The following is a 128999-nucleotide window of genomic DNA, read 5'->3' as shown; positions in this document are numbered from 1 at the left end:
TGACGGGCTGTGCTACTGAACAGTTTCTGTTAAAGTCAGACAAGCCATGCTGGGATAATAGAAAAATAGTTTTATTCAGATGTACAAACTGTCTTTGATTATCAAACTCAGGCAGTATTCTAGAATTTTGTGCAGAATCTATGTAGAAGAGCTGGTTTTTTTATACCCTGCTTTTCACTTACCAAAGGAGTCCCCAAGCGGCTTACAAATACCTTTTCCTTCCTTCCTCTCCCTACAACAGTCACCCTGTGAGGTAGGTGAGGCTGAGAGAGCTCTGCGAGAAGTGCTCTGAGAGAACTGCCCTAAAAGAACTGTGACTGGCCCAAGGTCACCCAGCTGGCTACTTGTGGAGGAGGAGCGGGGAATCAAACCCAGTTCTCCAGATTCGGAGCTGTCACTCTTTAACCACTACACCACACTGGCTCTCAATTTAATGTTCTTATTAAAGTGTCATTTCCTTATATCAGAGCATTGCATAGGAAGAAAGAAAGCGGAGCTGAAAGAAAGAAGAGACGAAAGTTGGAGGAAGAGGAAGCCAAGAAGTCGAGCAAGTTCTTCATGCCCTTCTTTGAAAATCCCGGAACAAGTCGTTCGACACATTCCACGGAGTCGGCTACGCCAACCTCCAAGTTTATTAGCCAAGGGGGAAGTCAAGTCGGAGAAATCCACGTATGATGAGATTAAGAGTGAGGCTACAGAGAAAGTGGACGTGGCAGAAAGAGAAGTGATGGCGGGGGTGGTGACAAGATTTTACTTGACCAGACTGAACCTCGTCGACGGGATGGTCTTGAACAGCATGATATTGGACTTCTGAAGTTCAATGATGATGCTGGAAAAGCGAATTCTACTTGATCCACTGAGAACAGAAATAATAAAGGTAAAATCATAGAATCAAAGTAAAATCATAGAATCATAGGGCCCTCCAGAGTTATCTAGTCCAACCCCCCACAGAATGCAGGAAATTCACCTGCCCACCCACAATGACCCCAATTCCATGCCCAGGTGATGCCCCCCTCAAAAACACCCCAGAATCCCTGGCCATCCTGGCCTGGAAGAAATTCGCCTCCTGATCCCAAAGTGGCAATTGGCATTTTCCTTGGCATGCCAAAAAAGGCCACAAGAGTCAAGTTCAGACAGAACTTCTGCCCACCCGCTTACAAGCTGCCAAAGTTGACAGAATCAGCATTTCTGTCAGATGACTAACTAGCCTCTGCTTAAAAACTTCCTAAAACGGAAAACCCACCACCTCCCGAGGACGCTTGTTCCATTGAAGAACCACTCTAACTTTCAGGAACTTCTTCCGGATGTTAAGCCAAAAATTCTCTTGAATTAATTTCATCCCATCAGTTCTGGTCCAATCCTCTGGGGCAGCAGAAAACTCCACAGAACCCTAAGGAGCTCCTCCTACCAATAAAAAAAATCTAGCAACAAGGATTTGTCACCCTTATGTGGAACACATTGCACATGGGGGGTGGGGGGGAGAGGTTGGTTGGCACGGCCTGGCACAGAGCACTGCTTCCTGCGCTGCCGCTACGGCAGAGGTGGAGGCAGCACAGCCACCATTACTGGTGCACTCCCCGAGGCGGGACAATGGACATCACATCTGTTATCATTTCCATTACAGGGAGTGCGGCAGTACAGTAGATGTGTTCCACATCCATAACTGATCAATGACCAAAACTTGGTTCAAGAGGAAACTGGGAAATGGTGAGGAAGTGACTCTTCTTAAAAGAGTCCCCTTCTTAAAAGCCTGCATTTTGGATCTGTTGTCTCCTCTATTCCCAGTTGAGCCAAGCTGGCTCAATGAACAGGCAGCCAGCCTACCGCAGGGGAATCCGAAAAGAGCTCTGAAAGGGCCATGGCAAAAAAAAAAAAAAAAAAGTTGAGAATGGCTGGTCTCATGTATCAGGTTAGTTTGTCTTAAATAATTGTTGGTTTATATCACTCCTTATAAAGAGTATGTTTTTTTCCCCTTAATAGTTTGGATTAGGAATACTTACGCGTGTTTCCACTTTGAAATTAAAGGAGTGGTGTAAAACAGGGTTTTCACAGTGTCTTCCTTTGTGGTGCAAAGGATTAAGCCCTGAAACACAGCCAGGAAATGTCCTTCCTTGACCATGTGGGGAAAGCCCTCCTCAATCCACCCTATAACATGTCATAAGGAAGATCTTCTGATGCCAAAAACTCTCCAGGGCCTTTTCCCTGTTACTCTGTTGTTTGCAGCGGCTGGCACATAATTACCAAGTCTCCGCTTTGGGCTTTCTCAACCAGGATTTCGTGAAACCCTGGGGTTTCTGGATGGCTCTGGAAGAGCTTCCCTAATGAGTGGGAGTTGATATTTTATATATATATTTAAATGGGTTAAATGATATGGTGATATGACCATACATGATTATGTCGACCCACCCACCCCTCCCAAAATGGCCTTTGATGGGCCTGGAGGGGGTGAGAAGGGGAAGGGCCCTGGGTGGGCGTGTCCACAACTCTGCTTCCCAACCACATTCTGCAGGATCGAGCCACGTCTGGGGTTTCTCAAAGCCTGAAGAATGTTTCAGGGGTTTCTCACCAGTAAAAAGGTTGAGGAAGGCTGCTCTACCACCTTGGAATCCAGAGACCATTTTCCTACACATTAAAAAAATATATATATTTAGTAAGTCAGTCCCAGCATGTAGGGCCGAAATAGGGCAAAAGAACAGAGCAGAGAACCTAAGCGAATGGCACGCTTAGCCAGGGCAACTAAGGACATCATGGGCCTCTGCATGGAACCACATGCCTGGTAAACTTGCGTATCTAACATTTGTTTGTTGAGGATGTGGGAGGGGGGATTTGGCCAGGAGGAACCCAAGGGAGAGAAAGGAATGATTAATTCTTCCTGAAACCCAGCCTTTCTCCCGGGAAATGCCCACTTTTTTCTTAATCAGGCTTATTTCTGGGCACATGGCCCAGTTAGGGGGAAAACAGTAACCCTTCACCTCCCTGGTTGTTCTCCCAGCCTTTGCAGAGGGTTTGCGTGCAAAGGATTACTACGGAAGGGTCACCATGTTGTTCTGAAATAGCAGAACAAAGTTTGAGTTCAGCGGAAACTTTAAGCTCACCAAGGTTTTATTGAAGAAATAAGCTATAATCTTTCGTGTGCATCTGAAGACGTGTGCATGGACATGAAAGCTGATCCCTTGAATAAATCTTTGTTGGTTTTAAAGCTGCCACTGGGCTCCAATTTTGTTCTGGAAAGGAACATGTGCATGCTCCTACACACCCCTGCTGATTCTCTCTTTCAAATGCCAGAGTAGCTTCAGAAGAAGAAGAAGAAGAGTTGGTTTTTATATGCCGCTTTTCCCTACCCGAAGGAGGCTCAAAGCGGCTTACAGTCACCTTCCCATTCCTCTCCCCACAACAGACACTCTGTGAGGTGGGTGAGGCTGAGAGAGCCCTGATATCACTGCTGGGTCAGAACAGTTTTATCAGTGCCGTGGCGAGCCCAAGGTCACCCAGCTGGTTGCATGTGGGGGAGTGCAGAATCGAATCTGGCATGCCAGATTAGAAGTCCACACTCCTAACCACTACACCAAACTGGCTCTCTCTTAGAGAAACCATTTAACTCTCCAGAATCATAGAGTCGGAAGGTACCTCCTGGGTCATGTAGTCCAACCCCCTGCACTATGCAGGACACTCACAACCCTATCACTTATCCACTGTAACCTGCCTCCCCCTTGAGCCTTCACAGAACCAGCCTCTCCGTCAGAGAGTTGAGATGCAAACTTAAAAAAAAATGGTTCAGTAACCACTCCAGGCACACTGAACAATTTCAGCTAAGTTTCATCTGAGAATCATAGAGTTGGGCCATACAGGCCAGCTAGTCCCACCCCCTGCTCAATGCAGGATCAGCCTCAAGCATCCAGGAGAAGTCTCTCTCCAGCTGCTTGAAGACCACCAGTGAGGGGGAGCTCCCCACCTCCTGAGGCAGCCGAGGCTGTTGCCCAAATCGGATCCCTCAAAGGGAATTGTGGGGAATATGGTAAGAGGTTGGGTAAAGCAGGATCTTTTCTACCCATTTTTACGGAGTCTGTCCCATGAGAGAAACCCTTCATAAATGAAGAAGACAATTACGCTCAAGGGGATTTATTTGGGGAAAGTATTGGGGTATATTCAAAACACACACAAGCAAAAACATACACACAGGGGGATAGGTCAAGAGACATACTGCACCTGTCTTGGGTCCAAGCAGCACAGACATGGGGTTGACAACATCAGGGGTTGAAAGGATGCCTAGTGTGAAGGGATCAACACAACACACACACACACACACTTTTGGGGGTGTGCAGGTGTTGATGTAGAATTTGAAATTCCCGGTCCAACCCCAGTGACTGCCCACTAGGAGGTACGTGATTGATGATTGGTTGTGAGTTATGGATGAATCTGATAGGGTGGTTGGCATATGAGGTCACTAGAGTGGGCGGGATGGAGTAAGCTCGTCAAGCAGAACTATACCTTGCCTAGGTGCAATTTGTTGCTAATGGCCCTGTATTGTTTGATCAATCAGGAAGGACTCTGGGGGGAGTCCAATGGGAGACATTTAGGGGTAAGAGATGCCGCTGGGTAGAAATTGCACTGGATAAAAGAGACAAAAAAAGTCACAGTTTCTACCTGAGGGAATATACCTTTCCTGTAGGTCTTTGGCTGGGAGGGGGTGATTCCCATAATGTGCACATTTAGCTCAGTCAGTTGGTCAAGCAGGAAGTAGAAGATAAAGTTCTAGTCCAGTTCAGACCAGATGGAAATCTGGCCTGGCTTTTCTAGAAAGAGAAGAAATCTAGTGAAGCCAAAACAAGATGGAGACCTGGCCTGGCTTCCTCTGTTTTTTAAGGAGTCCTACTGACTCCATAGTCAGTCTCTGCCAGGCTGGTTTCTGCATGTACCTCCCTTCCCAGTGTCCATTCATGGGCTTCTGTGCATGAAGGTATCTCTGTGTGAGGCACAGAGGCATTATGGGCCATCTTGATGGTAACGCCACTGCTGAACTACTCGGACTGTGATTTTTTTTTCCTGATATCTAGCTGATATCATTCTCCATGTAGTTTAAACCCATTACTGTGGGTCCTCTGCTCCAAGTGACCACCTTTCAGATACTTCAAGAGAGCAATCCTTTCCCCTCTCAACCTCCTCTTGTCTCCTCTCAACCTTCTCAGTAATGCTTTACATCCTTGTGGCTGTAACACAATGCGTACAAAATGAACACTATGGTAAATATTTAACTTGAGAAACCTATTTTAAGCCTGCTCTTTGCATGTATTAATACTACCTACAGAAGCACCATGTCAGGCTCAGGTGATCTTCAGGAGAGCAGAACAAATGGCTGCTTCCAAATCTTCTTTCCGCATCAACTGGCTTTGCTGGAACAGAAGTGTTGTATGTAAACGCATGACCAGCACTGTGGAGCTGATGGTGCTCCAGCCCTCAAAAGATTAAACTGGAATAAAATCTCAGAAACTTTGGAAGTGCTGTGGAATTCCAATTTATTTTGATTTATTCCCCCTAGCGGGGGAAAATCAACCAGTATAATATGCCACTTTACATTTATTTTGAATCAGGTTACCCTGGCAAGGTAGGTAGGTACAGTGGTGGACCAAGGGTGAGGCGGGGGGTGCACTCTGCCCTGAGTACAGCTTGAGGAAGGCCCTTGAAGAGAGTCCTTATAGCCAGTGTCATGGTGTGTCCTGCCCAATGTCTTTCCATTTTTGAAATGCAGATCTGGCTGTAGCCACTAGGGGCACCGGGAAGCCTGAGCAAATAAAAAAAAGCATGACTTCCCTTTTTCCGAGACTGAAGCAAACTGGCTTAATAGATCGTACAACTGAGCCAGCACACTGATAGTTGCTACAGTAATTGCCAGCCTGCAAGTAACTTTCTCTAATAGTCTAGCCTTTCACTCTTCCTTTCCTTGTGCCCAGTTCAGCCAGATCTTGCAAAGCAATCGTTACGTTGTTGCAGCAAGACAGAGTAACCTTTCCCTCTCTTAATTTCTCTCCCTCTTTTCCACATGTTTCCCATGCATTCCTGTCTCTCTTCATTTAATTTTTCTGTGTCTCCCTGCCCCCTTTATTCTCCCTTCCCAAGACCTTCTCATCCCTATCATGCTTGGTGACAGAATGTATTTAAGAGCAGTATAATAGCAAAACTTTGTTAATATTTATGAATAGAAGGCACTGAGTTTGCTGGGCACCCTACATTGCACTGGTTTGATTCTGTGTTTGACCTCAGCAGGTATTGCCATAATGGCACTGGGTTTTCTGGCCAGTACACATTGCACTGGTTCTGCTGGGCCTGGACTGTGATTCTGTGCTTGACCTCAGCTGGAATTGCTATAATGGCACTGGGTTTTCTGGGCATTGTACATAGCACCGAATCTCCTGGTCTTCCAACTGCCTGCCCCTGCTTGGACTGTGATTCTGTGGCCCATTCCGCACAAGGTTCACTGTGGCAAATTGCTTTCGGAAAGAAAAAACGGAATTTTAAATAGTGGAATTCGGCGTAACGCATACCTGCCTTTGTAGTGGAATCCAGTTGCGTTTCAATCGTTTCCCACAGGTTTCCGGTCTCGGCAAAAATCTCTACAAAGGAAGCAATTTTTTCTGTGCTTTGTCCCGCCCCTGGCCGTCAATCAAACGAGCAGCCAATGGGCGGTTGTTACCTTGCTCCGGAAAAGCCCCTCTGCCTTTAAGAACAGGTTAAAAAAAAGAAAGAAAAACACACGTTGCAACGAATATGCCTTGATTCCTTGCTTCCTCCTAACGTAAAGACCCATGTAGCTGGCAGCTGGCCTGTGAACTGCCGATTCATCGTTGCCACGCTCCCCCGAGTGGAAAAAAAATCCCCCCCCCCGTGCACTGCGCGATTTTCGGCCGAAAATAAAGGGAACTAGCAAACGGGGCTGTGTTGTGCTTCATGACTGGAGGCGAGCTTTAAAGCAGCTCTGTGTAGGGACTGCAGCCAAAAAAGCCTCGCTGGGTGAATGAAGGCTCACCAGTTCATTGCTCTCCACTCGCTCCGAGAAAAAAAAATGTCGATCGCTTCGCCGGAAGTTCAGAGGACTTTGCTGAAACCGCAACAATGGGAACGCACAGGTCTTTTTCGGAACTGTTGCAGATTGCTTGCAAGAGCGTAGGGCTTTTCGGAGGGTGAATCCACCTTTTGGGATTTCCCTTTAAGTGCTACAACTAAGCGCTTTTAGCTGATCGTTTGCTGGAGTGTGGCAGATTGTGTGCGACATCATGCATAAGTGCAAATTAGTAGCGATTACAATTTGCCACACTCCTGCTACTTTTAACTTGTGCGGAATGGGCCTGTGACTGACGGCAGCTGGAAGTGTCACAATGGCACTTGATGGGTCCTACATATTGCACTCGTTCTGCTGGGATTCCAGCCCCCCCTCGCTTGGATCATGATTTGGTGCTTGATATCAGCTGGCATTGCCACAAGGGCACTAGGCACTCTGGGACTGCACTGGCCCTCAATTGCCCCTCAGTTAAAATATTTATTCTTCAAAGTGCCAACCTTACTGAAGCCATCTCGCAGCCTGAGTGTATTCTCATGTGTCTCATAGAATGCTCCAAGAGATATATTTGAACACATTTTATAAGTGTGGGAGCCTCTTCATTCATATGTTTTACCAACTTAGAGTCCCCATTATTATGTCACACGAGTGTATTGAAATATTAGTCCACTGTACTACATTCTGTGAGACACATGAGAATACACCCATACTCACAATGTCTTTACCCATACTTTCCATGGCCAGAGGTCTTTCACATCTTGATTGCCTAACTGGAGTTTCCTGAATTCAACTCGGTGCCCTCGGCGTGCAAAGCAGGAAGCTCTTCCACGGAGCCCCAACCTTTACCCTGTTTCAAAGGGTATTATTATCAAAGACAATTATCAAAGACTCGGAAAACCATCCTATAAGAAATCTGTCAGCAGTCCTAGCCGAAGGAACAAAGTAGTTAGTTATTGTATGGCGTGTGTGGTGTAGAAGAAGAAGAAGAGTTGGTTCTTATATGCTGCTTTCTCTACCTGAAGGAGTCTCAAAGCAGCTTACAATCACCTTCCCTTTCCTCTCCCCACAACAGACACTCTGTGAGGTGGGTGAGGCCATGAGAGCCCTGATATCACTGCTGGGTCAGGACAGCTTTATCAGTGCTGTGGCAAGCCCAAGGTCACCCAGCTCGTTGCATGGGGGGAAGCACGGAATCAAATCAGGCTCACTAGATTAGAAGTCCGCTCTCCTAACCACTAGAGTAAGCTGGCTCCTGTAGCCAGGAGTTATGAGGACTGTCTGTCAGCCAAGCAAGGGATGTTCAGAGTTGGTTTTCCATTGGCCTGCCTCTGCATCATGAGCCCTGGTGCTCCTTGGGGGGAACTCCATCCAAATCCTTAGAGGTCTCCCATCCGAATACTAGCTAGGGTCAGCCCTGCTTGGTTTCTGAGACCTGAAGGATTGTCTGGCAGCCAGGCAAGTGATGTTCGGAGGTGGTTCGCCATTGCCTGCCTCGAGGGACTGCAGATCTGATCCAGCAAGGCTCTTAGGTTAGTGTGGCGGCAGTAATTTGAGGCATGGGAGAGAAGGCGTGAGACCAAAACTTCACATAGGGACAGGAGCGACTCTGAGCTCTCTGCGGCAAGGAAGTCCATGTCCTATGAAAGATCCAGCTCCCTGTAGAATAAATCTACACCCGAGCATGAGTAACAACTGTTTTTCTCTAAGGTAGGGCTACCAACCACACAATGGATCCTGGAGGACTCCTGGATTTACACCAGGCCTCCAGTCCACAAAGATCCGTTCCCCTGGAGGGACCAACAGCTTTGGAGGGCAGTCCTTATGGGATAACACGGAATCTAGGAGACATGAATGGCCTGGAGTCACAACACGGCTGAATTCTTTCTCCTCTCCAGTCCCAGCCCTCCAAAGGCACTGTTCCCAAACCTCCAGGAGTCTCCTCAGGCTAATTTCGCCCCCTGGAGTAAAACACACACAGCCGTGGACATCCTGGCTAGAAGTTTCAGGGACAGAACCCCAAAGGGTTGGTCAGCAGTGTTGTCAAAGGCCTGGAGTGTGAAGACAGATGCTGCAAAAATTGGTGATGAGCAAAAATACAAATCCAACATTATTTAGCGTGACGGGTGCTGTGCTGCTACCAAGTCCATTGCACTGGTTCAGTTGGAAGCTCTGCATCAAGGAGGAATCACTGTGCTCTAAATCTAACCATCTTCAAGTATTTAAAAGGCTGCCATATCGAGGATGGAGCAGAGTTGTTCTCTCTTGCCCCGGAGGGACGGACCAGAACCAGTGGGATGAAATTAATTCAAAAGAAATTCTCTCTAAACATCCGGAAGAAGTTCCTGACAGAGCAGTTTCTCAGTGGAACAGGCTTCCTCGGGAGGTGGTGGGTTCTCCATCTTTGGACATTTTTAAACAGAGGCTAGATAGCCATCGGACGGAGAGGCTGATTCTGTGAAGGCAAAGTGGTGGCAGGTTACAGTAGATGAGCAATTGGGATGTGAGCGTCCTGCACAGTGCAGGGGGTTGGACTAGATGACCCATGAGGTCCCTTCCAACTCTATGATTCTATGATTATAAGTGAGGAGTCAGGAGCCACCCAAGACTTCACTGTGAGGCAGAGGCTGAGTCAGAATTCAAACTAGTGACATTCTGACATTTTGTTTTAGCTAAAAACTGTTTATTTTATCTTATCAATGAAAGCCTCCAGTTCCCTGGGATTTGTGTCTACACAGGCCTTTCACTTGACCAGAGAAGGAGAATATACGTGTGTGTGAAAATGGGGTGGGGTGGAGTGAACTCTTCTCAGGAGCTACATCAGCTAAGACAGGCATCTCTAAAATCCTTTGTCCTCAGAGACTACAAAACCAGGATCTTTTTTATTTTATTATATTTTATATTTTATATTTTATATTTTATATTTTATATTTTATATTTTATATTTTATATTTTATATTTTATATTTTATATTTTATATTTTATATTTTATATTTTATATTTTATATTTTATATTTTATATTTTATATTTTATATTTTATATTTTATATTTTATATTTTATATTTTATATTTTATTTTATTTGCTTTGGGATAAGTGATACTGTTTGTTGGTAAGGCAGGATTTCTCTTTCTCCTCTCCAGGCTACAACTCCAAGTCTCCAAGAGTTTCCCAACCTGGATCTGGCAACCAAGGCCCCTCATCCCCTACCAGCGGCGAGGTAGGGAGGACAGTAGTAGACAGACCGTAAGCATCACGTTTTTAAAGCCAAGGATACAACAGCTCCCTTTTGCAGGCCCTGCGGAACTGTAAGCAGGGCCATGTCATCTCACGGGGCCATTCCGCACCGGGATCCATGTAGCAAATTGTTTGCTGAATGAAAAATCACCATTTTAAATAGTGGAATTCGTCGTTATGCATACCTGCCTTTGTAGTGGAATCCAGTTGCGTTTCTATCGTTTCCCACAGGGTTCCGGTCTCGGTAGAAATCGCTAGAAAGGAAGTGCTATTGCTGAGCTGTGTCCCGCCCCTGGCCGTCAACCAGCCAATGGGCGGCCGTTATCATGCTCCCAAACAGCCCCTTTCCCTTTAAGGAAGGTTTAAAAAAAAAAAAAAACACCAGTTGCAACGAATATGCGTTGATTCGTTGCAACGAGAGACCCATCCAGCTAGCAGGTGATGTTTGAGCTGCCGTTTCATCATTGCCACGCTCCCCCCGAGTGGAAAAAAAAAATCCCCCCCCCCTCACAAGCGTGATTTTCGGCCGAAAACAGTGTGAAAAATAAAGTGAAAATAAACCAGCAAACGGGCCTCTGCGATGCTTGCGCTTGGTGACTTTAAACAGAGGGACTGCAGCCGGGGAAGCCTCACTGGGTAAACGAAGGCTTGCCGGTGCGTTGATCTCCGCTCGCTCGGAGAAAAAAAAATGGCGATTGCTTCGCCAGAAGATCAGAGGAGAGAGCCAGGGGGAGGGACTTTGCAGAAACCGCAACAATGGTAACACAGAGAACTTTCCCGCTAGTGTTGCAGATTGGTTGCAGGAGTGTAGCGCTTTCCGGAGGGTGAATCCACTTTTTGGGATTTCCCTGAAAGCGCTACAAATGAAGCGCTTTTTGCGGATCGGTTTCAGGAGTGTTGCAGATTGTCAACGACGTTGTGCATAACGGCAAAACTGTAGCGATTTCAATTTGTAACCATTGTGCAATTTGGGACGAATGCGGAACGGCCCATGGTCTGCATTGTGCATTGAACTACAGGAGGAGCGCTTTCCATCCGACCAGCTCCCTGAAAGGACGAACGGGCCCCAAGCTCTATAATCATCTCCAACTACAATTTAGGTGCCACCGGGTCAAACCGTTCAGTTTAAGATGAATAGCTGCTCTCGTACATGAAAACAGGGCTCGACAAGGGCTGTAATTTGGTGCACATCCCTTATTTTCCCATGCTTGACTAACAGTGCAGTCCTAAACGGAGTTACACCCTTCTCAAAACGATTAAAGCAAATGAATGCAAGGAGGGTGTGGCTCTTTGTTAGGATTGTGCTGTAATCTGATGGTTTTAAGCATACGTGACTCCAGGCTGGGTTGTGGCCGATACACCTCTGACCCACCTCTGGATTAGCAAATCGTATTGTTACCATTTCCAGTTCTCTTTTCCACAACAGCAGCATTCATTCTCAAAGCGAAATCAGGACTACCCTCTGGCTAATTTCTCCTGTCCTTCACTTCCTTCCAGGTGTCGTTATCCCATGTCCCCTTTCCGAAAGACAGCTGAAACCTGCGCTCCATGGGATCAAACTGTGTGTAATGGTGGTCCAGGTAGAAGCAGGGTTACCAATCTCCTGGTTGGTGCCTGGGGACTCCTGGGATAATGAACGATCTCCAGGTGACAAAGATCAGTTCATATGGAGCAAATGGCCACTTTGGAAACTAGGCTCTAGGACAGGGGTGGCCAAAATGTGGCTTTCCAGATGCCCATGGAAAAGAAGAAGAAGACTTGGTTCTTATATGCCACTTTTCCCTACCTGAAGGAATCTCAATGCGGCTTAAATTTGCCTTCCCTTTCCTTCCCTTTCCTCTCCCTACAACAGACACCCTGTGAGGTGGGTGAGGCTGAGAGAGCCCTGATATTACTGAAGAAGAAGAAGAGTTGGTACTTATATGCTGCTTTTCTCTACCCAAAGGAGTCTCAAAGCAGCTTACAGTCGCCTTCCCTTTCCTCTCCTGGAACAGACACCCTGTGAGGTGGGTGAGGCTGAGAGAGCCCTGAGATTACTGCTCAGTCAGAACTGCTTTCTCAGTGCGGTGGCGAGCCCAAGGTCTCCCAGCTGGCTGCATGTGGGGGAGTGCGGAATCGAACCCGGCATGCCAGATTAGAAGTCTGCACTCCTAACCACTACACCAAGAAGTAGTTGAAGGAGAAATGGTTTCCTTATGGTGAAATGGTGTCTGTGTATTGAATAGTGAGTTAATGAAGGCGCAGAGTCGCTCATAGAGCAAAACATCAGATCTTTATCGAGATCACACCCAAGAACTGCACTCAGCAGCTCACCACCCGGACTTATAGACAGTCCAGGGTTCCTGCTAAAGCCTGTGATTGGGTCAGGATGAATCCCCAGGTTTAAACTAGTTGGACCACTCAAATGATCCAGTGGCAGGACACATCTTGCGTGTTAAGCAATGGCATCGTGTCCCCACTGTTTGAATTGCGGTTCTGTGGATCTGCTTCACTCCAGACACAACATTACGGGAGACTCAATGCTGGGGCCTACCACCAAGTATTGAATTTGGGCTTTACAAACAATTGGCTAACCCGGGCTTCCTCAATCAGGGTTTCATGAAACCTTGGGGTTCTCTTGATGGCTCTGGAAAGGTTTCCCAAATGGGTGGGAGTTAATCGATTTTTAAAATATATTTTAAAATGTGTTCAACGTTCATTGGGTGATATGACCATATAGGGTCACGTCGACCCGCCCTCCGCTTCTAAAATGGCCAATGATGGGCCTGGAGGGGGTGGGAAGGGGAGGGACCCCGGATGGAGGTGTACAATGCTATGCTTCTCAGCCATATTCTGCCTGATTGTGCCACTTCTGGGGTTTCTTGAAGCCTGGAGAATGTTTCAGGGGGTTCTGAATGGTAAAAAAGTTGAGAAAGGACAGAACAGGCTGTGCAAAAGGCTGGGATGCGATGCTTCTAGTGACGAAGAAGAGACCGTCCAGCTCTTTCTAAGGAAGTATGGAAGAAAGCGGGAAAGATCCTGCATTGGCCAGAAATGGAACAACAAAACTGGCACAGAGTCATCTCTGGGATAGAACTACAGGAACAAGGTCAAGGAAAAACAAGCCTTGTGCCTGGACAAGAAAGAGAAAGGAAAAAAACGTCCTGCTGAAATTGGTTCTTTTCAGGGAACACGAGAAAAGAGTACAACAAACAAGAGTAAGCCAACAAACCAGAAAAGTGGGGCTGGAGAGCACCATGGACCACGCCACAAAACATAAACCTAGAGGTGGTGTTGCATCTCACAATACTCAGATTTCAGTGGATGAAAGGCATGAAAAACAGGAGCCAGAGGCAGGACTGTGGGGGAATATAATCCACTAGCCGAAAAGCATGTCTCGATATGAAACAGAGCATAAACCAGGACAAGCGTGGGGCAGAGGTGGCTGTGGCTAGAGGGCTGTAAAATGCCAACTGCATAAGGAGGTGCTGGGGATGGGCATGTATAAACTGCTCAGGCGCATAGGGGACTATTGAGGAACTGGATGGAAAGGGAGTTGTAAACATGGTTTCTGCATTAAAAATGCAATGTTTGGTGTATTTATTTTGTAGTAAAGTCTTATAGCAGAGTCTTGCAACCTTGTAATTTTAAAGTTCGTGCTTTCGAATTTGGGAATTAAGAGGTTTTTAGGAGGATTTGTATACAAAAAAGTGTTATATGTTTGAAAAATCAGCTTTAGATGTATGGCATTTTGTAGAATGGTGATAATCTATTAAAAATATTTTCACCTTCAAAAATATATATTTTACTTCCTCCTCCTCCTGTGCTTCTCTACAGCCAGAATAATGTAGTGGTTAAGAGCAGGGACTTCTAATCTGGCGAGCCGGGTTTGATTCCCCACTCCTCCTCCACATGCAGCCAGCTGGGTGACCTTGGGCCTGCCACAGCACTGACAGAGCTCTCAGGGACCAGTAACATCAGGGTTCTCTGAGCCTCACCCACTCACAGGTTGCCTGTTGTGGGGAGAGGAAGGGAAGGCGATTGCAAACTGCTTTGAAACTTCTTCTGGTAGAGAAAAGCAGGGTATAAAATCCAACTCCTTGTCTTCTTCTGTGCTGCAAGACTGACCTACATTGTTTTCTTCCCAGATTGCCTGAGGCTGTCCACAGCAGCCCAATTTACCCTGGGCAGGTCCAGTGAAGAAAACATCTGCACAGCAAAACCACACTAAATTGCTTCTGGAAATCCACTAACCCATTTACTGCTGGGGAAAGAAAAATTCCACTTGCCTAGCTGCGGTCCAGAGAGGAATGAGGCGAGAGCTGATTACCGGTGGGTGATTTGTCCTTTGTCAGCTGTGTGGAGCAGGCAGGAGTAATAAACCAACTGGCCTCTTTGAACCCCGTAGCACTGGGCTCTTGTGCGCAGTGTGCAGGAAGTCCAAAAGGAGTAGGGATCTGCAGAGGGAGGACCAAACTGCATGTCACTGCATGATCGGATCCTTCCAGCGTATTCTTTTTGAAACATAAAATGGAGTCAGGGAGGGCTACCCATGTGAAGCATCCTTGGGGAGAGAATGAATATCCCTGCCTCTCAGACTGGCCTCACACTTCAAACTGCCTATGGATGCCAACCTCTAGGAGAGGCCTGGAGATCTGCTAGAATTACAACTCATCTCCAAACTACAGAAATCAGTTCCCCAGGAAAAAAATGGCTCGGGGGGGGGGGAGGTGGACTCTATGGCACTGTAGCCAACACAGCTTGGTGTTGTGGTTAAGAGCGGCAGATTGTAATCTGGAGAATTCAGTTTGATTCCCTACACCTCCACATGCAGCCAGCTGGGTGACTGTGAGCTAGTCACAGTTCTCTCTGAGCTCTCTCAGCCCCAACTACCTCACAGGGTGTCTGTTGTGGGGAGAGGAAGGGTAGGCAATTGTAAGCCACTTTGAGATGACTTTGGGTAGTAAAAAGCAGAGTACAAAACCGGCTCTTCTTCTTCTACTGAGGTCCCTGTCATCGCCAGACCCCATCCTTAAATCTCCAAGTTTCCCAACCTGGAGTTGGGAAACTCCCACCCACTGCAACGCCCCCAGGGACTTCCTAAACCGCCCCCAGCCCAAGCCGCAAAATATCCACACCCGCATGGTTTTGCTCTTCCTGCATTTTGATCCGATAGCAGCAGCACCCTTCATCACCAAAAGGAACTCGTCTAATTGCAGATCTCTCGTGTACTGTGTTACTTTGGCTCTGAGTGCGAGAGTTACTGTCTTTCCCTTTCCCTGGCTTGGGGCTGCTTCATCCCCCCTTCCCGTCCTCGGCCAGGCAGGCAGGCAGTAGAAGCCAAGTACCTTCTGTGCGCATTCTGCACACAATGGATAAAGCACTTCCAGTGTGATTTTGCAGCTGGATATTCTTGTGCAGAACAGGCAAATCTACTTTTAAAGTGCATTGAAAATGCTTTATTTAACATGGCCAGAATGGGCCCTGGACTCAGGAGCTAGTGCTGATGAAGTTCTGGAATGCTTACGGCCAATAGATTATCGCCCAGGATCTTATCCCAGTTCAGACATTGGAATCCATCGAACCTTTGAGTTCACCAGTTGCACTCCTGAAAATTCAGAAGAGAGGTGATAAATAAAAGCACCCTTATGCATGAGAGTCTCTAGATAAGAAGAAATGTTTTTCTGCCGATCTGTCATGTTTTTATCCCCCCCCCTCCCCTTCAAGGAGAATTCATGGCTCTACCCACCCCTATTTTATCCTCCAAACAAGCCCGAAAGTTAGACTGGGGTAGGATTGCCAACTCCGGGTTGTGAAATTCCTGGAGATTTAGGGGAGAAGCTTGGGGAGGGAGCTGATCAGGGTATAATGCCATACTGGCCACCCTCCAAAGCAGCCATTTTCTCTGGGAGAACTGGTCACTGTCAACTGGAGATTGGCTGGAATTCCAGAAGGGTGAAATTTGAAGAGGGCTGGTGCAGGAGGAAAATAAATAGGGAACTGCAAGACAGAAGGTGCAGGGTCAGGTGGGCAGCACAGCACTGGCACTCCATCAGTGAGGAAGATGAGTCTTTGCAGGAGCAGAGCTGAGGAGGCTGGTAGATGCTTATTGTGATGCTTAAAAGCAGCCCACAAAGCACCATCTGGCCCTCTCTTGTATCTTAGACACACTGCTTTTGGATTCTCCTTCGGATGGGAAGCTGTAAGTTATGCCTGACTGGTATCTGACCCTTGGGACTGTGTTCTGAGGAACTCTGCTGCTGAGAAACTACCTCCGTCTGTTTGCTGTCTGACTGCAATCAGGACACGCCCCTCATGAACACAGGGAGCTACCTTCTACTAAATCAAACCTTTGGCCCATCAAAGTCGGTATAGTATTCTCAGACTGTCAGTGGCACTGCAGGTCACAGAAAGAGCACCTTCAAATCATCTACTGCCAGATCCTCTAACTGGAGATGCTGGAGGTTGAACCTGGCTAGGACCTTCTACATGCTGGGCAGATGCTCTACCACTAAGCCATGGTCCACCTTCTGTGACCTTAGTTCAGGACATTTCCTCATGGAACATGTCAAGGTTCTTATTTGTGTTTTTAGCTCAGAAGAGGAAGCAGGCATGAGTGAATGAACTCCCAGAACAAACAGTGGAGATATGGACTAGTTGTTCAGCTGAATCCTAACCAGCATGTTTTCTGTCCCAAGCTGACCCAAGGTACCTAAGTTCACCCAGAAGGCCAGGAGGTGCCACTGGGAGCAATCAGAGATAGCACGTACACTGCGTGCCCCATAGAATCCGGTTCTATGTAAGGAATCAGGATGAGCCAAGCCTGCAGAGTCCATGATAAAGACACATCCGAGATCCAACAGTCAGTTGAAATCCAAAGAGAGCTTTATTGAACAGAGTCCACAGGACGCTAAAGCAAGCCAAGATCTTCCTAAGCAAAGATCTTGATAATAACAAAGAGCAATAGGCAATACAAGGCAGATATAGGGTCCTCTCCATAAGGGAGGGGCATTTAGGCACTTTGGCGGGAGAGCAAGAGGGCACCAGAGGTGCTAAGGTTCACAGGATGCCAGATGGCCAGGAATCTAATCTATACTGCTACAGGTTTGTTGAGACTAGGCTGTCTTAGCAAGGACACTTTGAGTGAGATTGATACAGTAACAACAGAAGACTCCCGCTGGGAACGAAAGGGAGGCTTGGAGCCTGAGGACAGATTTACAGGTTTACAACCCTCGACCTTGCCAGGCTCATAGGAAACGAAGCTAACAGGCATGAATCGAGGTTCATGACAACTAATCACTGTTCCTTCATACTGAGATATTCAACTGGGTCGCCATGTTGGTCAGAAGTAGCACAACAAAATCAGAGTCCAATAGCACCTTTAAGACCAACAAAGATTTATTCAAGGTGCAAGCACTCGAAAGCTCACACCTTGAATAAATCTTTGTTGGACTTAAAGGTGCTACTGGACTCTGATTTCCTTCATACTGTAATTGTTATAAACTGAAAGTAAAAGGTGTGCCCATCTTAGGGCGATTCTCATGCACATGACACCAGAGTAAGGACTCTATTGACCTATCAGAGCAGAAGCCGAACAATGGATCTGAATCATCTCAACTGTTTAGCATCTGGGTGGGTACCAGTCAATGATGGACACTGTCAAAGTATGGGAATGCCAAGTATGAAAACTTTTTCTGAAGCCCTGGGATGGTGGAGATCTCAGTTTTAGCCATCTTTGCTTTGCAGTTTTGATCTGTGCAGTTTTGATCTGTGCAGTTTTGATTTCGCACAAAATAAACTTTTCTCTTTCCTTCATCCCGACATTTTCCTGCCTGATTTATTCTGAATTTCTGCTATTTGGGCTTTTGTGCATTTGCACGAATATTTTAGGCCTAACAGCCTCCTAATACGATCCGAAGCCAACCGCTTTTCACTGGTCAGACGATGGTAAAGACAGAGGTCTTCTTCTAGATGACATCTTTGACATGTTTCAGGCTTTCTCCACCCAACCCTGAGTATCTCACAGTCCAACGGTGTTGTTGTTTTGCGGTCAATTTGCGGCTGACTTATGGTAACTCTATCTATAGGGTTTTCAAGGAAAAAAGAAAAGAGCTGGATTTTCACTACCTGAAGGAGTCCCAACACAGCTTACAGACACATTTCTCTTCTTCTCATCTTCTCCTCTTCTTCTCCCCACATCAGACACCCTTTGAGTTAGGTGGGCCTTAGAGAGCTCTAACAGAACTGCTCTACAAGAACAGCTCTAAGTGAACCCAGCTGACTGCACATGGAGGAGGGGGGAATCAAGCCAGTTCTCCAGATGAGAGTCTGCCGCTCTTAATCACTGCCCCAAGCTAGCAAAGAGACATTCAGAGGTGGCTTGCTGTTACCTGCCTCTGTGTATTCCTTGGTGGTCAATCCACTCCAAACTAACCAGGGCCAGCTCTGCTTAGCTTCTGAGATCTGGCAAGATCAGGTTAGCCTTAGCTATCCAGGTTAAAGCATCCAGATGTTACCTGTGGGAAAGCAGGCCAAGGCTCAATTCAGACTGGGACCATGGTGTGAGAGGACCGAGGTTCTTCAACCTTCTCCCCTTGCATTGTGGTGCCATGCAGATTAGTCCCCGTCTTAGAAGTCACCCTGGACCACAACACTCAGGGTGGAAGAACCAACACCTGACTCATGCCAAAACATCTCCTCTAATTTGAGCCAAAGACTTTTAGGTATGCCTGTCTGCAACAATTACCGCACATGTCAATTGGAGATGAAAGGCAATTTTCACGTCATTTTTGTTATTTTTACAATGGCAAATCACCCATCTCTCCAAAGGTGACTATGTGCCGGTACCATGTGGTACATACCTAGCGGTGTGCAGAAGCAGTGTTTACTCAACGTGACATCGCCAGATCCCACCCCGTGACATCACTGGAACTCACCCATGACATCACCAAGCCCTGCCCAATGAATCTCAGGTTGTAGGATCATGAAGACCTGGCAACCCCCTCCCCACACACGCACACACACACACTTCCGGTACTTATTCCTGCTGACTGAAATTTCGGTGTCCAGGATACAGCTAAAGAAATAGTGTGCTACATGCCACTTGAATGATCCCTACTCTCCCCAAAGCAGTCTGGGAACTATAGAAGGAAATTGAGAGGGGCTAGAGCATCTGTTTTACACACAGAAGACCCCAAGTTCAATTCCCAGAATCTCCAAATAAAAAGATCTGGTAGTGGTATTGACAACTGCCTGGAGAAAACAATGTCCTACCCCAATTAATTAATTAATTGATTGGTTGATTAATTAATTAATTAATTGTTAATTGCTGCTCTCAGGCCAGCTGGTTTAATACAATGTTAGATCAGGCTTTCCCAACTGGTTTAATACAATGTTAGATCAGGCTTTCCCAACCAGGGTTTTGTGAAATCCTTTAGTTTCTTGGTAGCCCTGGAAGGGTTTCCTGGATTAAAATATATTAAACATGTACTGGGCGATACGGCCATACATGGTTATGTTAGCCTGCCTCTCCTTCCAAAATGGCCACTGATGGGCCTGGAGAGGGTGGGAAGGGGAGGGGTCCCGGGTGGATGTGTCCACAGCTGTGCTCCCCAACCATATTCTGCATGATCATGCCACTTCTGGGATTTCTTGAAGCCTGGAGAATGTTTCAGGGGTTTCTCAATGGTAAAAAAAACATTGAGAATGGCTGTTTTAGATACTAGGGGATGTCATTTACCTCCGTGCCATGGGAAACTACACCTCCACATTTCTATACATTATGCTTTTATTAAAAAGGCTTGAGATTTTAGTAGAGGCGCATTGGCCACGGCCCTGAGACCCTAGCCCCCGTCATTCAGAGGAGATAATACTGACCGACAGTCCGACTCAGCAAAATAACCTTTCAGGTTTAGAGAACCATTTTTGCATGCAAGAATGAGAATTCTTGGAGTGTGATCCTTTCCACAAAACAGAAATTACAGAGGGTTTGTGATCTACATTTACCAAACTTGTAAAGTGTTCCAAAGTTTTATGAAGGTTTGTTTTTGATTGCGGGCTCAGGGCTTGTTTGTAACAGCTGTCATTACTGCATAAGTTGTGCGGCCCCCTTGCTTAGCTGCCTTCTGTAAGCGGCCCTTAGCCACTGTACAGGTAAGGAAAAGCAGGCTATAATTAATAACTATCAGAAATATGTATCCCTTGCTTTTCACAGAGCTTTCAAGTTGAGTTGAGAGCCAGCGTGGTTTTGTGGTAAAAAGTAAAGGTCAAGGTGAAGGTATCCCCTGTGCAAGCACCGAGTCATGTCTGACCCTTGGGGTGACGCCCTCTAGCGTTTTCATGGCAGACTCAATACGGGGTGGTTTGCCAGTGCCTTCCCCAGTTGTTACCGTTTACCCCCCAGCAAGCTGGGTCCTCATTTTACCGACCTCGGAAGGATGGAAGGCTGAGTCAACCTTGAGCCGGCTGCTGGGATTGAACTCCCAGCCTCATGGGCAAAGCTGTCAGACGGCTGCCTTACCACTCTGTGCCACAAGAGGCTCAAGTGGTAAAAAGTGGTAAAAAGTAGCGGTCTCTAATCTGGAGAACCGTGTTTGACTCCCCACTCCTCCTCCGCATGGAGCCAACTGGGTGACCTTGGGCCAGTCCCAGTTCTCTCAGAGCTCTCAGCCTCACCTATCTCACAGGCTGTCTGTTGTGGGGAGAAGAAGGATAAGTGAGTTTGAGCTGCTTGGAGATCCCTTTGGGTAGTGAAAAGCAGGGTCCAAAAATAAGATTCTTCTTCATCAAGGTTGCTAGTAGAAACGGGTTTGAAGTTGATTCTCATTTATAGTATGTGTATAGTAAAGAGTGTGGTCCTGTGGTCATTTTCTGGCTGGAGAGAGCTGTCTACATTTTTTTCCTGCTCCATTTTGATTGAAAAATGTCATCGTTTTTAGGCATTTAAAGGCCTCCCAAAAGACCTCCGTTGGCCTAGATGTGGGATTTCCCTTGCAAACCGTTTAGGTCTTTTGCAGAGCAAGCTCTTCTGGATCTAACTGATGTGGGAAAGGGAAAAAGGAACTTGAAGTCAATGTTGCTTTTTGCACAAGTTCTAGGGATGGATACTTTGAATGTTTAGGGATCAAACTGATGTACAGAGAGCTGGATTGTTGTGGGTTTATTTTACAAGGACAGGCCTGTAGAAATGGGCACTAACCACATTTTTGCAGTTTGGTTTATGGTTCGTGGGTGAAGCATAAACCAAACCATGCACCCACAGGCCTGTTCGTGAACTGAATCTGTTCGTATTGGTACTGGAGCTATTTAAAATTTCAATGCCTGCTTTCTGCTGCCTGCAGCTTCTTTGTGGGGAGCAGAAAGCAGGAGTGTAAATGGGTATGAGCCATTGGTATCAACCAGCTGAGCAGCTGGGAGCTCCCAGCCATTTTGACCCCAGCTCTTCAGTTCATGAACATAGATTTGTGAACCACAAACCAATCAAAATTAATGACATAGTTCACCCACCAGTTCGTACCAATCCTTCTAGGCCTGTATACAAAACATATTATGGGCTTCAAAGCCCATTCATAAGAACGGGCCTTGAAAGGGCCCCCTCTCCTGGCCAGGCAGCTTAAGGTGGCTTTGGGCCACAGCTTGCAGCCAGATCAAGTGGGGCAGGCGGGGGCTGGGAAGCTCATTAGCAGGGCTGACAGAGCTCCTTAGCAATCCTGAACGAGCAATCAGCAGGCCGGGAGGCCCTCGTCAGCAGGCCTAGCCTAGCAAGCCAAGAGGCCCTTGTTAGGAGGCCCTCCACCACGATCCTTTGCCCAGGGCCTCTCCCCTTACGTGCTGCTGGCTCCAGGCACTGAGGCGTCTGAGAGTAAAGAGGCTAGAGTCCAGGGACGGAGGGTAGGAGTTGCAGGGGCAGTGCCAATCAGGGCAAAGCTGGCTGCACCCTGATTGGCCCTATTCCAACTTGGACAGCTGGACACATCCCATCCCCTAGGCTGTTTCATAAATATATAGAGGAACAACAATGGATAAGGATATGTTCTAACTTATGGCGTACTTCTGTAAAACACATTGGGGAGATTTATTCAAGGCTACGAATGTAGAGCTTTAGCTCTTGTACCCTGATCATAACATTTAAATCTAGGCATGATGAGAACTACAAGACAAGCACGATAGATCAATGAAATAGCCTTTCACTACTTTTTTTTTTTGCCACTGAGACACCCTTGAAATAGTCTTCAGGCTTCAAGAAGCCCCAGAAATGGTGCGATCATGCGAAACTTGGTTGAAAAGTGTAACTGTGTACATGCCAACTTGGGGCCCCTCCCCTTCCCACCTCCTCCAGGCCCATCATTGGCCATTTTCGGAGGGGTGGGTGGATCAGCATGACCATATATGGTCATATCACCCGATAAATATTTAACAAATTTTAAAAATATATTAAAAATAATTCTCACCCACTCACAAAAGAAGAAGAAGAAGAAGAAGAAGAAGAAGAAGAAGAAGAAGAAGAAGAAGAAGAAGAAGAAGAAGAAGAAGAAGAAGAAGAAGAAGAAGAAGAAGAGTTGGTTCTTATATGCCGCTTTTCCCTACCCGAAGGAGGCTCAAAGCGGCTTACAGTCACCTTCCCATTCCTCTCCCCACAACAGACACCCTGTGAGGTGGGTGAGATGAGAGAGAAAACCCTTCCAGGGCAGTCAAGAAACTCCAGGGTTTCACGAAACTCTGGTTGAGAAAGCATGATCAAATGTCCTTAATTGGACATGGGGTCAGCTCCTTGATAGATTTGGCCACAACTGATCTTGAACGCTACACCGAGCAGCTTCGCTCCTGTGCTATAACTGCTTGTGCTGGAGAGCCAGGTAGTGACTTTCAGCTAATAAATAACAAGCAACAAACTTGACAACATCTTCTGAGATAATGGAGAATGATCGGGGTCACTAAACTGACCTATTTGCCAAGCCCGGAATCCCTTTCTATGCAACTGTTAAGTCAGAGCATGATGCGTTTTCTAAATGACTAACCCTGGAAAGCATTGTACAGGCTCCTTTCTGCATTCCTCAGTATATATTTGTGAAGTAGTCACAAGAACATATCATAATATTAGCAGGGTTCGTGGGCAGACGTTGAAGGTACATAAAGACATCCAAGTACTAAGTCTCCACTCAAAAATGTCCACTCCCCTTTTAATTATGTGCCTTTTAACAATGGGAAGCAGTGGCTGACAGGTGTGTGTGATGGGGTGGCCACTGTGAAAAGGCAGTCTGGTCATACAAAGAGAGACAACTTAACAGTTTGGAGAACAATCCCTGATTACTAACCAGCCAGTATGATGTGAAGCCAAACCAGTGAAGCAACTAAGCATAACTATTAAATCTACCTTTAACACATTTCTTGCAAAAATACTCTGACACACACATTCGGATTGTATTTATCTAATGTTTCCAGCCATCCTAATCACAGGTATCATTCCAGACAACTGCTACTCTGTACTTTAAATCAGCTATTCTCAACCTTTTTTTTGGCCTACTCCCTTTTAAGTGCTCTTGTCAGGTTTCAGGGCTCCCTGCGATAGGCTGGCCACTTGCACAGTGAGTGAGGCTCAAAAAGGCCTAAGCTAAGGGTGAACTAACTATACTCGACTTACCAAGTCTTATATATACGCAAGATGGATTTATAGAAGATTCGACTGAGAGAAGCATGTGTACTCTTTTTTTTCAGAAATGCGTTAATTCAAGCACACACAAAGAAAAGGATGAATGATTTTGGGTTTTTTTTCCCTTGATGAAGGTCAAAATTTCTAGCAATTAATGACGTCATACGTAATAAAAGGGTATTTCATCGGTTCAGTTATCGAGCGGCCCATAAACCCTTTGGGTTCCCCTCCTTACATGTTTCAGTCTGTGGCCCTCTTCAAATGTCCCAGGGCCCCTCAGGGTTTGATTCTGCACTCCCCCACATGAAGCCAGCTGAGTGACCCTTGGGCTCACCACAGCACTGATAAAGCTGTTCTGACTGAGCAGTAATATCAGGGCTCTCTCAGCCTCACCTAACTCACAGGGTGTCTGTTGTGGGGAGAGGAAAGGGAAGGCAACTGTAAGCAACTCCTTTGGGTAGATAAAAGTGGCATATAAGAACCAACTCTTCTTCTTCAGTAATATCAGGGCTCTCTCAGCCTCACCCACCCCACAGGGTGTTGTGGGGAGAGGAAAGGGAAGGCTCTTTGAGCCTCCTCTGGGTAGGGAAAAGCGGCATATAAGAACCAACTCTTCTTCTTCAGTAATATCAGGGCTCTCTCAGCCTCACCCACCCCACAGGGTGTTGTGGGGAGAGGAAAGGGAAGGCGACTGTAAGCCGCTTTGAGACTCCTTTGGGTAGAGAAAAGCAGCATATAAGAACCAACTCATCATCTTCTTCATGAGAATGGTTGATTTAAACCATTCTCACTGGTTTATTTCCGAACAGCACATGAGAGAAAAGTTTTGACGTATAAGCTAAATTTACTCAGGACTGTCAACAACTTGTCAGTGTGCGTCATCTCCGGTTGCAATATCTTCTTCATTCTAACTTTTGCTCACCAAGACGCACGCTCACTAAGGCATGTACAAAAACACACTTTCCGTTGTCTGCGATGAAAAGTCCACTGTCGTGGGACACTGAGCAACTATGAATGGCCATGAGCAATCATGAAACTCTGGGCCACGGACCAAGGTAACACCCTGGGGTCACCACTACCATCTTCTGCTCCCAGCCAATGAGGTCTTGGGACTCGTTAACTGCTGTTCATGCAGTTTCATCATGGCTTTGTTATTGGCCGGTCCCATGTTCTTCTCAGGGCTCCACCCAGCGATTCAGTATGACAGGTTCGGTGAGCTGGGGGCAAAACAGGAGTCTTTTGCAGCAATTAAAATTCCTGATGTTGCGGAGAGGTGAAGGCGGGCGTCTTTGCCTCCTTGTAGCAGCCGCAGATGCTCAGCCCAAAAATGAACGAAGTGAGTCTAATGTACAGCCGGGCTCGTCTGCCCAGTGATGCCTCTGGGACATTCTTGAACTGTTCGGTATTGTAGGCAGAAATTGTCAAGCCTCACGGAGAGACAGGACGATGGGAGGTGCTGGGTGTTGCACGGACCTTGTCTCTAACAGAAGCCGCAGTGCATCTGATGCAGGGCGAGACCCGGGCTGGTAGGGTTCGAACAAGGACAGGAAACAATAGCAGACAGAAATAGGATGGCCCCAACTTCTGATTCTCAGTGTCAAAACTGGAATTATTGCACTTCTCTGGGGACGGGCAAAGGAAATCAAGGCCCCTTGTATATTCCATATGGTTTGTTTTTTATTGTTTATAAAGTTGATTTGTTTAGACTACCCCTCCACAGTGTGAGGCTTGGGGCAGTCTATAACAGTTCTATCAGATCTGAAATTTGACATTTTTTTTAGATGGGTATGTTGATACAATTGACCAGGTACCCCCTGGTCACCAGCAGGGGATGGGAGAGTAGGGGTGCCAGATCCAGGCTGGCAAACTCCTGTAGATTTGGTGATGGAGTCTGGGGAGGATGGGGATCCCAGTGGTGTACAAAACACCACCGTCCAAAAGTATCCGTTTTCTCCAGGGGGGCTGACCGATGTAGTGCAGAGATGAGCTGTAATTCTGGGTTATTCCCAGGTCCCACCTACAGGCTGGCATTCCCCGTACATTAATATCAAGTAGCTCCTTGGCTCCCTTCCGTGGTTCCTTCCACTTGCTGGACCAAAGCTCCTTCACTGGAATACTCCTGAACCACCCCCACCCCCAATGCACACACTGCGTGTTCCCAGATCCGGAGGCCAAGTGGCCTCTCATTTCAAAAGATGTTCAGGCTGGGGTTCTAGGTGAGTTGCGATTTGCATTCTTGCTTTGAGGATAAGACCTTTCCTGTGGGAATTCTAAGACTTGCATATACATATACTAGAGGTGGGGGGGGGATTCTCTCTCTAAAGCAGGCTTTCTCAACCAGGGGTTTCTTAACAGCCCTAGAAGGGTTTCCCAAATGAGCTTGAGTTAATTTTATATATGTTTGTGTGTGTGTGTGTGTGTGTGTGTGTTAAAAATTTATCGGGTGATTTAACTATATATGGACATGACCAATCCACCCCCCCACTCTCCCAAAATGGCCAATGATGGGCCTGGTGGGGGTGGGAAGAGGTGGGGTCCTGGGTGGGCGTGTCCACAGCTCTGCTTCCCAACCATATTCTGCATGATTGCATCCCTTCTGGGGGTTTCTCGAAACCAGATTAATGTTTTAGAACAGTGTTCCCCTACCTTTTTATCACCGGGGACCGGTCAACGCTTGACAATTTTACTGAGGCCCGGGGGGGGGGGCTAGTCTTTTGCCGAGGGATGTTGTTGCCACCTGAGCCCCTGCTCCACTTGCTTTCCTGCTGGTGCCCCTGAATTCCCACCGCCCACTGGGGGGCGCTGCCAGCAGCAGCTGCGCAGTGCCATGCCGAGGGGGAACCCCAGCCATGGTGGCCGCTGGAGAGCACCAAAGGTGAGCCGGTGGCAGAGCGGCAGGGCAGCCCCCAAGGCAGCAGCCAGGGAGGAGGATGAGGAGGCGTTGCAGCCTGGTACCAACTGATCCACAGACTGGGACCGGAACCGGGACCGGTCTCCAGACCGGGGGTTGGGGACCACTGTTTTAGAGGTTTCTCAATGGCATATAAAAACCAACTCCTCTTCTTCTTCAAATGTTGAGAAAAGCTGCTCTTAAGTATCTTTGATTGCTGTAACCCGTGTTCAAAACCTCCCATGGGTTACCTGAGTTGCAGTGTCTCCTGTGTGTTCTTGATCCTGGAAAATAAAATTCAGACTCTTTTCCCCTAAGTCCTGGGTTCGCTTATTTTTCTGGGGATTTCACTGCAATTTATGACAATTAAAGAATGGCAAGATCTCGCCTGTGTTTCTGTCTCCTTCCAGTCTGAAGTCATTCTTATGTTTCTCATTGCAGGCCTTGGTTTGCCATGCTGCAAAAAAGCCACTGGCCTGCTCCTACCTTTAGCTAACAGCTGTCAACAGGAATGGCCCAGCTTGGGTTGAAGGAGAGCCCTCTTGAAGTCACGGAACTGCAAATGTGACGGGGTAGAAATGCACAGAAGCTGCAGTCTGGGGATGATGGTGGGCATGAATACGGGCTAACCTTTCTCATTGGGTAGAGCGGTGTAGTGGTCCAGAGACCCAGCCTTAACCCTTTGACACGCTCAGCCATGAAGCTCAACCTGTGACCCCGGGCCACTTGCTCACAGCTTGAGATCCATCGTGATGTAGCAGCAGACTCTATTCTGGAGAGGTGGGGGACCTTGGGGTGTCACAGTTCTCTCAGAACTGTTCTCTCAGAGCTCTCTCAGCCCCACCTACCTCCCAAGATGTCTGCTGTGAAGAGAGAAGGTGTTTGGAAACCGCTTGGGAACTCCTTCGAGTAGTGAAGAGCAGGGTATAAAAACCTAGCTCTTCTTCTGATCTGGGCCAAGGGACCAACCCCCATGAAGAAAGGCCAAGAGACTTGGGAATGTTCAACCTCAAGAAGAGGAGGTTGAGAGGGAACATGATTGATGGCTCTCTTGAAGGATCTGAAAGGTGGTCACTTGGAGGAGGGCAGAGAGTGGTTCCTGTTGGCAGCAGAGGAGAGGACCTGCAGTAATGGCTTTAAACTACATGTAGAAGAGTATCAGGCTAGGTATCAGGAAAAAAATACAGTCACACTAGTCCAACAGTAGAATGGGCTGCCTGAGGAGGTGGTGAGCTCCCCCTCACTGGCAGTCTTTAAGCAGATATTTATCATGGATGCTTTAGGCTGATTCTGTATTGAGAAGGGGGTTGGATTAGGTGGCTTGTATGGCCCCTTCCAACCCTATGATTCTTCTTCCTTGGACAAATCTTAATTCCAGGCATCCTTTCCAGTCTTCTCTTGATTTCCTGAATGAAACATGACAAGAGATTAAATGGGTGTGCTACATTTCAAATCCCATAGATTCTGGAAGCTTAGGGAGTCATTACACAATTTGAAAGCAGTTTACAGCTTTGTGTTTTCTAGTTCTGAGGATCTCAATCTACAGTTATCCCGCCGGGGACCTTAGTAAGGTAGGCAAAAGAAACATTGACTGGCCTTACCACTTCTCCTTACAAGAGTTGCAGCTGCTTGGCCTTCCTGGGATTTAAACCCTGGTATTATTGGGATATTTGGTAAATACGGTGGAGTTTGCCCACTCATAGAAACACAAGAAGTAAATTGCAAAAAAGGTAAACTTGCATGTAAACTTACAGCAGTGTGACTCAGTGGCTAAAAAGGCAAATGTGATTTTGTGCTGTATCAAACGGAGTATCGTGTCCAGATCACGGGAGGTGATGGTACCGCTTTACTCTGCTCTGGTTCGGCCTCACTTGGGGTACTGTGTTCAGTTTTGGGCACCCCAGTCAAAGAGGGATGTTGACAAACTGCTACATGTCCAAAGGAGGGCAACAAAGATGGTGAGGGGTTTGGAGACCAAGACATAGGAGGAGAGGTTGGGAGAGCTTGGTCTGTTTAGCCTAGAGAGAAGACGACTGAGAAGGGATCTGATAACCATCGTCAAGTATTTAAAAGGGTGCCATAGGGAGGATGGAGCAGAATTGTTCTCTCTTGCCCCAGAGGGACAGATCAGAACAAATGGGATGAAATTAATTCAAAAGAAATTCCATCTAAGCATCCGGAAGAAGTTCCTGACAGTTAGAGTGGTTTCTCAGTGGAACAGGCTTCCTTGGGAGGTGGTGGGTTCTCCATCTTTGGAAATTTTAAAACAGAGGCTAGATAGCCATCTGACAGAGAGGCTGATTCTGTGAAGGCAAAGGGGTGGCAGGTTACAGTAGATGAGTGATTTGGATGTGAGTGTCCTGCATAGTAGAGGGGATTGGACTAGATGACCCATGAGATCCTTTCCAACTCAATGATTCTATGCTTCTATGATTCTATTCAGGTTGATCTGGGCCATATTCAGGTTGCTTCAAAAGAAGAGAAAGAAGCCTTATGACAAATGGCCAGTTTGTCACTCAGCAGGGTGTAGTGGTGAAGACCAGCGGCTTCTAATCTGGAAAAACAGGGTTCGATCCCCCACTTCTCCACATGCAGCCAGCTGGGTGACCTTGGGCCAGTCACAATTCTCTTAGGACTGTTCTGGCAGAGCAGGTTTGATAGAGCTCTTTCAGCCCCACCTACCTCATAGGGTGAGTGTTGTGGGGAGAGGAAGGGAAGGTGATTTGTAAGCCGCTTTGAGACTCCTTCAGGTAGTGAAAAGCAGGGTATGAAAACAAGCCTTTCCAACCAGGGTTCCAGGGATCTCAGGAGTTCTGCAACCTTTCCCAGAAGTTTGGATGGTCACTAACATCCCCAGATGTCCCTAGAGCTCCCTTCCCCTGTTGCTCCTCAAGCCTAGTCTCTTTCTCCACAGTGGAAATGGTCAATGATCAATGATTGGCTGGCTCCTGCATCTTACTTCTGCGCCCACCTCTCTGAAGGGGTATGTCACCACTTCTGGAGTTACTTGAAGCCTGAAAAAAAATATTTCAGGGGTTCCTCAAAATTCAAAAGGTTGAAAAAGGCTGGGGGAGGTCAGTTGGTTTTCTACTACAAAAAGGAGCTGTTGTCTCATTTAGACTCAGCTATGCCCTTTTGTAAATCATTGCTGAGCCACAGGAAGGAGAAAATCTCAACAGACACCCCTTAGAACTTCTTACAAGATAGGCTGGAGATCCCAGCAGATGAAACGGCGGTAGCCAAATCTCGGACCACTTGGGCAATGAGGTTCCAATGAATGAAAAGAAAATATCAGAATCCTAGAGACCGCTGACATTTTTTTTAACATTCTTGGATTTACTGTCAACTGCTGAATAGAACAGGTTTGTGCAATCAGTGGATACTCTAAAACAGTGGTCCCCAACCTTTTTCGGACCAGAAACCGGTCCGTGGGGGGGGGAAGGGAGGCGTGGGCACCGGCACGCTGGCAGGTGCAGATGCACAGGCACAGAGCTGCCACACCTGTGGCGCTGTGCCAGGAGCAATCGGCCGCTGAAGTGGCGAATTGCTCCCGGCGCAACAACACCGTGCCACGTGGGGGGGAGGCGTGCATGCTGGCGCGCCTCCCTCCCCCATGCTGTGGCCCAGTACCGAGGGTTCCACGAACCGGTACCGGTCTGCGGCCCGGGAGTTGGGGACCCCTGCTCTAAAACAGTCTTTCTCAACCAGGGTTTCATGAAACCCTGGGGTTTCTTGACAGCTCTAGAAGGGTTTCCTGAGTGGGTGGGAGTTAATGAATTTTTAATATATTTTTTAAAATTTGTTAAACATTTAGTGGGTGATTTGACTCTATAGTCATATCACCGTGTATGGTCATGTTGTATAGTCGTGTTGACGTGCCCCTGCTAATGGTCAATGATGGGCTTGGGAATGGGTGGGGAGGGGAGGGGCTCCAGGTGGACGTGTCCACAGCTCTGCTTCCCAGCCATATTCTCCATGATTACACCACTTCTGGGGCTTCTCAAAGCCTGAAGAATGTTTCAGGGAATTCTCAACAGTAAAAAAAAAAACGAGAAAGGCTGCTCTAAAACAAGCAATTGCACAGTTGGGCAATCATTGGTGGAGCCTCTCTAAATGCACTTGGCAGTATAAAAGTCTTCGGGAGGTTTTGAAAAGGTGAGAAGATGGAACAAAAGCTGAATGGATGAATAAAAGCAATTACAGTCTCCGCAGACTCTCACATTACCCAAGAACTCCCCTTAATTGTTTTTTTTCAATGACCGCACCTAGGTTTTGGAAGCACTTTTCCATGTTCCACTTTGAGGCCAGACTGGTCAACCTTCCTTTTCCAGTTAAGAAAGCTTTGAGAATCCTACTCAGGTGATTTCACAGAGAAAAGTGGGCGAGTTCAAGGCCACATTTGGAGTGACGAATACATTCCAGCTGCCAACTGTTCCTGTGCTCAGCAGCAAGCTGGCTCTTTCCATTCTCATTAGAGAACGTGGCATCTCTGCTGTCATTTTTAAGGGGAAGTGTCAGTCACTCTTGGGCATGACGCAATTTGTGGGGCTGTCATTATTTTGCGTATGGCGGGCGTGCCGTGAAGCCAGGAGATCCGATGATTGCAGGATTGTCTGGCAGCCAAGCAAGAGATGTTCCGAGGTGGTTTGCCAGTGCCGGCCTGGGCCATGATCCCCGTTTTTCTTGGAGGTCTCCCATCCAAGTACAAACCAAGGCCAACTCTGCTTAGCTTTCAAGATCTGACAAGAGTGGGCTAACGTAACCTATCCAAGTCAGGGGTTATGGTGCTGACAAGTCTATGAGTGAGACGACAAAGACCTGTTTCTTGACCCCCACTTTTTACTGCCCAAAGGAGTCTCAAAGCAGCTTACAATCGTCTAATCTTTATCTAGAGAGGAGACGGCTGAGAGGGGACCTGATAACCATCTTCAAGTATTTAAAAGGGTGCCATATGGAGGATGGAGCAGAGTTGTTCTCTCTTGCCCTGGAGGGACAGACCAGAACCAATGGGATGAAATTAATTCAAAAGAAATTCCGTCTAAACATCCAGAAGAAGTTCCTGACAGTTAGAGCAGTTTCTCAGTGGAACAGGCTTTCTCGAGAGGTGGAGGGTTCTCCATCTTTGGAAATTTTTAAACAGAGACTAGATAGCCATCTGACGGAGAGGCTGATTCTGTGAAGGCAAAGTGGTGGCAGGTTACAGTAGATGAGTGATTGGGATGCGAGTGTCCTACATAGTAGAGGGGGTTGGACTAGATGACCCATGAGGTCCTCTCCAACTCTATTATTCTATGATTCCCCACAACAAACACCCTGTGAGGTAGGTGGGGCGGAGGGAGCTCTGAGAGGACTGTGAGTGGCCCAAGGTCACCCAGCTGGCTGCGTGTGGAAGACTTGTATATGGGGCAGTCTATGTATGTGGGGCAGTCTATGAGGCTTAAGAGCGGTTTTATTGTCGTGAAACAGCCCAAGCTCATATGACAGTCTCTCTCAACCGGGGTTTTGGGAAAAACCCTCGAATTTCTTGACAGCCCTGGAAGGGTTTCCCAAATGGGTGGGAGTTAATTCTGCATACATTATTACAATTTGTTAAACATTTAATGTTTGATGGCCCTGGAGGAGGTGGAAAGGGGAGTGGCCCCAGGTGGAGGTGTCCACAGCTATTCTTCCCAACCATATTCTGTACAAATGCGACCCTTTTGGGGTTACTGAAAGTCTGAAAATTGTTTGGGAGTTTTTTCAGTGGTAAAAAAGTTGAGAAAGGCAGCCACATGGGGAGAAGTGATATAAACATGAAATATATATAAATACAAAAAGTCAGTTGATCCGGAGAGCGCCCTATTGAAGAAAAATGTACAACTCCAAGCGTTGTAAAAAATAAATTCTGTTTTATTAGTCTGTCTATATGTCTTTTGATTTAATTGGTAAAGCCAAAATGGGCCCCAGTTATACAATTCCTATTTTCGGCATACAGCTTCCTCAGTGGCTTATACCTCAGCAACTTTTCGACATGATCGTCTGTGGGCACTTTTTAAATTGATTTCTGTTGAAATTAATAGGAAGACCAATTAATAATTTCAGCAGATCTTCCCTGAACATATTGAGCGGATGGCCATGGTAAATTATGAAAATTTTGAAGACAAGACTGAGTAAAATCGGAAATCATTTAAAAAGTTGAAGTATAAGCTACTGATGAAGCTGTGTGCAGAAAATGGGACATTGCATATCTGGGATCTGTTTTGGCTTTACAAATTACCGTAAATCAAAAGACATAGACAAGAAAATAATAAAAAAGAGTTTATTATTTACAATGCCCAGAGTCAATCTTTTTCTTCAATTAAGACACAGTTCTTGTAACTCTGAGAGCTGCATAGAATATAGTTTCATAGAAAAGTAACGTATTCATTGCAGATGCTAGGAAGGGGTCTGGAGCCGAGGCCAGGAAACAGAGCATAGTGAGAGGGTCTTGGGGGGGAATATATTCTGCCCAGTGGAAGCCTGGTGATCATTGTAGGGGCTGGTGGGGAGAGGTCTCCCTTGCAGGCACCGGCTCTGCTAGAAGACTGGCAGCGGTCATCTCTGTCATGCTGGGCTCTCCCTGACCCCTCTCATCCTCTTCATTCTCTTCTCCCAAAAACCTGAAGTCAGAGTCCCTGGGCTGATCAGGAAAAAAATGACACCTTGAGAGTCAGCTTGGTGTCTTGGTCAAGAGTAGTGGCCTCTAACCTGGACAACGAAGTTTGGGGTAACCTTGGGCCAGTGAAAGTTCTTTCAGAACTCTCTCAGCTCCACCTTCCTCACAGGGTGTCTGTTGTGGGGAGAGGAAGGGAAGGCGATCGTAAGCTGCTTTGAGACTCGTTTGGGCAGTAAAAAGCAGGGTGCAAACAAGCAGCTTTTCTTCTTGATACCCCCATAGCCCTGCTCCCCGACTGAGAGCCATGTCTTTTGGCACCCCAAGCTAAGTCAGATACCCTCCTGCCTGATATCCCATCAAAATATCTTGGTTGACATGTATTTCACTGGACGCTTTCTAGAAGAAGCCACTTGGCCACCATGAGAACTTGGGGCGTATTAAGGTTATTTCTTGTGGTCCTTCAAAAACTCCTTCTCCCCTAGCAATGAGTAACAACAGATATTTGCAGGAAAATGAAGTGCTTTTCTCAGAATCTCCCTCACAATGGAGATCTAAATCAAGTTCTCTGGGAAGGGCAATCTTCCCACCATTGTTGGCAGGCATGAGTCACACACCTATGGAAAAGTGGATTACATTTAGATGAAGGTGGAGTGAAAATTAAAGGACAGAACATCAACCACAGGAGGCAGATATATAGATGACACTATCTGACTGGTAGGAAATGACCTGAAAGGGCTATTGAGGACAGTTAAAGGAGAAAGTGCTAAAGCAGGATTACTGCTGAACAGGTCAGAAGACAAAATTAAAGACAGCTGAGGAACAACGCAATGTTAAGATTTGAAAATCAAGGCAGCAAAGTGGAAATACATATGGGAGGATGATCTCAAGTATGGGAAAAAACCTGTGTAGCTCAATAAATCTTACAGTTAAGATTTTCCAGCTAGAGGTAAACGTAAAGTATGAAGGGAAATTCTTGTCTTCAGAATATTTAATATCACCAGACTAGATTCCCAGGTAAGGTCTAAGCTCATGATGAAATTTCTTCAAGTTTGTGAGAATTGCACGAGATCAAAAAATTCAAACGGAGTGCAAGGTCTCTTGAAAGCAAGACAGAAGTCATGCTTTACATTTACTTCTAATAGGAAAATAGGAATTTGACTGTTAAATGTAAGATGTATTGAATCACATGGGTTCCTCCCCCCCTTGCTTGTAACAATTTTAAGGATATCACATAGGCAATAGCTCTTCAGTAAAGGGGCCACTTCTTCATTAAAGGGCACAATTGAAGAAGTGACGCCTTCACTGAAGAGCTATTGCCTATGTGATATCCTGTAGCTGTAATACTGGTGATGTTATATGATGTTATATGAAGACTACAATTGCAACCACTGAAGAAGCAATAGAAAGCGGGATTGAATACCCGGGACCCCGTTCTGGTTGCAAAATTATTTAGGATTTAATAAATCTCAAGAAGACGCAACCTTTTGCCTATTGGGTTTTGTTTGCTTTGGGTGTATTTCTACAAGAAACCAACAGTGTTTCTTCATTTGTAACAATTTTAAGGCTGACAATGAAGAAACTAAAATTGTTATAGATGATCAGTTTCTCGGTTCCATCATCAACCAAAAGGGAGACTGCCACCAAGAAATCAGAAGGAGATTTGAGATTGGGAAAGACAGTCATGAAGGACATAGAAAAGATCCTTAAATGCAAGGAAGTTTGTTGGCGACCAACATTAAGATTTTATTTGCTAGAATTAAAGTCCCTTGTAGCAGAGCCATCTCCCACACCGCCTCCCCACGCTTACCAGAGGGCTGGGACGATCCTCCGTGGCCTGCGCAAGGATGCAGAGGGCCTTCCTGGTCCTGGGGGGAGCACAGCCTTCCCCTCCTGCACTTACCTATAGCACCGTCAGCAGGCGGAAGCAAACTGGTGGTAATGCCGCCAGATTGCTCCTATCGGGGCTGGAGGGGATGAGTCCTGTCCGGACGTTGGGCCAATCGGGAGGCACTATGCACCTCCCCATTGGTCCAAAGATCAGAGAGCCCCTGGCCACTCTTGCCCACCTACCCCTTAGCTTTTTATTTTAACAGATTTTTTTTTAAGTTGAGTTTCCTGCATTGTGTAGGGCAGCAATTCCCAACCAGAGGTCCGTGGACCACTTTGGGTCTGTGGCCTTTGCTCTCCTGCCTTATTGGACTCATTCACAAGGGAACTGGCCACTTCCATTGCTCCCTCCCACCCCTCCTGAGCATGAGTTTCTTGTGGTTTCTGCACCTGAGAGGGAGCAGAGGCTGCATGCCTACTGCCACGTCAAACCACCTCCTGTCTCTTCCCCTCATCCTTGTCCTTCTCCAGCCTGCCTGTTAGTATCAGAGGAGATGTCACTTGCAGTAACATGTTACTTCCAGGGGCATGGCAGGGAGGTGTGGCCAGGCAACAGCACTTCCGGGGATCCTTATAGCCAGCCGTGCCATTCCTATGGTAACCAGCCTTCTGCATCTGTAGAATGAAAGCTGGATGAAAACAGGGCACATGCGCAGAAGCAATACCAAATGAGACACTGCACTTGATGCCAAGAACAGCAAGGAGCTGAATAATTTATAAATCAATTTATTTACAGATTTTATTATCTTAAAGTACATCTCAAATTAACAAAGATATTTACACTGGTGTACACAGGGCCTACCCTGGTTATTTTACAGGTCATAATTACAAGAAAACCTTACACCCTGTAATCTAATGAGCCGTGCTACACAGGGTGTGTGACTATTGGCTGAAATCGGCCAGGAAACCAGTTTGACAACGTTATTCTTACACACGCACGCACACACATGCACACACATGGTGAGCAATTGAGTCTCTGCACAATACAGTACACAGGGAGGGCTCTCCCCAAGACAGCTTTGCAAATGTGTATCAAAAGTCTCTGCAAAAAAAAAAAATCAAGGAAAAGTCCTAATTATTTTGGTGTACTACAGTACAACATTTCAATCTCTTTCTTCATTTCTACATGTTAGAATTCAAATAAGCCTGTCAAGAGTTTTCGCTTATCAATGTTAAGCATCTTTTTTTTGGTAAACAATTTTTAAAAATCCTACCATTTACAAAGAACATTTTGTTACGCGTCAACTGTTTTTGCTGCTGGAAAATAAGCCATCGAGTCTCTTAAGGTAGCAAAAATGATTCGAAAAAATCTGTGGTGCAGTTACTTCAATGGTCTCTGAACACTGTGCTACTGGATTTCTTTTGCAAATACACACTCTCATTCAAGTATTGCAAAAAAATTGCTAAGGCCACGTTTTCAAAGAGTATCCAAGAGAACGCAGTGGGCTCGCTCCCCGCTCTCCACCTTCCCAACGTGTCATTCTGCTTCCTGAAAGAGAAGAGCATCCCAGCGACCCACCTAGCATAATCCTTCGGGAATCTTTACTGGTTAAACTGCCTCTGAAACGACCAGCACGTACTCATTGAAATGGAGGCAAGGCCAGTAAATGTTCTTGGGGGACCTCCGTTCTACATCTGTAGATCAGAAACGATTTGATGGGGAGAAATGCCGCCCTCCGTATTTGTGTCGGCCATTTCTTTCCTATACATTTCACTGGGGGCCTTCTGCTATTAGGAGAGCGACAGCGGCAGAGATAATCTTGCTGGGCTGTAAACGCTCTCTCGCTTTCAGGCTCGACATCATCGTACTCCCCACCTCCTCAATGTTCTGCTCCAGTGTCAATTCCATAACCACCAAAGAATATCTGTTTTGTTCAATTCAAGGCTCTTGTGTGCTGCTCCAGCAGCCCGCCCTGCACTGGGATACTCCCTATTTCCAAGAGATTCCAGGTTAAAGCTCTCCTTCTTGCTTGTTACGTAGAGGATGGCCACTCCCCGGTCTGCACACTTGTGATTATAATGAACCTTTCACGGGTGCCTCATTCACTAAGAAGAAAGCTCTTGCAGTGGAGCTAACTGATCTCTGTGCGGCCCAGGCATATGTTTAACCAGCTAACATATGCCGTATATTTTTACGTCAATACAAATATGAGAACCCTCTCTACGGGTGGAGGCTAAAGGCTTCCTACTGCGTTCTCGCAACGTGTTTTCATACCCTGTGTCTGCAAAATGGATGAGGAGAATATCCCTATCTGACTTCGGCACTGTACAGTCGGCAATGAAAATATTCCAATGCCTGGACTAAAAATTTAAGCAAGTTGTTTCTATGTAGGGCTATGAAGGATTCAACAAGTCGCCAATGCTGCGCTCTCTCACATCAGCTGGATGCAACAGTTTTACGGGGAAGGCCTCTCCAGAACTTTCAATGCCTTGAGCGAATGAGTCGGCAATTCACAGAACTGTAGGCTCAAGGTGACAGCATGCCGCTCACGTTAAAGCAGCCACTGCTATTGTTTCTGGTAACATCAGGAAGGGTGATGTGCTATTTATGCAGTTACTGTTTGAACAGGTTGTTCCCAATGTGCGGATAGTCCCCCCCAATTCAAGCCAGTTCCTCTGGGCAGCTCACAACCATGGCTAGCCCAGATTTATTAAAATCTAAGACACTGTCATTAATGGCATTTACGTCTGTATTTTTTTTAAAAGCAGCTTTTCTTTAGGAGGTTAAAACATGCATGAGATTTAGCATGAAGAGATACGCTTAATTAGCAGCAGTGATTTGCTCCTCCGGGTTCATTATAAAAAAAGAAAGGAAAGACATTGTTGGCACCTAGCTCTGACACAGTGTGTGTGTGTGGGGGGGGGAATGTTCCCAGGTCAATGTGCTGGGTGATCCAAGACGCAGTGATTCTGCCCTGTCTTCCATCCTTTAGCTTTTCTAGACATGGAGAGCCATGGGATGAGAGACTAGCTATACCCCGCTCAAGATTATTTTTGCTTGGTGGCATTCTCTGCCCTGCTCCCATATGCGGGATGTTACCTTGGTGGCTATGTCAAGATGCAAAAGGCAAACGAGTCACAAAAAAGTTTTCAAGAGAAAAGGCTTGGCAGAGGTACGCTTAGTTGGAAGTCCAAGGACTCCGAGGAGATGGAAGGGAAGAGGGCGCAACTCTGCCCATGAACATCACCTGGGACCCGTAGCCTTGGATTGCTCCGTCCCATGGCTGGAGATTTGGTGCATTGCATCCAAGCTAAGACAAGTGATTTGGAAACTGCTCTGGTTCCTTAGGTCACGTCAAGTAAACCAGATTTCCAATTAAGGCATCAGCTTTCAAGCCTAGGTTATCCGTGTTCTCTTGCAGTCTACTCGGCCTTCTCCGTACGGTCTCTCATGGGGGGCTGTGTCCTAACTCAAGAGCCACCAGTGCAAAACACCAGGGAGAGGGATGATGATGCTAAGTTTCCACAGTCCATTTCAAGTGCTCTTTATGCAAGTTTGTGCCTCTCTTTTCGCACCACAGTGGAAAACATGCACAACTCTTCGCAGCCTCCTCTTTCTCAGAGATGGATTTCCCCCCCACCCCCACAAAGCCTCTGAATGTCAATGCTCACCGGACAGTGATGATCCTAACACATCAGATTCCCAGATTCCAGCATTTTCGGTCGTCAAGATAGTGCAGCCAGCGTAGCGCTAGACATGTGTTTCTGACATACAAATTATAAAAGAAATTTAGAAAGAAATCCTGCATGCGTACAAAACAAACCCCCGAGTCAAGCTCTCTTTGGTACACACACTCCTAAGCCTGAACACATTCAAGTCAAGGCTCTGCCGGCGCATTCCCCCCCCCCCCCCCCGGCGGGAAAACGAGAGAAGGAAGAAAGGGAACAAAGGCCTTTGAGGAGCGAATCCTGTGTGTGGAGGGCCTGAGAAATCCTGAGTACACATTTCCCTAGGGGCAGCTGGTGGTTCGCTGGGAGAAGAACTAAAACGCTGGGAAAGCAAGACCGTTCGCCTCACGTTCACCTTTGTGCCCGCTCTTCACGCTCTGCCCGGAGACACTGCAACTTCCACCCAGCTTCCCTTCCATTAAACCAGTGACAGTCTCCGGGTCCACATTTTGAGGCGGAAGGATGAAAATGAATGGGAAACAGAACATAGCTGAAGGTGGGGGGGGGGGGGGGAGGACCTATGCGGCTGCAAATGCACAATGAATCCTTACCATGGTTGGCAAAGTTATTAACTTACAGTCACTACCAGATTAGAACAGCAGTGATTTCAATAAAGGACAATGTTTACTTGATGACTTAAGTTTTCACTGCTGACAGTGAATTTTATAAGGGATATATCTGGGGTAACAAAATGAATCCGTGATCCACCATACAGTGGCTGTAAAGAGGCTGTTAAAGAATCGATGGAGGGGGGGGGTAATCTCTTTTTGGAACAAATCCAGGATGAAGTCTCTAAAAATCAAAGGCGGGAGGGGAAGATGTCATCGTCTTCTCTCTTCTCTGCCAAGTTTAAGATCGTATTATGCTCCAGCAGCGGAACTGCTACGGAAAAGGCATCTGTCCAGGACATCACATGGGCAGTAATCTCTCCTGTTTCTCGTTGATCTGGTTAAGGACATCAATTGTCTCTCTGATTAAGGCCTCAAAAATCCCATCAGCCAGTTGCATCTTCACATATAGCTCATCTTCGTCGTAATTCACCCACTGAGCTTCCTCTTCATGCAGCTCCTGTACCTGAAAATTTTAGGGAGGGAAGTGGGGTGGGGGGAGTCACTGTGGTTAAACAGATGCTGCTTGGTACCGTATCCTTGCAACTGGCTATGACTGCCTTTTCTTTCTCTAGGCCAGGTCACAAATGAAACCAGGATTGCCAATTAAGGATTGTTGTTGTTGTTAGGTGCGAAATCGTGTCCGACCCATCGTGACCCTATGGACAATGATCCTCCAGGCCTTCCTGTCCTCTACCATTCCCCGGAGTCCATTTAAGTTTGCACCGACTGCTTCAGTGACTCTATCCAGCCACCTCCTTCTCTGTCGTCCCCTTCTTCTTTGGCCCTTTTGCCCAATTAAGGATACAGTAGTTTAAAATCAAGTATCATAAATGGTCACATCATCCCTACTTAACAAGAAACATTCCCACTCCGGCATTTTAGCTCAGCTGTAGCAATAGCCACAGCACAATGGAAGTTTATGATTTGAGAGCAGATACACAGGGTTTGCTGTCAGATTTCTGCAAGCCTCATTTGTACTGTGCAAACACACCAGGGTTACACACCATATTATCTGCAGACTCCAAAGATAAAAAAGGAGAGGGTAATCTTCTCCCCACACAAACACCTTCTTTACCTTTGCATTCTGTCCATACTACTCAAAAGCCTGTTCTTTGCTCATCACTGTTCACGCTAACCCATTACGTATCTAATGGGTGAAACAGATGCCTTAACATCTCCCACTGAAGTGAATGGATCTAAAAAACTCATAATATTGATTGGATCATATCCATGTTTAAATGGTAAAAGGCTGAGAGGCAGATTATGGATAAATACAAACAGATTAAATCCACATTTTTTTAGTATGAGACCTAATAAACATTTTCCGTTAAGTACCTATTTCTGGATATTGAGTACATGTGTTGTTGGGTTTTGTTTAATCAAAATCTACTCACCAATATATGATCCACTCTGTCACGTTTTTTGCGTCCAAATTTGATCATTTTCTGCCAGTCCATTTTATTATTCGGCTCCTTTTTCAAATTTAACAGCTTTAGCACCTCAGTTGCTATGAAGCTCTAAAGTACAGGAGACAAACAAAAAGGCAGAATTATTGAAGGAAGCACTTTCTGTTTACAGCATCCTCTGTAGAAGCCTTTTTAGATGGAAGACCCTTATTTAAGGAATTATGTGTTTCTGGAGACAGGATTGCACAATCCGGGGTAATATTTTCTGACCCTTCCGAGAACACATCGTCCATGTCCAGGGTTACCGAAAACTGGAACGTTCTACCCAAAGAAGTCACAGCTTACAACAAAATGGTTCAACAAAATGTTGGAAATGTAAATTGGTTGATGGTACTTTTTACCACCTTTGGTGGACGTTTTCAGAGGTTTTGTGTTTTGTTTTTTGTCATTTGATATTTTTGGTTATTGGGGGAGGTGTCTTTATTATTATTTATTATTGGGGTTATTTTAAGGGCTGTTGGTGGTAATGTTTCATAGGTTTTGTGTCCTTTTTTGTGGTTGTGTAAAAACTTTCAATTAAAAAAATGTTAAAAAAAAAAAAGAAAATTGGAACCTGATCACTATGAATATTAATCCCAGGAAGGGGTATTAGAGATCTCTGAGTAGCTCTTCTCCTCAGAAACCTAAAGAAAATGGAATACTGGGATGTGCCAGTTTAATAATAAGGAGGTAGTTCCTTATAATAATAACATAAGTTTGCACACTTTGCACAAGGAGATTCATTAAAAAATTTCCACTGTCTCCCAAAACATTACAGACAACTGACTGAAACCCCCACCCCCACACTGTATGCCTGTCAAGTTGGCTCAAATACCCTCTGTGTGCATGCATGCACGCACTTGCATACACTAATATATGTTGGAAATGTGCAAGGAGACTTTTGTTCATGATGGGAAAGGTCTTTCCTATGATGCCCATATTAATAAAGCTTCTCTCTCTCTCCCTCTCTCTCTCTCCATCCATCCATCCATCCATCCATCCATCCATCCATCCATCCATCCATCCATCCATCCGTCCATCTGATTTATAGCCCGCCACTCTCAAAAATCAGCTTGCAGAGGGCCACATAAAAGAAAATCCATACAATAAAATTCAATAAAACTCCATTAAAACCCAATCACAATACACAAAAATCTTAACAGATGGCAAAACATCCCAGGGCCCTCATTAAAACAGGAAGACCTTTACGAGGACAGCATGGGAGGAAAGAAAAATGTTCAGGTACCAGATGTTCAGGTAACCAGCTGTTCAGGTATCAATGCCAAGGGCACCCATATCGCCTGCTCTAGCACTAGCCCTGACCATAAACCTGGCGGAACAGCTCTATTCTTTCTATTTGTGGGAATACCCTTGAAATGGTACAGGTTAGCTAGCCCAAAGCGTACTGTACTTTGCCTGCAAGAAGAAAAGTAGCGGATAGGACACATTGCCAGCTAACACATCTCAACAAGACAAGTAGGGATCTCCCCACATACAGTCAACTCTGTCTAAAATAAGTAAATCATTAGTAAGCCAGTTTTACACATCGATACCAGAAGAAACGGAGAGGAGGGGGACGGATTACCTGTTTTAGATTCCATCAATAATGTTTTTGGGAGATGAACCACAAACTTGCCTTAAATTCAAGATAAGGCAAGGTTCACTTCCGTACAACATTTTCTGGCTTAATCATGAAGAATACCAAGTCACTACTCAAGTGAACAGCTGAATTCCTACCTTGATTTCTTCAATGTCGCTTGGATCTTTTACTCGACGGAAGTAAGTCGAAGTGATCCTGCAGGGTTTCATCCATATAGGCTGGTTCAAATTTGGATCTTCCGCAAAGATCTCTCCAAAAATCTCCCTTGTTAAGTCGAACACAGCCTTAGCAAAATTAAAAAGTATTTAAGTTAGATCCTGATGTTATATGGGATAGGAATATTCATCAGGCAAACCGGAGTTTGCAATTCAGTCTGCATTTGCAGAATAACTGCAATTCAGTTATTCTAGGACAACATTTCAATTGGGTCTTTTTGTTTGTTTGTTTTGACAAGGCATAAAGAACTTCAAGATGTCTTTTATAATCTACCGAAAATCCCTCACAATCATTTTCTTTCACACTCACTTTCATGAAACTGACCCAACCCACCTACCACTGTACAGAAGAATTGGTTTTTATGCTCCGCTTTTTACTGCCCAAAGGAGTCTCAAAGCGGCTTACCCTCCCCACCTACCCTAAGAGGTAGAGTGAGGCTGAGAGAGCTCTGACAGGACTGCTTGGTCCTGGTCAGAACAGCACTAGCAGGGCTGTGACTAGCCCAAGGTCATCCAGCTGGCTGCATGTGGAGGAGTGGGGAATCAAACCCGACTTGCCAGATTAGAAGCCATGCTGGGTAGGGGGCCAGCAAGGTGGTTCCTGTTTTTCCAAGGATTGTTTCCCCTTTGTTGGCACATGGGTGTGAAAACAAACTGACTGTTCCCAACCTATATATCTGCTCATCCCCAAAGCCCTGGATGCACAAGCCACAAAATAACCATAGTGCCAGCCTCTGCTACATCTGGGTGTACATCAAGCTCAGTTTTCTTCCAACAGATAAGAAGGTTCAGTCTTTTTGGTCTAGAGCAGGGGTAGCCAACCTGTGGTCCTCCAGATGTCCATGGACTACAATTCCCATGAGCCCCTGCCAGCATTTGTTGGAAGGGGCTTATGGGAATTGTAGTCCATGAACATCTGGAGGACCACAGGTTGGCTACCCCTGGTCTAGAGGATGTGAAGTATGGTCCTGGAGCGATACCTGTTTATAGATTTGTTTGCTGATGGCTTCAATGTCGTCATCTTTCAGGGAATCACTAAGATCTCGGGGGAAACCGGCAGCCTCAAGATCACACCCCAGCTCTTTGCATTTCCACAGTTCTTCAGCTGCCTCATGCACCAAGTCCTCCACCTCCTCTGCAGTGTGTGGGACTGCTAAGGGCTCTTCACAAGGCTTGGGGGGCACTTTGGGAGGCTCGATCTTCGGCAACACTGCAGATTCTTCGGCTTGCTTTGGAGGGAGTTTACGAGTGCTCAAGCCAAAGTCCTCATCAAACCAATCTTGGTCATCTCCTAACACACTCAAGAACTCCCGACTAAGCTCCAACTCGGCCAGCCTCTTGGCAAGCTCTTCCTGCCCACTGGCACCAAATACGGGGCTTTCCTGTACAAGAAAGAAAAAGGACATTGTTAATTTTGAGCACGCAGGGGATATGCACAATGCTTAAAACAATTACCAGAGTTCAACAGGTTGCAATGCTGGGCAACGTCACCCCACACTTCAACTGTAACAGAAATTGGGGAACGGAAACGTTGGTTGGATTATACAACCCTTAAACATGTTTCCAGTGAAATCAGAGAAGGACTCGGTGCCAAAGACGGAATGGGAAAGCAAAAGCTCTTCTTTGTGTTCTCACTTTTCAACACCACCTTTGGGACATTGTGTAGACAGATGCTGCTCATGTTCGAGGACGACATGGATGCTACTCATGCTGTAGTATTATAGTACATGCTAGTACTGTAAATTTCCCACTGTAATCGCTCTGCGTACAGAAGGACCCAAAGCTGCAGTCAAAAGTAGATGACCTCACAGAGGAGCCCCCTTTTTCTGTTAACAGGGGTCCCTGGCTTTTGTGAGATTCACCTGGCTTCAACCAGGGACAGGGCCTTTTGGGCCCTGGCCCCTGCCTGGTGGAATGAGCTCCCAGGAGAGGTGAGTGGCCCTGATGGAACTTTTACAGTTCCACAGAGCCTGCAAAATGGAGCTCTTCTGCCAGGCATTTGGTTGAGGCCAGGTTAGGGAAGATCTGGTGCCTTTAGTGTTTGCCACCTGACATTAACGCCTGCCTATCACATCTTCTGAGTTCACAGGGCAGCCATGGTATTGGGGATTAATTGGGATGAGGGTGGGTGTTTTTGGGAGGGGGGGGAGGGGATTTTTTAAGGTTCTGTTTCTATTCTCCACAATTTTATACTGTTGTAAGCCGCCACAGGCCAGCTGAGCTGGGAGTGGCGACATATGAACAGAATAAATAATAATAATAGTTATTATTATTATTTTACATAAATCCCAGGTAATATCCATTAACACAACATATAAGCAGAGATGCCTCTGCTCCTGTTCAGCATTCTTTGCTTTCTAACTTTGTCTGCAAGCAAACAACAAAAGAGTGAGTGAATACATGGGGTTCTGGTGACAGCATGGTCGAACTGAGCAGAAGCCAAACAGTCATATCCAAAAACCCAGTTCCATCTGCTGCACAGCAAACCATTTTTTTGAAACAGCAGAGCCTTCAAAACAGTCTCTGGCATGGGGCAGGAATGATATGTGAGGGTTCAAGAACTCAAAAAATGGCTCTGAATTAGCGCAGGTTCTTTGAGTGAGCTTAAGTATGCCCATATTTCCTACATCTCTGCATATACTCTGCATGAGGAGTTGCCACAAAGAGTAACCCATCGAGTTACAGTTGCACATTTTTATGCAATATTCATTCCAGGATCTATCTGGGGAAAATAGTACTTACAGGTCTGGGACACAAGTCGGGAGAGGAAACTTCTTCACCGTCATCCAACTGAGAACTTATTAAGATGCTCTGCAAGTCCCCAGCTGCCAACTTCTGCTCTTGGGCAGCAGCAAGTTCTTGATTACTACACTGAATCTTCTCGTTCCTGACCTTTCGGATTTGCTGCAGCTGACTGACGGTGTCCTTCACGAATGCCTGCAGGAGGCTGTCCGTCAACAAGCCCACCTTCTCCTGCTGATCTCTGGGTTCTTCTTCTTCTTCCTTGTGGGATGGAAGCCTAAGCTGGGCTTCTAACTGGCTCCTTTCTTTCGTGAGCAAGTCCAGGAGGGGAGTCGCAGACGTCTCCAACACTCCCGGGGAAAGGCTCTCGGACTTTTCGGTGTATTCCTGCCAAGATGGCTGTTGTTGCTTCCATGTGTCAGGGATGATTCCATCCAAGGCCCCTTCTGCTGGAACAGGGGACGTCTTGCTAAGGACATCAGAGATGGAGGCAGCCAAGAGCCTGGGGTCATCTCCAGAGGCCCTCAGAGAATTTACAACACTCTGTTCTTCAGCAAGTTTTTCTTCAACAGCAGCAACCATTTGGCTTTGGGGACTATCGCGTTCTAAATAATCTCCAGCTGCTATGGAACCCTCGAGGGCAGATGCGCCTCTCTGGGATCTCTCCTGGAGCGATTTCTCACTCACACCACTTTCCCCCTCGCTCTTCCCCTCTTCTTCTCTGGCGCTCTCTCTATCCTCTTGATCTGCTTTGCGATTGAGATCTAGCGTAATCTTGCAGTGCTCCTCTGAGTCCATGAGGTCACCTGAACTCTCTGGAATCAGTGAGATTTTTTGGGGAGGAGCAAAAATGCCATGTTTTTCTTTACAATCAAAATATTTAATGCCATCGTAAGTGCCGTCGTTCCTTCCTTCGGGCTTGTCCAGTTCCACACCGGCCCAAAAACCTTTCGCAAAACTGGTCAGGCCTTTAAATCTCAGTGTCCCCGGCTGGACGTTGCTGACGAGGACTCTGTCTCCGATGCGGAAACCTTGCAGGGTGCCTTCCCCTTCTTCCACCTCGGGAGAGCAAACCTGGAGTGAAGCATCGAGACGAGACGATTCTCCCTCCACATCACTGCGCTCTTTATTTTTCATCAGTTCCGTCGGCGATCTCAGGATTAATAATCTTTCTGAATGGACACTGGAAGCCACAGACTGAGCTTTGTCGCTGAGGCATTCACTTACCTCCTCATCGCTTCCAATACTTGCAGACCTGCTCCTAGGAGTTTTTGTATAGAAGGACTTCTCTCCCTGGGACCTAGAGTGCTTCCCAAAAGACGATGCCGAGGTGTCAAAATCATCGTCATATTCTGTATGACCGGCCCCATCGTCTGACCCGTGTTTTCTTGAACGTCTCTCAAAACCATTAGAAACCAATGGCTCTGTGCCAGCAGACGGCTGTTCCAAAAGCAAGGTCTTATCCAGCTTCTGAAAGGATTGGCCCGATGCAGCGCAATCCTCATCCTTGTAACTTTCCTCCTGCTTCGGTATCTCCTTTCCGTCTTGAACACTATAAGGGGCAGCCGAGCTGATCTCAGGACAAGCACTTGTCTTTAATGAGACTAGTGGGGAACTCTTTTGCTCAGGGTCCAAAACAGAAGCACTGGGCCTCCCAGGAAGCTTATGGGTCTCGTTTGGCTCGGAGTCTTCCAATTTGACAGAAACTACCTCCTCTGGCTCCACAGATCTGTTAGTGGAAACAAGAGTATCACAGCTTGTGGCATCGTCGGAAATGTTCAATGACACATGGGAGGTTTTGCTCAAGTCTCCTAAATCTTTGAGGACAGCCGAGGGGAGGAGATGATCCAGCAAATCATCAGATTCGGCTCCAGCCTTTTGTGGGGGCTTGAGGTCTAGGGACGGAGCTTCAAAATGGTCGCCTGTCCGAGCCTCTGCCTCAACGAATTTCTTTGCATATGAAGAGTCAGATCTCTCGGATCGTGATACGGCATCTAGGTGGACAGAGAGAGAACACTGAAACACTGACATTGTGTTTATTTATTAATTATTTTTATTTTTGAATTTATATACCACCGCTCATGGCGGTTTACAATAAATCGATAAATTAAAATAACCCCCTAAAAAAATCCCTTAACACATTAATAGATGGCGATACAATAGAGTTCTAAACTCCCATCCCCTGTCCAACTTGCAGTCAAAGCGCTCTCTCATTAGGAGTGAGGGTCATGGGAAACTGAGAGTTTTCATAGCATGGAGGTAAGCAATATCACATGGTAAACATCCCATTAAAGAGTCAATACATTTTTTTCCTCCGTGCGGTTGCCAACCCTAGAAGAACTTGTCTGTTAGCTAAATTCTTATGTTACTCAGAGTACTGTGGGATGGAGCTATGGGTGGGTGACCTGTACCATATTGTAAATACCTGCCCTGAACTTTCCCCCTATTGGATCCTGGCTAGATGTCTGAATCTTCCCATCTGTGTAGAAGGAATGGACTCCTGAAAGTGGCAACTGATTTCTTTCATGCAACATCATCCCATCCAAGTCCAGTAAAACAAAAAGACTCAAGGAAGGAGAGAGAAAAACCGAGGCAATTCATACAGGAACCAGATGTGGCAAAATGAGCGGGATTTTTAAACTTCACGCTTGGAACACAAAAGAAATAGCTTATTTTTATCTTGCAACCGGGTTGGGGGCAGTCATTTTAGAAACTCACTGGGTTGGATTCTATCACTCTACTCAGCTGAAGGAGAGAGCATCCCATTGGCACAAACAGAATCCCAACAGCGTGGGAACATACTTTGTGGTGACAGGACATGCTGTTGTTAGCAGAGCAAAATGGGAGGATACAGGCCCGTTTGGGGAAACCCGTCTGAACTCTAAATAAATAACATCAATTAATTTTAAAATTTTAGCATTCGAGGGTATCAAAATATCACTGCCTAGAAAACGGATAAATATCTTCAATTTTAGCAAGCCTTACTCTGGAAATCAATAGACTCGGAGGGGAATTTGCTTTTTGCAAAGGCTCAGGTGGAGCTTCATTTTTGCAACTGCTTTCCTAGTTACATACCGATGTGCTCTGCAATGGACTCCAGGGACCCCCTGCAACGTTCTGAATCCGTTAGTGATTTCCAGCTTTTTGTCGTCTCAGATCTAGAGAAAAGCCAGTAAAGACTTAGTCATTGAAGATGCCAAAACGATATTGTAGCACAGAACAAAACGCAACGATCAGGGGCTTCGTTGCTGAGAGATGACTCACAGTGCCATCCTAGGATAGTGTCGCTCAGTTTAGGATGGGAATCCAGTGCTGGAAAAGAGAAAGCAGCTCTTCTGGCTTACCCAGAGAGCTGATGGCAGAACTGGAAAACAAGCCTTTAAAAAAGTTCTCACTAAGAGGCCACAGGCACCGCCAATATTAGACAGCTCAAGGATGCCATCCCCATCTAGAAAATATTCATCCTTGTTTCATTTAGGGTTGGTTTTTGGAGGAGCAGAGGCCTAGGCACATCTTTCAGAGAAGACTAAATTGAGGTTTGTTGACCCCAAAAATGCTCTCTTCAGCTTGCAATGGTACCTACCTCCACTAGACACTAGACAAAGTGGTGCTTTCTCTCAATGCCTGTCATTCCCCCCACTTAAATCTACTTACTTTATGACGGCTGCCTTAGTGTAACCGTAGGAAAGTTTTAAGTTTGTAGTCATAGGTCCCCCCCCAAGAAGGGTGGGTACTCTCTTTGGATAATGGTACACACCTAGAACTAAATTGGATCATACAGCTCATGACCACTTACCTGTGCATGGTGGAAAGGGGGACAAGAGCCGCCAACTGTATATAAGAGACCAAAACAGTCCTGTGCACACAAAATCCAATGTGCATAGATCTACTTTCCAAATAAAAACAAACTGCTATTTTTTCCCAAATAAAAACTGGAATCCAAGCCTATGCGTGAAGGTTATATTAGAATATCAATCCCTCCCCCACAATACAGGGCCACTGGTGATGAAGGTGGGGCAGTCATGCAGAGTGGGCACAACCTAGCTACCCACCAGCTCCCCACTACACACAGAGGAGTATTGTAGGTCTTATCAGACTTCACTCCCAAGAAACACCTTTCACTTTAAGCACTCATTAAGTTTACCTGTGGAGTGGAGGTGGCTTGATCTTTGGCTTCTCGGTAACAGAAGATGGCGTTTTAATTTGTGGTTTAGCTGTAGGTGCTGTCTCCAGATCCTGACTCAACTCTGCTTCAGTCTTCTTGATAAATTCATCATAAGTCTGATATATATATTTTTTAAAAAGATGCAAGAGGACATCAGCTTTTGGCCTGTTGCTCGGTTTTTATTTCAAACTACTTTAAAGGGGGTATCTTAGGCTTCCTGCATATACTAACAGTAAGAAAGGGGATGACTCTCACAACACCCACACACCCTTCTCACTTGTAGCCATTTGGCCTACATGGACCCAAGTGGGTCCAGCAAATTCCAGCATTAGTTTTTGGGGAGTCAAAAGGAGCAGCTGGGAGAAAAGAACTGCAGTGAAGATTAGTAACTATCAACAAGGCAATGCATAGTACACATCCTTATTTAGCTAAAGACAAGATTTGGAATTCTATGAACAGCGTATCTATTTGAACAAAAACGTCACCCATCAAGTAATCAGTACTACATTTCCAGCACATCAATACTCAGTGTCAGAAAACCTCAAAAAAATAACATTCTCTAATGCTAACAAATTAACAGTTTATTGTGATGTGAATTTCAACCAGACATGACAATTCAGACTGGCTGTTACTAAGATTTCTCTTACAGAATTCCTCCTAGCCACTTGGCTGCTAGTTAATGCCTCCTTATTACTTCTTACCTCTAACTGTTTGATTAGGCTAGCCTCCTGAGCTTTCAGCCTCTCCTTGTGCCTCTTCTTCTGCTCCTTTTTCAGCTGATACACCACAGACTTTCTCTTTCGTAGCTCATCCTTCAGAGCCCGGATTCGGCTTTCGATGTCGCTCTGATCAGAGGTGGTTTCTGGAAAGGGAAGTTTGACGGTTTTCAAGAAAGTTACTGCCAACTCTGCTGCAAAATAAGACCTAACTTTTGCTTGTAGTGCAAAACACATACAGCCTATTAAGAAGAACGATGGACTGAAAGTGCAATTTAAACACCTGCATACTGTTGATTTTTATCCAACAATGTGCATACCCCTTAACTTTCTCAAGACTTGGTCTTTTTAATCACAATAACTCCATCCTACCCTCCGTTGTTTATAATGTGAATGGAGAGTATACTGTGCTAGCGACCTACACGGAGCTTGCCGTAAATATAAAATAGTCAACAAGGAATCTCTGCCTTACCTGACTGGGTCATGGATAATGACTCATCAGACCAACTATAGGATACCTCCTGGGATTTTACTGGTAAATGCTGCTGCCCTCCAGTTCTATGGGTCCCTTTGCTGGACCCTGGCTTTGACAAGGATGTGCTGCACTTAGAAGGAGACTGTCCAGAAGGGAAAGAAAAAGTAATGTGTTTGTAAAGTTTGTCTTATTTTTTTAATGGATGCATCATAACCTCATGCACAACATGGTAATTAGAAGCATGGAAAGCATTTGGTGGACATAAATCTCTATATAGAACAAACTAGCCAACTCTGCATTTCTACAGGAGCTTCACCTGCAGCTTATTAGAGTGGAATCACATAAAACCGCTGAAATTTGCTTCAGCAAGATTATTTGGTTATGTTTTGGAGTAAACGTAAAAAGCAAGGTGAAACAGATTCGACTGCGGTTTGGCTGATTCTGTGTGTTTTAACACTTGGCGAGTTTTAAGCCTGAACGCTTCTGCCTGGGTCAACTCTGTACTTTAATTTTGGTAACTGGATCTATGTCTTTGCAACTTGGTTGCTACATTGTTCGTCACCTTGAACTGAGGAGGTAAGGTGGGACAGAAAATTTTAAATAGATGCATGGAATAAAAGCAAGTAAGAAAAAAGGAGAAAGACAGATATGCCACCCCTATTATTATTATTTCCTGAATTTATCGTCTGTCTTGCTCCAGGGACTCAAGGCGGACTACAGTTGCAATCTAACCCTCATAAGAAACCCCAGTCCTTAAAATAAAGTTCAGCGTCTCACAATTATCATAGATATCAGAAGGCTATAAGAACCCTCCTACTACCCCACAGTCATCCACCAGGGGGTTCGCATGCTGGTATAGCGCAGCCTGGGGAAGGCCCACTGAGCTTAAGAACCCGGCCTCAAAGACCTGACAGAAGAGCTCCGCTTTTCAGGCCCTGTAGAACTTTGACAGCTCCGTCAGGGCCCTCAGCTCTCCTGGGAGCTCCTTCCACCAGGTCCAGGCCAGGACCGAAACAACACACAATCCCTCTTCTCTGCCGCATCAGAGAAATACTGCTTCACACTTCGGTGGTCTCTCACCTTGACCTCTGCAACTATCTTCTCTTTCATCCTAACACCTACTCCGCACTTTGCCATCCAAATCATCCATTTCTCATGTTGCTCAGCTAAGGCTATGGACATATATAGATCCCCACAGTGGCTTCTTGTTCCCTCCTGGATCCAACACAAACTCTCCATCCTTATCTTTAAAGATCTCCACGGCCTTGACTCTTTTATCCCTGGAACTAGACGCATTGGGGTAGTATAGATAATGACTGGAGTTTTTTGCCGCATCTGTTTTATTGTGTTTAGCATATTGTATATTCTGGTTTTTATGGATTTTACAGGATGGTTTTACCGGGGGTTTTATATGCTGTAACTCGCCTCGAGCCTCTGGGGAAAGGAGTCTAACAAATCTAATAATAATAATAATAAAAACCCAGCACCCAAACACATCACTCCTTTGTCACCTTGAAGCACCCAAAACCTCCCGCTCCCTATAAAAGTCTCACCTTTCTCCCTTGTACCTGTAACTGCCTCCTGGAACACACACATGCACATTCTGTTGGTGTGAAAAATACATAATCCCAGCAACAACTCTAAGCCAGCCCCACATCCCTAGAAAGGTGACCAGAAAAACTTGTTTCTGCACGGTCTTTAGCACGGTGGCGAACAAGTTCACTCACAAGTCTTCCAGGTGAGGCAGAAGATTCGAGTTCCTGTGTATAAACCATTTCCTCCAGAAGTGTAGTGTGGTCTGGGCTTCCCAGCTGCTCTTGGACCTCAGAGACCTTTGACGGGCCAGACTCAACAGTTTGACGGCCCAGTTCTTCTGGGACAGAGCTTCCACTGTTGAAGCGAGAACAAGGCGGCACTGAAGAATCTTCTTCACTGGCTGTCTCTGAGAAGAAGTGGCAGAGTCAGGTCAGTCAAGCAAGGACACCCAACCCCTTTGTGTGCATCAACAATGGCTCTATGTCTTTTACCTTCCCTAAATCTTATCACCCACAAAAGTATGAAAACGCATTGACTGTTCATAGCACAAGCCCATAAATCTACAGTGATAGCTTCTGTGATAAACCAACCAGCCAAAACTTTAAAAGCACAGAACCACCACCACCCCCACCCCAATCTTCTGGTGATGCAAAGCAAAACAAGGAGATACGGGTGAACAGTAAAAGGTTACCCATGTAGGGCTGATGTAGTCTCAACATTTGGAACATTTTAAACCACTGTCATAGAATTTTAGCATTTTGCTTTTACCATCACATGTAATGCTGAATGGGAAACCAAATGCCACTGAATTTTTCACATTAACACATTGTATGATGTAGCAAAGATTAGGAGTAGAAGGCGAAAGTTTCACATATTTGAATATCCCTTTGGCGATGGTAAATTATACCAAATTCCTAGAGGTATTTATTTGGGGACAAGGTTTGTTGATACCAACAGGATTTATTCCCAAGGACATGTGCTCTGAACTGCTGGAAAATTCCTTGTAATAAAAATCCAGGATGTGGGAACCATTTCCGTGTGATGTGATCCCACATGGCAGGGGCCATGGATGCCATAGAGCCACTAGGCTAAGGTAGATTATGTGGGTCTTTCCTAGCTGGCAACCCCACAGGCAAACAGAGTGTTGATTAGGAACTTTTGTCTCCTTCTCTTAGACACCCTTTCAATCGTTCTACCTTTCTGATCATTCTGGTCTCCTGCCGCCATTTTGTTTGCCTTTGTTTCGAGCAGTTCTTTGTTCCAAGCAGCCAAGGCTTGTTTCTCTATCTGACGTATCTCTGCTTCTTCTGCATCCAGGCGACGTTTCCACTGCAGCAGCTCTTCAGCATGCTGGCGCCGTTGCATCAGTTTTTGCTCTCGCTTTGTTAAGAACCTGGCAAAACAGAACAATGAGAAATGAGTCACCAGCACTGAGAGCTGTACAGAAAAATACCCCACCTGTAGTCTACATGAGACAAAGGCAATGGAAAGTGTTTTAAATTGTTTCCATGAATACTCATTGGACACAAGCAAGCTACATGAGAAAGAGAACTAGGGAACCCGTGACTGAGGTTAATGCACCCCTATTCATGCAATCCTGCATTTTCCTTTCTGTGAAAGAAGAGGACAGCTCTAAAGTTATTATATATTATTATAAAGATAAATCTATGATGACTTTTAAAAAAACCTTTTCCTTCCCATCCTGATCTCTCATCAGATCCCATGAGTAGAAACCACAGTATGTCAAGACCCAGAGTTGTAAGCAGTCAAATTAAGAGAGGCCTAAACCTATCATAGTGACTGCATTAACAACGAAAGGCTACATTCACTTCCGTGATTCCAAGCAGCTATGCGATCAAAAGATTTTACTTACCAATAGGTATAATTTAGGAAAGTACATCAAGCTTTTTCCCTAAGTGCCCCCTACTGTTTAGGATGTCACTGTCTAACCCCTCTGAGATAGCAGATGATACCCATCTCCATCAACCCAAACTCTCTTTTGACTTCCCCTACATTATAAGAGGTCAAGGTAACCAAATATGCTGCCACCATAAAAAAGGGGCTTTGCAATAGTAAAGAACTGAAAACATGGCAAATTTGGGAGGCTGGTATTATAAAGAGGGAGAAACAGTTCAGGGCATTTTGGTTTTGGAGGCAGAAAAACAAATCAAGCACCACTTCCTTGTAGTGGCAAACTATAATAGTAAATTAATTAACTCATAATTTACTGTCCGTTGAAATTTGATACCTGGGTTGGGATTAATGGTAGGATGAGCTGTGACAAATAGGACTAGGGGTGTGCATTTGGCATATTAGAGTTGAAAGAATAGCTGGAAAATATCTATTCTTTCAGACTTGTGCTAAATTTGAGCTATCTAAAATGGCCGGGTTTGAAAAATATATACAGTATTTTTCAGAACAGCCAGATAGTAAAGGACATTTAAATGGATTACTGTCCCTTTAAATGTCTTTTAGATAAACTCATCACTAGTAGAAGGCATTTAAAAGGACAGCACACTATTTAAATACCTTTGAAGTTCACACCCAGCTTGCAAAAGGCATTTAAAGGGGCTATATTCTCTTTTAGTGTTTTCCCCCCCTTCAATTGAAATCAATGGAGGATGGAGCACCTTCTTTGGAGGCCCACAGAACTGAATCCCCTGGTCCAAATTTTTTTTTAATTGGGGGGGGGGGTGGAGGTTTGAGAAGACACCAGCAGCTATGCTGCAAATCTGGTACCTTTACCTCAAAACACACATACACACCAAGCTCCAGATACTCGTGGATCAATTCTCAATTGACTAGGTCTTCAGCAGATATAATGGAACTGAATAATTCAGGATTCCTGAATATTTACTGAATACAAACACCATAAAAGGTCTTGGGATTTGGGAACATCAGTAAATACTGATATTTTTCAGGCTCAATATAACCAAAGCCGAAAAATGCCAGGGTTTTTTGCACACCCCTAAATAGGACACAAGAGCCTCTTGTGGTGCAGGGTGCTAAGGCAGCCAACATGATGTCTGAAGCTCTGACCATGAGACTGTGAGTTCGATCCCAGCAGCCGGCTCAAGGTTGAATCAGCCTTCCATCCTTCTGAGGTCGGTAAAATGAGTGCCCAGTTTGCTGGGGGGTAAAACGGTAATGATTGGGAAGGCACTGGCAAACCACCCTGTATTGAGTCTGCCACAACAACACTAGAGGGCATCACCCCAAGGGTCAGCCATGCCTCGGTGCTTGCACAGGGGATACCTTTACCTTTAAATAGGACACAAAGTACTGATTTCAAAAAGGTTATCAATCTAGTATAGAAGCAGGTATTTATGGAACTCTTTGATTGTGAGCCTTAAGTTAACACTATCATCACTACAATCAATATTTATTTATTTACTTCATTTGAACTCCACTTTCCTCCCCAATGGGGACCCAAACTGGTTTACAGTGTTCTCTTGTTATCTTCACGTCAACCACTTCATGAGGTAGGTGCAACTTGCTTCAGTTCACTCTGTGGCAGAAAGGGGATTCCACCCAGGGTTTCCCAGATCCTAGTCCAAAACTCTAACCACTATACTGGCTCTCAAGATAAAAAAACTGTTTTATTTAGCAGGGAGTTCTGACATTTTTAAGCAACACAACCAAAATACTCTGACAAAAGAGGAGAGGGAGAGAAAATTTAGCTTTCTTTAACAGGCTGTTTGTTATTTCCCCTTGAGGAAGACTGAAAAAGAAAAGACCACAGGAATTCTAAATTGCTGTAAGAGGCCTCTTGTGTCCTAATTGGGCTAAGAGCAGCCTTGAGGAAAACAGCATGAGTAAGGGGTGGCAAAGATTAACCTTACATCTCAGCTCCACTGTGTCAATTCTTCTTTGTGGTGTCTCTTTTTTTAAGCACCTCAACTAGCTGCACCCTACCGGCTAGTAGTGGACTCAATGATAAAGAACAATTCCCCCATTTGTGTTGTCTTTCAACACAAAGCAATTTTCCCCAATTCTACTACTTGTCATATTAAAGGGGCAATGCCACTTTTAGTCCTTCTTAGTAAGTCTGCGGTTGGATTCCCATTCCAGAGAATGAGGCAAAGTGATCAAATATGTTTAAAAAGCTACCCAGAAAGCAGCTTGCATAAAAGTAGCTGGCCTACATCCCAAATTAACAATGAAATCAGTATCTTGTGCTATGTAAAATTTCAAGCTCATCTTACTATCTATCTTGGAAATATGGAACAAAATTTACCATGCCTTAAAATCATGCCAGGACATGCAAAACTTCCTAGAATTTAGAAAATGCAATGAATGGAGAAAGGAACAAAACTGCTCAGCTGAATAATCAACCTTAACTCTTATGTGGTATATTTGGAATGGTTTCATTTCATTTAACTTCTGCTCACTTTAGTGGGTCCTACAGAAGACTTTCTCATGAAACACTAGTGTTTGTTGATGACTCTGGAAGGGTTTCCCAAATGGGTGGGAGTTAATTATTTTTAATATATATTTTAAAGATTTTGTTAAGCATTTATCAGATGATATGACCATATAGCATCACATCAACCTGCCTTCCCCTCCAAAATGGCCAATGATGGGCTTGGAGGGGATGGGAAGGACCCCAGGTGGGCGTGTACAAAGCTATACTTCCCAATCAGATTCTGCATCATTGGGCCACTTCTGGGGTTTCTTGGAGCCTAAAGAATGTTTCAGGGGTTCCTCAATGGTAAAAAAGTAAAGAAAGGCTGGTCTACAGTTGAGGGAAGCAGTTGAATGCATTTTGCAAATGAATGTCATTTTACTTGTCTGAATTTAGAAAAAAACATTCAAACAGGTGATCTCATCAGAAGGGCATAGAGAAAGATGCAATTTAATTTCAGAGTCAGAACCTCAAGCTCCGCTCCCCAACACCTATGAGGCAATTAGCTGGGTAAGAGAGGGCCAACTTTCTATGCAGCAATAACCTGATTTAAAGTGGAGGAAAAGATTATTGATGGGGGGGGGGAAGGAAAGACACACACACACACCCTGATGAAGAGCCTCCTAATTGCATAAAACTGAACAGAGCATGCTCGATCAAAGAGTCTACCACTGAAAAAGGTACAGTTACCTGACCAATTGGTTGTAGATATACAGCTGGAATTTAGGATGGAGGTTGGGAAAACAGACACTGAGAGAGGCCCAGTGGTGAGACGTAAAGACAGAGAAGAAGTAGTGAACAGGAGAGCAGTGTCTACAAAATAAGGAGGAAGAGTTTCAAGCCGAGATAGTAAGAAACAGGGAGAAAAGCGAGAGTGGGGAGAGCATCTAGCACAAGGATGTTCTATGGGTTGCAAAATATCGCCTTGTCCACAGGTACAAGTCTCCAAAGGCAGCACAGCATGACTGTACGTTAAAAAGGAACCGCCGTTCACAGCCACTTCCTGTTCTGGTAAACCCAGGCTACAATTGGCAAGGGGTTTTTTCTTGTTCTAAGGGGTATGTGTTCATCTACAATCCCATCTACCCATTTTAGTTCTGAATTTTAAAACCTCTCCTGTTCTAGACCTTTGAACATCAGTTCCAAATTAGGTTCTAGCCAGAGGTAGTCAAACTGCGAATGCTGGTAGGGGCTCAGGGGAATTGTAGTCCATGGACATCTGGAGGGTCGCAGTTTGACTACCCCTGGTCTAGACTCATTCATATAAATAAGGATTCTAGTCAACTGTCTTAATTGAAACAAATTAAACTGCTCTAGGGGGTGGGAGCCACAGATCCCAAGACACCCCATTGTTGACCTCAATGAAAAGAACAGAAGTGAGCAAGAATTCACTGAATTAGATGGTTTATCAGGACATTTGGTGCTGCTCCATTCAGAGGTCTAATGCAATTATTGTCTTGGCAAGTCTAGCGAGATGGTATGACCATTGACTGCTATTGTTGTGAATGGTCATTAGGCTTCTCTTATGTCTCTCTGAAATTTGCACTGAAATGTCACAGGTCATACCTCTTGCATTTCATTGCCTTTGATTTTACAATGATTTTTCCTACACACATCTCCCTCTGGCAACTGAAGACACACTCTTGTGGTCTTTTGTCCACAAAAATTTATGTCATAATTAGTTAAGTCTTCAAGATGCCACCAGATGCCCTTCTGGGTTTGCTTCAAAAGACTAACATGGCAAACCTCTTTAGTATCAGCTTTACAAGACACTGCATCACCTGGCTAAAAGCTGCAAAAATGACTCATAAAACACAGCATGAACACTGGCACATGGTACCCGGAATTCCTGAACCACCATTCTGCAGGTGGCTGTTGTGGGTTTTCCAGGCTGTGAGGTCGTGGTCTGGTAATTTTAGTCCCTGATATTTTGCCAGTAACCGCCGCTGGCATCTTTAGAGATAGGACATGATATCTGGAGATGCCAGCCACAATTACTGACAAAATATCAGGGACTAAAATTGCAAGACCACAGCCACACAGCCTGAAAAACCCACAACAGCCAGCTGAATCTGGCAGTGAAAACCTTTGTGCATTCATTCAACCATTCTGCACATTAGTCATTTTCATTCTTTTTGGTTTGCAAGTTTTGGTAACGTTTTGTATTCAAGTCCTGCTCTGTGAGAGCCATAGGCTAGGAAATGTCTGTATAGCCAACGGTTAGAAATAAACGAATAGCCTGGCTGAGAAAACCAAGGGAAGGCAAAACCCATGCTATTCATAGGCAGCATTCATTAAAATAAAACAAACTAAAGGATCAATTCTAGTCTTAGGAGGTTCCACATCAGGAGACTAAATAGGCAAGAATCACAACGGCTTATATCTTTGACAGAGCATGCTCCGGTTCTCAGCACACTTTCCTTTCTTATTTGCTTTTGCTTTATGCAGAAACCAATCTTGAGGTTTATATACATCAGGAAACCAACAGACTCGTCTTTGATGGGTCAAACATTATTTATGGCAAATCTAAAAACTCTATTGAGTCTCCTCGGAAGGGCTGTACGTGACAGTTATTCTCCAATGTGCCTTTCTGACACTCTGCAAAATATCTGGCTAACACGGCTTCATTCACACTACTGCAAAACCTAGAGGAAGAAGGCTCAAAGTATTTTGTTACTTCAAAGTACAACGATAAGAATAAAGTACAACAATTGCACTCTCCTGTACTGCTACCAGTGGAGTCCAAGCTGATGCGATTACGTAGGTCCAGGAGAATGCACTGCCAGGAGCAAGCCAAGTCCTCACCGCATTTTCAATAAGCTAATTCATGGAGCCACTTGGATGCCTTGGCCAGAAAATGAGACCTGCCTAGATAGGAATCGAGGGGTCTAAATTAGGTCCCCACAGAACGTGGCACCCACCAAGATCTTTTCCAGTGCTTGGCAACTGTTTTTAGAAAATAGGTGGGGCCAGGGGATGCTTTTGTTCAACGGGGCTTCTGATAGGCTGGGCAGATGTCTAAAAAGTTGTTTGGGTAGCAGCTGCTATTATAAAACAAAGATTTTCACTACTTGACTGAAGGTAAGTTAAGTTTAGAATGTTAAGAGGCATTATGCTAAACACAGCTTCACCTGAAACTTTGAATAGTTATTGTTAGCATTATGCACAACCTTATTCTGTGACATTTTACATTTTACTGTGGCAGCCATTTTGTGTTTGAGCTCACCACCCTGTCTTAGAATTCCAAGGGTGTTTCTCAACTTAAAAAGTCTGGGGACCCCTATTCTAAACTGATCATCCACATGAATACAATGGATTCCTATGCCATTTAGAAGGTCCCCACCCCCAGTTTTTCACTACCTGAAGGAGTCTCAAAGCGGCTTCCAATTACCTTCCCTTCCTATCCCCACAACTGACAACCTGTAAGGCAGGTAGAGCTGAGAGAGCTCTGACAGGACTGCTCTGTGATAACAGCTCTATTAGGACTGTGAGCACCCCAAGGTCGCCCAGCTAGCTGCATGTGGAGGAACAGGGAATCAAACCCAGCTCACCAGATTAGAAGCCACCACTTTTAACCACTCAACCAAGCTGGGTCAATGGTATACATGCAAACATCAGACTTCATGGAGTACTACTGTCCTGTTCCCCCCCCCCCACTTGCTAAACACCTCAAAATCTTGTTTCTGAAGAAGTCAGCTGACCTTCAGAACTGCAGAGGGTGCAAAGAAGGGGAAGGGGGGAATCTCCAGAAATGGATGTCCCTTACTGCAAAGAGAAATGTAATTCCATCAGAGTGAAACATGAAGTCGAATACTAGATGGCAATATTTCAATAAAGATTTCAACACACTCATTAAATATCTGTAAAAATGCAACATAATTTCTTTTAAAACTGGAAAGGAAGGGAACTATACCTTTATAGAAGTACCGTATAATTTATAGAATAAGTACCGTATACTTTATAGAAGTACCGTATAAGACGACCCCCCAACATTTCCACTCAAAATACAGTACTATGGGCCACTATGGGCAACTATGTCTATCCCAACTGAAGTGCACCCGGCGTATAAGACGACCCCCCCCCCCACTTGAAGGCATGTTTTTCATGGGGGGGAAAGTAGTCTTATATGCCAGCAAATACTGTAATTGTTTTTCGTGGAAAACAGAAACTATATTTCTTTTCTCTGTGATAGGATCCAAAGGGCCCCAAACGTACACTTAAGAGCACCAGCATACATGAACAAAGAAAGGGGACAAACCCCACCCCCATTTCAACTTATGATTACAATTGTATTGTAGTATTGGCTGCCTCTTCAGATACTTGCCCAATTTTCAAGAATAGATTTTTTGAAGGGCTGGGAGAGGAATGAAAAGTTCTAATACATGTATAGAAAATCCTGGTATGTGTACCAAATGGAACTTTAGAGCTTGCCTGTAATTTTAGCATAATATACCAAAGGTTTTCTATGCCTGAAATGTTCATAATAAGATTTTGCAGTTATTTGCTACAACTGAGGATAGCCATGAGCTGCATTTTTGCAGTTCAGGTCATGGCTGAACCATAAACCAAACCACAAACCTATATGAACTGGGAAGTTGGTTCAGGATCCAAACCTATTCATACAGGTTCATGGCCCCTGCTTTCTGCTTCCCACAGCTTTTGGCACAGAGCAGAAAAATGCAGAAAGCCACAGAGGGCAGAAAACCGTGGTTTAAATGGATCAGAGCTGAACTCAAGAAAGCCCCTTTAAACAGCAGAGCCGCAGAACAAACTGCTCTGCCTGGACCAGATGTTTAAAAGCAGCTTTCTTAAGCAGCTAGCTCTCTGCCGCTCAGCTGTTTTTTTCCTGAAGAGCAGAAAGCAGGGGTTTAAATCCTTGCTTTCTGCTCTTCACAAACTGCCACAAATGACATCAAAATTAATGAAAGTTCATGGTTGTTCTTCAGTTCGTGACTATCACTTCACAGGTAAAATTTTGTCAACCGGTTCGTGGCCATCCCTAGTTACAATTACTGCCTATGTTCCATTATGTAAATAGTACTGCAATTCCTGATCAATGTAGAGATCTATTATGCAGGAAAAAATATTACTCAATTTAAATAATGGATTGTCTGCAGTGCTCAACTCAAGAATTGTGAATCAATTCCATGCATGTTATGAATCCATAATTCTCTTCAAGGTTACAGATCTCATTTTTTTGGGGGGGGGAGGCCAAATCAAGACCACCTCTGTCAGAGATGTCCTGAAATACCAGAAATGCCATTGTATAAATAACCTTTTTCTTTAACATTAGAGAGGTCTAGCAAGAAAGGTAGCTTTACCACAGAGTCTGCTGCACTGAAGCCACCACAGAGGCCAACTATACTGAAACGTCAATGCAACTCCTGCACATTCTGAAGAAAAGGATCTCAATCAATAAAGATAGTTACTTTTCATCCATCCGGCTGCGCATCTTCTTTAATTTTTGCATGATGCTACTGGTCTCACTGCTGGAGACAGAAGAAGGGCTACAGGTCTCTGCATCTGTTGGCAGCGGGCTGGAAGAATGCGTTTGTTTTGTGTCATCCTCACTGCGATGCTCCTACAAAAAAAGTTAAGCAACATTAAGCTTAAGGTTTTGGTTTTGGTAATCACCTTTAAGGCCATACATGGTCTGGGCCTAGTGTATCTGAGAGACCGCCTGCCTGCCTATTCCCCCAGAAGAGCTCTATGCTCCACCACCTCCAACTGGCCATGGATCCCTGGCCCTAAAGAGGCACGTCGGACCTCAACAAGGGCCAGGGCCTTTTCAGTCCTGGCCCCCACATGGCGGAACGACCTCCCCAAAGAGATCAGGGCCCTGACGGAACATCCACAGTTCCGCAGGGCCTGCAAAAGGGAGCTTCTCCACCAGGCATTTGCTTGAGGCTGACTCACTCAAAAACATCTACAGCCGCCCCACCCCCCCAGACCGAGAGGTCAAACCTACCAAGGGAATGTCAAAGTTGTTTGTTCAAAAACTGTCCTAGTTGGTATGCTATCGTTATTTGTTATATTGATATTGTTCTATGTAAATGTTCTATAATGTTTTATGTAAACCGCCCAGAGCTGTAGGGAAGGGCGGTATAAAAATCTCAATAAATAAATAATAAATATCAGCAGCGAGAGGCGGGTTCGTAACAGTCCCAATTACTTGCATGGAAGACTGAAACTGTGTAAATATGAAACAGAGTTATACATTATCTCATGGAAAAGTACGGTTTCATAGAAGTAGAGGACAAAAATCTTGTTAAGTGGGAAATATATAGAAATATTTAATAAATGTGGCACCCTGCAGTTTTCCATATACCAGTTACTCCCATGAAATTAATACTCTCATTAAATACGAGTTACAAATCCAGGCTTGCAAGCACTGTCTGCAGTCCCAGAAACAACAATAAAAAAAATAGTTGCTATCTTTTTGCAAATCACTGGCTTGTAGAGTTAATCTTTCTAAAAATGATCAGGCAAGTCATTAATTCATAAGAGCCCTTCTTTCGATTCCAGGAAATGTCCGTTAAAAAAAAAATTGAGAACTGCAGTGGCACAACAAACATTAACGGGATACTTCCAAGGGGCAGGATTCCTGCTGTTGCCGTGCATCTTACCAGCTTATTTTCCCCGGCAGATTTCAGTTTTTCTTGCAGTTTCATAGTAGTTTGGCGTATTCGCTCTATCTCTTCCTGCTGCTTGAGGATCAGCTGTCTCTCTTTCCGGGCAGCCTTATTAGCCTCCTGAAGACGCTTAATTTCTGCCTGGATGAGGAAGCACAGTCAAACAAAATAAACCAGTAAGTATATCCTCATTTCCACAGGTTTACTGCTCCCTCCCATTTCCACTGCCTTCATTCTGCGAAGTAGGTTCTTCTCCAGCTATTGCTCCTTTTATTCTCCTCTATCTTCTTTATTCTCTGATATTCACTACCAGTATTGCTCCACAAAAGCATCTGCCACCAATGAGGATACTTTTTTATCCCAACAAGTGTCTTTTAAGGCAATGGAGTTTGCTGCACTGTACTTTAAAAGCTTTGCAAGGTGAGGTTCTCAGCTGATTGACACTCTCATTGGCAGCAGAGGCTCTTCTGTGCTTCAAAAGCAGCTTCTCTCAATGCTACGGCTGTCCCGGGGGACTCTTTCTGCTTCCTTGTCCCTCCTGACATCTGCTCAGCCCGAAAGAGAGAAACTACTGCAAAAGAGCACTCCATTTTGCCCCTGTGGTATCTGCCAGGTAAGAACAAAGAAGCGTTTGCAAACAATGAAATCAGATCTGCAACTGATTTCTGCTACTGCAAATTCAGGAGCCAGGGATTTTGCCTGCTCATCTGCCTATTTACTCAGAAATACGAATCATGGGGTTCAACAGCACTTACTGCCATTTAATTATATAAAAGATCGCAGCTATGAACATACAAATCAGGCTGAATCCAATATGGACCATTTGTCCATCTAGTGCACATAGTCGAGGAACAATGGAGATGAAGGCCTCACACATCCATCGTTTCCAGACCTTCCACCACAGATCCTTTAATCGATTTAAAATATTGACAGACTAGTAATATAGCCCGCTGTATGAGGAATACAGTGGGCGCTAGAAACTAACCTTTGTGCGTGTCCCCCGGCGGCGGTCCTCTGGGGTGGCTCTCTGGGGCGGCGGCTCTTTGAAGGGGCGGCCTGACGCGGTGAGAGGCGCTTTGTGCCTCTCGCCGCGTCAAGCCGGGAGCAACTGTGAGGCCGCTGCGCGCGGCTCGCAGTTGCTGGTGCTGGGAATCAGAGGGACCAATTGGCAGGCGCAAAGCGCCTGCCATTTGGTCCCTCCGATTGTCTGTCCAGAGGAAGGGTCCAATCCGGACCCTTCCTCATCACGGACACATCCCGCCCCAGAACCCCTTAGCAAATTATTTAGTCCGCGGCACCCGTGGCGCCGCGGGCGGTGTTTAGATGCCTACATTGGAAATAGAGGGTTTTCTGCATGCAATGCATGTGTTCTAGACCGGGGGTTATCAACCCCCGGTCTGCAGCCCGGGGCCGGGCCGTGAAGGCCACAGTACCGGGCCCCCGGCAGTCGCGTCTGCCTCCCCCCGCCCACAACGAGAAGGAAGAGGTAGGCGCAGCCGCCGGCATGCTGGTGACGCAAACGTGCATGCGCACAGTTGCCATGCATGTGCGTTAGCATGCCCTGGTGGTGAAAACGCGCGTGCGCGGCAACTGCGTGCATGTGCGTTAGCGCCACCTGGTGGTGAAAACACGCATACGCGGCAACTGCGCATGCGTGTTTGCACAGGACCCGGGCCATCGGCTCTCCCCTCATCCCGGAGGTGGTCCCTGACCTGAGAAAGGTTGGGGACCGCTATTCTAGACCATCTTTCCAGACACATGACTTCTCTTTTACCAATACTGGATACAATGAATTACAAGTAACTGACAAGAAGTCACATTGCATCAGGACACATGGCAGGAACAAGAGGAGCTAAGTTATAATTTCATCAATGGAAGAGGGGGTCCATGATTCAACTGCAGAGGAGTTATATGACATGATGACATCACCCAAAAGTGACATTGGCACACTGGAGATGTCGAGGGGTGACACTATGGCTTTTAGACAAAACACTATGGTAGAATTTGCTTGCTAGAGTTTTGCCCCTCCCAAATCAATGCATTTCCCTCCCTAACATGCAGATGAAAATGAGTTTTTTCTGGTTTGGGGGGCAGGGGGGAGGCTAAGTGCATCTGGAAACTGGAGGACCCTGCCCAGACCAGAAGACCTAGCAACCCTACTTCCACAGGGCCTCCAAATGTCTTGCTTTGGTACAGCTAAGAACTAAGGTCAGGGCTGCAAATATTCAAATGAATACTTCTTTGGTACTTATCCGGGGCCTTTCAGGATGCTAATTTCATGCCTGATGGCACAAAATCACCAGCAGTGCAAAACAATATGGTGTAGTGCAGTGGTTCTCAGCCTTCCTAATGCCGCAAACCCTTTAATACAGTTCCTCATGTTGTGGTGACCCCCAACCATAAAATGATGCAAGGGTTCTTTCACAGAAATTAAAACTAAACTGACCAATGGCGTGAAGATCCATGGTTCATGATGGTATATTCATTTTTTTTCTGGGGTTTATCAGTTCAGTTCTGCCTCTTGTCCCACCATGCCGATCTCACTCTTTTCTGCTGCTCCAGGCATGCAAACACTCGATCTCGATCTACCCCACAAGGCTGTTGTGTGGATGTCGCCACCCCCCCCACAAGCCCTGCAGCAACCCCTGTGAAAGGGTTGTTTGACCCCCAAAGGGGTCCCGACCCCCAGGTTGAGAACCACTGGCGGGATAAACGTGCTGCTTGTGCTTCTGCGGCAAATCCCTCAGCATCTAAGGGAGCTTCTTCTTCAAGGGCCGAAAGACTTTCAGTGCACCCGATACCCACCTATTTGAGATCATCCAACACAGACTTAGTCTGGCCTCTCAACCACACGGGCTCAGACTTCAACAACCAGAAACAGTACCTCAAATCTACAGAAGTCAGGATTCAAAGAGGGGATTGCCAGGTCTCCCGATTTGGTGAGAAGACTTTCTGTCCCCAGCTGGCAGTCCCTGCTACCACTCAGCCGGCAGTGGGAGAATGTGGGATAGCAACACGATGTCATTACAAGCATGTCTGGCAGGGAAGTCATTGTATCACCAGCTAGGCCCTAGCAACTGGCCGAAGCTCTGCAGCAAAACATTGCCAGCAATGTGATGATGTCACTTTCAGTCATGTCAGACACGTCAACAGAGTTTTGGCTGAATGCTATAATGTTACCACCTGATACCCATAACCTGATAAACACCAACAAAAGGCCTGCAGGATTTTGACTTGACAAATAAAGTATGGAAGACGGCTAACAGAATACAAACAGGCTTTTGGCAGTTGTACAGACCTTTTGTTTAACTGGGGCAAAATACCAGGTCCCAAATGCGATTGTGGTGCAGCCCGCCAAACTATTTCCCATCTGTCATAGGAATGGGAGCATTGTGCTTTCCAGGGAGATGTGATGGAGCTCTCTGCACTCTGCCCAGCTGCAACTGAGTGAACTGAAAACTTAGGTATTTGTCTTTAGGAGGACTGACCAATCTTGCCTACATAACAGTTATACTTACCTGGCTGCATATTTTATATTATTATAGGCTTCCTGTGGGTAACTCCGTCTTATGATAAACAAATACATACCAGTGACAGTAGCATGTGACCAGCAAGGAGGAGGCCCTAACTGCCAGCTGCCAGGAATCTCCTGCCAGTTGCCAGTCTTGTGCTAGCAACTCCATCAACAGAGCAATTTTTACCTTTTCCTGTTGCAGCTTCATAATCAGGCCACGCTGCTTCTTTCGAATAGGTGGCATCTTGTCATCCTCTCCTTTGTCTCTCAAGCGCCTGGAAAGAATCAACAGAACAGTCTTATATCTTCGACAGAATAACTTGCATCCGATTTGCACAACAGAACAGTACCGGAGTATTCTCTCCCTTTAATAATACCTGAAGTTTTCTGTGATATACAGAAGCCGCACAGTTGGTTATTTTATCAGACACATCCTCCCCTAACGGTTAAACTTCCAATTAGCACACAATGCTTATCTTGAAGGCAGGGTTAAAAAAATGTACTAGCCAAAACCAAAGCTCTAAGAAGGTCTAAAGGTAAAAGTAAAGGTATCCCCTGTGCAAGCACCGGGTCATGTCTGACCCTTGGGGTGACGCCCTCTAGCGTTTTCATGGCAGACTCAATACGGGGTCGTTTGCCAGTGCCTCCCCCAGTCATTACCGTTTACCCCCCAGCAAGCTGGGTACTCATTTTACCGACCTTGGAAGGATGGAAGGCTGAGTCAACCTTGAGCCGGCTGCTGGGATTGAACTCTCAGCCTCATAGGCAAGGCTTTCAGACTGCATGTCTGCTGCCTTACCACTCTGCGCCACAAGAGGCCTACGGAACTGAAAAGGTCAGTTAAGAAGGTCTACGGAACTGAAAAAGCACGTAAAACTTCATGCAACAGCCCAGAGAGCTGTGGTAAGGTGTTGCAGGTCCCACCAGCTATTTTTGGTGCTTACAGATCACTGTCAAAGATGAAAGGGGCGGGCTTGCAGTGATGCACAGAATTCCACAAAAAGCTGGATGGCTTTAAGAGAATGTAACTCTGCAGCCACTAAGCAAATCATACATTGATTCAGTTGTACCTAGTCTTGCCCTCCCCAATTTCACTAAAAGACTCCCCCCTCAAGAATCATGTGGGCTTTTCAGAATGTGCACTAAGGCAATAAAGCTGCTTCTTTTTCTTACAAGCGAAAAATGGAGTCAAAACTTGTGTATCAGTTCATTTATAAAGTTCCAGCTGCCCCTTCAAGAGTTGCTTCTGGACCAGAGCTGGTCCATGTGTTCCCAAGTGACCAAACCTGCTCGAGAACATCTCTTTCCATAACTGCAAGAAACACTTCTTGTTTGTTCCAGAACATTAAGAGATTGAGAGCCATATGTAACAGAGCTGAAGAACAGCAAAAGATGGCATGACTTAAATTTTGTGATGGAAGTCAAGCTCGGAGTATAAACATCATATATCTGATAATGATTACTGGTTGCTACTGTGCGAACAAAAAGTCTCCTTCCAAACTCGTCTTACTAATGTTCCAGTCAGGGAGCACTTCTTGCACTTACTGGAAATGATGCTCTGGAGCAGGGTTGTTCATCTGGTAACATATGACTGCTAGGTAAAATACCAGAGCAGCAAAACAGTTTGACAAATTGGGCCAGCTTTGGTCCAGGGCTAAAGGCCTCAGCTCTGCGTGTGAATGAATTGTCAAAATATGATGTTGCAAAAAATTGCAAGCAAAAGGAAGAAAGGAAAAACGGAGACTGACTGAGGGGCACTGCATGACAGAAGGATTGGGGAGGGAGGGAGGAAAAAGTGCATGACTGGGAAGGGATTTTCCCTCCCCTTCAAGGATCCCGCTTGTAGCTTCCAGGATGCCCGTACTTTTTCTGGTGCTCTAGCCAGGCCAGCTCAGCCTTGGTCTTCTCTTTCAGTGCTTTCTCACGCAGTCGCAGCAGCGAGGACTGATGAGCTGCCCGCATTTCTTCTTCTTTCATGTATTGCCGCACCATTTCCATTGTGAATTTGGAAAAACTGTCTTGACCTCCTGAGAAGGGCAGGCTCAGCTCCTAAAAGGAGAACACAGTTGAAACTGTCCCGCAGAATAACCTGAGATTCTTTTGGGAGAGCTTGGCTTTTTTAGCATGAAGAGGAGATGACTGAGAGGGGATCTGATAACCAAGTATTTAAAAGGCTGCCATGTAGAGCAGGGGTAGTCAACCTGTGGTGCTCCAGATGTCCAGCAAATGCTGGCAGGGGCTCATGGGGATTGTAGTCCATGGACATCTGGAGCACCACAGGTTGACTACCCCTGATGTAGAGCAGGGATCCTCAACCTGTGGTCCTCCAGATGTTCATGGACTACAATTCCCATGAGCCCCTGCCAGCATTTGCTGGCAGAGGCTCATGGGAATTGTAGTCCATGAACATCTGGAGGACCACAGGTTGAGGATCCCTGATGTAGAGGATGGAGCAGAGTTGTTTTCTTGTGTCCCGGAGGGACGGACCCGAACCAAAGGGATGAAATTAATTCAAAAGAAATTCCGTCTAAACATCCAGAGAAGTTCCTGACAGCCAGAGCGGTTTCTCAGCAGAACAGGCTTCCTCGTGAGGTGGTGGGTTCTCCATCTTTGGAAGTTTTTAAACAGAGGCTGGATAGCCATCTGATGGAGAGGCTGATTCTGTGAAGGCTTAAGGGGGTGGCAGGTTACAGTGGATAAGCGAAAGGGTTGTGAGTGTCCTGCATCGTGCAGGGGGATGGACTAGATGACCCAGGAGGTCCCTTCCAACTCTATTATTCTATGATTCTAATTTTTCCAAGCCTGTCTGGGAATAATGGGCCATTTTTAACTTCTTGGGAGAATCTCAGGGTTGCAAAGACACCAAATATTGAGAACTTGCTTTGACAGGTGATAAAGGTGGCTTTCCAGGAGAAGCTTCCTCATCAGAATACTCATGGTGACCACGTTTCTTCAAGTTGATCCGGCGGTGACTCTCAGAAGGCAACAAGGACCGGAAGGACTTTTCTTCTATCTCATCTTCTGTCATGGATTCATCAAATTTCAGGGAATATTCTGTTGCAACAGAAGTAGAATCTGAAGAGGAAACCAGACAATTTTACTCTCAAGGGAAAGGGTTCATGACGGAAAAGTCCCACAAAATAGGTTGTCTCTTTTGTGAAGCACGTCGCTTAATAAATTAGCTATATATATTAGCAGTCCATAATTCAGTGGCTCAGACTGCAAATGTGCAAGTGTGAATCACCTCACAGTGTTAACAGTAAGCTGGTTAGCCTGAATGTAGGGGACAGATGCCATACAGCAGGGCCATCCACAGATAAGGTGGCAGCTCTACCAACTCTGAGACTGCTCATGTATGGAGAAAATTATAACTTTATAAATCATTAGAAAAAAACAATCTATGCTCTAGGAGGGATAAAATATTCAGACCTATTGACAGAGAGAGCGAGAGAGAGAAAGAAAGAGAAGGATAAAGAGAGAGAGAGAGAGAAAGAAAGAAAGAAAGAAAGAAAGAAAGAAAGAAAGAAAGAAAGAAAGAAAGAAAGAAAGAAAGAAAGAAAGAAAGAAAGAAAGAAAGAATTTTTGCAGGAGTGTTGCAGATTGTGTATGATGTCATGCATAATGTTAAAAAAAATAGCGTTACCTAATGGTAAGACTTCAGCAACATTAACGCTGTGCGGAATGGCTCAGAGTGTTTTATTTCCAGATAAGAAAACAATGATTCTGATGCAGCCTGACAATTCTAGGCCACTGCAGTTTGTGACTCGTCTACTCATGTTACTAAGGTCAAGAGCACCTATGGTCTACAGAGAACAGGGCTGCTAAAGAGGTTGCAAGTCAGGAAATCCGCACTTCAAGTCTCACTCAAAGTCTAGCCTCAGTTATCCCAGCTTCTACCCACCACACCACTGCTGCCACTGCTGTCTTCCCCTACTACCCACCACTATATCAGGGATCATTATATGCTAACCATTCCATCACGGCTGTTGTGAGGTTCCATAAAATAATCAAAATAGTGAGCCACTGGGACCTGCCTGCATGGCCTCCCTTTTATATCCCAAACCAAAAGAAAGATCCAAACATTACTCCTTAACCTAACGACTACCTACAAGAGGCCCGAGTTTTTTCAAGATGAACAAGCAGCTCATGGAGCAAGAGATTTCAGAGCGAATCACCTAGTCACAAATTTCATCCCCCCTTCCCATCAGATGTATACACAACTTGGATGGATTCATTCCTTGCAGGTCACTCTAACAGAACTAACATTCTCCTTACGAAGAGGGACCAGAGTTGCAAGTAGGCTCAGCGACACACCTATGCCCTCCCAGGGGAGATCAAAAGGCCTACAGGCACAGGATTCAGCCCCATATTGAAACTTTTTTTCTTTAGGGTGATGGCTGAATGGAAGGGAGAAAAATAAAAGATGGAAAGCCATAATGGTAGTGATCAATCACTTTCATGATAAGTTGGGAGGGCACTAGTTTTGTTGCATAAAACTTACTGGAATTTACTGCGACTTATCTGTGTCGCCCTTCCCTGAGTGGGATAAAGAGAAGGAAGCTAAGATATAGCTTTTAAATCTTGATGGTGCATTGTATTACATCCATAGATTAAAAAAGAAACTCTACAGCAGTGTAGAGACTAAATTACTGTTTTAAAGAAGGAGAGACAACACTTTCTGGAACAATGAAAGCAAGATCGACTAGCCAGCCAACGGCTTGCAGCCAGGGCCCAGAGTGGCAATCCAAGAGACACAGTGTAACCTATCAGACTCCAGGTTCCCAGGGGCTCAAAAGCTGGCAAGATGTCATCTCACCATTTGCGATGTGTTTTCAACGTGATCCGGTTACAACCGCCCATTGATCGAGGTAGGGACAGAGCACAAACAGTCCTTCAGTAGTACTCATCCAAGGACCCACCTCTCTCGTCTGCGATGGATGGGATGCTATTACTCTTCAGGGAATCGTTCACGGCGGTCAGAACCTCTTCCTCAATGGAACTGTTTGATTTTTCACGACGGGAAGCTTTTTTGGCCTCCTTGGAGAAGGGGACAGGCGGGCTTTCCTGGCGACTGCTGCTGCTGCTTCAGAAAGAGAGATAATAGAAGGACAGAGATGAATGACTGCGATTGTAAAAGACAGAACTGAAAGCAAGCCTTAGAATGAGCCATATTGGGAGGCCGGTATAGAAATTTAATAAATAATAATAATAAACAAAGAATATGCTTCTAAATCTCAAACAGGGGGTCGCTTGCTTTCCCCCCTCAAGACTCCAATAAAAAATGCAGTTAATATGAAGTTCTAAATATCTGTCAGACTGGCACAAAACACACAGTAACTTAACTGCTGTAATATCCAGTACACATTAGATCAGCCTTTTCCAGCCTTTTGACTGTGGAAGTACCACTGAAATGCTTTTCAGGTTTCGAGGGACCAGGAAGTGATGTCAGCTGACCATGCCTCCATGCCATGCAGCGCCCCAGAAGTTAGAGGAGTCTTGGCTTTAAGGTTTGAATGGTCCTTCTCACCCCTTCAAAGCCCATCATTGGCCATTTTAGGAGAGGATGGGCCAACCTGCCCAAGTGGGGGCAGAATTTATTATTTAAAAATGTTAAACATTTTCTTTCCTCTTCGCTCAGAACCAGAAATGACAGGCACAGGTTAGGAGGGCTCTCCCCCATCTGCCATTTGGAAAACTCCCATGCCATAGTACCACTGAAGGGCCTTTGTGGTACCATTTGTAGTTGAAAAACCCTACATTAGACAAACTGAACATGGTAGGTCTACACTAGCTGTGATTTGGCAGCTACATACTATGTGGCCTGCCAGATGTTCGGGGCAGATGGCTAAAGAAAGAACAGCACTGAACCCTTGATTATGGGGGTAGGAAATCTGCAAATAGGCATTAGACCGAATCCTTCCATTCCACTTAGGAAATGTGGCACGTGCCACCTGTCAAGATCTGCTGCAGCATCCCACCATGGTTTAAGCTCTGTCCTAAGAAAAATGTATTATTTTGCTTGTCAGTGTTATCTCAATTTGTGCTGTGCTTTTCATCTGGTGTATAGACTCACTGGTAGAGTTGACAGGATGGAGCTGGATGACAGGGGAAATGGAGTGTTATCTGTATCTCGACCTTGGATGCTGAAAGTGGTACCTGGATGTTATTGGGCCGTTTGTTCTCTTGGGAAAGTACGGAGCTGCCTTTTCTAAATTGGGGCATGTTAGTGTGTCATTCGGGGGGGGGGGTTAAATAATTCAGGAATATACTGATCTGTATGTAGTTAACAAATCAGTTTCAACAAAGCAGTTCATGTACTCTAGTTCACTTTATCAATAAACCACTTTTGCTGCTATGCCAAACCTGATTAATTGAGGTGTCAGTGGGGACATGACTCCATCAGTGCAAGGCGAGTTCCATCACTGGAAGAGCCTCGTGCATCAGAAGAAAGCTTCTTACTGCAAAGGCATGTGTCACCCTTATCTAAAGAGCGGTAGGATAGATTCAACATGCTCCTTCGAGTTCTGTATAGTTCATATATCCTTTAACTGCCATATAGAAAGTGCCTTGAAAGCTGGGTTTGGCTTGCAAAATGATACATAGTTATGAAATAAAGAATGGAAGTAGGAGAGAGACTGGATATATTCTTTCAAAGGGCTAAGAAAGGCTAACTAGGGGTTTGCCGTTGACATAAACCGTGCCCCCAAAATACAGATCAGAAAATCTGACTGGCTACTGGTTTAGATGAGCCTGAATAAAGCCGAATTGTTTCCAGAAAAATTGGTTTTTCTTCTAGGGTCTTATGGATTCAAAAGAATTAGAGGTTTTCAAAAAAAAAGAATCCTGGATCCAAATACCATGCCAGTATTCGGATCTGGGATTTTCAGAAATGCTGAAATATTGGGGTCCAATGGAGTTGAACCAAAAAATACCGATTTTTTTTTTTGCACTCCCCTAAGCTAAACCCATGTTCCCTGCATCAAGTATTGCCCACAGCCTCCTCTTTGCTGCATTTATAACCAACTCTTTAAATCTATCTCCTCACCTCTGATCGTGTGCCTTTGATCTTGATGATTCTGAATAACTATCAAATGAAGGCGAATAATGGTGCTTTGAATCACCCGCCTCCTCTTTATCTGGTGAAGGGGTAACAGATTCTGTTTTCCTGTTAAAGAAAAACAAGCAAGTTCAAATGATCCAAACATCAAAAGATTGCTCCGGTTGATTGATTTGGCTCCACAAAGGACTAAATCCTCAAGGACAAGCCACTTAAAGTGAGGTCAATGAATGAGAAATATATCATAAGCTGCATTTTGGAGAAAGTTGCGGGGGCCGTAACTTGGCCTACTACCTATGTAGCACAAAGCTGCTGAGAAAGGAGGAGAGGATTTCTGGTCCTTACCTACTTTAGGACACCTATCACATATTGGCAGCATGACCTCAATTGAGAAAGAGGAGGGAAGTTTCCTACCATATAGGATCAGGCAACAGGATACTGACCTGGTAAGGCACAACCACTATGGGCTTTTAAAAAAACTATTATTTTTAGACTTATGCCCCACCCGTCACCTAGGTCACAGGGCTCAGGGAGCTCACAACGTTCAATACAGCCATCAATAATTAGAGAGAAAGCATACTTACAAAGCATCACATTACAATCCATAAAATGGCATCCTAGCTCAGGTATCAGAATAGAACACGATCATTTGGTACCCGACAACCAACATCCCAGATTGCTGTCAAAAACGGGCAGCACTGCTGATAAGTGGCAGAAAATTGACCTCGAATATCTTCATCTGAAAGCCCAGTGGAACAACTCTGTCTTATGGGACCCATTGAATTTAGAAGGATCCCGCAGGGCCCGGATGTCGTCTGGAAGAGATCTCCACCAGGCAGGGGCCACTACCGAAAAGTTCTCGCACTTTCCAATACTAGCAGTCCAGAAAGAAATATAACGGCGTAGGGAGAAGCAGGCGTCGCTCCCTAAGCTGCAGCTGCTCGAAGCAAAACATGATAAGCAAGGGGCAAAGACGGTTTCCCTCTAAACTCAGCAGCAGCATGAGGAGATAAGTGAGAGATAAGACCGGTGACGTCTTCCTCAACGTTCAGCAAGAGGAAAATCTTAAGAAAAACCAAGTATTTTCAAGAAACTCATTGATTTTTCTTAGGATTTAAGGGGGGGGAACCACCATACTGTATTCCTGGAGCTTAAATGTTCAACAAAATACCTGCTTGAATCAGAGTGAGATTTTATTTTCTTTATGAATGAGGAATGATGCTTCCGTTCTTGGTCCAACAGCATGGTAACTGGAGCTGCAGGAACACTGATTACATCTGAGATCTGGGCACGGGCTAGCTCTGTCATCTGGATAAAGGAGGGCAGAGAGAAGTTACATAAACATCAAGCCTACTTCTCACGGCTTACACTTTGAGAAGTCCCCAAAGATCCATTTTTGAACACTGCCTAGTGATAACACACAACCCTCTTGCTCCAACACTAACTATTTCAGAGACGACTATACGTGATGATCATGATGCTATTTCAAGCATTAAATTCTTGGCATGACACTAGATGAACATGGGGGAGCATTAAGCATTAAGGCAAGGGTAAGCATTAAATTCTTGGCAAAACGCTAAATAAGCATGAGTAAGCATTAAGCATTAAGGCATCGATAACCATTACATTCTTGGCATAAACACTACATGAGCATGAGTAAATATTGACAAACTGTACCGTTCGTTAACATGGGTATCTGGAGAAAGACCTCAACTACTAACACTCGAGCAGTCCAATGCTGCTTTATTTTTGCTTAAAACAAAGACCCTTAACTATTAGTAGTAGTAGTAGTAGTAGTAGTAGTAGTAGAAGAAGAAGAAGAAGAAGAAGAAGAAGAAGAAGAAGAAGAAAAAGAAAAAGAAAAAGAAAAAGAAAAAGAAAAAGAAAAAGAAGAAGTTTACAATCCCCTTCCTTTTCCTCTTCCCCCACAGACACCCTGTGAGGTGGGTGAGGCTGAGAGAGCCCTGATATTACTGAAGAAGAAAAAGAAGAGTTGGTTCTTATTTGCCACTTTTCTCTACCCGAAGGAGTCTCAAAGCAGCTTACAATTGCCTTCCCTTTCCTCTCCCCACAACAGACACCCTGTGAGGTGGGTGAGACTGAGAGAGCCCTGATATCACTGCTTGGTCAGAACAGCTTTATCAGCGCTGTGGCGAGCCCAAAGTCACCCAGCCAGCTGCATGTGGGGGAGTCCAGAATCAAACCCACCAGATTAGAAGTCCGCACTCCTAACCACTACACCAAACTGGCTCTCAGTCCCAAGGTATTACCAAAGGAGTTCAGTAGGAGGTGGTGTTTCTAGACTGGCCTCGGAAAATGACCCATTAAGCCAGGCTTTCTCAAGTAGTGTTTCATGAAACCCTGGGGTTTCTTAACCCTGGAAGGGTTTCTTGAACAGGTGGAAGTAAATTATTTTTATATTGTTTTAAAAAATTGTTAAACATTTATTGGGTGATATGAACATATATGGTCAGGTTGCCACCCCCCCCCCTTCAAAATGGCCAGTGATGGGACTGGAAGGGGTGGGAAGGGGGAGGGGCCCTGGCTGGGCGTGTACATAGCTCTGCTTCCCAACCATATTCTGCACGATTGCAACTCCTCTGGGAGTTCTCAAAGCCTGAAGAATGTCTCGGGGGTTTCTCAGCAGTAAAAATGTTGAGAAAGGCTACATTAAACTGTCAGCAAGAGAGCGCTTTTTGCACAACAAGCCACCTATATGGGGAAGTGTCTGCCAGCCCAAACTCTTCAGGCTGACTAATATTGTTTTTAATTATCTGCTTCAGGCACGCTATGGCCCAGACACACCAACAGTTAGTGTATCAAGCATTAGCACCTTAATCCACACAGGAAAGCGTCTCATTCCACTGTCCCTCTTAAACAGGCAATGGGCTTTTCTCCCCAATAAGATACTGCAGGAGCAAGCAGAAAGCTCCTCAGAACCCCCGCGCGCACGCCCGCGCACACAAAACCATTTGGTTAAGCCAGGAGATCTTAGGGATAAACCAATTTTGACACACAGCCATTCCGGCCAAGGCATTGACAGCTGACTCTCACCTCACGGATCTGCCGAGCAGCATCTGTGGTGAGAAGAGCTGCCTCCACCTGTTGAGCTGCTATCTTACACGTTGTCTCCTGGAGGGCCTCCGCTGCCTCTTGCCGGGACTGCACCAGCTGCTGCAGTGATTCCGCGTGGGCCTAGAGAAGGGAATCCATTTAAATATAATTTGCCTTCATTGAAGTTACAGAACTCCCCGACCCAGAGAAACCTGAAGGGAAAACCCAACTATCTGCATAGAAAGAAAATCCATTACAATGGAACACTCCACACTGTGGAACACCATTTAAGCTAGCGGTCCCCAACCTTTCTCAGGTCAGGGACCGCCTCCGGAGTGAGGGAAGATCCGATGGCCCGGGTGCTGCGAAAACGTGCACGCACAATTGCCGCACATGCGTGTTTTCGCCACCAGGTGGCGCTAACGCACATGCGCGGCAACTGCGTGTGCACATTTTCGCCACTAGGGGGCGCTAACGCGCATGTGTTGCAACAGCGCATGCGCGTTTGCGTCACCGCCATGCCGGCGGCTGCGCCTGCCTCTTCCCATCCTTCTTGCTGCCGGCTGGGGGAAGGCAGGCGTGGCTGGCGGCGGCCCGGTACCGTGGCCTTTGCGGCCCGCGGACCGGGGGTTGATGACCCCTGATTTAAGCCACATTGATGGGGGACAAACCACAGAACAGGAGCAAGGTCTTATCAAGGTGTACTTTAAAGAAATCTCATGGACTATCTTTCCTTTAAAAATTAGGAAATACCTTCCTTTGACAAATAGCATGATTCTGCTTGGCTTTGGCTAAATGAAAGGCTTCCTGCTCACTGGGCCATGACCCTCGGCAGTATTGCTCTACAGCAGGGGTAGTCAATCTGTGGTCCTCCAGATATTCATGGACTACAATTCCCAAGAGCCCCTGCCCAGCGTTTGCTGGCAGGGGCTCATGGGAATTGTAGTCCATGAACGTCTGGAGGACCACAGGTTGACTATCCCTGCTCTACAGCACAATTGCTCTGACTGGCAAAGTTGCCCTGAACCTCAGTGATTATGGGGCTGTTATGCAAGACTACTCAAGTCTGGGGCTAAGAGTCCACAGTATGCCTATAGCAGAGTATGGACATGGGGTTATGGAATCGACAGCAAACATTCCTAGCCCTATTTTCACCCCCACTCCAGGATTCTTCATTGCATAAGACATTAAGGGTAGGCGTTATCACAATATGTACAATTAAGTTCAGAGAAAGTGTTTCTCCTTTGAACTAGATATCAGGGGGCGGATTTCATAGTCACAGTAGTTCAACAGTAGAATAGGCTGCCCTGAGGAAGAGGTGAGCTCTCCCTCACTGCCAGTTTGCAAGCACTGGCTGGACAAATACTTATCATGGAAGCGTTAGGCTTATACTGCATTGAGCAGGACCTGTATTAAGCACTGAGCAGATGGCCTGTATTTTTGCTTGTGAATTATACCTGAAACAAATGGAAAACATTGTTGCGGTATACTACTAGTCAGGAGATAAACAACGTGACATAGGAAAGCTAACAAGGTGTCTAAGACTTTTTAAGGCCGAGTCTGAATCGGTCCTGATCGGTCCATTCGGAACACTGAATCGGTCCATTCGGAACACTGGGAATGCCCTTTCCAAGCATCAAGACCTTGCATGCCTTTATTTCTCCTAAAGCACTGGCCAAATGTTCTCGAACGTAAAAAGCTCCCCACGGGAGATCCATTTGACTGGATTCCCCCACAATGGATTCAAGCTCCACTTACGTCCTCTTCACTCTGCTTGAAAGGTCGCCTCACCTGAGCTGCTTTCTGCCGCGTTTCTTCCAACTGCCTCTGGCTTTCCAAAGCTTCTTGCTCTGCTTTGATCTTCAGAAGAGCCAAGTCCCGCTCATGCCGTTGCTGCTGTGCCTATACGGCAAAGAAATCAACACTTCAGTCATCAGAGCTGATTTACTGTTAAAAAATGCTCAAGTCATATCTCCAGTTCCAGGAACTTTTAGAATCATAGAATCATAGAGTTGGAAGAGGCCATACAGGCCATCTAGTCCAACCCCCTGATCAACGCAGGATAAGCCCTAACCATCCTAAAGCATCCAAGAAAAGTGCGTATCCAACCTTTGCTTGAAGACTGCCAGTGAGGGGGAGCTCACCACCTCCTTAGGCACCTCCTTTTAATATTTATAGTTCATCTGCTCCAAAATTTCTACTCGGATTATACAGAAATATCGGTGGTGTTATACAATTAAATTAGTCATACGGGCATCAGAGCCGCCAAGAAATCAAATAAATCAAATAATCATAATAATAAACCTGGAGCCCTATGGCAGAGATTCCCTGTGGGCTCCCTTCCCCACCTCACCCAGACACAGCACAAAAACAAATAACATGAATTGCCCATCTCCTTGGACATCCAAGGAGAAGCAGGGCCCAGGAATCGTGCCCCACTAGTCTCCCGTCGATTGCCTTGATGGGTACCGCAGAAAAGTATCATTAACTGTGTTTTTTAAGGATTAATAGATCTCAAAATTATCCCTTGCTAAAGGCAGCCGTTTATGAGTACTGACTCATTTCCTCGTCGACCACAGCAAGTGGATTCTCATGATTTAAAACTATTAACAGAAAAAATATAGTATGTTATTTTATTTCTTTAAAGTAGCTTATACGGGAAGCACTTTATACGGCACCCCCAGACTTTCCCCTGAGGCACTGGTTTTTTTGTGGTTTTTTTACTGGAAATAGGGGAGGAGTTTGGGGTTTTATTTTTCGCCACCATGTTCTGTTCTGTAATGTGGGGGGGGGGGGTTGAAAATGTTTTTAACTTTTTATGTGGGGCTTTTATCTCTATTTATGTAATCCGCCTCGAGACAGCTCACCGATAGCAGCGGGAAATAAATCAAACAAACAAGTCAACCAGACAGTTTTGTGGAATGAATGGGAATACAAAGGAAAATGGCTCAGTCCAGCAGCAGCTATTCCAATGCGTGGTCAAGACGCTCAAGGGAATGCAAAGACTAATGAAAGCCAAGGCAAGAACTCGGCCAGTTACCTTTAGTATTTGAGCCAGTGAGACACTTTCCTGCTGAGCGAGTGTAATGCCGCGAACACGTTCCATATCCGACAGCTGCCGCACAGACTCCTCAATGGTGCATAAGTAGTTTATCTCTGCTGACATGCGCTGGTGGAGACCAGCAGGGGAGAAGCGCATGGCACCTGTAAGCAAATACAGGATATTAACATCTTATGTACCACTGGCTCATCTAGCTCTGAACTGTCTGCTCTAAGCAGCACAGGTTTTCTTCAATCTCAGACAGAGAAATGTCTTTCTCAACAGTTGCCACGTGAGATATTTTAACTGGAAAGACCAGGGACTGAACCTGGGATGTTTTTCCCACAAAGTAGATGCCACTACTGAATCGCAGAGTCTTCCCTAGGTAAGCACCTATAATCATTGCTCAAATTACACTTTCATACACGCCAAGAACATCATGTTCTGCACGGTTTCATTATTTCGGTTAAGCTCACCATTCACAATGCCTGCTCCAGTCCTGCTGGTACCAGAAAAGGCAAGATTTGGCTTGGATGCAGGAGCGATAGATGTCGGAGGGCTTGAAGAGGATCTGGTCTTTTCTGGGGCAGGATCCAATTGCTTTGGTCCATTTGGAGACTGGGGAGAGCTTGCAGTCCTGGGGGATCTTAACTTATCAGGAAGACTAATAAAAGAAAAAAAAGGTTTTGTTTTTCTTGCGGTTTGTTTCCCACCCATGCACCCCCATCCAATCTTTTAGCTAGACAAACAGGGCTAAGCCAAGAAACATTTATTTAAAGTACCACGTAGTGCCATCAGTGTATAGCAATCAGGAAGAAAATAAGGTCACACTAGTAGGTAGAAGGGAGGGAAAAGAACAAAGTGCAAAGGAGAGCAGTTTATTTAACCTTTCAGATCCCAACATGTTTCTCAGGAGATCTCATGCAAAAACGTATCTGGCCCTTGCGCCTTGTGCTACTTTTTTCTTCATCAATGTACAGAATAAAGGGTTAATGATATTTGAGAATGCTTCGTGTAAAATATGCTCTACAGCAATTCATAAATATTTTCTATCAAAAAGCCACTTGTCAAATTATGTTTCTCTAGACTATTTCTCTAAATGTTGTGAACCACCCTGAGCCAGCAATGCCAGGAGGGGCAGTTACAGAAATCAAATAATAAATAAATGAATAATCGTCATAATAATTTTTACTTTTATCCTGCCTTTCCAGAACTCAGGGTGGGTTACAGCCTTAAAAACATACACATAAAACATTAAAATATTCTAATTCTAATACTGCCAGTTATGTCCTTGACTAAATCCCAGATGAGAGAGGCTTGGCAGAAGCATAAATGTTTCAACTTAAATATTTTAGATGTGAATATAAAAATGTAGTATTTGGAACATGTTATGTCTAAATGATATTTTTCACATTTTTTTTAAATGAGTGTGGCAAGAAAGTGTTACAAATACATGTATCCTTTAGCTATACTCATCAAGACTTAATGGCATGAACCAAGGCTGCTCTCCCACAGGATAGATTCAAATGAGTAGCCATGTTGGTCTGAAGCAGCACAATAAAATCAGAGTCCAGTAGCACCTTTAAGACCAACAAAGATTTATTCAAGGTGTGAGCTTTCGAGTGCAAATGTCTGACAAAGAGTGCTTGCACTCGAAAGCTCACGCTTTGAATAAGTCTTTGTTGGTCTTAAAGGTGCTACTGGACTCTGATTTTATTCTCCCACAGGAGAGAGGGAAACTGAGACATTCTTCACAGAAAAGAGCTCAGCGTTTGTGTCCAAGACGGTACATCTGAAAGCATCATGCCAGAAAGTCTACTGTTAAGAATGACTGGCTAGACCAGACTTAGGATACATCTAGATAATCTCTGCCCCGTAATTTCCCCACCATTTGCTATTCCCATAGCAGAAGGGCTTTCATCTTCAAAGAACAACCGGAACAAAGCAAAAGCTACATTTTTTACACCTATTGGCCAAAACATGGCCATAGCTACAACATGCCAAATAAGAGATAACATCATGAAGAACACTCTCCATTTCCTGGCTATGGTGTGTGCATGCAGGCTGAGAGTCCAGCTTGAAGGGAGGCCAGCCTGATGGCTCCTGGGACTTTGGTTCACCTTTTACCTAAATACATGGTGTGTAGTGAGGGACAACATGACACTTAAGAGTGGTTGTATCTTTTTATGAGCTACAATACTCTAGACTTGCCCTTGGCCTAAGGACTTTTGAAATCTCAATAGGAGTCAGATTTCTGGCAATGATGCCATACAGCACAGCATGCAAATAAATAATGTTGCATGGGCGGCCCTGCTTCCCTCTCCCCCCCCCCCCCACAGTAAGAAGCTTGCCGGGCCACAAGCTTGTGGCCTGGGAAGTTTCTTACTGCGGGGGGGGGACAGCGGGGGAGCTGCGGCCCGGTGCCAGGGCCTTCGCGGCCCGGCACTGGGCCACAGCCCGGAGGTTGGGGACCACCACCTTAGCATGTGCTGGTAGGGGCTCATGGAAATTGTAGTCCATGGACATCTGGAGAGCCATAGTTTGGCCACCTCTGCCTTAGCCTGTAAGCCACCTACCTGGTTCTGCTACATTCAAAAAGGTCTGACAAACCCACAGGCATTAAGGAGCTACATATAAGCGTAATAAATCATTAGTATTATTTATCTTGTATCCAGTCTTCTACAGCAATAAAAAGATTAAAAGAATATGAAGATTAATAGAGTATGAAGACACATTTTGGTAGTAATACATAACTGAAGTCCTATGGTAGTTAATTTTACCTCATCAAGGACTGACCAGACAGTTCTTCTAATGTGTTGTCAGAGTCTGGATTCTGCCCTTGTTCCCTACGAGACAGTCCACTGCTAGGCACTGAACTCTTTGTCTGTGACAGTCTGTGGTCTGACTCTGCAGAAGTTTTGCTTTCTTCTCGCAAAGAGCCATGCGAAGCCCCAGGAAAAGATTCCAGCCCTGTAAGACATATTTTGGCAAAGGTTTCATTTTTAAAAATTCAGTGCACCGATTTGTCATGGATACGGCCAGGCAAACAGGCAAATAGGCAAACAGTTGCTGAACTTGACCAAAAATATCATGGAGGATGTTTCTGCTCACCAGAGCTGGTCTGGCCTCTCAGCTACATGTCCCAAGGCAAGTTTAGAGACCCAGAATGGAATAGTAATAGAGAAGGGCAAGAAACAAAGAAAAAACACAGTGGTAGATTGGAAGCTGTCTAGCCCATATCTATGTGTAAAGGTGAAGGTGCAGAGGCATCCAAGAATGGCAAGGATGTTCAGCATCAGGGATCAAAGAAAGAGTTCAAAGATGGGGAGCACTGAGGGTCAGCAGATATTCATATGCATGAGAAACTTGTAAGCACTATTTTAAAACAGATTTTATTAAGATGAAAATTTGCAGGAATGAACTAACAGTTCTTATGTATTTTAAGAAGACTAGTTAAAAAGCCCATTGTATACCAAATACAATGGGCGCTAGCAGGCGGGGGCAGAGCGAGGGACTGGCGAGGGTAGGGTGAGGAAAGGTGGCTTACCAGGGAGAGGGCTGTAGCGACGGCGGGCGGTTCCTTGGCGGCGTCTTCTGGCCGGCGGCCATGTTATTTGCTGGCGGTGTCTTCATCAAGGCCGGGGGCTCCCTTGTGCGGCGGCTTGACGATTGGCCCGGCCGATGGTCTGTCCAGAGGAAGGGGCCAATCGGCACCCTTCCTCATCCCAGACAGAGCCCGCCCTAACTCCTCCCACATAGCCCTTATGGCTTTATTTAGTCCGCGGCGCCCACGGCGCCGTGGGATGTGTTAAGATATTCAAGTACAGGCAATTTGTATGGTGTTTGATGTTAACTAATTAACTTAAGAGTGCACACCTTAATCAAATGGGACATCTACCTACTGACAAGGTACGTTTTAAAATATATGAGGGATTGGAAGCTGAATTGATGGGGAGCTCCTTATCTATAACCTGCTTATCTTTGGTTAAGAATTTTAAGGACTCCTGTAAGCGCTCACCATTAATTGCCTATGTTAAAGTGTATTTCTCTGCTGAGTCCATCAAAGATGCAAAATAGTCACGCTTTAATAAAAGATTAAAACGGAAGACGAGATTCTCTAATAGAATCACTTGTGTACTAGACTAGCAATCCCCAACCTGTGGGCCGCGGACCACCAGTGGTCCTTCGACTAATTGGAGGTGGGCCCCGAAGGACGCCTTCTCTCCCCCCCCCGGCCCTTTACTTCATCCCCCCCGGCCACACTTTGGGTGTCATTGTCTCCCATCACTCCCAGATGGGACTATCTCGTTGCAGAGAAACAAGCTCAGGGTTCCCATTGATTTGACACTGTCATGAGTTAAAATTTCCATGAAAATAAAATGTTCCTTATGTTCATTGTTGTGGCATGTCTGTATCTTATTTTGAAGGGATGTTTAAACATTACCATAGCGATCAGAGAGTGTTAGGGCAATGGTTGAGACTAGAGGAGTAAACTACCCCCCCCCCCACTGGGCCTCAGTAAAAGGCGTTGAGTGGTCCCTGGTGAGTGGTCCCCGGTGATAAAAAGGTTGGGGACCACTGTACTAGACCAACAATAAACCTAAAACATTGCTGAGGAGTATCTCTTGCCACGAATTAAAAGATCTAAATGCCAAGCACTTCTTAAGTGCGTGCCTATATATCATCAGTCATCCAGAACAATATCCTGGATGTTCTGATGTTTCAAAACTACACACAAGCAAGGGTCCAATCCAGGACAGATGTAGTAAGATGTTTGCCATCTCCTCACAGGTGGATCCTCCTCCCCGCAAATTGCAAGCAGGAAGCTTTTTGGAACACTTGCAGCTTTCTGCCTTGTGACGTTCTAGAGTTGGAGAGACCCAATTAAGCCCTTCTCTTTGGAACAGATAAGAGCTCAGTAATCCAGCCACAAAGAAATAGTTGTCTGAGGATCTGTGCAAGCCCAATTGATTGAAAATTAGCCAGAAGCCGATGGCAATTTGCAATTTATTTTGAAGGAATATTACATTACAGTGAAGAGATGGGTTGAAGAATCAAAGATTCTGGCCACAAACCTTTTGTTACTACCATTTATTACGATGATATTATATGCCAACAGTACAGGAGCTTTTTTGATTTATAAAGACCACAACGGACAGGATGAAAATTGGGAATGGATTTTCACTACAGTGCCTGCAAGGTCCTCCTTCATCATACAACTCACGAGATGGCACCTGTACTTCACGCACCATGAACAGCCAATGAAGAAAGACAATGATAGAACAGTACACTTACTTTCCTTTTTCCCTCTCCTTTTAGAAGATGCAGATGAACAAGAAGAGCTGGCAGATGGGGATCCTGAGGAATGGTGGGTAAACTCTTTAGCTTGTACTTCATACGGTGAGTTCCTGCTGATAATCTCTTCTTTTAGGCTTGGACTGCTGCTGTGAACACTACCACAGAACAAATGTATAGTTAGCAAGCATCTTTTAGCCATATCACGGTGAAATTCACCTCACTGTTTGTGGGTGAAGAAAAACAGGATGAATGACACTGATTCGCCCTTATAACTTCTTAAGGAGTTAGCCTCTGAAATGCCCAGAGTCAAACAGGAAGGGCAGGCTATAAAATTATTATTATTATTATTATTATTATTATTATTATTATTATTACTACTACTACTACTACTACTACTACTACTACTACTACTACTACTACTAATATAATACAGTGCCAGTCAAGCTTAGGATTTTCAGTAGTGGGGAACACCGGATACATTTCTTTAGTCTGGACCTGATAACATTACTCCATATTTAATTAAGCTTTAATTGACTAATCTGTAAGCTCAGCATTCTAAGTCTGCAAATTTTAAGCTAAGCATTAATAGCCCACTGATTATAAAACATGTCTTTATAACTGAGAATTGAAGAGAAATATCATAGACAGCCTTTACTTCTAACAAGGCAACAGGATTCCTTCATTAAATTGTGAGCTCTCACCTTTTAAAAAATCCCAGAAGCAGCATATATTGGAGTTTGGCAATGTACACATTTAAAATCTAAGTGATTAACTGATTAATGGGCAAGCGAATAATCAGCTGCAAATCCTAACTTAAACCATTTTGACAGATTAAGGAATCTTCAGAATACATTTAAATAATTCTTGAGTAAAGATTCAGTTTCAAAAGTAACTCAGCTACAAGAATGTGTGCTACTGAGCAGCTGTACTGAGACCAGAAAATAACTTTTGTTTACTCAATGCTACAATAGTCTGATCTTAAAAAACTCAGCAATATTCTTCTGTCACTAATACACAAGCGATGAAAAGTAAGGGGGCCAGTAAATATTCACAGGGGAAAGAAATCACATACTCCCAACTGGCCCCCAATTTCTCCCCCCCCCCATCATCACTTCCTCTCCATCCCACACATTATCCTTTCCACCTTCCTACCACTGCCATTTTTATAACCTTGACCACTCTCTCAAACCCCATCCCATTGCTGTTTTCTCCCATTGCCACTTCCTCCCCCCCCCCCATACTCATGTCATCATTTTCTCCTCTCTGACAAATCATTAGGGTTTTCCCCCCTCCTAGTGTCTCAGTTGTTAGGCAACCACACAATGCCAAGCAAGATCTCTTACATATTACTTGGCTTTTTTAATTAATAAGTTCTTGGGGTTTTTTGCCTGTTTTTTTAAGCACAATTTTCTTTACTCGTTTTCCAGATTTCCCCCCCTACAAATCCAGGCTTGTACGATTCCCCCATACAAACACCAAATGCCCCTAGCCCCAGTAGCAGATCTTTGGATCCATTCTCTAGAGTCAGTTTCAGAATTAGATATATGGATAACACTGCGGCATAGAAACAAAAATTCGCCAGTGCACATCACTTTTAATTAGATACCTGGGCTCAGCAGCAGACTTTTTGTCTGTCACCATTCCACTGCCCTGTGATGAGATGAAGTCATCCTCATATGAAACAATGCTAGCCGGAGGGCTTACTAATGGAAGTGAAGGTTGCTGGATTGGTGATCCCGGTCCGGACTGTTCCTCAAATCCTAAAATGTTAAAAAGCGGATACTGTCTAGATTTCAGAAAAAAATTAACCATCTCAACAAAAGTTAAGGCAAAAGGTATTCCAGATGAGTAAAAATCCCAAACTACTGCTGTTTCAGTCTCTTCTATGTGGCTGCCCAAAAATAAACTTCCTCTGAAAAACTCAGTGTTGGGAAGTAGTAAGACACATTTACTGAAGACAGTGAATCCTTAGCAGTGTATTGCAGCACTAGAATAGAATCACGGCATCATAGAGTTGGAAGGGGCCATACAGGCCATCTAGTCCAACCCCCTGCTCAATGCAGGATCAGCCCTAAGCATCCTAAAGCATCCAAGAAAAGTGTGTATCCAACCTTTGCTTGAAGACTGCCAGTGCTAGTACTTCCAAAACAAATTAATGCAGTACAGCAAAGGGGTTAAAATGCTGGATAATGCCGGCTTATTTCTATAACTTGGCAAATCCCCTTTATCGCAGAGCGTTTTCCCTTGCTTGGCTCAACGCCTTTCCATCCAAAGTATTACAAGGGAGATTTGCCAAGATTCCTTTTGAAAATAGACTAAGTCCCTGTGAATTAAACACTCCTGACACCATTCAACATATCACACTGGATTGTCCCTTGTTTATTGTCCAGCAAAGGCATATTATACCTTTTATATCAAAATGGAGAAACCATTCAAAAGTCCTGATCTGCCAATTTTTATTGAGTGATAAGGATGCCAATGTGACTTTTATTATGGCTGAATTTCTGTCTTCAGTTTTTAAACTTAAACTGATTGGTGTATCCTGACTATCTCTGTTCATTTTGCTACTCTGCTTTATGCCAATAAAGGTATTGTGTGTGTGAAGCAAATCAAAATCAAATCATGCTGGATTACAACCCAGAAGACTAGAGTTCTAATTTCTGCTCTGCCCTGACACTCGCTAGGCATTCTTGAGTCTAATCACTTTCTCTGGGTCTAAACTGACTGTTTAAAACTTTTGAAAGATTAAAAAAAAACAGTCAAAAAGGTTTGTTATCAATCATTTATTCATCCCTATGGCATGGCTCCTTAGCAGTATACTGCAGCACTTTTAATATAGTAGGTAATACAATCTCTGAGAAGGAATGGTTTACAGCCTTTCTCTCAATTGCTTCTTCAGTCATATGCAATCGAATGAAAGAATTTTTATAAGACAATATACAAGTGGTATCTGACACCACACAGGTTAAATAGAATTTGCCATAGCAATAATATGTGGGAAATGCTGCTCAAGAAAAACAGGTTTTAAGCATATGTTTTGGTAATAACCACCAGTTAAACAACCCTGGGAAAAGATACTTGACATAGTACTTAAATAACAGTACACAAAATCCCAAGGAGCCAGCCTGGTGTAGTGGTTAAGAACAGAAGCTTCTGATCTGGTGAGCCAGGTTTGATTCCCCGCTTCTGTTCCATCTGCAGCCTTGGGCTGGGTGACCTTGGGCTCATCACAGCTCTGATACCGCTGCTCTCATAGAGCAGTAACATCAGGGCTCTCTCAGCTCCACCTACCTCACAGAATGCCTGTTGTGGGGAGAGGAAGGGAAGGCGATTGTAAGCCGCTTTGAGACTCCTTCTGGTAGAAAAAAGTGGCATATAAGAACCAACTCCTCCTTCTTCTAAAAGCACATGGTGTCTCCTGGTGGAATTTATATGCCTTCAAATAAAACATTAAAAAATATGCATAGATAGATTTGAGCTTCCCTACATTCCAGCAAATAAAACCTCAGAGTCTATTTCTTTTACAACCCCCCCCCAACAAGTATTCAAGCAGTTACCAACAAAATACCAGAGGCAGCAAATAGATTTCTCATTTATCTTATTTTTCTTACCTTTCCCACACAGCTGGTAAGACTTTGTAAAAATGTTGATGACGCTATGTGGACTTCCTTTGGTCAGGCCTTCCCAGGGCCTTGAAACACTCCTTGTCTGCGTGGAAATGGGCAAATACTTCTCTGCTTCTTTCTGAAACTGTTCTATGGGCTCATATCCGGTTTTGTCTGCAGCACAGAACTCTTTTTCCTTCAGCAGCTCAGCTGCCTTCAAAGGTAAGCATTCGTGCCGGTCTCCTTCCTCCTCCTCAGACAAGAGATGATCGCTGAGAGGCCCTTCACTTATCGAATCTATGCTAGAATCCTCCAGAGCTACAACCTTATTCTCCACCTTAGGAAAACAGCTTGGCTTCTTGGATAGGCTGCCGACGATTCCTTCAGATCTCGGTTTGCATGGAAGACTGAGAGCAGCAGTGTGAGGGCTGATGGTCTCCGGGAGCTTTTTAAACTCGCTAAGATTTCCCACTCCAGGAAGGTTCTCCTCGAAGGTAGTCTGGCACACACAGGTACTCAACATTTCCTGAAGCCTGGCTGAGAAAACGTCATTCTCTTCCCTCACGGGGGGACTGCTGGCCTTCGCCCAGTAGCCATCACCCTGGCTCCCTTGCACCAAGTCATGCCCAGAGTTCCATGCTGCTCCGTAATCGATGCCCGTTCCAGCTAACTTCTTAGCTTCGCTTTCGATTCTGCTCGACAAAGAAGCGGCTGTCGCTTTCAGGGCTTCGATACGGTCCAGTTTACTTTTATACTGATTGATGGTGGGCTGTATAGTCGATGTCGTCACTGATGGAGATGCCAAAGGCATGGATCCCATAGCTGTGAGGTGGCTCCTCCTGGTTGATAGTATAGAGTCAAAATCCTTTTGTAAGACACTCATGTGATCAAGAGACAGAAGTTGGGAAAAGAGACCTCCGCTCAAGACAGGTTGCGGGCAAAGCGGCTGGGATTTCGAACTCAGTCTATCGGGCTGAATCCATACAGGCTCCAACAAATTATTCCTAGAAGGCACAAGATCAAACACTTGTAAGTTTACAAGGACAGTGTCTGAGAAAGCACGACTTGCACACACAGAAATCTTTATTTCCACCCAATATTTTTTTCACTAATTCCCCTTACATTGAAGGGAAGGGAGTTAAGAACTCAGTAAATGAGTGATAGGGTTGTGAGCATCCTGCATAGTGCAGGGGGTTGGACTAGATCAAGGGTAGTCAACCTGTGGTCCTCCAGATGTTCATGGGCTATAATTCCCATGTAGAATTGTAGTCCATGAATATCTGGAGGACCACAGGTTGACTACCTCTGGACTAGATGACTCATGAGGTCCCTTCCAACTCTATTATTCCATGATTCTATGATTCTATTACCATGTGTCACATCTGAATAGAGAACATGGGCATAAAAACCAACACAAGAGTGCTACCTGGCAAGAAGACTGCACTGTCCAGGACATGCACTGAATTTTACGTGCATGTGTCATATGCAAATATTTTGGCGATGGATGGGTATCTGGTGGGGCAGGCACACCTAGTGGGTAGGAGGGAATGCCAATCTTCCCACTGTGCGCACCAAGATCAGTAAAAATACAGTTCAATTTGAATCTCAGTCTTTCAGGAAAAATGTATGTTTAGATCTATAAAAACATACAAAATCTTAACTGTTGTTTATTTACTTAGAAATCTGTATATTAGTTGATTTTGTTCTATTGCTTTTAGTTGTATATTGCTTCTCCAGAAGCAATATGCAACTAAAAGCAATAGAACAAAATCAACTAAGACAATAAAAGCACACAATAATTGAACGTAACAGCCTATAATAACTTTTTTTTTATAATAATTTTATTGTTTATTATTATATAAAGCATTTACAGAGAAGTTGTATTGAGAAAGCGACCAGTTGATATGGTTTGCCATCTCTTTTAACATAGATATTTAGTTCTCATCACATATTATTCCTAGTCTAGAAGTTTTTACCACATTTTTTAGCCAAGTGATTATTAATACATATGAGATCTGTTATAGGAGTACATTCTGTTATTATCTTAAATGATATTAGGTCAGTCTCCTTCATAAGTTGGCACTAACCCAAGAATTACTACTGTTGTCTTGTTAATGCCTATAAAATATAGTTTGTCATCCTCTTTTGGCATACATATTAACATACATATTCAATTCCCAGCGCATATTAATCCTGATCTAGGGGTTATTACCATCTTTCTTAACAAAATAGTTGTTGTTACATAGGAAGGTATAATCTATTATAAGGATATATTCTATTATTGTCTTAAGTGATATAAAGTCAGTTCCCTTCATATATTAGACCTGTCCTAAAGGTTGCTACTGCTTTTTTTTTTTCTCACAAGAAGCCAGGAGAATACTCCATTGTTCAGCTCATCTTTCAGGTGGTCGCAGAAAATGAAATTGTATTTTTTTCCATAGTAGAGTGTTTCTGATTGTCCTTCTGTCAGGGCCAGAGAAGTCTCTTGCTTGATTCTTGCTTGTAGTCGCCTTTGGGGGGGCTCTGAGTCCTTTGTCAATCTGGATCTCTTCCTCTGATCGCACAGAAATTTCTCCTGATAGCTTCCTAGTTGTTGTCGCTTTTGAGTAGACTCTTTTTATTTTGCTGATCCAAGTCATTTCCTGCTCTGAATAGACTTCCAGGTTTTTGGTACTTTCCTTCCATGAATCTGTTTTCCCGGGTTCTTTAAAGATACTTTGGGTTTTTACATCTCTGGCACTCTCTCCCTCCTGAAGTTTCACTTGATTTACTGTTAGCTGAGCTGCGTCATCAGCTGGTCTCTCCAGATCTTGGGCTCCATCCAAAAACTCCCCCTTAGTCCCACGAATTTCCTTTTCCAGCTTATTGACTGCTTTCAGTATCTCTGAGTTTCCTTTGCATAACAAATGGAAAAGCTGTGTCTTTGTTAATTCTTCCATAGTTCTAGGCAGTCACAAACTATAAACAGAAAGTCTCGTGAGGTCTCGCGGGAGCACGAGCGATCCCAAATTATCAGTTTGTCGATCTCCGTATCAAGTCAAATTCTCCCACTGAACGTTCACCCATAAATCTTCAAAGCACTCTCTTTGTTTGGTTAATGGGTGTAATTAGCTGGGAGTCTCTCACTCGGGGAAAGAAGGAATTCGCTTGTAAATTGGTTGAGGGGGGGGGGAGGGAAGAGCTTGTGAGAGGAGAGAGAGAAAAGCCAGAAAGCTTTCAATTCTTACTGTTGTAGGTTCCAGCTTCTGTCAGCTTCTGCTCCTATCGATCTGGTAAATGATGGTCTGGGAAGAATGTGAGGTCGGCTGGTCGTTTCAAGCTTGTAAAGTTGTTTGCGACAAAGACGCCATCTTGACCTTGAGCTCAAGCCGCTATTAATCCAGGGAGGTCTTGCTTCTCCCTACGGATCTGTAGGACCCTCAGGTCACCGTTCCCGGTTCCTGGGGCGACCGGTGAGCAGATTTGCGTATCTGTTCAGGTCAGCCAGGTGCATAAGCCCCTGACCCTCGGCATGGCTTAAGAGCTGAACTAAAGTCCAGCTTTCTTATGGCGCCATCTTGAGGTCTCCCCAGCCTATAATAACTTTTGATAAAATAATCCTCAGACTAGGAACAGAGCATAAATACCTGAAAAAGATGGAACTCACTAGTTATAAGCCTGGGTAAAGAGAAATGACACCTAAGGGAAGTAAGGATTCCTTAAGGCCTCAAAACTGCCTGAACTTCCACAGTTCCGCGGGGCCTGCAAGAGGGAGCTCTTCCACCAGGCATCCGCTTGAGGCCGACCGACTCAGAACACCTGCTGGTCCCCCCAGATGCCCCCCCCAAGACTGAAAGAATTAACCTTCCAATGTTACTGTTAATTGTTATTTATATTATAAATGTTGTTTTGTAATCTTTTTGATGCTATATGAAAGTTGTTTTGGTATTATAGTCTGTATAATGTTCCATGTAAGTTATTTAACGTTCAATGTAAACCGTCCAGAGCTGCAAAGAAATGGACGGTATAGAAATCTAAATAAATAAAATAAATAAATAACATTTCGGGGGTTCTCCCAAGGTCAAAAGGTCGAAAAGGGCTATACTAAGAGGTCCTAAGCACAGGGCTGTTTACCCTTCACACTTATAACATACTACCTTTAGGCTTTCCTAATTTGGCACCAAGAAAATCTGAATTCTACACTCTGCATAAACGCAACAAATCTGCATAATTTCTTTCATGAAACATTATTAAAATTATAATTTATCACTTGCTTTTGCTAGCCATAGACAAAGAAACTATGCAGGGCACTAAAAACTAGTTTCCGATCATGTAGCCACTAGGATAGTAGACTTCAGCACCCTTTGGCCACTGCAGGCGCAGGTCACCTTGGCTTTGAATGGCCACCAAAGCGCGCTGAAGCGCACAAGCCTAGTAGCCACCATTCTGGCTTCTGAGGTTTTAGCAGCTAAGCTAGAATCCTGCTTTTTTATTAAAACTGAAAACTAGAGTTCTCAGGAAGCTGGATGATGTACCCAACCATAGCATTGCACATTCTATATTTCTGCAGAGCCCCAGCATATATCCGGCCTTGACTACACAGAAAGAACACCCCTGAGACACCAAACTCAGTTGCTGAACTGCTATATTCGAAATATTTCAGTGAGGCTGCAGGAAAATGCTAGCTACCTTTAATACAACCGTTTTTCTTAGCAAAAGTTTTAGTATATGTGCTGCCGAAGCGAGCACATTCTTAGCAAAAGTTTTGACGGTACCATTACTTTGATAGGCTTTTAAAAGACACTCCTGCTCCCTTACCTAGCAAGAGTATGATGAGGCTCAGAGAGAGACATATCGCTGCTGGAGGAAGCACTAGGTGGACGTTCCTGTGCCTTATTTTCCTTGTCAGATTCTCCAGATGGCTGATAGCCAGGTTTGGGCTAGGAAGGAAGCGAAAGCATGTTAATGAAACTGAAGAATTTCAAAGGCAATAAACAAGACAGCCTATCCAAATTAGAGACTAAGAAATGGGAAGTTACCCATCATACCCTTTGCTACCACCCATCCAGCATGCTGTTTTGAAGACAAGAAAATTTTCAGCTTGGCTACTAAACTCAGGATCTTTTCCATTTTCCCCTGCAGTTTTTTGTCCTGTTCTTAATTTCCATGCTCATTTTTAAAACTCTGGAACAGCAAGAAGTTGTTCCTCTCTCAAATAACTATACCTGTACATCCTGTTTGAGTGGGAGTTGTGGATCCTCCAGCAAGGCTTGATCTAGGAACAATCTGGAGTAAGTCTCTTGTAGTTGCTTGGGGACTAGCTCAGGAGCCGATGCACTCTTTGGCTTACTAGAAAGAGCTTCTCTTTGTTTCCTGTACAGTTCCTGAAGTCTCTTGTTCCTCTGTTCTGTTGCCTCCTTCTGGGCTTTCTTCTGTTCACTCTGCTTTTTCTTCCTCTCTTCTTGCTGCTTAATGATATATTGACGAACCTCATCTGTATCATAGTGGCGTTTCTTAGAAGTGACTTGAGACTCTTCGTTGGTGCCCAGTTTGTCCGGTTTCCTCTTGGTCGGGCTGTGGCTCCTGGTAAATGCAGTAGGCGCTTCTGAAATCTGATTTTCTTCACCCATCTCTTGTTTCGTATGCTGAGCCACAGAATCCAGTTGTAGGTCATCAAGAATCCCCTGGATCTCCACTGGCAAGAAGTCTTTATTTACGTGGTCTTCCTTCTGTTTAGTGTTCTTAAGAGCGGCATCTCTCTTCCTCAAGCTATTCTCCCTCCTCATTTTACTCTGGGATCGTTTAGGACTTCTTGAGCAGGGTTTTATGGCTACATCTCGCATGGGATCAGATTCTGTCTTCGCAAAGTGCGATGCTAGAAGGGGGGAAAGTGTCAGAAATATTTGACTTTAAAGGCTGTGTGAGCTGGGCCACAGGGCTATTTAGACTCCCTTTTTAAAAACAAAGAAGACATTTAATTCCTCAGTTATGATACTTCATACAAGAGAGGTCTGGGGCATTCAAACAACCTCTGCAGAGGAACCAGCTACAAACAACAGGAACACATCAAAAAATCCTTCCATTGGTGATACATGAAAAGGAATGGGTTGACAGTCTTTAGAAGTTGGGAATCATGATGAAGATAAACCACTGCAAAAAAACTCATTAACCTGGAATAAAATCACAAAAAAAACTTCACTGCTCTGGGGCTAGATTGAATGTACATAACACTCCCTCGGCAGCTTAGTACTATAGTATAATTACTCTACATCGCTCCATGAGACTCTATATGGTCTACTTGCTGAAGTTTAGAGCCAAGCAAGTAGAAAGCTCCTCCACTAGCTCCAAATCAGACTAGTAGAAAACAGGGTGGGCACATTTTTCTCTCCTTCATATCCCCATCCGTAACTGCAGGTGTTCCTGTATGGGAGGGTAATGAGGTTGATTGTGTCACTTTTATTTTATTTTAAAACTGAAAGTCACCTTCAGTCACAAGAAGAGGAAGAGTTGGTTGCATGTGGGGGAGCATGGAATCGAACCCGGCTCGCCAGATTAGAAGTCTGCACTCCTAACCACTACACCAAGCTGGCTCTCCACCAAGGGAAAGGAAGGGTATAAAATCAATCAATCCATTTTAATTAATTAATTAACAATTCCACTACCCAAGATACTTTATCCTCTTAGACTTGCAGCCTCCTGTTTTAAGAGAAATTAAAACAGACAGAAGGAACCCTTTTGCTCCAGTCTTAATTAATTCCTGCATCTTCTCCATTCTCTCTTCCAGACTTTCAGAGCTCAGAGTGGGGGAAAGGGGATGTCAAAGATCCAACAGGGCAAAGAGAAAGTAAGCACGCCCAGCTGAAAGAAAGGAGCAGAGGTGTGGCTTTTTAGGATGAAAATTCACATTGGAATAAAGTCGGTCAGTCTCTGGGGAGTTAATCCTTTTAATGTTATGTGTGAGAGGGAAAGTACTCTTCATCTCTGCAAGTCCCTGGAGGAGAAATAAGGCTAGTTAAGTTCTGGCATCTCATGGCCACAGGCCATTTCATTTATTAAAAATGAACTAAACAACTTCGTGCCAGCTGAGTCCAACAGTTACATACACAGACTGTTCAGCAAGTAGAGGGATCAGAAACCTAATTCAAGGCCATGGGCAGTTATTAGCTTAAAGTGTACTTCTAAGCCACTGTTTCAGGATACCTCTGTAGAGGTTTGCACTGTCCTCCCCCAAGTTTTGTGCCGCTGCCATAAAAATCTGATGCCCTATAGTTCTAAGTTTTACTTTAGGATTTGTTTTAATTGTATTACATTTAATTACCATACTGTTTTGGGCTCTTATGATTGTGCTTATATATAACTTGGTCTGAACGACCATAATAAAGTTTGACTGACTGACTGCTTGCACTGTCCTGGAGTTCCAGGAGAAAACAGGCCAGAGGAACACAGAAGGACTAATGACAGAGGTACCTGCTTAGGTTGGAGAGCCAGTCATGTTCTTGTTTCAAGACTGACCTTACAGGTTACATGAAAATAAGTGAAACGTGTATTTCTAATGCAATGGACCACAGAGGTATTCTTTAGGGCTATCTGTTCAGCACTGAGATCCCTCTAGCTACTCAGCATACTCTTATCAGAGCATGAAAATAAAAGTGGACAAATAATGGACAAAATTGTTAGAAAGCTATTGGGTTTTCACATAAACCATTGCACAGAAAAAGAAAAAAACATAGTACAAATACTCTTGTCTTAGTAAAAGCAGGCTTTATATGCATGTTTCCTCCAGCAAAAATTCTGATAAAGCAACAGTCTGCTGACATCATTTTTTAAATTGGTAATTCTTCCACTAGGGAATGAATCAACCATTTTCTGCAGCACAAAATACTTTCTGCAGCTACTAAGAATCATACCACACAACATAGAAGCCACGTATAGCTCAGCTTACCAGATTTAGTGGACCTATCCCTCCCAGTTCTCTCAGCAGAAGAGGATTGTTTATCTTGTGGCTGTAGCTTAGGTGGTGGACCCAGCACCTTCTTTGCCAATCTTTGTCCATCCCGCCAGGAGGACACACTTATTATATTCATGCCTCCTAAATTGAAAACAAACTATCAGTCGTGAGATGTACATTAATCGTTCAGTGCATTCTGGTTTATGAGGTATTAGCAAGGATGCTAGATTCATATGGCTCTTCAACATGTCATTGGTATTTTTTTCATTTATTTATCATATGTAGTGTGGCCAGGACAGCCTATGACTGTAGAATTATCTGGCAATCCGGCAAGAGATGTTTGGAAGTGGTTTGCCATTGCCTGCCTCCGTGTCACAGCCCTCATTTTCCTTGGAGGTCTCCCATCCAAATACTAACCTAAGCTGACCCTGCTTAGCTTCTGAGATCTGACAGTGCCACTGGTGAATCTTCTGAACACAGCTCCTCAATGTGGCATTGTCCCATATTTAAGGAATTTGGGCAAGGCCCTTGCCCAGTAGAAGTTGTGGTGATCAGGTGGTTTCTACCTTGACACAGCTGCTGCCAGAGTAGCCGGTAAATTATGAGCCTCCTTGTGGTACAGGCCACATTTCGGGGTGGAAGTAAGTGTGGCTCTTTTGGTTGTTGATAATGGCAGATGGGGCTTTCCACAAGTCCATCCACTGTAACTGGCTTGGACTGACATCACTCAGCATAGAGCTGATGTTTAGTCTTTCAAGATAGCGGAGATATTTAAGAGAAAGGACTGCAACTACCATAGCGGTTGGCACACCCAAAAAGAAAACTGTAAATTGAACCCAGTCAAAAAGTAATATAGGCCAAAGGGCTTGGTTAAAAGCAATACTTATATTCACCTGGCTTGGAGTCAGGACCCGGCAGCTCTGCCACTTTCTGGACTTTACGCACTGTTTTGGTTGCTTTTCGCTCCTTGATTTTTTCAGCAGGCATATCTTTCACAGCAGAATCGTCTTCTGAAAACCAGCAGAAATCAACACACAAATACAGTTTGCCATGCTCACATTCTGTGCAGGAGGAAATCGGAAGACTAAAGAGGAGAAGCAGCATATAAATCCATGGACTTTAATTGATTCCAGCCACTAACCAAAATCTGAATGCAGCCTAGATCTACTACTTACCTTCTAATTGGAGTGTCAAGTCTCTGCATAGCTCTCTACTCAGATTCAGAAATTCTTCTTCCCGCCACACTTTTCCATCAGGAGTACGAATCTTGGCTTCTGATGGATTGAAACCTAACAGAATAGCAAAGCTACACTGAACCAAGCATTTTAAAAAACAAACTAGTTAACCAAAAAAGTCAATATTTTATGTGGCTGAAGTTAATTATACCAGGAGAAAGTAATATTTTAAGCACCTCACACTAGATAACCAGTTTATTGCCACAAGTCAAGAAACCCAAGATTGAAAAGGGTAGTATATAAACAGATGAACTCAGGAATTTCTGTACAGAAAAAAAAACAGCATTTATTATCAGCAATCCAAAAATAAAGTGCAGGAGATACTTTATTTTCTAAAGGGTACCAGTGAATCGTTAGTATATTTAACTGATTCCTAAAGAGCCACCTGATTACCAAAATTGTGTCTATTGTGCACATGCAGAAATTTCAGTAATTTCAACTAAGTTAATATAACAAAAATCTTAAAGGTAAAACATTGGATTGCCATGACTATCACTGACACCTTAAAATAACTTCAAAACATCTCGGAGCAAATAAATGCAACATAGATTATGACAACACCTGTAGCAACCCAAAATGACACCTGACATTATGTGGCCCCCACCAGGAAGGAGTAAGGAAGAGGGATTAGATGGATGGGCCATGAGGAGAAGACATGAGGACCAAGCTAGTCCTGATCAGCTGGCCTGTAGGATCTTTAACAGTGGCTTGGGGTTCACAAGGGATTGGAAGAAAGTGTTTAACAGGAGGTCTGAGGGACAGAACAAGAGGACAGGAAGCAGGGCCCAGCAAGAAATGGCATTTTTGCTCCCACACAAATGCTCACAGATCCTGTTTGTACAACTGAATACACAATGCCTGTATTATTATGCAAGTAGAGCCAGGAAAGCAGAAAGCATGACGAAAGTTAAAACATTTCAACTGGGTAGAATTCTAACCTCCATCACTGCAACCACCACAACAGAAGTGAGTGTCTTAACATACCAATAAACATTTGTCTTTGTCCACACGAAGTCAGAGATGACATACCTTTATATGAGGGAGCAGGAGGTGCAGCTGCCACTTTTCTCACTTTAGGGGTGACTGTATTTTCTGCAGGGGCAACGATTAATGGATGATCAACATAGTCCCGAAACTGTCCTCTACTATTCAGTTCTTCTTGAAATTCCCACTGCTTTCTGATCCGTTCCTTCAGTTTTTCCAGCTTAGCATCATGCTGGTGGCGCTTTAAGATATCTAGTCTGTGAGCACTGGAGGTAGTGGTAGAGGAAGTTGAAGATTCGGCCAACTGTGGGTCTTTCAATTCAGCATCTGGGGCTGTGGTACTAAGAGAAGTTTTAATATACTCGTCCCTAGATCCCTCAGTCTTTTCCTCCTCTGATCTTGTAGGAGTTACAGTTTTAAAGAAGGGATCTGAGTTCTGCAAGGCATCAATTGCTGGTCGGTCATTCAAATAGCGAACAACAGTTTCATCTACAGAAGACAGGCTCTTGAAATCTCTGTTTTGCAAATCTGGCTCATCTTTTTCATAGGTCATATGACTTATTTCTTCAGTCTTATTCCCTGCTTCACGCTTCAAGCATATCCCGTCCAACTTGCAAGAAGTTTTAGAAGATGAGGACCACTGTATGTCCCTAACAAGAGAAACAATATTGTACTATGAAACAAATGCGGAAAGTTGTACGCAACACCGACCGAGCTGTAATGGGACTCCAAAGTTAGCTTGAGCTTTTAAAGGAACTGCCTTTACCGAGCAAATGGCACATTTCTAAATTATCTCGTAATATATGGTTAAATTTTTTTACAATGCAACCTTAAGAAGAAGAAGAGCTGGTTTTTATATGCCACTTTTCTCTACCAGAAGGCGTCTCAAAGCGGCTTACAATAGTCTTCCCTTTCCTCTCTGCACAACAGACATCCTGTGAGGTAGGTGAGGCTGAGGGAGCCCTGGGATTACTGCTCTGTCAGAACAGCTTTATCAATGCTAGATACTCGAAACTACAGAACATATGAACAAATGTTGAGTCCAGTAGCACCTTTAAGACCAACAAAGTTTTATTCAAGGAATAAGCTTTCGTGTTCACGTACACAGTTTAAAGAAACCAGCCGATTCAGTTGGATGGGGAGGTTCGGTTTGGGAACACCTTGAAGCAAACAAGAATTTTTCAGCTAGTGCTCATCCCTAGTTACAAACCCTGACAGACCTGTAATTTTTGCTGCTTTTAGGAAGGATCAGCAAGGATGCCATGCCTCCTGCCTCCCTTTGTACACATACTGATAACAGCAGAAAGACAGAGATGTGATGTCACTTGTACTGTAGTCCTAAGCAAAGTTACAGCTTGCTAAGCACAAATACTTTGATGGATCCCAAATGGTATAACTCTGCTGAGAACTGCACCATCAGCAGTGGAAAAGTTCCTTCCTTACACTTGGCTTGATCCTTACTACAGCACACCTGGTGCTCGACTTTCTTTTCCTTTGCCCAGCAATATTGATCTGCTGTCCATGGTCCTGCCCTGTTCCCAGGCAAGGACATAAACTCTGCCTCCCTTCTTCCTGACACATGCTAGCAGTTCAGTAGGTCCCAAATGGATCAATTCTCAAACTTAACTGCAGACAGCCTGTTTTTCTGCTTTCCTTGTTGGCATAAACTACCCATTTTACTATTAATAAATATTAGTAATTTATTTTAAACATCCCCCCAAAAAAACACATTTATTTAAAAATAAATAAAACAAACCATAGTAGAATGCAAAGCTGGTCTAAATGTAGGACTCTAAAACAACAAGATGCTAAGTGCTGTACTTATAATTTGGTTTCACCAATATAATTGCAAAATAGCATTATTTTTTTCCCCATACAGACCTAAAGGAAGCCAGGGGCTCATGAAATTCAACGTGTCCGCTCTTTTTCACATTACTATCCAGAGTGGTAGCACGTAGAGGGTAGCGGGAAGACCTCTCCTTTTTTTGACTGGAAGACCTGCAGGCTGAAGCAAAAACCACAAATCTAGGCATTTATTTATTTTACTTTTAACCTGCCCTTCCCCAAAGGCTCAATGATCTTGGGATTCCATTATATAGGAAGTAAATCAAGCATCACTGTCATTGGTAAGCAGTCCCCAAGTTTGCAGGAATAAGCAGAGGACGCCAGGAGATAAGATTTATAATGCAAATTTGCAAAGCTATGTATTAAAAGCATGAGAATTAGTGTCACCTGATGTAACTTCTGCAAAGGGAACTGCTGCCTCCCAAACATTTTAGGCATTTTTCAACAAGACAATCAAACATGTGAATAGGGATCATCCAACAGACATTCTATACTTGAACTTTTAAAAGGGTTTGGACAAGGTCCTTCATCAAACACTCCAGAGTAAACTTTATAGTCATGAAAAAAATATGGGTCCTCTAAGCTGCCTTTTTCAAAGCAGGCAATTTCCCCGATGAGTTTGAGGGTGATCTAATTTATTCTTCACCACCGTCACCACCACCACCATTATCATCATGGGCTATGGCAAAATTGCCCCATAGCCTTGAAAAAAATTCAGGTTCTGGAGTTGGCACCTCCAATGCTAATGCCTACCTTTACACTAAAGATCCCCATAGGGCTTGGAGGCACTAATAAGCAGCAAGTAACCTGCTTATTTAATCCATATTCCCAAAAAAAGTCAGCCCTAAACCCACATTCTAGTGACTGGCAAAGGCTTCTGCCATTTTACTAGTATAAAGGATAATAATTTGGAAGAGGAGATAAAAATCTGAAGCCTCAGCTATCCTCTATACGCTCTCAGGGGCTTTGGAAGCCTCGTTTCCCATCTCTAGGATTCTCAATGGCCCATTATGCACGGAGTGGAAAGTCTGCATTTGGGGTGGAATGGTGGCGGCTAAAATCACCAATTATGCACGCTGCAGGTGGCAACCGGGTGCAGAGTCAACGTATGCCACCGAAAAAGCCACATTAGCGAGATGCGGAAGAAAGTGGAGCTTCCTGGGACCAGGGCGGAACCAGAAGCGACTCCGGAGTATCTGCGTGCATAATCGGATACTCTGGGTTTTGCCGCCGTTGTGTTCTGCCCCGTGCATAATCGGTTTGCTTCGCTTCTTCCTCCTCCTCGTTCTCCATGCCACCGTTTCAGCGGCCGTGCATAATAGGCCTATATGAAGTCTTATTCTTCTGCTTATTTGGAGAATCCTTGAGTAGGTAAATACTTCTGTTTTATCAGTAGGTGTTTTTGTCATCCATACATGCGCTAATCGCTTTACAGTTATATAACACTGGTAATAAAGACAGTATCAATTAAGAAAAACTATCTTTTATGCTTGCTTTTTGTGGTGCTGCCAAATATCACCAGTCAGCACCCAAACAGAAACCACGCAAGAAAAGATTCGCAGGAGATGTGCTTCCTGTTTCAGGGTAGTACGATGATTCGCAATAGGAGTACCGGCTCCGCCACTCAACCATTTCCTTCGTGTGAAAGGCTACTCAATCTCAAGTAATCGCCCACAAACCTATTTGTGACGAAGGATTCTTCATATTTGTAATGCATACCTTTTCGACTTATTTTCCTGGTAGTACTGGCAGATGGTTTCTTGGCATCCATGACAGAGTCTAACACGGCTGTGCTGGTAGGAGCGACTTCCAACTTGTTTTCAATGTGTCGCAGCTAAGGTTTTAATTTATATAGAACACACACAATTAACGTTAGTAAAAAACACATATTAAAAACTCTTCTTGTGCACAGAAGCAAACAGCAGACAAACCATGCTTTAGCCATGAAGAAGAAGAAGAAGAAGAAGAGTTGGTTCTTATATGCTACTTTTTTCTACCCGCTTTTACAATTGCCTTCCCTTTCCTGTCCCCACAATAGACACTCTGTGGGGTGGGTGAGGCTGAGAGAGCCCTGATATCACTGCTCGGTCAGAACAGTTTTATCAGTGCCATGGCAAGCCCAAGGTCACCCAAATGGCTGCATGTGGGGGAGTGCAGAATTGAACCCAGCATGCCAGATTAGAAGTCCGCACACCAAACCACTACACCAAACTGTCTCTCGAGTACTAGCTATGCTGTTCTCCCTTTCAGTGCAGGGGAAAGATTGGGGAATGAGATGCAGCACACAGGACAGGAAGTGAGGGAGGATACTTTAATTAACCCCTGCCTCCCTGAGAAGCCGAAGGGAAAACCCATCTTTGCAGATGTCCTCCGATCCAGGGTGAGAACTACCTAAAACCAGCTCAGATTTATATAAATACTCATTTTTTTAAACAGACACATCACTACTTTTCACAGCTTGAGTTCAATAGTTTATCCAGTGAAAAACAAAACTGCTTGGTATGATACTTTTACATTGAGAGATATGGCATATATTGATGGAGTTGCATTCCTTTCTACCCCTGGAGTGGTTCCTGTTTCAGTCTCATCAGTCCAAATAAGGACACTTACCATATTTGCCGGCGTATAAGACGACTGGGTGTATAAGACGACCCCCCAACATCTCCACTCAAAATATAGAGTTTGTTACATTACATTACAGTACTATGGGCCACTATGGGCAGCTATGTCTATCCCAAATGAAGTGCACCCGGCGTATAGGACAACTCCCCCACTTGGAGGCATGTTTTTCAGGGGGGGGGAAGTAGTCTTATACGCCAGCAAATACTGTATTCCTGATCGATATCAGAATGACAGGGCATAGGACAGGAATGTTAGAACCGAAATGGACAGAATAGTATAAAATGTGGCATTGTATGGGTGCATATGCAGTGTGCATGCATGCATCTGTTGGTAGTCTTTTCCTGATGTGTTCCTTGCAGTTCACAATGGCAAGAATGTGAGTAAAGATTTCCAATACACTTTTCTTTTAAGAAATTGTGGAGAAAGGGTCCATCCAATATGACTGTCTTGGTCCTTCACATATTTTAGTACTAAAAAAATATACATACCGCTGCTTTAGTCTGTGAAAAGGCATCCCACGCTGTAGTTAAGTCTGCAGAAAGAATTCCAAACAAGTTCCTGCTTAATTCAATGATCACTTCTATGACATGTATTTTGCATGGCTAATTTTTTTAAATAGTTTTTACTAGTTACAGTATGTAATTATTTGCTGCAGGAATTACTAGGCATTTTCATCTGAGCAGAACATGCCAAATTTCAAGAAGAGGAATAGCTGTCATAAACTCATACTTTTAACATGGGTACAAATCACACTTTGTAAATCACAGCAAATGCTTTTTGCTTCGAAATGCATTTTTCATATGAAGACAATGGCCCCTCTAGGTTAAAACTGTTCTGGCAATTTTTAAAAGTTCTTAATTAGGCAGTCAAAATGTGTACTTCTGATAGAAGGTTTTAATGTCTCATATTACTGATGAGGTCAGTCGAGCTCTTGGGATCTGAAGTCCTATGAGCCACTCTGAAAGCCATTTGCAACAGAAAAGAGCATTAGTCAATTCATATGTTTTTAATGTAATACCATTTCTTGTGTTAACACATTTAACAGGTCAGCCTTGCTTCAAATTTCTGCAAACCTAATCGTATTACATTGCCTATTAGATGTTTTTTCATTGTATTGGTTGTACTAACTGCTTTGAGTTTAAATGAGAAAAGTAGACAATAAGTAAAAAAATTGAAATAACTTCTTTTTCTCCTAGAAAAGTCAGACAGCTTTAAAAATAATTTTGTCACAAGCCACAGGAAGGCAATTCAAAATGATGTCATTCTCTTCTAAAAAGAACTGTGATTAGAATTGTAGCATTAATACCATTCTGTGCAATATTTATTGAGAAATCTGCACCAGCCGACCTGAAGGCAAATAAAGAAAGCCAGCATTCCGTGGTCTGGCAGCTTTCCCTGCACTGTTAGGCATTTGTGTTCCAACACATATTTGAAAGCTACTGTTGCATACACAGCAAGCTGCGTGACACAGACACATGTCATGCTGCCAGTTTTTAAAGAATCTGGCAAAGCAGTTTACAAAATCAGGACACAAACAAAGAAATGCATACCTCTGATGGAATCCCTGTTGAGGGAGGACCTTGGATTTTGTAAAGGCACCTCATTTTGTTTGTTGCTCCACATCTTGCCAGTTCACCTGTAATACACGCAAATATTTACAAAATCAGAGCACCCCAGTACATCCAATGAGGAAAAAATATGCTTTGGATTTAGGCAAAAGGGAGGGAGGGAGGAATGACTAACTAGATTTAATCTTATAGAATGTGTGCAGTTCAAGTGAAGCTTAACATGGTCATTACAAAATTGCAACATCCATATTTTCCTTATCAATTTATACCTGGGGACTATGTTTCATCTTCCCTCCCTTTTTTCTCTTTTCTTTCTGTTAAAGGATGAAGAATTAGGACAGAAGTTTTTAAATTAGTTTTAAATCAGTTTTCTAACTTAAAATTTTATCATCTGCCTGAGCCTTTGGGGAAGGGCGGATTAGAATAATCATCTAATATCTAATAATCTAATATCTAATAATAAATATATAAAAAACAAATTCCCTGCTGGGTTAAGACCAAGATTCACTCAGTCTACCACCTCATTTCTAAAAGCAGTGCTGATCCCTCTAAAATCTCACTTAATGCAGGACAGGACTATGATTCCAAAACTCCATTTATCATCAATCCCTGGGGCACTATCTGTTTATGATGGGTCACAGTTATCAATTCAGCAATCCCCTATGAATTTATCCAAGCATTTCATTTCTTGCTTTGATATAAAATAGCATCGGCTTTAGAATTCACGACGTCCAGTTCATATGGTAGCCTTCTAAACAACAATGCTCCCAGTCTGGAACATCCTTTGGTTATTCTAAATGTTTTGTCTACAATGAAAGTTCAAGTATGATCTGTAAAATATTTGCACAAACTCAAGGAGTGATTTATAGTTTGGATTTACAGAAATATAGTCACATAGAAAAAGCCTCTTGTGGCGCAGGGTGGTAAGGCAGCCGACATGCCGTCTGAAGCTCTGACCATGAGGCTGGGGGAGATCGATCCCAGCAGCCAGCTCAAAGTTGACTCAGCTTTCCATCCTTCCGAGGTTGGTAAAATGAGTACCCAGCTTGCTGGGGGGTAAAACGGTAATGACTGGGGAAGGGAATGGCAAACCACCCTGTACTGAGTCTGCCAAAAAAATGCATCACCCCAAGGGTCAGACATGACTTGGTGCTTGCACAGGGGGATACCTTTACCTTTACCTTTATTCACATAGAATCCATCACATTTTGATCCTTGCTGACCACATGACAAATGAATTATACAGCCAAACATTAAGATGAAACATGGCATTTTAATACACGAGCAGTCCAATCATTCCTACCAAAGCATCTCCCTACATTAAAAACCTGATATAGCATCATAATGTTCATTACATCTAGTCACTATAAAAAGGCATAACTGGGTCAGAAAGTAAAGTTAAAGCTTACCGCTACTGCTAAATACCAACAATATACAACAATGTTGCTGATAATAAAACAAACACTGTAATAATAATGGAGACTCTGAAGTACAAAAGCAAAAATATACAAAACAAAAATTTTAAGTGAGTTCAAAGTAGTCCACAAAGCCTAATTTTGCCAAGACTATACACACAAGTGGGAGAGAATCAACAAAATGCAATACTAGCAAGTAGGGGTATGCATTCAGCTTGTTCTGAGCTGAAAAAAATAGCCAGAAAGTACCGCATTGGCTATTCTTTCAGCCAGATACAGAAGAGGTATATTTTCAGCTATCAAGCATAGCCAATTCCAGGTAATTGGGGGGAGGGGGGAATTAGGGATTATGCAGGAGAACTGTGAGGCATTCACAAGTCATTTTGCAGACAAAAGCTTGACTCTCTACCGCAACCTCCCTCCAACCTTGGATACAGAAAGTGAACTAGAGGCCCCTTGGCCGTCTCTGGAGAGAACATTGAGTTACTTCAGATGACTCTCATTAGCTGAAGTGGACAGGATGCTAACAGCATCAAGGCCAACCACTTGCCCACTAGACCCATGCCTATCATGGCTCCTAAAAACAACGGACATAAGAATAGGGGCCCCCCTCCGGGAAATAATCAACCTCTCCCTCTCAACGGGAGAATTCCTGGAAGGATTACGAGAGGCAGTGGTGTGCCCATTGCTGGAAAAATCACCTATTGACCCACAGGACTTAGCGTTTCTGGGGAAGCTAGTTGAAAGTGCTGCTGCAGACCAAATATCAAAATTTCTGGAGGAAACGAGCCATTTTGAGCCATTTTAGTAGGGTTTCTGGCCTGGCCATGGGGTAGAGACAGTGTTAGTCGCCCCGATGGATGACCTCTGACACCAGCTGGACTGAGGCGGGTCAGTGCTGCTTGTACTATTAGATCTATCAGCAGTGTTTGACACAGTCAATCATGAGCCTTACCAACGCTGAGATACAGGGGAAAACCCTCAAATGGCCGACCTTCTTCCTCCAGGGTCGCAGACGGAGGATAGCAATAGGAAAGAGAGTATTTAGCCGTCATCAGGTCACATGTGGAGTCCCACAGGGAGCAGTCCTCTTTCCTGTCTTATTTAACACCTTCATGAGCCCTATTGCTCAGCTGGTGCAGAGGTTTGGGCTGGGTTGCCAACAATATGCAGACGACACCCAGTTCTTCCTCCAGATGGACAACCGCCCTGATTCTCCCCCAGAATCCTTAGCCAGATGCCTGGAAGCGGTAATGAAGTGGCTCAAATAGAGTCGTCTGAAACTCAGCCCTTCAAAGACAGAGGTCCTGTGGTTGAGTAGGAAGGGACTAAGTGAGGAAGCGCGCCTACCCAATTTGGGTGGAGTGCACCTGTTGGTAACTCATTCCGCCAGAACCCTGGGTGTGATTCTTGATGCCTCCCTCTCCATTCAGGCACAGGTCATGAGAGAATCGCAGCAGGCTTTTTACCACCTATGCCAAGCCAAGCAACTAGTGCCCTACTTGACCCCAGAACACCTAGCCACAGTGATCCATGCGACAGTCACCTCTAGACTAGACTTCTGCAACTCGCTTTATTGATACAGAAAGTGCAACTGGTCCAAAATGCTGCAGCCAGGATCCTCACAAATACACTGTGGAGATCCCACATCTGGCCGGCACTTCAACAACTCCGCTGGCTCCCATTTGAATTCTGGATCAGGCTTAAGGTTTTGGTAGTCACCTTCAAGGCCATACGTGGTCTAGGGCCCAGTGTATCTGAGAGACCATCTCCCTGCCTATACCCCCAAAGAACTCTATGCTCTGCCACCACCAAATAGTGGTGATCCCTGGGCCCAAATCAGCTCACTGGACCTCAACCAGGGCCAGAGCCTTCCCAGTCATGGCTCCTACTTGGTGGAACAAGCTCCCCAATGAGATCAGGAGAACAAGCTCCCCAAGGCCCTCCCTGAACAACCGCAATTCCAAAGGACATGCAAAATGGAGCTCCTCCACCAGGCATTTGGTTAAGGCCAGCCGACTCAACAACACCTGTTGGTCCCCAAAACACCCCCTCCATGATCTGAGCCATGCTGACATCTCACTGGTTCATGTTAAAAGTTGAGAGTTGTTGTCACACTGTGAATCTGTGTATTTTGTTATAATTTATGATGTTCAATTGTGGAACCACTGTTATGTTACTGTTACTAGATTTCTATGTATATTCATGGGAAAGTGGTATAGAAATTCAATAAATAAATAAATAAATAAAACAGGATACCTGCAGTTAAATGGCGTTTAAAATAATTGCAGCTTCATAAAGGGACTGTGATGCCCATAAATGCATTTGGCTTCATTGTAGCCAATGGCTTCATTGTAGTATAATGGGGACCATTATACCAGTAATTCCCATTGGTCATAATGGGGAATCTATCAGGAGGGGGGGTAGAGGCATCAAATTTTTTAAGGTAGAGGCACCAAATTTTGAGTGTAGCTTCTGGTGCCTCTTCTCAAAAGCCACCTCCACAGACTTTCCAAAGATTGGACTAGGGAATCCAATTCTATGGGCCCCCAAAGGAGATGCCCCCATCCTCGATTATTTCCAGAGGGAAAAAAACAGAAAAAAGCAGGAAGTATTGTCAAACCAGAGAGTCTCTGCAGTAGGCACTGAAGAGGGGCATTTTTGCAGTACCAGTGCCACTGTGGAATGCCAGCTCAACAAATCCAAAGGGGAGGGGTTGCAAGACTAGCACAGCCAGTGAACACCCAGAGTACCCAGCAGAACCAGGGCATGTACAGAATGCTCAGCAGAACCAATGCCGCTTCAAGAAATCCAAGCTCGTGGGGGGTCCAAGCCCAGTATAGCCAGAGCATGTACACAGTTCCAAGCAGTACCAGCGCAATTTACTAGTACCCAGCAAAACCCAGTCCCTTACCCTTCTTTGGGCACTCTGTACATGTGCTGGCTGTGCTGTGCTTGCATACACACACCTTGCTTGGACCTGCTGAACTGGTATTGCTACATTGGCATTGGTTCTGCTGGGCAAACTGTACACTCACCAATTCTGCAGAGCTTGGAAAAATCCCCCCCCCCTTCAGTTATAACTGCAGAAAGGGGCACTTTCTGAAATCCTTTAAGTAATATTAGGAAAGACAAGGAAATAACATTCAGGAAAAGGGCTGCCCAAGTACTAATGGTCTGGCAATGCATGTTGACCAGATGACTATTCAAAAGAGAATTTCAACTGAACAGAAAACAGAACAAATTTAGAATCCAGTGGCACCTTTAAGATCAACTAAGTTTTATTCAAGGGACGAGCTTTCGTGTGCACACACACTTCCTCAGATACAGTCTCATGGAATGGAAGTAATCAGTTCATACTTCTAGAGGAAGTGTGAGGGTAAATTAACATACGGCATAATGAAAATGGTTAACAGATTCCAGAGATAAATAGGAAAAAACAGCAATTTGGATTTGTTTATATTTACTTGAGATTGAATTGCATGGGAAACATCTTGAGTTCAATAAATATGTCTACATTAAGAGAATAATGGGTGAGTAGATAATCAATTACTGATAACAGTTAGCTGAGACCTTGCCCTTCTGCTCCCTGCCTGTCCTCTCAAGCATGGAGGCATCTTAGGGCAGGGGTAGTCAAACTGCGGCCCTCCAGATGCCCATGGACTACAATTCCCAGGAGCCCCTGCCAGCATTCGTTGGCAGGGACTCCTGGGAATTGTAGTCCATGGACATCTGGAGGGCCGCAGTTTGACTACCCATGTCTCAGGGCAGAGGTAGTCAACCTGTGGTCCTCCAGATGTTCATGGACTACAATTCCCATGAGCCCCTGCCAGCATTTGCTGGCAGGGGCTTGCAGGGGCTCATGGGAATTGTAGTCCATGGACATCTGGAGGACCACAGGTTGACTACCCCTGTCTTAGGGCATCACCTTCTTTGAAGTAGAGCATTTGGCTGTCTCTGTTTGCAGACCAGAGAAAAGAAAATATTCCAAATTACACTGCATTATACTAGTGGGAAAGATGCTGAATGAGATGTAACTCTATGTAAGTCACTGGATATATTTTTCAGTAAACCAGCATTTATGTAATATATTTATAAACTACATTTCTGACAAGCTCATCATGCTCCACATATCGTATTTTTAACTAACACCTATTATGACCAGTAATGTTGGAAATTTTGGCAATTCAAAATGCAATTTTGCTCAAAGGAAAAAACTCGTGCAAGGAAGGATACTGTCTAGCCATCCAGGTAATTATAAGCATGGCTGTGTTCCTCACAGTCAAACAAATTTAATTCTGATGAATAAGTAATGCAAGCTGACAAAACAGCTCACTCAATTTGCATCATCTATTCTTATCAAAGGGTGTGTTAGAAAATCCTGATTTCTTTCAAGATAAGGGCTAGACTGGGGAGCACAACAGAAAGATAATACAAGGAACAAGAGGGTTGAGAGAGTACATTCTCAAAACCACTTAATGTAGATCTGTTCCACTTTAATGTAGTATATCTACTTGTACTCAGTTATAAAGCAAGAGAAAACAAAGCTTGGGGTGGGCAGGTGCTCCATCTCCCCAGTGCAAGGGTACGAATGGAACAGGTCATTGTCATGCTTCACAGTTCCCCTGCTATATATAGCCAAGTGCTGTTGGAGGAGGCAGGCAAAACCACAGGTAAATCATAGAGAAAAGTTGAATTCAACGTGAACTTGCAGCATTTGACAGAAGTCCTATTTTGAATGGTATATTTAGTTCCATCCACAGAAAACGCATCAACTGAAACTTTTGTATTCACTGCCCCCCAAAGGTTCAAGCTTTTCTTTGCAATTCTGAACATATTTTGAGACTAGTAGTTAAACCCACTTTAAAAGCGGGAAGGAAGTGGGTGGCAGGGCCCTCCTGCCAGCCCTCCCCGCAGGAGCGGGGAGGGAGTTGGGAGAGTTGGGAGGACACGGAGGCAGGCTTCTGTCGAAAAGTGGGCGAGGAGCCATGCCACCCCCACCAGCCTTCAGCGCACATCCTCTGCCCAAGAAGGCAGTAGGTCCGCAGGGGCAGTGAGTTGAGGGGAGAGCACGCAGGCTTCCCGCCGCCTGGGTGAGTCCAGGGGAGTATGGCAGGTGGCAGGGTGGGGGCAGAGTGTGCACTTGGCCTCCTGCCAGCTGCCTAAGAATCCAGGAGGGCAATGGGTGGTGCAAGATGGGGCAAAGGGTGCTCCTGGCTTCTAGCCACCTGCTGCCAAAGGGAAAAGAGCCATATGTACAGTGCAGCCTCTCCCAGTGTCCCATTCAGGCTCCAGCTCTTCCCCCAGTGGACCAGCCATGGACCTGCCATGGCCATAGACAGGGCAAAGCAGGAGCGGGCTGAGGGCAGTGGAGGCAGTGCGGAGCTGGCAGTCCCACTGCTGACGGGCAGGAGCAGAGCAAGAGGAGAGTGGCCAGCAGGGGACAGGAAGGGCAGGTGGGCCATTAGTGGACCCAGCAAGGAAAACTGCTGCATAGTAATTCCCGGGGGAGGGGAGTCCAGGTAAGGGCTGCAGGCGCCAGCCACGGCAAGAGGGCAGGCAGCAGCAGGACTGCAGAATTCCCAGCTCCCTGAAGTGCCAAGGGAACGGGCAGAGGCGGCAGGCAAGCTTCCCAGGCCCCGGTAGCAGTAAGGGGGCTAAGTGTAGCCTTCTGAGGCTGCTGCAGCAGCAAGGAGGCAGGCATGGCCTCTGTGGTATGCCAGCCCCCTGACTGGCCCCCAAGGGAGGGCCCTCCCCCCTAGGGCTAATCGGAGGGCCAGGACATCGTCAGAAGTACCCTGCACATTTTTTAAATTTTAGAAGATGATGATGATGATGATATGTTGATGCTCATTTGCCCACTACCCAACAGCTAAACGCAAGATGATGTTGTAATTAATCCTTAACACCATAGAATTAGGGTCTAAATAGAAATTCGTATGTTAGTATGAGTTTCCTTAATGAAAAGCTGAGTCCCCTTACATAAAGCAACATAGGCTTCATAGACCAAATAAAATTACAAACACCCCCTTTAAAAATTGACATAGGTTTCAGAGGACAGAACAAAACAAACCATGCAAATGTTTTGTGCGGTTGACGAGATTACAAAAAGTAAAATTTTTAGTCTCTATGAAATCAGATAAAGGCAATAAAACTGAAAAGCTAGCTAGACTTTTGAAAACTACAACAGGTACCTAAAATGTTTTCACATCATCTCCAGAAAAAGTGGTTTAGAAACCCATGACTTGGAAAGAGGACTAAAGTCGACGGACATAGAAAAGTTTCTCAAAGAGACAAACATTTCTGCCCAAGATAAATTTAAGCATCCCTCTTTCCTAGAGGAGCAACTCAATGGCTCATCAATACTTGTTTGTCATTTTTTAAAATTGCTTTTAGGATATTTATCTACTCTAAACCATTAGCCTATATATGATGATTTAAAAGTTCTCCCTTTTGCTTTTCTTAATTGTTTTATTTGTTCAACTGATAATACTTTAGATTCAATTGGGTAACCGTGTCGGTCTGAAGCAGCACAACAAAACTCTGATTTTGTTTTGATAATACTGTAAAGAGCATGGGCTCATCTACATAAGGCACAGGCTTTTTGGGTGCCCCCCACATTGCAGAATTTTTATCTGCAGAGCTAGACTACCAAGTGCTATTAGATATGATTGGGAAGGGATGAGAAGTTACTTGAGCAATCTCCTTAAATCACATGAAAGGGAAATGTTCAGAGATCAGGATAACACAGAGCAATAGGCAGTACAGGTGAATGGGGCTGGCCACCATTAGGGATATTCTTGACCCCTTTCCTCAGCATTCATCTTTTAGAAAGCAATTTCTAACCTTTATATTTATGGAGACAAGAGGAAAAACTGTAGTTGTATCCCCTGCCACCAAAACAACATGCAAGACTATATTAATTAGTATCTCTCGTAACTTGATTCTCTGATAAATAACCACAAGCGCCTCTCACTCACCTCTTGCCTCCCACAAGCATTGCTCTGTACTTGAAAAAGTTCCTATAACCCAGGAACTCCCTCCACAGCATGCACAAGTTTGGCTCTAAGCTCCTGAACTCTTACCCTCCCTTAGCCTTTGAAAAGCAAATGTTCTGTCCCCAAATTTCTCTTATCGTGAAACTGCCCCGTCTTATTGGATTCCCCGAGTTTCGACTCCCTTGCTGTGCTCCATCCTTACTTGTGTGGCCTCTTCGAGTTAGTTTCCCCCAGACTTCTACTCTTGATTTTTACTTGATTTTTTGGTTGGGTCATGCTCAGACTCCAGCACCTCTCTGGCTATCTCAAGTCTCCTGGTTTGTGCTGGACAGAGGTCAGCTAGACTGCCAGTTTATCCAGATGCTTAGAACCACCACAGGTGATTCCCCAAAAAGACATCCCCATCTCTCTTTATACATCAAACAACCATGCATGGGTCCAGGAATACTTACATTTGTTGAGGCTATTCTAGTATTTAGTGCTATAGCTATACTCTAGTGCTATTTGGGCTTCTTTAACGTAGTTTGAAAGGGATAAACTCTTTTTCTACTAAACCCAGATCTCAGCTTTTGTTCCAAACTTACCCTGGAGCCCTGTCACTTTGTCACAAATTAATAAAAACAGAATGTGGTGCTCTGAGTCTAGATTTGGACCTCTTTCAGACAAAAGTGAAGCTAGCAGCTCTTGCTAGGAGAGGAGTGAGAGAAAGGAAAGGTTTCTTCCCTGTGCTTGATTCAGATGGCTTTTTCATTCAATCTTGCCCTGTCTCTGCCTGACGACAGCCCCTATACATACATGTCTTTTGTCCATGTAGGCTGCATGATGCTCACTAGACTTATAGCTCAGAGATAAAAGTATTAAAATGATAAGGGTCTCTATAAATTAAATAAGAAGTAAGAAAAACATATTAAGTGCCAAGTATTTTACTCTGAATTCCAAGTTAAGTGTATTATCCCAATCCTGAAATTATATTTTGCTGTAGTAGAAACTATATTATTGCATTGATTGTTATTAATTTTATCAGGATCACGCCTCAGATAAAGGAATTTAAGGCTGCATTCCTACATACACTGAGTTTGGCAGAAGCCATTTCTGAGAAAGCATTAGGATTGCACTGCACACACTCCTTCACATGGTCATTAGGAAAAAGTCTCCCTGAACTCAGAGTTTCTTACTTTTAGCAAACCTGCATAGGAGCACACTTGCCCACTGATGTCAATGGAAGAGTAAACAGACAGGGAGATTTACAGCCTGCTCCTTACTGTGATCGCTGAGGTCACCTCTTTTGAGTTTAGTGGGCCTTACTCACACAGAGGGTGCAGAGAGCTGCAGTCATAGAATTGCTTAACTTTGAAACATGCCCTTTTCCTGCAAGTTACATGGAGACAAAGATTTCTCTCTCTCTTTGGTATGCCCCTCTGCAAGAGTCGCCAACACACCAATCACTGTGAGAGTTTTACAAAAGCAAAACAGACAAGTCTGCATTCCCATTGTTTCATATAGTCAGCAAACTGATTCCACTTAACTAATTAGCAGTAAAGTTAGTGACATAAAGACAAACTTTGAGGACAATATTATTTTCTGTCTCTCAGCAGTGTTGTCTTCAATATTTTCAAGCTTTCTGTTAGAACTCGTTACATGGTTCGAAAAAAGGTATTTTCAAAAGACAGTATAGTGTGGTGTTTAAAATGTCAGGGTAGGATCAGAGAGACCAGGTTCAAATGGAACAGAAATACCACAATAAATAAATACACATTTGCCATGACTCGGTTGACACTGACCGAATCACTCTCAGTCAGCCTAACCTACCTCACAGGGTTGTTGCAAGTATAAAACAAAGGAGGGGAGAACCACTGCCTCAAGATTACCTGTCACAGAACTTACCTTGCCCGTATCTCTCTTTCTCAACTTAACCAACCTCAGAGGGGTTTTATAAGGATGACAGAAAGGTCTGAACAGGCAGGCTTGGATTCACTGGAGTTTTTCTACAGATACACTTCTGCCTGTAGAATACAATTTCTCACCTCTTTCCTTCCCCTGTTGCCCAAAACATTCCTCCTGTCCACAGCAATACTTTAGCCTAAAAATGCTGACTTGAGCTCACTTGCCATGAATCTCACAAAGTGATTTTTACCAGCCACACCTCTGAAGCTAACCTAGTTCACAAGGGAGTTCGCAAGGAAGAAGAAGAGGGAAACACAGTTCTCAGGGGAATGGGTAAAGTGATAAAATGCACTAAGAGTCAACAAGAGTAATTTTTAAGATTCTGAATAGTTATGTACTATGAAGTATTGAATCACAATAGCCTGGTATGGTTAAAAAATTATGCCTCCAAAGAACACTATGTTCTAGTGAACAAAATCTGCTCAGGGCCCCTGGCCCTAAGGAAGCAAAATTAGGCCCTGGTCCAGTGAGATGCTCTGCCAAAAAAGATCGGGGCCCTGCAGGACCTTAAACAGTTCCACAGAGCATGAAAGACAGAGCTGTTCCACCAGGGCGCTCTTCAGGCCCAGAAACAACCTGGCCTCCCTGGCTATAACCGACCCAACAAATTGCTACCTAAATAAATTCATCATTCTTCCCTCTTTTTCACTTAGGAAAGGAGGCAGTGGGAAACTGACCTCCTAATTTGATAGTCAATTTATTAAATTTATTAATTTGAATATTTTAAAACAATGTCGTATTTATGTATTTTAACCCTTTTTAAGCTGTCCTGTGTCTCTGGGAAGGGCAGGGTATAAAACATTTCCTCCACATTTCTGGCTATCATTAGTTAATGTAGCATATTTTGTCTTTTCATGTGTGCGTGTACATGAATACATGTTTATATACCCACAAATATATATAAGCACAGAGAGATGTGTTTGTGTGTACACACAAAGAGACAAAATAATTTCCCATTATGCTGTATCAGATAATGACAGCCAGGAATGTAGGCTATACCTTATACATTACTATTATTTATTACATATATACATACACGCACGCACATAAATGTTTGTGTGTGTGTGTATACAAAATACACACAAAGAGAGAAAAAAGTTTCCCATTATGCAGTATTAGATAATGAAGCCCAGAGATGCGGAGTAAATCTTCTCTATAATTATTAAACATTACATACACACACACACGTGTGTATGTGCATATGAGTGTGTGTTATACAGACCACCATCAGTCTGTTGCAACTTGAGAGAGCAAAGAAAGATAACGCTACAGGGGAGCTACTCGGAAGGAGGCCAGTACATTAAAAATAAAAATAAAAACAAGGAAAGAAAGGAAAACCAAGCGTGTTAGCACAAATATTGTAGCAAACACCCCTCGTTCCTGCGCGTATATCCTATATGTGTGTGTATGTATATACACACACATATACACATACACACACATACACAGATAGATGATTGATAGATGATTGATGATAGATAGACATAATATAATATAATATAATATAATATAATATAATATAATATAATATAATATAATATAATATAATATATATCATATATATATACCCTCCGTCTCCCAAATAGGCACGCACAGTCTTTCCCCGCGTTCTCCGCCTAGGGAGCGCCTCTGCCCGTCCACCCGACCCGCGAGACGACAGTCCCTTTAAACCAGGCGGAAGCGACTGACAGCCCGGGCTTGAGGCTTCGCCTTCGCGGGAGGCCAGCGGGGAGGAAGCGGAGTGACCCGCGGAGGGAAGAGGCAGGGAGGACAAGGCCGAGCACAGCCAGGGAGGGCGAGCCCCAACGAGCTAAGGCAGCGACCCGGAGACCCCCCCCCCGCCCGCGGCCGCGGCCCCACTCTCCGCCTCCTGCCGCCGGGCCCGCCTGCCCGGCCGGCCGGCTGAGCGAGCGAGCGAGCGAGGACCCGCCCCGCCTCACCTGCCCTAGCGTCGCCCCCGTTCTTTCCTCCTCCTTCCGGGCGGCGGCGGAGGCGCCCGGCTCATCCCGCAAGGCGCCGGGGTTGAGCGCGCAGGGAAACGGGGGTCGCGACAGCGGCTCCGGCCAGTCGCCTCACGGGCCGCCGCAGCGCCGCCATCCCGGCGCCATTACCGGCCACTAACTGACACTGAGGCGGCGGCGGAGGAGGGAGGAGGGGGCCGCCAGGAGCAGCGGCGCGCGGCAGGGCGGGAGCCGCTCTGGGAAGTCTCGCGAGGAAGCCGGCGCGAAGAGCACGACCTTCCAAAGATGGCGGCCGGGGGGGAGGAGGAGGGTTTCCTACGCCATCTTGAATGTGGCGGCGCTGTCGACGCCGCCCGCCTCTGCAGCGGCTTCAAAAAGAAGCACCTCGGTCTCGTAAGCTAAGCAGGGTCGGGCCCGGTTAATATTTCGATGGGAGACACCGTAGGGCGCTCTGGGTAGCTATGCGGAGGTGGGCAACGGCGAACCGCCTCTGGCCGTCTCTCGCCTTGGAAACCCTGCAGTACTCGTCGTAGGTCAGTTGCGAGGGGGGAAAAGACACGTTGCGGGCAAACGGTGGGATCTGTGCTTTGGGGAGCTGCTGCCAAGCTGGCCAAGAAAGAAGAAATTGGTCTTCAGGGCGGCAATGGACTCAAACTTTGTTCTGCTATTGCAGATCAACGGGACAGCTCTCCTTGGAAATCCCCAAGTCTAGAGTCATTTTCAAGACTAACAAACACCACTCACTCCTTGGAAATCAGAACAAGGTTTGAGGCCAATGGCACCTTGAAGACCAACAAAACTGGCCTACAAGATGCCAGTGGATTCAGACTTTGTTCTGCTATTTCAGACCATCATGGTGACCCACCTGAGTCTGTCTCCTCGGAAATCAACAAGTACACGGTCATTTTCAAGACTCACAAACTTCTGTGGTTGCAACGGCATTCTCAAGCCTTCCAAAGATGCTAAGTTCGCATTTCAAAATCTTGGGGCTAATGAAAATTATAGTCCATGCACATCTGGAGAGCCACAGTTTGGCCATCCCTGGTGTAGCCCAAAGAAGCTGGATCCTAGAGACCCAGCAGGAACCACGAGCATGAAGGCTGCTTCATCCTCCTGCGTCCACCGCTGCTCCTTCCTCCGTGCCCTGCGCTCATATTGCTTCCACTGCTCCTCCCTCCCGCAGGGAGCTGCAAAGTTGCCAGCAGCAGATGAGTCCGCAGCCCCCTAATCCTTTGCTCTACCCAAAGCACTTTCCACTAGAGCCTTTTAAAACTGAGCTTGGTTGATGGAGCTCTTCAAGGACACTCATAATGATACCCCTTTCCATTATGAGGGAGCCCTTCCTCCCACAGTCTGGCTGCTACCATCGCCAGGTATTTATATTTGCATTTATAGCCTGCCCCTCTTGATCCAGTCATCTCAGGGGGCGTTACAGCATATAAATCAGTGGTCCTCAACCTGAGGGTCGGGACCCCTTTGGGGGTTGAACAACCCTTTCACAGGGGTCGCAGCAGGGCAATCAGCTTGGCTGGGGGAGGGGTGCCATCCACACAACAGCCTTGCAGGGTAGATCGAGATAGAGCGTTCGTCTGTCTGGAGCAGCGGAAAAGAGTGAGATCAGCATGGTGGGACAAGAGGCAGAACTGAACTGAGGAACCCCAGGGGAAAAACCAGTTTATATACAATCATGAACAATGGATCTTCATGCCATTGGTCAGTTTCGGTTTAATTTCTCTGAAAGAACACTTGCATAATTTTAGGGTTGGGGGTCACCACAACATGAGGAACTATATTAAAGTGTTGCGGCATTAGGAAGCTTGAGAACCACTGATATAAATAATATAACACGTGATAAAAGCATAACCATAAATATAAAATTCAGTAACATTCTTTCTCTGATCTGTACAAGCTAAGTCAACGAACAGCTCATGATAATTTGTTTGGTATACATACCAAGCTGGTTATCTGATGAGTCCTACCCAAGGGGAGAAACGAAGGGAGATGTCGTTCCAGCAGGGAAGGCCCTTTATGTTTAATATTCCATCTGTGCCGCCTCAGCCATAAGCCTTGAGGAAGAGCTCCGTGTTCCCATTCCTGCAGAACTGGGCTAGTTCCGTCAGGGACCCAATGTTCTCCAGGAGCTCATTCCACAGGCAGGGGCCAGGGCCAAAAAGGCCCTAGCCCTGGTCAAGGCCAGGTACACTTATTGGGGGCTGGGGATCTCCCCAGGGATATGTCAATGTTGTTATTCATGTTGTGTTGTGATTGTTACCTGATAGATTGTCGTGATGTTCGATGTAATTTTGTGTGTTCCATGTAAACCTCCCAGAGCCGTAGGGAAAGGCGGTATAAAAATCCAAATCCTTATCTATCCATTGTTCCTCTTAATATTTGTGAAACTGCCCTAGGGGTGGAGAGTATCCTGGCTGTCCGAGCTGGAATAGGGCCAATCAGGGTGCATTGGCTCTGCACCTACAGCTCCCTCCCTCCCTCCCTGGACACTAGCTTGTGTGTGTGTGTATGTGTATGAGAGAGAGAGGGAGGGAGGGAGGGAGAGAGAGATCTGCGCCTGTCTGTGTCCCCTGAGTCCTAGCGCCCATTGCATTCCTGGTTGCAATGGGCTTTCTTGCTAGTAAATAAATAAGTCAGCCGTAACTGACCAAAGTGCTCTTCAGGGCATGTCCCTCCGATATGCCAGTTATGCTCTGCTAGGGCCCCGTGAATCCTTAAACTAGATCTAGTGCTGTGGACCCTGTGAATCCTTAAGCTGGCTCTGGGGTTTATATGTGCGTGTGCACACACAGAAAGCTATGCTATTTGTCACAGAGGACGGCTGCTCCCTGCTGAGACATCCATCCCTGTGCATAGATCACATACCATCAGCAAGGGGTGCAGGAAATTCCAGTAAAGACAGTAAAGGAGCCCTAAGAGCATCTGGCACACTTCCTCCCAGGAAAGATTCTCGCTCACCATGTAAAATATATGCATGTACTATGGGAGGGTGGTATTTATTCTTAATAGTCCTTACAGAAATAACTAACCATCTGTGAATGTAACTTCGGGGTAAGTTAAGAACTAATCTCCCTTTAAGATAAACTAACTAGGCAGCTTTGTGAACCTTCTCCTGCACATGGTAAGGGGGGGGGACTTGGGGGCTTCCATTAAACTGATCCTGTGTTAACTGGTTCTGTACAGTGCTGTTGAGTTGCAGTGGGTTTATGCTAAAGTTGTAGAGCAGGGGTGGCCAAACTGTGGCTCTCCAGATGTCTGTGGACTACAATTGCCGTGAGGCCCTGCCCCTGAGCAGGGGTCCATGGGAATTGTAGTCCATTGACATCTGGGGCACTACAGTTTGGCCACCCCTGCCATATGGCTTTCAAGGTGAGAGGCATTCAGAGGTGGCTTACGCATTGCCTGCCTCTGAATAGTGACCCTAAACTTCCTTGGGGGTCACCCATCCAAATATGAACCAGGGTGGACCCTCCTTAGTTTCCAAGATCTGATGAGATAAGGTGAGCCTGGCCATCCAGGTCAGGGATAATTATGGATACAGACAGCAAATTTCTGTGCCACGTTAACTGACCATCTGCGCTAAGAGCTACATTCTGCAATTGGCATACATACCTAACCGGTCCACATACCTCCTTGTGTAATTTATTCTGCTTCTAGCTCAATGCAATGCAATGAAAGCTGTTCTTAACTACTGGACTCTGGGCTCCCTCTTTCCCCTCCCACCCCCAAACAGTGGAACCTCCAGCGAAACCAATATTGTTTCCAGGGCTCATTCTGCACATGGAGAATAATGCACTTTCACTGTGCTTTTGCAGCTGGATTTTCCTGTGCAGAACAGGAAAATCTACTTCTAAGGTGCGCCGAAGGTGCATTAACCCTTAAGTGCAGGATGGGTGCAGCTCATCCTCACAATTAAAGACTAGAAATGTGGCCCCATTTAAAATGAAATCTGAGCCCAACAATGGGGTAAGAGAAGAAAGCAGCCCGCCCATTCCCATTCTTCTAGTGAATCCTTTTTCACCCTTTTGACCCTGGAGGGACTCCTGAAATGTTTTCAAGGAACCCTGGAAGTGGTGGCATGTCCCTGCACAGAAGTGGGCGCGGAAGTAAAACGGGGAAGCCAGCCAATCAATCGATGGATGGATCATTTACAACTTCCATTGTGGAGAAAGAGACTAGACCTGTAGAGCAACAGGGGGAAGTGGGCTCCAGATTGGGAATCCCTGTTCTAGTGAAAATGTACACCATTAAAAACTCTTTAATCTGGCGGGAAAAGAGCAAGCAAGCATCCGCCTCTCACACAAAACCTACTTGCAGCAGAATGAAAAACACAAGAGGAAGCGTTCAGCTATTGTGAACACGGAAGGATGCAAGCTCTTAAAAGGAAGCCTGGGTCATATTTCCAGGCACGAATTGAAAATGAACGGTTGTGCTCAAATGTAAGACGTTCGATCCCAGAGTAACCACTAATAGGGTTATGTGTTTCAAGTGCCAAGCTGGGCACCGACGGTGACCCTTCTAAATGTGTTCTCCAGCATCATTAGCCCTAAATCTATAGCCAAGGTGGCTGAGAAACAAAGAAGCCATGCATTGATATGTCTTACCAGGATTAACTTTTGCTTATATATTCCCACTGTCATGATGGTCGGTTCATAGTCTGGGGAAGAGTGCTTGCACTTGAAAGCTCACACCTTGAATAGATCCTTGTTGGTCTTAAAGGTGCCACTGGACTCTGATTTTATCAGTGAGATGAGTGAGCTTCACATAAACATGTAAGGATGTCTGTGCAGACTCCGGCAGAGCATTAACAGTCCTGCAACCTCCTGGATGCAGCTTTAAGGCCAGTATTTCCCTATGTCGCTTTTCACTTGAGGTTTATGAAACCTTTGTCTTCAAAGGGAGAAATCGGCACAGAGACCCTTGGGAACAAATTTAACAGGTAAACCTCTAGTCACGATTCACAGTTTCATGGACACCTCTAAAAGCTACTTCCAGAAGTCCAGTTCCAAAATGCAGCACTAGTAGCGTGCACACGTTTGACCCGGACACTGGGGTGAACAATATGGCTCCTTCCTCACCATTTCTCTTTTGCCAGGAAGGTTGTCCTGGGCCCCTGTCCATGTTAGCAGACCTCATCTAAATGTCCTGACTCAAGGGTAGAGGAATCTGCTAGGCCTACAGAAGGTCCCAAGTTCAATCCCCAGTTTAAAAACCATGACCATGAGAAAGACCTCTTCTCGGGGCTCTGGATTGCCGTTGCCCTGCAACATGGACAGCAGCAGCAGCAGCAGCAGCAGCAGCAGCAGCAGCAGCAGCAGAAGAAGAAGAAGAAGAGTTGGTTTTATGCCCACTTTTCTTGTCCAGAAGGAGTCTCAAAACAACTTACAATAGTCTTCCCTTGCTCTCCCCACCACAGAAACCCTGTGAGATAGGTGAGGCTGAGCGAGCCTGCTCTGTGAGAACAGTTTCTAACAAGACAGTGACTAGGCCAAGGTCACCCACCTGGCTGCATGTGGAGGCATGGGGAATTGAACCCAGCTTGTCAGATAAGAAGCTGCCGCTCTCAACCACTACACCATGCTGGCCGTGATGGACCAAGGGTCTCGGGTTCAGCGCAAAGCCACTTCCTATGCGCTCCCATGTATCAAGACAGCAGAGGATCAGAGCAGGGGTAGTCAACCTGTGCTCCTCCAGATGTTCATGGACTACAATTCCCATTAGCCCCTGCCAGCAAACGCTGGCAGGGGCTCATGGGAATTGTAGTCCATGAACATCTGGAGGAGCACGGGTTGACTCCTCTTGGATCAGAGTACAACAAGGTAGCTCCACTGTTGCTACGACAGAGCATGGATTTGGCCTTTATGTCACCGACACTATTTCAATGAACGTGTTGCAAGGCAACCCCCACAAATGGTAGCGCAAAGTTTGAATCCAGCAGCACCTTTAAGACCCACAAAGTGTTATTCAAGACGAAAGATTTTGTGTGCAAGCCCTTTTTCAGATATAATGAAAGATCCCTCATATAGTTGAGTTCCTCAACCGCATACATCAACCATACAGTTCCTCAACCATACGTATAGGTAGAGAATGAGTGTGTATGGGTGGTATTAATAGCCAGGGTTGGTTAGCTAGATGCATAATTAATGGCAATTATAGCTGAACTAGGATTGATGCAGTTGTCAGAATCCTGCGATTCTGCCATAGGAGGTCCTTTGCAATAGAACCTTGGGACCTCAACGTGGCTGTTTTATTGCAAAGTAATGTCAGAAACAGAAGAAGAGTTGGTTTCCATACCCCACTTCTCACTGCCCAAAGGAGTATCAAAGCGGCTTACAGTCGCCTTCCCTTTCAGTCGCCTTCCCAACAGACACCCTGTGAGGGAGGTGAGGCTCAGAGAGCCCTGATATTACTGAAGAAGAAGAGCTGGTTCTTATATGCTGCTTTTCTCTACCCGAAGGAGTCTCAAGGCGGCTTACAGTCGCCTTCCCTTTCCTCTCCCCACAACAGATACCCTGTGAGGGAGGGGAGGCTGAGAGAGCTCTGACAGGACTACTCTGTGAGAACAGCACTATCAGCTGGCCACATATGGAAAGGCAGGTAATCTAATCCGGTTCCCAGATTAGAAGCCACTACACTACCCTGGCTCTCAGAAACACACTGGAATGGGAGATTGTTGAATTGTAAATTAATACAACAGGACAATGAAGCCGCCTGGACTTAACAGAGACATCGGCTTCTTATCTGACTACACATGCTAACTCACTCAGGACTCACTTAAACCCAGAAATTGAACTTGTTTTTTGGCAAGGGTGGGGGGAATTACTGGACTTACACTCTGTGACTATGTGTGTTTATTCCTCTATCATCTGTATGCCACTTTAAGGGTCTTACCAAATGTGCTATTCCAATTTTAGCTTTAGTTATTGCCTAGTTCCTTATACACCTTTATTCTTAGTAACGTTTAAGGAAAGCTGTTTCAAGTGTAACTGAAGGAGTGTACAATTGCACATACTAGCCTTGCAGTTCCTATTAATTTGCACAAAAAGTTGAACCGTGTTGGCCCTGCAGCTACCACTGAACTCAAACTTCTGTTCATTAACTCTTGTATGCTGTTTGAAGAAGAAAGAAGAGTTGGGAGGTCTTATGTCCTGCCTTTCATTACCCAAAGGAATCCCAAAATGGCTTCTAAATACCTTTCCCTTCCTCTCCCTGCAATAAACACCCCATGAGGTAGATGGGGCTGAGAGAGCTCTAAGAGAACTGCTCTATGAGAACAGTTCTAAGAGAACTGACTCAGCTGGCTGCATGTGGAGGAGGAGTGGAGACTCAAACCCATTTTTCCAGATTAGAGTCCGTGGCTCTTAACCACTATACCACACGAACAGCCATATCCAAGATTCTGATAACCGCCTCAATCCTATCTCAGTTATAATTGCCCAGTTAATTGTGCATCTGAACTCTGGCTAAACCTTCCTGGCAACTAACACCTCCCGCCCTCTCTCTACCTCTATGTATGGTTGAGAAAACTGCTCCATTATATCTGAAGAAGGGTGCTTGCACATATACCTTGAATAAAACTTAGCTGGTCTCAGACTTTGTTCTGCTGCTTCAGACAGCTACCTACCTGAGTCCATCTACCACCATGGTAGAGAATAAGGAAGTGCAAACATGGAGAAAAGCATACTGAGTGCCATTCCGCACTCGTTCAAAATTGCACAATGGTTGCAATTGAAATTGCAACTAATTTGCTGTTATGCACAACGTCGTTGACAATCTGCCACATTCCTGAAACCCATCCGCAAAAAGCGCTTCGTTGTAGCGCTTTCAGGGAAATCCAAAAAAGTGTATTCACCCTCCGGAAAGCGCTACACTCTTGCAACCAATCTTGCAACCAAACTAGTGGGAAAGTTCTGTGCATTACCATTGTTGCGGTTTCTGCAAAGTCCCTCCCCCTGGCTCTCTCCTCTGATCTTCCGGCAAAGCGATCGCCATTTTTTTTTCGCGGAGCGAGCGGAGATCAATGCACCGGCGAGCCTTCGTTTACCCAGCGAGGCTTCCCTGGCTGCAGTCCCTCCCCAGAGCTGTTTTAAGTCACCAAGCACCAAGCACCACGCAGCCCCGTTTGCTGGTTTATTCTCCCTTTATTTTTCACTCTATTTTCAGCCGAAAATCGCACCCATGCGGGGGGGGGGTATTTTTTTTTCACTCGGGGGGAGCGTGGCAACGATGAAACGGCAGCAGGTTTACCACCTGCTAACTAGATTGGTCTCTCCGTTGCAACGAATCAACGCCGATTTGTTGCAACGTATGTGTGTGTGTGTTTTTTTTTTAAACCTTCCTTAAAGGGAAAGGGAGAGCCTCTTGTGGCGCAGAGTGGTAAGGCAGCCGTCTGAAAGCTTTGCCCATAAGGCTGGGAGTTCAAGCCCAGCAGCCGGCTCAAGGTCGACTCAGCCTTCCATCCTTCCGAGGTCGGTAAAATGAGTACCCAGCTTGCTGGGGGGTAAACGGTCATGACTGGGGAAGGCACTGGCAAACCACCCCGTATTGAGTCTGCCATGAAAACGCTAGAGTGCGTCACCCCAAGGGTCAGACATGACTCGGTGCTTGCACAGGGGATACCTTTACCTTTACTTAAAGGGAAAGGGGTTTTTCGGGATCATGATAACGGCCGCCCATTGGCTGCTCGTTTGATTGACGGCCAGGGGCAGGACAAAGCTCGGCAATATCGCTTCCTGGCTAGCGATTTTTGCCGAGACCAGAAACCTGTGGGAAACGATAGAAACGCAACTGGATTCCACTACAAAGGCAGGTATGCATAACGACGAATTCCACTATTTAAAATGGCGGTTTTTCGTTCCGCAACCAATTTGCTACATAGATCCTGGTGTGGAATGGCCCTGATTTTTCACCTGCATGTAAGCAGCTGATCGCCTTATGGACCTAAAGCAGTGGAGTTCTGCTTTGCCATCTTAAACGCAATGCAAAAATTTCCACAGTGAGTTCGCAGGGATGCAGCAATGAACAGTCAACACAAATGGTATCAGACATTAGAACGACTCAGCTCCCTGATTTTAAAAGTGTCAGCTCAGCATCGCACAATCTTGAGTTGAACTACGCTAAGAAATCTTATTGATTCCCCACGAGACGGATGGATAGATACTACTGCAAAGCAGCAGCCAAAAAGCCCTTACTATTTAAGGTTTTCTTTATATGACGTGTGAGCTGCATCTCAGAGTTTGACATTATTTATTTGCTAGATTTATATACCACTGCTCCCAGCAAGCTGGCTTGCGGCAGTTCACAGTAAATCATATAAAACAACAATCTAAAACACCCCATTATAAAATCATTAATACCCCAAAATACAATTACGAGGGAAACTTCTCCCAGAAAAATGGGAATAAGTCCCACATTCGTGATCAGACATACTAACACGCATCCTTCTAGCTTCTGCCGCTTAAACGCTTGCAAGATCAATTCAGATCCTAAACAAATTTTACCATTTAAGCTGCCAACTCCCCAGTATTTTTTGCAGTGCTAAGTCCACCTGATTAAAACATGGTGTGCATTTTAACGTACCCATCACTGCTTCAAAACCATCGTAATTGTCTTCCCTGCTTTTCATCCACACTTTTACAGATTTTACTGTTAGTTGTATTAAAAAGTGGAAGCCTGTAGCAGATGAGAGCGCTAGAGAATCCTGCACTAGACTGCAGAACGCCCGATCCTTCTAAAATTATTTTTAAGGCAGCCTTTTATCAAGTTTGTCTTCTAGAAACCCCAGCTGAGGATTTTACCTGCCGTAAGCAAGCCGTCCTGGAGTCATTGCAGCTGACTTCAGCCAAGGTGGCCAATGGAGCATTACAGCAGGACAGCCCTGCAGACTAGAAAACGCCGGCCAGAGAGGAGCCAGGGGCTATACGTGCAAAACCCTCCTATCGTTTTAGGATGGTAGCTGAGGCAGGGGCTATGGAAAGTTCCCCCACCACCCCCACCCCCTAGTATTCTTGCACACGCCTCCTAAAAATAGAGCAGCAGCTGGGTGTTTTAGCTGAAACCAAAGCCGATCCAGTGGCCGGCGTGAAAGGAAGCCCTGCTGGTATTTTGGGAAGGCTGGCCTCCACCTGTTGAGGCCGGAGTGAGGGTCGGCGGTGGAGTCACAAAGCCCCATGCGAAGGCCAAGGACTTGAGGAAGCTGCAAGAAGGCACAGCAATGTCAAAGACACTTAGCATGCAGTGGTTCCCAACCTTCCTAATGCCGCGACCCTCTAATACAGTTCCTCATGTTGTGGTGACCCCCAACCTTAAAATTATGCAAGGGTTCTCTCACAGAAATTAAACTGAAAGTGACCAATGGCGTGGAGATCCATTGTTCATGATTGCATATACATTGGGTTTTTTCCACGGGGTTTCTCAGTTCAATTCTGCCTCTTGTCCCACCGAGCTGCACCACCAGCTAGAGCGCCTGGCGGGAGACTGCGCTGGAGGCACTGCTGGAGCGGCTGGCGGCTGAGCGCAAGTGCCTGCAGGAGGAGCAGCAACAGCGGCAGCACCCCCCCCCCCGGCAAGCTGCTCACCCTGCCATGACCCCCAGGCTGAGAACCAAATGGCGGGAACCCCAAAAAGGTCATCTTCCCCTTTTCTTGTGGCGCAGAGTGGTAAGGCAGCAGACACGCAGTCTGAAAGCTCTGCCCATGAGGCTGGGAGTTCGATCCCAGCAGCCGGCTCAAGGTTGACTCAGCCTTCCATCCTTCCAAGGTCAGTAAAATGAGTACCCAGCTTGCTGGGGGGTAAACGGTAATGACTGGGGAAGGCACTGGCAAACCACCCCATATTGAGTCTGCCAAGAAAACACTAGAGGGCGTCACCCCAAGGGTCAGACATGACTCGGTGCTTCCACAGGGGATACCTTTACATTTACCTTACACATACACACAGAGGGAAAGAAATTAGAATATAGGGTGTTGGCTGCAGAGTCACAAAGCCATCTGTGATGACCAAGTGCTCAAGGAAGCTGCAAGAAGGGGCGACAATATCAAAGACCCACAGCACTGGGTTAGACCAGGGATTCCCAACAAGAGGGGCGAGGATCTCTGGGGGTATGTGAGAGCTCTGGAACAGGTCTGTGGCCTCCCCCCCTCCTGCCTTAATGGAACTGGCTGCCTCAGCCTGGAGGGCTCGGTGGGTAGGCCGTGGGTGTGGAAATCAAAGAGGAGGAATCACTCGTGGCATAGTATGGGGGTCCAGCCTGTCTTCTCAGTGCCTGCCCTCCTTTCCAGCCTACATGAGGCAGAGCCACTGTGGTAGTAGTTGTAGTAGTAAAGGGGGGAGAGTAAGAGGATGGTAAATGGCATGGGTGGTGATGTCACTTCTGGTGATGTGTCACT

General features: G+C 45.0%; 1 protein-coding gene across 4 annotated transcripts; it reads right to left on the bottom strand.

Moving 5' to 3' along the window:
- Window positions 1–36032: 36032 nt before the first annotated feature.
- On the bottom strand, window positions 36033–127545 carry CEP350 (centrosomal protein 350). Of its 4 annotated transcripts, none has more exons than XM_077332217.1 (39): window positions 127410–127545; window positions 105265–105350; window positions 104203–104246; window positions 102812–102926; window positions 101129–101252; window positions 99293–99897; window positions 98204–98317; window positions 97922–98038; window positions 97023–97169; window positions 94306–94955; window positions 93899–94020; window positions 89108–90105; window positions 87103–87256; window positions 85494–85651; window positions 82979–83168; window positions 80675–80862; window positions 80199–80362; window positions 78950–79060; window positions 77159–77299; window positions 75276–75412; window positions 74093–74212; window positions 71967–72130; window positions 69929–70122; window positions 68912–69096; window positions 67235–67322; window positions 63528–63674; window positions 62331–62482; window positions 57592–57714; window positions 53693–53889; window positions 52688–52902; window positions 50958–51102; window positions 50471–50631; window positions 49749–49885; window positions 48680–48762; window positions 45605–47598; window positions 43843–44244; window positions 42785–42931; window positions 40997–41119; window positions 36033–40065 (listed from the first exon to the last, which is right to left on the bottom strand). In XM_077332217.1, the coding sequence occupies exons 2-39, from the start codon at window positions 105335–105337 to the stop codon at window positions 39901–39903; spliced, it is 9294 nt and encodes a 3097-aa protein (XP_077188332.1). In that variant the 5' UTR covers window positions 105338–105350; window positions 127410–127545; the 3' UTR covers window positions 36033–39900. The 4 variants fall into 4 exon arrangements, with proteins under 4 accessions (XP_077188332.1, XP_077188331.1, XP_077188333.1 ...); XM_077332216.1 differs by lacking the exon at window positions 127410–127545 and adding an exon at window positions 117580–117823; XM_077332218.1 differs by lacking the exon at window positions 127410–127545 and adding an exon at window positions 117580–117823 and having other exon boundaries at window positions 71967–72127.
- Window positions 127546–128999: the final 1454 nt, after the last annotated feature.

This window comes from Paroedura picta, chromosome 4 (genome assembly GCF_049243985.1).
Source record: "Paroedura picta isolate Pp20150507F chromosome 4, Ppicta_v3.0, whole genome shotgun sequence".
In the NCBI taxonomy this organism is placed as follows: domain Eukaryota; kingdom Metazoa; phylum Chordata; class Lepidosauria; order Squamata; family Gekkonidae; genus Paroedura; species Paroedura picta.
This window is presented reverse-complemented; position numbering and strand designations above follow the sequence as displayed.

What these genes read in the sequence shown, in the direction of transcription:
- CEP350 (XM_077332217.1), bottom strand. Translation starts at nt 105,337, where the DNA reads ATGTGGAGCAACAAACAAAATGAGGTGCCTTTACAAAATCCAAGGTCC. An exon ending in ATCCATCGCAGACGAGAGAG is followed by an intron (nt 70,123 to 71,966) that starts GTGGGTCCTTGG and finishes TTTCCTCTTCAG; the next exon opens with ATTCTACTTCTGTTGCAACA. An exon ending in TGGCTAGAGCACCAGAAAAA is followed by an intron (nt 67,323 to 68,911) that starts GTACGGGCATCC and finishes GATTCTTTCCAG; the next exon opens with GCGCTTGAGAGACAAAGGAG.